The 144,179-nt window shown below is 28.9% G+C and overlaps 4 protein-coding genes and 1 long non-coding RNA gene across 8 annotated transcripts in view; 3 read left to right on the top strand and 2 right to left on the bottom strand.

The window, feature by feature from the left end:
- Positions 1 to 1,897, top strand: part of Blos2 (biogenesis of lysosome-related organelles complex 1 subunit 2) — a 9,113-nt gene extending 7,216 nt beyond the window's left edge. For both annotated transcript variants that reach the window (XM_087157766.1, XM_087157765.1), the window contains one exon: positions 1,682 to 1,897. In XM_087157766.1, the coding sequence (XP_087013892.1) occupies positions 1,682 to 1,713 (32 nt within the window). In that variant the 3' untranslated portion in view covers positions 1,714 to 1,897. The remainder of the gene's footprint in view (positions 1 to 1,681) is intronic.
- Positions 1,898 to 12,778: 10,881 nt separating this feature from the next.
- On the top strand, positions 12,779 to 100,439 carry LOC107444360 (pro-neuregulin-2, membrane-bound isoform). 2 transcript variants are annotated; one of them, XR_011636202.2, is made up of 9 exons: positions 12,779 to 14,387; positions 79,912 to 80,074; positions 83,299 to 83,498; positions 85,125 to 85,224; positions 92,666 to 92,736; positions 93,306 to 93,353; positions 94,420 to 94,522; positions 97,590 to 97,701; positions 98,957 to 100,439. XR_011636202.2 is itself a non-coding variant. In XM_043047982.3 (8 exons), the coding sequence occupies exons 1-8, from the start codon at positions 13,835 to 13,837 to the stop codon at positions 99,029 to 99,031; spliced, it is 1,377 nt and encodes a 458-aa protein (XP_042903916.2). In that variant the 5' UTR covers positions 12,779 to 13,834; the 3' UTR covers positions 99,032 to 100,439. The 2 variants fall into 2 exon arrangements, 1 of the variants encoding a protein (XP_042903916.2); XM_043047982.3 differs by lacking the exon at positions 93,306 to 93,353.
- A 6,487-nt stretch (positions 100,440 to 106,926) lies between these two features.
- Positions 106,927 to 108,563, bottom strand: LOC147815920 (uncharacterized). Its single transcript, XR_015431453.1, has 2 exons — positions 108,451 to 108,563; positions 106,927 to 107,164 (listed from the first exon to the last, which is right to left on the bottom strand). It is a non-coding gene; the product is annotated as an uncharacterized LOC147815920 (long non-coding RNA).
- Positions 108,564 to 125,010: 16,447 nt separating this feature from the next.
- On the bottom strand, positions 125,011 to 132,035 carry Rab19 (RAS oncogene family member Rab19). Its single transcript, XM_016058478.4, has 3 exons — positions 131,749 to 132,035; positions 130,697 to 130,880; positions 125,011 to 128,240 (listed from the first exon to the last, which is right to left on the bottom strand). The coding sequence occupies exons 1-3, from the start codon at positions 131,923 to 131,925 to the stop codon at positions 127,978 to 127,980; spliced, it is 624 nt and encodes a 207-aa protein (XP_015913964.1). The 5' UTR covers positions 131,926 to 132,035; the 3' UTR covers positions 125,011 to 127,977.
- A 72-nt stretch (positions 132,036 to 132,107) lies between these two features.
- LOC107444361 (oxysterol-binding protein-related protein 1) overlaps positions 132,108 to 144,179 on the top strand; it is a 65,283-nt gene continuing 53,211 nt past the window's right edge. Inside the window, exons 1-9 of one of the 2 annotated variants that reach the window (XM_016058475.5) lie at positions 132,108 to 132,346; positions 133,573 to 133,729; positions 135,938 to 136,011; positions 137,697 to 137,771; positions 140,077 to 140,188; positions 140,265 to 140,350; positions 141,531 to 141,675; positions 141,767 to 141,879; positions 143,881 to 143,954. In XM_016058475.5, coding sequence (XP_015913961.2) covers positions 133,576 to 133,729; positions 135,938 to 136,011; positions 137,697 to 137,771; positions 140,077 to 140,188; positions 140,265 to 140,350; positions 141,531 to 141,675; positions 141,767 to 141,879; positions 143,881 to 143,954 — 833 coding nt within the window. In that variant the 5' untranslated portion in view covers positions 132,108 to 132,346; positions 133,573 to 133,575. The remainder of the gene's footprint in view (positions 132,347 to 133,572; positions 133,730 to 135,937; positions 136,012 to 137,696; positions 137,772 to 140,076; positions 140,189 to 140,264; positions 140,351 to 141,530; positions 141,676 to 141,766; positions 141,880 to 143,880; positions 143,955 to 144,179) is intronic. The other variant, XM_043047983.3, reaches the window with a different exon arrangement.

The following is a 144,179-nucleotide window of genomic DNA, read 5'->3' on the forward strand; positions in this document are numbered from 1 at the left end:
TCATTATTTCAAAAATAGGAATAGGGATTTGTTCAGAGGGTACTTTCATATGCTGTAATTAATAAAGGCTTTGCAACCTTTGGTGTAAAATAAAAATTGCGAGTAATAAATTATACTGAATTAATAGTTTCAAGTTTAGTTTCAACTTTTCTGTAATTGTAGTCTTGAATTTAAATTATCTTAGTTATTGTTTTCAAAGCTTTTTCATTTTTAATAACATATTATTCTCACTCAATACTTTTAAATATTATGTTTTTAATAGATAATCATTATTCCAAATTCTCATAATATATTCACTGAATTTTAGATTAAAATAATAATTCAAAAGTTGCAATGACTAAATGATACTCAAAAGATGTTCTGCTTTTACCAATATTATTTTAAGAGAAAAAATTAATAATTCTTTTTAAAATGTTCTTCAGTTAATATTAATTTGAGAGGACTTTAACAAACGCTAAATTCAGTGATATTTTTTCTGCCTATTTATTCCAACTATTTCAATCTACATAAGTTAATTCATTTTTTATTAACTTGAGCATATTTACTTATTTAGAGCCCATTCCATTTTTATCTCCAATACATAATAAATATTCTTTAAAGAAAAATGTCTTACCTGATGTTTTGACCAGAAAATCAACTTTTGTCAGATAATAAAAAATTGGTATTTAGGTCAATTTTATACCTTTAACTCTTTGTAGTCATATAATTACTCTTAGCAAACAATTCTTACTAGGTATTAACAAAATACGACTAGTTGTATTAATGAAAATAACTGGTTGTTCGATTAATATATTGAACTTTTAATTGACTGAAATAATTTACTGCTACTAAATACTTTACTGTTATGAAAATTATTACTCTACAATAGACATACTCAACCATTTTTGGAGATCAGGCCACAAAAACTTTAAAAACAAAGAATTTGTTGGAGGCTGATACAGAATCGTAAAATCCGAGGTTGCAATTTGAAAGTTAGGTGAAAATTACATTATTTAGTTATGTTATTTTATAGTTGCGTGAAAGACTTACATAATTGATTCAGTTGTAGATATTAAAAAATAATCAAATATTTAATGTTTATAAATCGAAAAAATATAGTTATACAATTTTTTAATAAATAATCACGAAAATTTTCTAGGTACAGGGAAAGGAAAATAGAAAGTTAAGGAATCATTTATTTTAATTGCTATTTTATCATATCAGATTATTATAGTGCTCTTAAGATTGGTGTTATGGATTTAAAATTCTTTCATTTAACAATCCTTTTTTTATATTTGAACTGTTTTTTTTTCTTCATTTACATCATTTACATTTCTATAAATACTGTCATTGTCATAGCAACTCACTGCCAAAGTACAATGGTTACAATCCAATGCTCTGAACTAGATAATTTACTGTTACAAAACACAGATAAATTTTCCAATTTTCTTAAGACTGTTCAGCGGCTGTGTAAAAAACTTTGTGGGCTGTTTTTACCTCACTGGCCATAAATTATGCATCACAGGTGTTCAAACAGTTCCAATTATGTCACTGTATATTTAAGCAAAAGTCATGAATGCTATCTATTATTTTAATTAATTTATTTATTTTTTTATATATTCATTTATATTTTTTTTCTAATTAAAATAATGTTAATCTTATGACTATTTTAAAATGTATTCATTATTATTATTTTTTCCAGAGGCAAAGTTCAAAAGCTTGGAGAAACGTTAAAATTCTTTGATTGGTGCATCTGGCGCTGCACAAAGACATTCCTCCATTTTTCAATGTTATTTTAAAGGTTTATTTAAATTATTTTGTGTGTTGTTTCTTGAAAAAATAATTTATAATTTATGTTACTCCTGTATGTTGATTTGCTCATCTTGCTGTGAAACTAAAATAAAAATCCTACACTTTATCTTATTCTTTTTTTCTTTTCTTTTTTTAATTATCTTACTGACAACACTCATCTTTCCATCATTATGTGAAGCAACTTTGAAAATATAAAACAACATAAAATTAAACATATGTATTTAAGTTTAAAGTGGTATTTCTTTTTTTTTTCTAATTAAAGAGATATAAATGCAAATTTTTACAAATTGTTCTTTTTTTAAAAATAAAAAAAATTTAGAGTTTTTTTATTTATGTATACATATTGTATATTATATTTATTTTAAAAAGAACATTACAACAAAAAATAACAAAACTCAAAAATTTGTTGTTTTAAACTTTTTGCAGTCTTATAGTAAAATGAAAATTTTATTGGGTTAGGAACTAAATTCCCACCATGTTTAAAATTATTTGTAAGAGTATGTTTTGTTCAAATAAAATCTATGCTGTTGTTGTTTTCATTTTGTTCTTTTAGAAAGATAGTTTATGTTAATATTCAAATAAACCATTAAAAGACTATGTTAAGTTGAGACAAAAGAGCCTTTGGATACTTCTTTCTCTTTGCTTTTAATCAAGGTTCTAAACCCGCAAAAGCTATTTGTGAGACTTTAGCTCTTTATGGAGACAGTGCTATAGCTGATAAAACTCACTCACGATTGGTATCTCAAGCTCAAAATTGAACAGTTTGATGCGATTAAGTAGACTTTTGCCCAAACATTTCACTTCAAATTACAAGAACCTAATCGAAAATTGACTGCTTCTTCTACTTACTTCCCACTTATTTTTTTTAAAGGAATTTAATTGCTAATCGAAAACAAAATCAACTGTCTTATTTTCCATTACTTAAAATGTTCTAATTCTTATTCAATTTGCTATTTATTTATTCATATATCCAAATCAAATCTATATATTGTTCTAAGATGTAGTGAGGTTTCAATTTTTTGCTGCAACTTCAATTTTTTGCTATATCTACCTCTTTTATACTATCTCAACGCTTATTGCATCACGCACAGTGTGTTTTAGCTTCTATAGATTGAAATTTTACAAACTTTTTTCCCACAAAGGTGCCTTTTACTATAACCTGCCAGCCAAAGACACCCCGTGTAGTAAATGGTGACTGATGTACGTTGAATTTGTCGAGTCGCAAGTCCTCCATGTTCCCATAACAAATCAAACCTCTGGAGGTACTGATGCAGGAGTTTCCTTGTCTTCTGGGTTGGTTCAAAAATTACAAGGCTACGGAGTTGAACATTAGTAGTTGTAAACCCAAAAAATTGGGTCAGCTGTTCAATGACGGATATAATACTACAATCAAAGTAACTCTCTTTAACGTACTCAATGGTTGAATTCCCTGACTTGGATTTTTAGAGTTTGCTCCAAGATGTTTTGACACTACCCTTCGAAAAGAAACAAAAAAGTCTCATTTCTTTTAATCTCAAGAGAAGAGTAGAGATATTCCTTCAATAATTTTATGTTATAAACAAACGATTTTGTGTCGGATTAAATTGTTTTGAAAACAATCTTTTTTATTTTAGTAATATATTTTCCAACGCTAACCCACTATATTTTTTAGTGAAAACTTTTTCATCGAAATACAATTTCATATGAAATATATATTTAGAAATTGAGAATACGATTGGTGCATTTTACGCAGAACGAGCACAACAGATTCCTTAAAAATGTTCCTAAGTTTCAATTATACGATTCATTGTAAACATATTATAATAGTAAAATCCTTATTATTTACGCTCTAACCGAGTGTTATTAAGCAATGCTTGCTCGTTGTTGTAAATATAAATCTGGTTGATATAAATAAATGTCAGCATGATAGACAGGAAAAAATACTAAATAACTGTAAATAAGACGGGGGGGGGGGGAACTACTAACTATTTCTGCTAACCAAATCAAAATGTATTAATACATACCGTACACCTCGGTGTATGAGTCAAATTTTACGAATATTAGGGGGCCGACTTATACACCAGTAAAAGTCGGACAATTGCTGATCGTAAATTATCGATGCATTACGAACAATGAAATGAAAATGAGAATAATATTCTAAATCAACTTACTACTTTCAAAAACTATTTTTAAGCATGTTAGATAAAATTAATTTTACATTTTCACCAACCATTTTTTTAGAAAAAAAAATACTTTAAATTACGTTTAGAAAAACTTAAGAATGAGAAAAATTTATTTATTCAAGAATCATAATAAAAGAAAAAAAAAATTTTCAAAAATCATAACGCTATGGGCCGTTCAAAAAGTACGTACACAAAAATGGAGAAATTTTAAACCCCTCCCCCCCTTCGTACATTACCGTACATAAGGTCTTACTCCCCCCCCCCCTTAGAGTACGTACATTTTATTAGTCTACCCCCCTTTTTCATAAAAATTAAAATAATTATGTTTTAAATAAAATTAAATATTTACTTAAGGAGGGTGTAGGATAAAGTCAAATTTAAATTTGGTGTATGTTTATAAAGTACGTACTTTGTATAATACCTCCCCCCCCTCCCCATCGTACAAAACCGTACATAATAACAAATCCCCTCCCCCCCCCTTCGGGATGTACGTACTTTTTGAACGGCCCCTATGAAAATTTTTAAGGCATACCGAAGAGTTAAAAATTTAAGAACGTTGTATCGGATTCAATCGTTAACTGTGTTGTCATACGGTTACTACTCTGGTATGAATTCTGTACTTCATCCTCGACTGCTGAGCTCTACAAAAAATCCTCTTCACTTCCAATCAAAGAATTAGAAATTACACATTTTTAAAAAGATATGGCAATAACATTTAAATCCAAATTTCGTCACAAGTCTAACATCATGTGACACATGACGTCTATAGGAATAATGATCTGCAGCCGTCGATTTATACAATCAACATCCCATTACGATCCCGTAATCAGAGAACCGCGGTTGCTGTGGGGATACAGCGTTTGCTTCCCAATGAGGTGAACCAGGTTCGAATCCAAGCTGTGGCTGGTTAATATGAGTTGTGCTCCCGGCTCGCACCGACCTCAATGCTAACGCAAAATTTTCTCAGGTAGTAAACGAATCATGGGTTAGAGTCCCCTTTCCGTCGGGCTAAAGGAGGGAAGTTTTCGTGGTTTTCTTCTCTATGTTACGCAAATGCGAGTAAACTCCATCAAAAAGTCCTCCATGAAGCCCCATGTTTGCCCCAATGCTTGATTCAAAAGTTCCCTTGTCTTTTGGGTTAGGTTCAAAATTACACGGCTATGGAAATGAACATTGATAGAACGTATCTCGTAATCAAAAATAGGGGATCGACATATTCACCTGTATAATGCGATTCTTACTAAATTCGTTGACAATAACTTTTTCAGTTACAGAGCCCCTTAAAAATTGGAAAGCAACGCGAAGCATCACATTTGGACTGATTTTAGCAAATATACTGCTTTTACAGTGTGTGCTGATTTAGTAATTTAAACGACAAAAAAAAAAATGTTAAAGATGCAATGTTATTTAAGCTTGCAGGATTGAGTTACACACACTACGTCACTTTCAGGTATCCTGTTACAAGCCCGTATTTTTCTTAATTATTCAGTAACGAATTAATAATTTGGAATAATTTTTGTTCCATATTATTCATTGAAATATATTCGATTGAGCTTGATTAAATTTTAAGGTTGTTTTAAAAAGTTTTCGAAGTTAAAGTTTTACAAAAATCAATTTTTAAAAAGTATCAAACTACACCTTCAAAACAAATTCATTACATCTTCAAAATTTAAAATCGGTAACACGTGCGATAAAATACATTTCTATTAATTGAAAGAAACAAAATTTATTCGAAAACAATCCCTAGTTTCTGAATAAATAAGGAATATCCAGACATATGTTAACATGGTATAAGGCTAACATGAAAGAAAAATGAAATCTTTTTTTCAGAAAAGAACCTTTAAGTGTTGACTCTCTTATTTTTACAGTTAATATTTCACTTCAATGATAAAAATTATAATTTTTTCACACAATGAGAGTGCCAAAAATCTCAATATTCACATGTATATTTCCTTTTTTTTTTCGTAAAAAAATTTTTCAAAACATTTTTACACTTTATCATTGACTAGACAGGTGCAATAATTTTTACGCCATCTGTCTATTAAATCTGATAAGCGCAGGTGTTTAGTCGATGATTTGTTTTAAAATGGAACAAAATAAATATCACGTGGTGTTGCAATTATGTGTTAAAGAAGATTAAATTTGAGTATTTAATTCACAGCGAGTGAAAATTAGCTGAGCGTATGATATTTGGCCTAAGTTGTAGATAAATTTCTCCTCAATACATGTTTAAGTGGGATGCTGGTATGAAAAACACTAATATTAGGCGTCGAAAACGCTCAATCAAAACTGAGCATTCATTTACTAATTGTTCTTAAACATATTAATAAATAATCTAATTTAATAAATAATATTTCGATGAATTTTATGAATAATAAAAAATTATAATTAACTATTTAGTAAATAATTTTTTTTAATAAATAATATTTCTATCAAAAGGATTCAAGACATTCATTATAAATTCAAGCATTCAAAGTTTCATATTGTGATTAGACAAAACTGAATTTTAAAAGAAAAAAAGAAAAATGTTTCTTAAAAACTCATTTTTATCAATATACTTACTGAAAGATTAATTCTTGTTGTATTTTATATTAAAATTTTGAGGAATTAGCAATGCAATCATAAAAGAGTAACTATTTCCCATATAAGTTCTTATTTTTAATTTTTGAATCGGCATTGAAAAACCGACCGAATGCTGAGTTTAAGATTATCTATGTTCAATTTCCTAGCCATAAAATTTTTTTAACCAAAATAGAAGAGAAGAGAACTCCTGGATCGGTACAAACTAAACTTTTTAAAGGCCGGGATAGCCTGGTCGGTAGGGCGCTGGACCCATGTCCAAGAGTTCTTCGGTTCGATCGAAGCCGGCCGAAGACTCCCCGTGTAGTAAATGGTGACTGATGCGCGCTAAATCTGTCAAGTAGCAAAGTCCTCCATGTTCCCATAACAAATCAATACTTCTAGGGGTACTGATCCTGGAGTTTCCTTGTCTTCTGGACAGGTTCAAAATTACTAGGCTACGGAGTCAGTGGTCGTAAACCTAAAAAGTGGGTCGGCTGTTCAACGACGGATATATATTTTTAAAAAAAACTTCTTGTAGGACGTTTTGATGGAAGTAACCCGCATTTGCGTTATATGGAGAAGAAAACCTCTCATGGTTAGCCCGACGGCAAAGGTTTCTAATTCATGACTGAAGATATGAGTCTATGACTGAGGATATACCTTACGTCGGCACTGTGGTTCGTGTGAGCTGGGAGTAGAATTCGTATCAACCAGTCACCGCAAGAGTTCGAACTTGGGTCACCTCAATGGGAGGTGAACATTCTGTCCCCTAACCACCACGGCTTCCTTCACAATCTTTATTTTATTTTATATCATAATAACAGTTGTACAGCTGACCCAATTCTCAGTTTACGACCATCAATGTTCAACTTCGTAGCATTGCAATGTTCAACCTAACCCAGAAGACAAGGAAACTCCTGGGTCAAGCATCAGGACAAACTATGCTACGGAGAGAATTTTTTGATGGAACCCAGAGACAAGGGAACTCCTGATCAAGGTTTGGGAGAAATTTGCCTTTATGGTGGACTTTTTGATGGAACTTACCGCATTTGCGTTACATGGGGAAGAAAAACATGAAAACCTTCCACGATTAGCCCGACAGCAATCGGATTCTGACCCATGATCCATCTACCACTGGAGATATTTTATGTCAGCACTGTGGTCGGTGCGACCCGGGTGCGGAATTCCTTTTGACCAGCAATAGCTGGGATTCGAACTTCGGTCAGCTCATTGGGAGCTGAGCACTCTATCGCCTGAGCCACAACGGCTCCCCTTCAGATACTTGTAATGTATTGGGAAGAACATTTAAGTTCAACTGACCTGAAACCGTGAAACTAACCTGTGTGTGAAAACACCTTCTTTGGTTAGCCTGCCGGAAACGAGTCCTTCCCTTCAACCCGCAACACTTTATTTCGACCATAAAAAAGGGCATTCTCTATCCGTATTGGGCCTTTAAACACGGGCCATTAAAATTGATGGATTATGCTAATTCGTGACTCTGTTGTTGTTGTTTCGAATGCCAATATCAGCAAGCTTACTTGGTGAAAGCAAGCGAATTTAAGGCAAAGGTTACGTTTCTTGTTTTCCAGTGGTGCCATCTATGTCCAAGAATATCTTCAGCCACACACACTCGTCACAGCCCGGTTATAGGACGGACTCATTCATACATCCATTCATTCAGCCACAGATCGTAATTTTTACCTGAACCAGAGAATGATCATCTCCAATTAAGTACAGCCAGAGGTGTATTTCTTTTTTTTATTACATGAGAACACGGAGGACTTTGTGACCCGACAGATTTAACATGCACCAGGCAGCATTTACTTCCGCGGCGAGGGTCGAATTCACGACCTCGACAAAGGCTTGAAGCCCTACCAAACAGACTCTCCCGGCCTAAATTCGGGAATCTAGATCATCGAAGTCTTATTGATCTACGTATGAACAATTTTGAAATTTCCATGCATTTTTTTATTCTACTGAATATTAACTTTAATTTACTTCAATTTCAATTAATAATTAACCTTCTTTTTAAAAAAAATTTCATTAAAATAACACTGTAATTCAAAAAGTAGCATGTCTGAATGTAGACTAAATAAAATTTATTAAATCCCTCATTTTACAACAGTAATTTTTTGCAAGAACTTTTTCTACTTATACTCCCTTTTGCCCACATACTGATTTTAAAAATATATTCAGCTTTTAAATGTGACATATATTAAATTTTTAGTTAATACAGGCGACTTTAATTAGTTTTTTTACTACCATTTTGAAGAAACAAGCAATACTTTTTTTCCATGTTTATTGCAATAAAAAAAAATTTAGTAATACATTTTTTATGATACCAGCAGTGCTGACGCAAAATATCCCCAGTGGTAGACGGATCATAGTCCCCTTGCCGCCAGGCTAACTGATGGTTTTCGTGGTTTCGCTTTCCATGTAATGCAAATGCGGGTTACGTTCCATCAAAAAGTCCACCACGGAGGCAAATTTCTTCCAATACTTGGTCTAGGAGTTCCTTTGTCTTCTGGATTGTGTTCAAAATTACAAGGCTATGGAGTTTAACATTAGTAGTCGTAAACCCCAAAAAATTGGGTCGGCTGTTCGGCGATGGTTATAAAATAAAAATAAAAAATACATTTTTATGAAAGTTTTTTTCCTTTTTATTCTTTCTTGAATATGTATTCATAGAGAATATTTTTTCCCTTTGTGCAATTATGTACAGTATTTCATGAGTATTCGTTTTATTTATTTTTAAATATTCTTATTCTGATAACTATATTTGTTTTTGCATTTTTCCGTTGGTCAGTTTGAACATTATTGTGCATGATTTTTGGACACCGGTGACCTCAGCGGAATCCTTCTTTTTTTTTTTTTGTTAATAAATAGGTTTTAAACACATACCCATGTATTTTTTGGCAATGTATTAAAATAATGCTGTTATAGCAACATTATTCCATGTTTTTTTCTTCTTTTTTTTGGTGAAAACATCTTCTTAAGTGCATCTTACATTGTTTGTTTTATTTTATTTTGCACCCGTCGTTGAACAGCCGACAAAATTTTGGGTTTACAACTACTTATGTTCAACTCCATAGCCTTGTAATTTCGAACCAATCCAGAAGACAAGAAAACTCCTGGATCAGTACCCCCAAAGGTATTGATTTGTTATGGGAACATGGAGGATTTTGAGACTCGGCAGATTTAGCGTGCATTAGCCACCATTCGGTCGGCGAGAATCAAAAACACAAACTCTTGGACATGGGCCCAGTGCCCTACCAACCAGGCTATCCCGGCCGTTATATTGTTTGTTGAATTCCCCCTCCCCCCCCTAAAAAAACATAAAAACAGTAACATTGGTCATATTATTTGTTTCATTAATATCTTAGCTGCTTAACTGCTTTCATCCCGCTATACTTTTTAATTTCATAAATAAAGAGTTTAAAGAAAGTGTGTGTTATATTACAGTAAAAAACAGCACTAAAAAACGACCAAAATTAGATTCTAAAATTTGGGGTCTGTTTATCTGTGTGTCAATATTTAAATGAGTTGGAAATAATGATATAATTATGTAATAAACGTTTACTAGTTAATTGTTAAACAAATGACAAGTTAAACAAATGACCTAGACTCCAACTCTTCAAATTCAAATTTTTTTTAAAAAAAGTAGAGAAACAAAGATTTGAGAGAATGATTGATTCGAAGCTTTTTTTAAAAAAACATATCTTTTTAAATACATTTTATATTGCTTGCTAAATTAAAAAAATAAAAGTTGTACATTTAATTTGAATTTTTATTTATTTACAGTTTAATTAATTACACTACAGTTTTTTTAATTGTATTGTTAGGAATTTCTGGAAAAGAAAAGTACAGGAGAGAGTAACACAAAGATATAACCAAAACAAGATTCTGAGTTTCAAAGTATGTTATCAAACAAATTTTCTATTTGGCAATATTAAAATGCGATGAAAATAATGATGTATATATACAATAAGTGCTAATTCAATGAAGTAATTTAAGGCATTTAAAGCAAATAACACTGAATGCAGATTAAAATTCAAATTAAATAAAATTTTGAAAACAATGATGAGGCATTGAGAGAATGCTTAATCCAATTTCTTTTAGCAAGAATATATTTTTAAATGTGTGCTCCGCATGAAAATTAATGTAAAATTGAGCTATTAGCTTTATTCATCTTTGCAATTTTACTGTTTCGATTAAATTATACTTTTTAATCTTTTAATTTAGATTATAAGAAAATGCTAATTAAAAATTGGCACTAAGATATGATCAAAACATATTTTAAAGTATGTTTTTAAACAAATTTCTCGTGTTTCGATATTTAAATCAGACGTCAAAAATAATGTATTCAATTAGCTTTTATATATTGAGGTAATTGTGGGCATTTAATGCAAATGACATAAAATTTGAATTTCAATTCCTCAAATTTAAATTGAAGAAAAAAAAGAAGGCTAAATTCGAAGATTTTTAGTGTTCAAAAATTCGTTGTTTCTTAAATTCTCAAAAATCAATGTAAAGTTATACATTCCATTAACTTAATTTTAATATATTTGCAATTTTTATGTCTTAATTGCATTAAAGTTTTTAATTGTATAGTGAGGAATTTCAAGAAAGATTAAGCGCTTTAAAAAGTAGCATTTAGATGTGACCAAAACAAAATTCTGAGTTTTAAGTTATGTTTTCAAATAAATTGTCCATTCGTCGATATTTAACTGCGATGAAAATAATGATATATTTACCCAATAAACGCTTAACTATTACGGTAATTTACGGCATTTAATTCAAATGACATTGAGTACAAATTTCGATTCCCCGAATTTAAATTAAAAAATAAAACTTCTGGAAGCAAAGATTAAGCTTTTCAGAGAATGCTTAAATCGATGCCTTTTTTATCAAAAATATCTTTTCTTTTATTTTGTTTTATGTTGTTCATGCAGGAATTCACAAAAGTAAGTGTTTGAACATTTCAAATAAAATTGAACCTTGAACAGCAAAGGAAATTGAAAATTTCGTTTGCTTCATTTATATTTAATTTTATAACCATCGTTGAGCAGAAGACCCGATTTTGAGTTTACGAATACTAATGTTCAACAACGTTAACCTTGTTATTTTGAACCCGATCCAGAAGACAAGGTAACTCCCGTATCAAGTGTAGGGAGAGAAATTTACCTTATTGGAGAACTTTTTGATGGAACTAACCCGCATTTGCATTACATGGAAAGCAAAAGAACTTAAACCTCCCACGGTTAGCCGAACGGAAAGGGACTCTAACCCATGATCCGTCTACCACTGAGGTTATTTTACTTCAGCGCTATGATCGAAGCGAGCCGGGTGTAGAATTCGTATCGACCTACCATCGTTGGGATTCGAACCCGGTTCACCTCAGTGGAAGGTGAGCGTTCTACCCCCTGATCCACCACGGCTTTCTTCATTCATCTTTGCAATTTTAGTGTTTTTAGTATATTCTCTAATTTTCTAATTTTATAGTTTGGGATATTAGAAAAGACTAGTCAAAGCAAAAATTAACGCTAAGATATGAACGAAAAACTATCATAAAGTACGTTTTGAAACAACTTTCTTGTGTTTGAATACTTCATCAAATAGGACGAAAAACTAATAATATTACGGAAGCAAAGAATAGCCATTTGAGAGAAAGCTTAATTTGATGTTTTTTTTTTTTTATCAAAAATATTTTTTTTTAAATCTGTTTTATGCTTGTTAAATTCACGAAAATAAATGCAAAATTGAACATTTTATTTACCTTTCTCCTCATTGTAAATTATGCTGTTTTTATTACATTAAGCTTCTTAATATTATATTCTAAAATATTAGAAAAGACTAATTAATTTAAAAATTAGCTCTAAACCATGATCAAAGCAACATTATAAATTTTTTAATGTGTTTTCAAACAAATTTTTCGTATATCAATATTTGAATCTAACTGGAATTATGATATATTTATCCAATAAGCGTTTATTATTAAAGTACTTAAACGGGCACTTAATGCACATGACATTGAATATAGATTCCGATTCTCAGAATTTAAATTGAAAAAAATAAAAAATTCCGGAAACAAAGATTAAGCGTTTGAGAGAAGGTGCAGTGCAAACATCCTGTTTCAATTTCTTATTTTTATTTTCAACAATAAAAAAAATGACGTAACCATTTCCTTAATCGGCCGGCCAGTTCCAGATATTTTATATCTTATCTTCTTTTTCTACAGAGCCTATTATCTCACTAAAAAGAACGAATATCGTTCGGAAAAGGGCGGAGTTAGGAGACAGCAAAAATCTTTCTGTTGCCGGCATCGAAAGCAACAAGTTCGCAACTTACAGTATCTGGATCAAATTTAGCAATCCGTGTGATCTATTTGCAGATTCATTTTCGGATATAATTTTCAACACCCTCCGAAGAAGAAGTGAAATGATCGGCTGAAGGTGTCGTTCGTCTCAAATAGATTCGATAATGGCCTCGAGAAACGAGGAGATTTAGAAAACTTAACTTTTTTAAAGTGACATCAGTGGAAGTCTAATGCGCATGCGTTGTGGATGCGAGTGTGTCTTCCGCGAGTAAGATCTCTTCTTCTTCCCCATCCCTGGATCCAAGAGGCAAAACACTCTGACTTGAGGTAGAACTTTGGAACATTTCGTTCTTTACCATCTCAGGTGTCATGCCAGTCGGAAGGTCCCTCCAATATTACCTCCTACGGCTGTGGTTTTCGGGGCCTTGCCGATACCACGAGGACCCCTCGTAAGGCCGTGTTATATCTTTAATAATCAAAAATTTAGAGCTTTATTTATACATATTTATATGTTCATCAATTTTTTTTGTGGTGTAAACGTTCTTTCTACAAAGTGTCATATTTCATTGTTTCTATTTTGTGCAGTGTTTAATTTAATTTTTGTTTAAAATTTATATTTATTTTTTAAAAAGAAATAATTTTGAGGTATAGGAAAGTTTTTTTAAAAAATATATTTATTTTCGAACAGTTCATCTTTACTCATTATCAGAATTTAAAGCCCTTATTGCAGCTGTGTTGAGACCTTTATCATAAATGGATAGTGACCTTTGTGAACAAGTACCCTCTGTACATTTTACTCTGTGTTCCTATGTGATTAACAAACCTTCTCGAAGAACATATTCTACGATTTGGACAACGTTTATTGGATAGTTTGTTTACTTTTGCGTAGTTTCTAGTCGTGTGGACTTTTCAACTAACCCAAACAAACGATTTTCTTAGGATCTTAGGACATAATCCTAGTTTTTTTTTCAACTGCCTCACCTTAGAGCAATCTTGATAGGTCATGCGCCTCCCCTACATCTACCAAATCCTCCGGCATCTTCTGCTGGTCTTCCTTTGCTTGAGTTCCTTGTGGTTGGTCACTCCTTGCCTGGACATAAGCACAAACAACACCTCAGAGTTGTGTCTGGACGGTAAAAAACAATCGAAACAGCGTCGTCACAATGACAACTTTTCGATGAAAGCTTTGATGGATGCAGCCCAAACAAGAGCTTATTTGTCGCCGGCTGTGTTTCTGGGCACACTGAGGAGTGTCCTTGTGCAGCGAGATGGAACAATCCGAGCATGGTTTGCGATGGACAATGCCCTCAAAACGAACACCTCCAAAGGTGGCACTTCCAGTAAGGAGGACACCGAGGTTGTGTATTACAGAAGTGGAAACGAACTGTGTTTGCTGGAGGTAAATCAGAACAACTTGAAACTGGGCAGCCAGTATCTTGTGTTTGGTGTGCCGTCAGCAAAATATGCTTGGCCTTCGGTCACTGCCACTGCTTTACCCATTCCGAACGATAAACGAATCTTGCGAGCGGTTAAGAAGGTCATTTGCAAAGATTGTGGTAAGTGCATATTTTAATTTTACTTTTTTTAAATTTGATATTATGTTTATATGTTTAGTCAAGTTTACATTTAATATTTTTTTTTTGTGAAGTGTGGTTGGAATGTAATTTTCTAAAATCGTGATGTGGTTTTAATTTAACCCTTTTACGCAGATGGGACACTGTCTTTTTTATATAAATATATTTTTTTCTGACTCTAGTTACAAGCAAAAATATATTTTGGTATTTTTTAATTATAAAAATCAGTCTAATAGTTACTAAAAAGTCTGGTTCTTGAATGAAAAGATTCTCGGAATTATATTTGTTCTAAAACATAAAATCTAAAAAAGTAGTTAGAAAATATTTTTTACTTTTCAAAATTCATAAGCATTGATTTTTTTTAAATTTGAAGCAACCTTTGAGCCTTTATTACTTTCTTTCAACTATTTCTTTTGATTTTATTATTGTGGTAAAAAAATTTCTTCAAAATCATTTCAAATACAGATTCTTACTTTATACCCCGGACTTTGTTTTAAAGTACAGATCCTAATTACATTTTTTATTCTAACCCAAATAATCGGTAAATATCCCTCTATCCATAATGAATATAAAGTAAATTTAGGTTTTGAATGCTTTATTATTTATTGAAATTATTTTAAAATAATATACTCATATAAATAATTCTCAAATATATAATTGCAAAATTATGTAAGTCTATACAAAAGACTCATAGAAAGTTTGATTTTAATCGTTGTAATTTTCGTAAAAGAAAAATAAATAAATAAAATCCTGAATTTACAATAAAAAACATTTATAAAAATCACCGTATAATGTTAAAAAAATAAGTATAATTAAAAATAAGCTTGATTTTTATGATTTCTAAAACCATTTTGAATGTATTTTATGCTACTTTTAAATTTTGCGTCAAAATTGAATTAATAATAGCCAATGGTGCATATAACAAAGAAATATTTGATTGCTCAAATTAATATTTCTTTGCGATCTCCAGGAAAAATATATAAAGTGCAACAGAATTTAAAAAATACTGAAATTGATTTACTCTTAAGCCAGTTAAAATTTGCTTTGAAACTTTAAACCGATTAGCAATAACTGTTATTCTAGCCAATACAAATTATTAGGTTCATCTCGTAATCAAATTAATAGGTTAATCTTTTAATCAAGTAAGAGAAATAACTGATTACTATAATCAGATAGAATTTGATCTATATTTCTCACACAGAAATATTAGCTTGACACTTCTAATATAGAAAAAATATAAAACATAATCTATTTATCTTATAAATTAACTTCATGAAAAATTTCTAAAAAGCATATCTGAGATATCTAAAAAACATATTTGTTTTATATGTATTTAATACATTTTATAAAAAGCGTTTGTTCAAAATCTCCTTAATACATTTTTACAAATTGTACAGTTATTTAGGCATTTGAATTTGACTATTTTTTTTTTATTTGAATTAATCAGATAAAGTTGATTTGGATGTATGATATTTATTGAAAAAATATCTAATGTAAGCTAATGTTTTAAATAAATATGAGCAAAAAAATGTGTAAAAATAATTTTAAGAAAACTTATTTCAGTTGATTATTATATTTATATGATTTATAGATTATAATACTTTATATTTTTTTGTATTTTGCATTCTTTTTAAAAATAATACAAAAAATTGCAAAGATAAATTTGGTAGAAACAAAATTTAAATAAATACAAAATAAAAGTAATAATTAAAAAATTCTGTGATAAAAATAAAATTACTTAAGCTAAAAATAAAATTACTTAAAATAAACTTTTTTTCCTTATCTTCGTTTTCTTTTAAGCGCGTTCTAAAAATTTTCAGTATTAAAAAAGAAAGCCGTTTGATATATTTATAGAATTGGCTTGAAGTAAAAATGAATAATTAAAAACGTAAATGAGGCAATCATATTCAAGAATGCAAATTAAAAAGAAAACGCGGTTGGTATTAATATCAATATTTTGACTTTAACTCATTAAAGTACAAACTTTCTGTTTTTTTTTCTTCTTTTTTTATCAATCGTTCTGACATCTCTCTTACCATATCTTGCTTATAAAAAAAAATTCCACTTTCCAACTTATCAAATTGTTCATTTTTTTCCACTCCGATTTCAAAGAATCGTACCCGATATTCTAGAACTAATTAACTGACCTTATCTCGATAACGGCAGGCGACGACTAAAGGTCAGTCTCATCACTTCAGTTTACAAAAAGTAATAAAAAATGGCGAAGTTGATATTCCCTAATTCAAAGAAATTGTTCTTTTTATTAGAAGATAATTTGACGTCTTCTCATGTCAATTAATTGCCATTAACTAGTGGTCAAATGTGAAGGGAATTGAATGAAGCAGACACGCGCCAGTCGGAATCCTTTTTTTTCTTTTTTTATTTATTTTTTTAATATTGTCCTTGTGAATCTGGCATCATTGGTAATGATGACAGAAGCACTTGAAGGAACGAACCGAAAAAGATGTGTGACTTAATCGGAATAAAGAAAAGAATAACTGTGATGTAATTTCGTCTTGGGACAAATGATCTTTTGTGGAGTCATTAATATATCGGGATTCGAATGATTTACTTATTATCTTTATTTTATTGAATTGTTTATTTAGAGACCAGCTCTTTATCTCTCAGCTTTTTATTATCCAACAATATTACTACATTTAACATGATATTACATGAAAATATATAAATTTAAGAATATGCAATTTTTATTACATTCAAATTTAATACTTGTAATTCCAAAAAAATATAAATTTTTCTCAAATATACAAATTTATATGGTAATTGAAATTTGCAAGCATACAAATATTGGAATTTGCAACTATATTTAGTTTATATCCAACTTATATGTCATTTGAAATATTTATTTTTCTTAGAATCTTTATTTTCGAAGAAATCAAATTCTATACCCCCCAACCCATTGAATCGGGTAACCGATACCCTTATCAAGTTAATCTAGGTTTATATAATATGTTTTATTTGTTTATATATTTACTTACTTAATTATTTACTAAATTTACTGCTATCTGCAAAATATAATTTAAACCAATCATATGGGAATTTTTCCATTCATATGGTAACTGTTTACCGGAAATTCTGGTTTTCAAAATCATAATTATTTTTAATACATATTTAGCAAAATATACAAAATTTGAAAAAAAAATTTTAATAAAATAAATTTTTTATGCGTACGCTCTAAGCTATCAATGATAAAATTACTAAGTTTTAGCACCTTTGCTGAATTTCAACACACAATATAAATCAATATTTTACTGTAAATTTTACCAAAATCATTACCAAAGAGCTTCGATAAAAATTACCGAACGTTTCAGTGTTCCCATATAGCCAGAAATACGATAGATTTTGCTATATTCCGATAGTTTTGACCATGCATTTTTCCTCAATGTTGGAATTATGCTAAACCATAATTCGTCTCTTACTTAACTTTAAAAGAAATATTAGTGTTTACGAGAATCTATTTTTCAGAGCATCAACGGCCATAACTCTCATCTGACAGGGGATGTTCAAGCCGGAGTACGAGGAGCAATTGTTTAGTACTTTATTCTTAGACAATTTGGCATTCTCGTTAACATTCTTCTAATTAACATTCTTCGTACACTCGCTTAAATCTTACACTGAAACAAAATCAGATCATTTAAGGTTCATTTGTTCATTATCATCAATAAATACCCCACATTTAAATAAGCGTAATTTCTTTTACATCTGATTTGCTTATAAAAAAAACTCTTAAATGTGAACACCATTAAGCAGACGAGGCTTGGTTTTTTCCGGCCTTTCAAATTATTTTCAATTACTTTTTCGGCATTAAGATATATGTAAGAGCTCTCAAAACTGAATTTTTTTAATATCTGGATGATTCGTAGCACTTTTTGAAAAATATGTTGTTACATATTTAGAGACGTATTTCTAAAATTACCTGCTGAGATTTGATTTAAAATTTAAAACACGTTTAAAAAATAAAGTTTTTTAAATTGGGTGTGAATGTTTTTTTATTGCGCCCTAGAACAAATTTTTTGTACCTTGAAAAAATTGAAAGAAATGAATGTAAGTTTTTAACATTTTTCTACGCTTTCACTTTATGTGCAAACTTACTTACATATTTTTGTAAGAAGTAAGAAATATTATTAGAAGCATAATGTTGTCATTTTTTTTGACAGCAGATTATTATTTATTCAACCAAATGAAATTTTTGACATTCCCAAAATTAAAGTTTTTTATCTCGGTTACAGCCGTCTAAGTTAGTTTGGAGAACTAAAGATTAATTTAAAGGCAACTGCAATTGATAGCGATTAACTACTTCTATATTTATTTGTTGTCTCTTTTGCCAAGACTTTAACCACCATACATGTGATTTCGCAATTCTTCCTTCACGGTCCATGGTAATATATATGAAACCATCCTTTCTTACTCTAACGGACCAAAATATCACATTGATGTGATCTTAATACGATACTCTTGTATTACAAAAACTTCCCACGGTTAGACCAACAGCAAGGGGATTCTAACCCATGATCCATCTACCATTGAGAATGTTTTACGTCAACATTGTGGTTGGTCAGAGCCGAGAGCAGAATTCGTATCAACCAGGCCTCATTGGGAGGCGAACGTTCTATTTCTTGAGCCACAGCGACTCATGGAACACAATTAGTAGCTTTTGTAATGGGTTTGGAACGACAAACTAGATTTTTAGAACGGATGCAGATGATAGCAATAACCCGCCCTCCGCATCACGCTTCCCAACCACTAAGCCTTTAATGTTGGAAACCAAATCCTGGCACAAGGTGGGTTAAAGTCTTTCACACTATCACATAAACGATTTGGTGGATAACATCCGAAATGTTTGTTTACTGTCATTATTTCTCGCACTACATGCACAAACAATGAATGTTAAAAAATTATTTTTCACTAACATCAGCAAATGTTGACATTCACCATGCATGTAGCACTAAGAGTAACATTCATGTGCTCTAGTGAATGTTGAGAAAATGCTCTTTCTTTAACTCTTTGACGCAAATGGAATAACGGTGTCTCTTTTATAGATACATTTTTGGTACCCTAATTAACAGTAAAATATATTTTAACATATTTTAAATAGTTGCATTAACATTTCTAATAGTTGCTAAAAAGTCTATTAAATTATAGGAATTATATTTGTACTAAAATAAAAAATCCGAAAAATGTCGTATTTTAATTTTTTAATTTATATTCGAAAATGCAATAAAATATAAATTATATAATTAAAAAAATTTCAATAATGAATTATTGTTTCTATTCGATTTAAATAACTGCAAATAAGTGGAAATTTTTTTAAAAAAAATTCTTGTTTACAAGTGAGATGTTAGCCCATATTTGACGAGGGATGTCCCTATCTTCGCTTATTTATCCCTATTTCATAACCATAATTTATTTAAAATCTTAATTTAATATTTTTACTCATTTTGACCTAGCTTGATTCAAGGCAATTGAAAAAGTATGAATAATATGTTTAATTAACATTCTGCATCGAAGAGATAAGCAAATGTTGACATTCAGCCTGCATAATGCACTTACTGTAACCTTCATATGCACTAGTGAATGTTGAAAAAATTCTCTTTCTTTAATATCACTTATTTACCTCACATGAGGAAATATCGGCATTCAGCATGCACTGATTGATAAAGTTGAATTAAAAACATTTTGTCAAATATCATTTTTTTTTTTCATTTATAAAAGTAAATTATAATATTGTTAGTAAAGTTAGTAAAAGATGGGATTATTTTAATGGATTTTGCACCATTTACTACAGAAACTTGGAATAATGATATTTAAAAAATATTATGGTGTATACAAAATTGATGATTATCAACTCTTATCGGATATTAGACTTTAACGGTTAAAATCAGTTCAAACAATAACCCCAACAATAATGTGAATAAAAACTCATGACTTAAAATTGACAATAAATCGTAACAAATATGAAATCTTGTAGAACGGTATTCTGAAAAACTTACAAAACTAGAATAAAAAGAAAACAGTTCTGTGCGATACTTTTTATTTTCTTTTACCATTCCGTTTTAGGTCCTACTTGCCGCACTGATACCGTTTCGCGAGTTCTTATTTCCGTTCCGAGACAACAAAAACAAAACTTTTTAACTGTGGCGTGGCATCAATCAAATATAATTTAGGGAGATAGACAGTTCCTAAAATTGTCGTTTAGGAGAATAAAAAAAAGTTAGGAGACCTAAAGAACTTATTTCTTTAATTGTTTTCTTGTTCCTAAAAAAATACACCTACAAATCAATCTCACTACACACAAATTACAGTATACTCTCGATAACTCGAACTTAGATATATCGAAAACCTTGTTATGTCAAAAAAAAAATTTCCCTTGGCATTATATATAAACATAATGCTAATTTGAATTCCTAAGTCGAAGAGTTTCTCCTCAAAATCTTGTTATGTCAATTTTTTTTTATTGAAAAAGAATTTTATTTTTTTCGGAAAAATTCCAATGTAAAATTATTTTTAACCAATTCTTTTCTATTTAATGCATAATTATTTTTGTCTTCCTTTTTAAAATAAATATATCATTGTTGTATTTAGACTTACAGTCAACTATCATGGCATACATATTAAATAGTAGTTATTCTTATGTTTTATGACTCTACTTTTTAGAATAATATTTCAGAATTTATTTTTTCTACATTTTAGAACATATTTAGTTCTGAACATGTTGTCTCGAAAACTCACTATCTCGAATTTTTTTAGCGTTCCTTCAACTTTGCGATATCGAGAGTATACTGTATATAGGGAAGAAAGTAACTCACTACACACAAAGTATATTGGAAAAATGTTTTGAAAGATACTCAAGACGAATAATAATTGTATTTAAAATACAAAGAGATCTTATTAGATCTATGCCACTAAATACAGATTTATGCTTAATTACTTAATAGTTACCTTTTTTCAATAATTCTACATTTCATGTTGCAGAAAAGTGACACAAATGCATTTTAACGTGATTTACTATGTATCGCACGTAAAAAAAATAAAATAGAACAAGTTTAACCATATTTTACGTGATACAACTAAGCTGGAACCAAGGGAAGACATGTCAAGAGACTGTTTAACTATTCGCTTACTGCGGTACCTTAGGTAAAAGGAATCAATTAGGATACACGATTTTACAGATGAACGCAAAACAAATTCTTATAAAATTGCCGTACTGTATGGTAATAAAATTTCTTGTGAAAAAAACGATAAATCCTGTAATAAAAACCAAAATATGCGGTATTTAAACCATTCAAGTGGTAATTTTATCTTTCATATGGTAACGGCTCATCGCAAATTTACCACACATTTAGTAAAGAATATAAAACTGGAAACTAAATTTAATCAAGTAAATGGTTTTTATGCCATGCTCTAAGATATCATGATAAAATAACCAAATTTTACTACAATAACCATATTTCAACGAATATCACAAGGCCATACTTACCAAAATCACTGCCAAAGCGCTTCGGCAAAAATTACCGAGCTTTTTGGTGTTCCCATAGAGCCAGAAACATGGTAAATTTGACAATATTCTGGTGCTTTTGACCATACTTTTTTTTCTCAGTTTATTATAGAATTTTTTTTTCTCTTTTTTGAATCTCATTTATCTTATAAAACAAGTTGAGATTTTTTTCTAATTTATCACTATCATCTAATTTTTATATTTTAAGTACGCGCCATTAATCCGTTTTCGAAGGAAAACAGCAGAATTTTTCGGTTTAAGGGCGTAATATAGTTTCTAATATAGTCTAAGGCGTAATATAGTCTAAGAAAGTTTTAATAAATTTTATTTTCTAACACTTTAATTTTGATTTATACCATTTCTTTTGGTGAAAGGACCTTAATAATGACGGGTGTTTTATTTCCTATATTTCATTCATTTGATAAAGTAAAAAAACAAGGTTTCAAATTTCTTAGTAATAAAATAGATTTTTTTTTATAAAATTTTTATTATTAATAAAAATGTGCTCGAATTTCACCTGCGCGAACTCCTGAGCAGAAACATCCTTTGCCCTACCCTTCTGACAGCTCAATATTTTATTTGGAATACTTTTGGTTTTGTGATGAATGTATAATTTGATTTTTAAATAAGCGGAACTATATGATGGGGCAGGATTACTTAAATCCAATACGGTAGTTGTTTTTATTTAACTTGAATGGCAGTATAGCAATGTTATTGCATATTAAGTTATACAGTTGTGTGAAGATCACCAAGGGCGAAGACCTAAAGTTTTAATCTAAAAATTCATTTTAATTTCTTAAAGTTCTTGAAAAAAATTTAAATTTAAATTTTTTTTGTATCTCTGAATTTCAACTCATACACCGAGAAAAAAATTATGGTCAAAACAAATAGAATATGGTTAAATTTATCATGTCGCTGGCTCTATGGCATGGTAATTTTAATTTAACAAAAAGCATGGTAATTTTTACCAAAGCACTTTGTAAATAACTTTAGTAAAATCAATAATAAAATCAATTTCTTCATTATTAATCAATTTATTAAAAATCAATTTATAATATGTTTTAAAATTTCGTAAATGATGTCAAATTTGGTAAATTTATCATGATCCTTTTGAGCATGGCATTAAAATCATTTCAGCGACATTTTCAGTTATATATTTTTTACTAAATGTGTAATAATACAACTATAATTTTGAAAAACAGAGTTTCCGGTGAACCATTACCAAATGAACCGTGCATTTAAATTTTATTAACCATAATTGAGATTTTTTTTACCAGATGGCTTGATCATACAGTACTGTAATTTTACCAGAATTTTTTTTCTATGAAAGTTAACTAGAAGAATATGACAAAATTTTCATAAAAACTAGACAAAAAACGTCATAAAAGCATGGCAAAAAGAAACTAAAATGATTCTTGCAAGTTTTCAATAAATGTAATATTACAATAAATACGAAAGAATTTGGTATAACCTCGAATGAAAACGACGAATTTCATTAAATCAAAAGGCCTTCCCGAGACGCTTGCTTTAATTCTCGGAAATTTTTAATCAGATTAATATTCAGATAGAGCAATATGAACAAAATAAATTAAAAAAACTATAATCGTGATAATTATTGAACTTAAAACTTCAAAATACGGGACATTAGAACAACAAATCTTCATAGAGTACGAATTTGCCTTGCTCTTTTTTTTTCCTTCGTGTTTTAATTATTTTAAAACATAAGCAAAAGTTTTTCACAAAGCAAAGCAACACTTAGATTCCTAAGCTGTTACTGTACCAGTGTTGAGTGATCCCAAAATATAAATATAACTGTTTAGTCTGCGAATGGCTTTAAAAGTCTTTTTGTAAGTTTATGTGTCTAAATGTAACTCTCATGAAACACAACCATGAATGAGTGGATAGTCTTAGTGAAATCCAAAAAAGAATGGGCTAGTTTAAATATAGTTAAAGAATGTTCTCATCGTATTCTAAAAATAATAGCTTGGATTTATTCGTTTTCTTTCCCAAGTGCAAGAAAATGATTCTGTGCAATAAGCAAAGACTTTTACACAAATTTCTTATACTGTGCTAAATATATTGTATATTGACTTATGTCTGCGATTATGAATAACACGTAACTGTCTTATATAAAGAGGTTGCTGAAAAACTATAAAATATTGGCAGAAATATTTCTGGTTCTTTATTTTATTGAATAAGGACGTTTTATTTGATGATGAAAATGTGGTTTCGTAGCTATTTTACTTCCTTCTCAAAAGCTGGACTTAATGTTGAATGAATTAATGATCGTGCATTGTTAGATAAGATAAACAGATAATATTGGGTAATTCTAATATTTTTCACTTTCGATTACTTCGCAGAATTTCTGGCAAACCGTAACCATTTGAACTGAAAAATTGCCAAATGAATGGTTTTAATACCACATATTTTGGTTTTATTAACCAGAATCGTGGTTTTAGCAGATATATCTTTACCATACTAAACTAAACTCAGTGGCGCAACAGTTCATACAGGTCCAAGGCCTACTGTGTCCATCTCAGTTTTCTTGACCTTGGGCTCTGGGGGTGCAGGAGCAGATGTTCCGATTAGGTGTTCAACCGAACGCGAAACCTCCAGTGTTTAGTTCCCAAGCATGCTTGGTACTCATTTATTGACCCACTGAAGGGATAAAAGGCTGAGTCAGCCTTGCCCGTCATATCTTTACTATACAACACAGTAATTTTACCAGACTTTTTTCTCAACTTTGCACTGAAAGCAAAAGTAATGCAGCTAATGTTAAAAAAATTGTAAAAATGAAAATGGAAAAATAACCAATTAAAGAAAACACTTCAAAACGACCATTTGAGGTTATGTTTCATGTTTATTGTTCAATATAGAGTTTCGAGTCCTGCTATTAAAGTTATGAAAGTTATTAAACAAATTTGTGATAAAATTATCTAAAATGTAAGTAAAAAGTTTTAAACTTGCCTTAACTTATTCTAAATATTCACTAAAATAAGGAAGTTATTAAATTAGCGATCAAACTCAAAACTGTTCCTAAAATTAGCGTCCGAAATTTATTCTACCGAAGTGGTTAATCCGAAGTGGAAAAAGTTACCCCTAGTAACCTCGGATGATAGATAATTCTAGCATATAACTAAAAACTTTTACAGTAACTATTGCTAAATACTTTGCTACATGACAGGGCTTTAAAACTTCATATGGTCTGTCGGGCAAGTTAGTCTTCAAAATAAATGCACGAATGAAATTTTTAGATACCCAAAAATCTTTAAAATATGTTTTGAATCTATACAAAAAATGAAATCATCTATGAACATAACGATGAATGCAACTATTTATTTCAAGAAACTCATTGCCGCTTAGTCTTTCTCACTTAACAGTAAAAAACTATAAATATTAAATAGACGACGAAAAAAACTTTATAAATAAAATAAAAAACTGATGTCTGTGGTGCCTTTGCTTTTATATTTATTAAGCCTGAAATACTTTTATATTTATTAAGTTTTCTGTGTACAGCAATCTGGGAAAACTTTTCTTTACTAAAAAATAAACCTGATAAAAGGATTAAAAAAGAATAAAATAACTTTGGCTTATACATTTTTATTTATCATCAACATTTGAAGAAAAGCTTAATCGGTATATAAGGGTATTTCTAATCCTCGGGCTCAATTTTCCAACTAGCGGCCTCGACCCTTTCTCCTGTTTGACCTTTTCTTAATTAGAAAAAAATCTTGATTCTTGATATTTTTTTCTTTGGTTTAGAAACAAATTTTTAAAGAAATAAAAGCTTGCATTGCAGTTACGATCAATTACAACCAACAAAAAAAAACAGAAAAAAAAAAAGAAAAAAGGAAATAAAAAGAGAATGAATCGTTAAATGCCGCTGGATTGTAAATTAGCTCCCCGGGCACACAGGGGAATTTATCTTTCAATTCCTGACGCATACTAATTTTATATGAAAAGTAAAATAAAATTTTGTTTTTATCGCAAGAAAACACAAGAAGCTTTAAATATCTTAATGCTATTGTTAAATCAAAAATAAAACACAGAATTTTCATAATATTTTGGCAGAACAATGTAAAAAATTCCGGTTCAAATTCCTATAAAAAGTATCGGTAACTGGGGTGCATCTTCCGTTACCATTTTACCGCGAAATCCATTTTTACCGCAAAATAATTTTTTTCCAATGCCCACTCGATTCACACACCTCATTCAGGTATCAGTAGAACAAATTTGTTGGAAAGTCCTTAAGGGGCACCATATTAGAAGGACCAACGTTGCTCCCGCAGTAAGGACAGATAGTACAGAGAATAAAAGAACATCCATGCCTTGTCTAGGATTCGATCCCAGGACCTTTCTAGCATGAGATCAGCTCCCTGACCATTACACAGTCCGGTTGGCTTTCCGCAAAATATTCCACAGTAAAATTTTACTACTAATTTTTGCAGTAAAATTTATTTAATCTGAGGTATTCAGTAATTTCATGTTAATTATTACTGTAAAAATTACGGTATTCCGTAACATGTTCCGTAAAAATGGATTTTATTAGTACCGTAATTTGATCCGGAATTTCGTACAGTGTAGCAAGCGACTAGCTTACTAATGTGTTCAGCGGGTGATTATCCGTTATTGAAAAAAAAAACTTTTTTGTGTTTAAGAAGAAGAAAAAATAATGTCTTTTATTGAAATATCTTTCAGCTTTGTTTATAAGATCAGCCTGAAGACAAATTGGCGACTGAATATCGGTAACAATATAAATAAACTCATCTCGATATCAATAGCCTTCCATTCATGAAAGTGATAGCGATATTGAGTTACAATGTTTATATTTGGGGTTATTTCTTTTTACTTTATTTGGAGTCTAATGAGTTTGATTCATAGATTAGCTTGGCTATCTTCTATACTTTGATCTGACCTTTATTGACCTATTGGACAGGCTCAGTCAGTGTTCAATTGGGCGAGGATGGATGAATTGCATCTAAAATAAATTCCACACAAAGCGTTCGTATTGTCTATGAAATATTAGTTTCTTTAGTCAGCAAGTTTTATAACAAATTTATACCTAATAAAACTTATTGGAACAAAAGTGTATTGTGGCATTTTTTTTAACGTTTTTATTAATTCACTTTCGTATGTATAAAAATGGAATCTTGCGTTCGAAATTTCTGCCAATCTCCGATTAACTAAAAACTCAAATCTTTATTAGAGCTTCGTATATGAAGATAAGAAGATATTAGTCATTACCTGACAGCTACAAGCAGAATATATTTTACTGTATAACTGGAGTTGAACAGCCAACCCGATTTTGAGTTTACGACTATTAATGTTCAACTCCGTAGCCTTGAAATTTTGAATCCAACCCAAAAAAGGAGAACACATGGATAAAGCATTGGGACAAACTAGCCTTTGTGGAGATTTTTTCTATGAAACTAACCAGCATTTGTGCTACAAGGAGGGAAAAAACTCCATTAGTTAACTTGACAGCAAGGGCATTCGAATCCACGATCCATCTACCTCTGAGGATATTTTATGTCAGCTCTATGGTCGGTGCGAGCTGGGAACAGAATTCGTATCGATCAGCCGACGCTGGAATTTGAATTTGGGTCACCTAGTTGGGTGACGAGCTTTTGAGCCATAGCCGCTCAAACAGAACATAATGTCACTCTTTAACCAGATAGAATTTACCGTTAGTCAAACCTTTTATCACTTTCCAACTAGTCAGAACACTCAAATCCTTACTGAAAATCCATGCTTTAATCATTTCTTGACGTGCTTTAATCATTTCTTATAAGAAGAATTAACTGTTACTTTATGGTCAAATAGTGATACTGCTGATAGAAGTTTCGGACGATTTCCGACTGGTTTATGCACTCAGATCTCTGCTGGAACTCTGCGTTCCATGATAATGCAAATTTCAATCGCATCCTGACCGCTACGAGTTATATTTATTGGCACTTTATGGCCATATTGCAAATATAATATTAAACATATATACATATTGCATATTGCTTATAAGATATAAAAAATGCATGTATCACTAAGGATAGAACCTCACAATTTGAGCCCAATAAATGAAATCAGTCATTGTAGAATCGCGAGCAATATAGAATGAAATGTTGACACGTAATTTCCTACAACATTTATTGCAACAAGAGTGGTGGATATTAATATCCCGTTCTTCAGAAATTAGGCCACTTATTTGATAATGCAAATATTTATTTGGTTGGGAGACAACTACCTTTGGGAAAAAGAAGGAAAAAAATCTTATTTTACTAAAATATTCTAATCGAAATGGAAGAAGGTTATTGGTTCCAAATGCATTACTCAAGTTTTAAAAAAAAAATGGTAATAATGGTTAAAAAAAATGGTAATTACTCATGATATTATGATAACTCAAATATACTTATAAAATGTAACATTTCTTCTGTTTAAAAAGATTACAACTGATTAGAATGCATTCCTTTTCTGCAAAAGATTTTGAAATTATTAAAAAATTATACATTTGTTGAACTTAGAACATTTCAATCCTTACTATTGCAACTACATGATTTAAATAAAATCTAAATTTCAAATAAATTCAATTTCTTCTTAAAACTAAAACATTTCAAAAAATTTCCCTTCTATAGCCAAACAAAAATCTGTTCAATAATTTTATAATTTCATATTCAACAAATTTAAAATAACATAGAAAAAAATAAAAAATGATTTCTTTTTCTTTCGTATAAACACAAGGTTTTGAATGCTAATTTTGATGCCATCCTGATGGCCTCGATTGGTTTAAGTCACAATAAGAAATAAAAATGATGCCAATCTTTCTGTTTGGTTCTAAGAAATTGTCAGTGTCCCAAGGTGCAAAAGTTACAAAGATACAACATTCTCTCCTTTAGAAAGTTTATTGTTAAGAATATGCCATTTTTTTAAAGTAAGCCGCCACTCTCAATCCTGAGTTATTTTATCACCATAAAACCTTTTTTTTTCACTCACTGATAAGTTAAATCCAAGCGGAGACAAACTGATACCAAGTATCATCCTTTTGACATCATTCGCCTTGTAAATAAATGAAACATTTAAGGTTATCTGAATAATGGTTGTGGCATAGAGATAAAAGGTATGACAGACGCATGATGTTATAATAAAAATGAAATTTATAAGTTTAAAACTCAAAGCCTTTCACATCTAATCTACAGATTGAGCGTTTATTTGTCGCGTCTTGTAAGTGCGAGGAATTTGCCCTTTATTCTTTCTTTAAACGTTGATATTTTGCAAACATCTTTTTTATTTACTGTCACTATTTTCGGTTTTTTAAAAAGGGAATAATATGATTTTTATTTTCTGCAATAACAGTTCTATTAGATCAATATACCTTTCGGTGTTGAATGATGATAGAGTTTGAGAGAGAGAAAAATCTGAAAACGATTGTCAAGGTCATATCAAAGTCATAGAAGCCATTTTGTTGAATAAAATCGGAAGACAATCTCTTGTTAATTATTTTTCACTGAAATAAATACGAAAAAACAGAAAAAATTTCACTTCTTATTTTTTCTTCGTGTAATTCACTCTTTTTAAAAAAAATTGAGTAAATTTTACTTGACAAAAATCTGTTTTGATTTAGAGAACTTCATTTTCATTTTAAATTTGAGATTTCTCTATGAGCTAGATTCCATATTGAATACCATTAAGACAATTAGATCATCTTTAACCATTTAAGGTGATTATTCTTTAATTTCAACAAGAATCTTACAGACAAAAACTTCGTTTCGAAAGTTAAAACGATTTCGGTATTTTATGGTTCATGTTTTTTTGACAATGGTAATTTGTAAGGAAGTTTTAGCATTTTTCAACGTTGTTAAAATACCTGGATGGCTCACAAAGAAGAATCATTCGACAGTTAGGCTGGATCTTTTTAAATAGTTTCTTTTTTTTAGGTTTGAAAAAAATTTATAAAATTTCTTTTGCATTCTTCGAAGTAAACATCAAGTTATAAATTATCAAGAACTGTAATTTTTACAGTCGCTAAGGTGTCACAAACGGAAAGCACTCATGGTAGCAAATAGCCTCAGTTCAGAATTTTTTTTAATACTTGCGTTTTGTAATTCTAAAATTAAAATATTAAATTTAAAGATTAAACTTAAAAATTGGAATAAAAACCCTAATTTAGGAATAATAAAATCAAATGGTATAGCATAATTCGGCATTGTAGATCTCTTTTCTTTTTTTTCTTTTGATTTACGAGTGTTACTTTGGGTAATGGGTACCCTCCTAGTTACACAACAGAAAAAGAAAGTTCGGACTGTATTCGGACTCTGTTTCGAGTACCGACAATGGATTGATTCGATCACTGTACTAGCTCAAAATATCAATTCTAGTTGGCGGATCAGAGATTTTAGCTCAATTGTAAACAATTAGCATGTTAATTTCAGGCGGGTTTTTTTTTTACAGTTTGTATGTCATTTTTTTCACTCTGTTTAAGAGACTGTACAAGACAATTTTGGTACACATTTCTTTAAAAATATATCTCCTGAATGCATCTTATATTATTTTAGAATAGTTAGGAAATGTTAAGAAATGAAGTAAGTTTTAATTTAATCAAGTTTTAAGATAATTTAAGTTAATTTGTAAGTTTTATTTCATCAGAAAGTACCTTTAATTTTTCAAAAGTGCCTTTTTTTTTTTTTTTTGGTTGCTGAACTCTAGAAAATATAATATTGTTATTGACTCGCTGAATGCCTTAAAGACATTAATCAAATTGTATGATATTAAGATAATACAGTTTTAACGAATTTGTTTTTGCTAGATTCCAATTTTTTTAAAATTATAACTTAAGATTAGTGAGTTACGTATTATTCCACATATTTTCCATGCCAAATTCTCTTTTAACTTTTTTTAGGAATAACATTTAATTCTAAACTAGTAATAAACCAAATGAAATAAATGTTTCTCTTTTTTCCCCTGAAAACGCAGTAGAGAGTGCATAGATTTTTTTATTTATGACAAATCTAATTTGGTTAAAATTATTCAATCTTTTTTTTTCCCGCTCAGATTTAAATACAACCAAAAATAAAGAATAAATCCAGGTAAAATTCTGCTAAGATCAATCCTACAAATCTCCTGAAATCTCTTCTTCAGTAAATCGGAACAAATATCACTATTTTTCCCTTTTTCCGGTATTTAAATTTGTAAGGCTAGTTAGCGACTTGTTCCCTATTTTCTGATGGTGTGAAAGTTTGTAAATATTTGCACTCCTAGAGTTGTTTTTTTTCTTGGGAACCTTCCGACATCATTTCTCGTTGTATTCATCGATCATCCTCTTCTGGTTGCGGTTACAGCTAATCAAGTAAGAATTCCCGAGTAAACATCTTCATGTCAACTCACTGATGTTCTGCACATTATCCAATCTTATTCTTTCCCTTTTTAACTAGCTGTGGAATGTTCAGAAGTAACAATGCTTTTTGCATCACTTGAATTAGTAGTTTTTCTTAATCATAATCTTGAATAACATTTATTTCTTTAAAAAAAAATTTAATAAATTTTATACTTAAGAAATTTTTTTTAAGGTAACGGACTAACAGTAAAATGTATCTTCAGAAACTTATTAACACCCTTTTTTTATATGTTAAGAGTTATAAATGATCCACAACGAATTCTAGAAAATTCTAGAAATCAATTATAGAAGAACTGTAACAACAATCAAAGTTTAAAAAATTCTTTAAAAAAAAAAAATTTGTTATTCTTCTTACTTAAGCAGGCAAATATTTCAGGGCAATTATTATCCTACACTGAGAAAAAAAGTGCTCAAAACGGAAAGAATATGGTAAAATTTAACGTATTTCAGGTTCTATGGGAACACCAAAAAGTTCGGTAATTTTCACCGAAGCGATTTTGATAAAATTTACAATTAAATACGTTTTTATAATATGTGACAAAATGTGGTAAAAGTTTGTAATTTTATCAAACTTAGAACATGACATGAGAAACCATGGTTTGGTTAAATTTACTTTTCAGTTTTGTATTTTTTACTGTGTGGTAATAAGAACTATAATTTTTAAAACCAGAATTTTCGATAAACTGTTATTAGAAGAACGGAAAAATTACCAAATAAATGGTTCAAATAGCTCATATTGATGTTTTTAATGCCCAGGATTTGGATTATGATTCTTTCTTACCAGAAATGTCTGTTAAAAAGAAACCATAATTCTTCATGAACGAGAATTCTGGATGCAAATGAAAGCTTTTCAATGGTGGACAAGTTTTAAGTGTCCAAATAGCAACCTCGTTTATAATTTTTATCATAAAATAAATCTAATTTAGAAATAAATACAGTCACACCTTTTGTATAAAAGTGTAGTAAGAAATATCTAAGGCAGAAAACATCAATAAAAGTATTTTATTCAATAAGAACTAAAGAAGTTTTGGTTGAGGATACACCCGTGTAAAGCATTTTATATCCCATACATAGAAAAAAATTCTGACAAAACTACGGTACAAAACTGTATGGTGATGATATTTCTAGTAATAAAAACCATAATTCTGGTAGTAAACCTCAAAATATACGGCATTTAAGCCTTTTATTTGATATTTTTTTCGTTCATATGGTAACGTTATTTACTTGAAATTCTGGTTTGCAAAATTATAGTTCTTATTACCACACATTCACACATTTAGTAGAAAGGGTATAACTGAAAAGTAAATTTGACCGACTAAGGTATCATGATAAAATTACCAAATTTTATCAAATATTATAAAACCATTTTTTAGCGTTAATTTTACCAAAATCATCTCCAAAATCCTTCTGTGAAAATTACCGGGTAGTTTTTACCATACTTTTTGTTTTCTCAGTGCAACAGTTCAAAAGTGAAATGTAAGCGAAAATCGCTTTTTCAATTGTTAACTAACAGTAATAGTTGGATTTCTGAGGAAAATAAATAACCTACAGTTATCTAAAATTCGATCATTATCAAAAATGTAATTTTTTTTGGAAAATTTTTTAGAGTTTTTGAACTAAAAATTTTACAAGTGAGTTTTCTAGCAGAGTTTTGGGAAGCTACAGCGCCTTGCTTTTCTTTCATTCTTATCCTTCCTTTAAATATATCTTAATTAATGACTGTGTCTTCATCCCACTAAATATCGCTTAAGCCTTTGTTATTTTTTATCAAAGCTTTTAAGAAAAATCTTGGCAATCGTTCAGAGTTTAATGCCTTTCACATTATCTTTGACACGTTATAGGCTACTTAGAGAAATAAAATACACAGAATATTATTTTTAATAATTTGACCAAAAATTATTTTAACAGATAATAGGAGATAGTAAAATCATTTTTCTTAATTTCTAGGATTGGTTGGCTCTTCGAAACTTGGATTTAAATGTTGTTCAGTAAATGTTGTGTCTAAAAATGCCTTCTTAATTATTGCCATTCATCGTTAAACCCTTCATCAGAATAACAAATTATACGTATATCAATCGGAATTAATCGGATATTAATCGGAAAATAATTAATATGCTATAAATAATCAAATAATGCAAAGGTTCATTTTATCTATATAATCACTCATTTTTTACAGAGCACGATTAACTAATTATATTTTTATACTTTTTTATTAACAATTTCGTTCATTGTCATATTTTCGACAACTTCATAATTAATGAATTCAAAAACTGAAGTTAAAACTTTGAAGTGCATTAAAGTTATATTAATAAAACTTATGTTTTATAACACTGATTTATGCAGTTTATGATTTTAAAAATCATGAAATTTTATGCTTATTATTCCGTAGAATTAAACCCTACCAGCTTGTACTTTGCCGAATCATTTAGACAAGCTAAACAGCTTTAAAAAAATTTCCACTAATATTGTAAGACTATCGAGTTACGTATTTATGCATATCGATAATAAACATGCGATATGTTTTTCAGAATACTTTGAAAATTAGAGAAGGATTGCAGAATTAGCATGTTAATTCGTAAGGATATTTTTTCTTTTTAAATCTACATGTAGCTATGAGATTTAAGTTAAATTAATTTTTTTAAAAACTCTACACTCAACTGATGAGTACGAAGTCTCTGAGAAAATTTTTTTTCAATATTTATTTTAAATACATGTGGAAGAAATAACATGTCTTTACTTAGAAAAACGTTTAAATTTTTAGTTTTTAAGAAGTTTTAAATAGTTTGGTAAACACCGCTGACAAAACTTTATGGCGCATTTATTGCTTAAAACGTGAGGAAACAAAACATGGAAGAAAATATTTATTTATTTACTCCAATTTTGAACTTAAAGAAAAAAAAACTTTATTTTTTGAAGAGAAAAAAAATGAATCTCCCCACGCTTCCAGGAAGAGTCCTTCTGCCCTCATTTGCAACTTAACTGTAACCGCATCACTTTTCATTCTCCTAGAGGGGATGGGAGGACGACCTCAATTTTTGCTTTTCTCTCTTTATTTCTGGTTGTCGCTTCTGTTCGACTCAACAAAGAGTTTTGTCTTATCTGTCGAGAAAAAAATATATCACTGCTTTTACCTTTTCATTTTTAAAAGATTATGTATGGGCCTTTGAAAATAAGTACAAACATATAAATCTAAAAAGAAACAAAAACAATGTCAATTACGTTTCTATTCGAAGTTTTAAATTAAATAAAATTAAATGAATAATAGAATAAATATTGTTTAAATTTTGTGTAATAACTTAGATTTTATTTCCATGCAAAATTATTAACTGATATTGAATTAAATGAGAATTAGAATAGATAGGCCATTTTAAAAAAAAGATTGTACATTTACATGCATGATGTGCTCTATTTTAAATCAGACGCAAAAGTTTTAATTAACAGCAAATCAAACAAATATTAGAATAAATGCTGTTGAAAAAAAATTCGATTTCTATTTCTATACGTAATGAATATGAATTCCATTCCTACGGAAAATATTTAAATTGCATCAAATCATACAATTATTAGGAAAAACATAATTTCAAAAAAATATGGTGATGTATGCATTTTTAAACGAAGGTTTTTTTAAAATTATTATTCATTTAGATGTCCCTTAATTTCTGTATCGTAAGTGATAATTTAAAGTAATCGTAAGTGATACATTATTAAGAGAAAATTACTAATTTATTAAGAGATATTATGTTGTTACTAAATTTGTATTAAAACAAACCATACATACTTATCTAGAAATGCCCAGTTGCAATGTTTAGAATATTTTTACGTAATTTATTTGCTTTATTGTTTATTCTGTTTATAAATTAGATTTGCGATTTGATAATTTTATAAATTTGAACTGGTTAATTTCAAAATTTTCATGCTAAATTGAATGAAATTAATATTTACATTTGTGGCTATTTTGAAATATTAACTCCGCTGATTTAAAAGCCCATTCAATATAAAACGCACGAGGATGGTAATTTAAGTCCTTAAAAGCTTTATTTTTTATGTCATTTAAAGCATGAAAATATTATAAAATTGATTTTAGATTAAATATTTAGTGTGGCTTCAAACTAAGATTTTATTTTTCTGATAGAAACTAACATATATTTGAAAAGATGGGAATAGATATAATGAGAATCATGTGGAGAAGAACTTAATGTACTTCAGTAGTCTCATACATTTTAAAATTAAGTTCATGCTAATCAATGGCTAATAAAAAAAATCGTCTGCTACTGAATAAAAACTAAATATCTATAAAGCCTATAAAATCGTTTGCAACTCACGAAATTAAAGATCTAAAATGTATAATTTATTCAGCTGCTAATTAAAATGGATGCCTTCATATATAAAACTTTTAAAAAAAATATCGTTTGATTTCATAATAATGAAGTATTTTTGAAAGTTTGGCAACACCTATATTTAAAAGACGAAAGAACAATTTCCATAATGAAGTAATGAACTTTTTCTCTGTAATAAATTCTATTTACAATCTTAATACTTCTTCGTAAGTTTAAAAAAGTTTCACTATAGTTTCTATAGTTTTATTCAGCCTAAATCATGCATCGTAGTTCTTTTTGTCTGCTCAATAATTGTTTTTTCATTTGTAAAAATAATGATGTTCAAATTCCAATCAAGAGAATTAACTTAAAATTCCTTCATTAACGTGTAACTTCTCATCAAATGTAAGATCAGTTGCTAAACCAAATTACAAGACTTCATCAAGTAAGTAATATTCTTCAAGTTTCAACATAATGGAAATTTTAAATGGTTGCATATATAACCTAAAATGTATGTTGATCTGAATGAAAATATTCGAATGACGAAATTGTTTTAGATTAAGATTAATCCAATCAAAATGAGATAGATAAAATTAGATTCAAATCATGTACTATACTAAGTATGCATGATTAAAACATTTAAATCAAATATGATAGAAGGAAATTCATGTATAAATACATTTAATTTAAGTTTTAATTATATAAAAAAAAGTTATTTTTTCTTATAGATGATATTTTATTCTGTCGTTGTGTTAAGTCTTCGTGTAAATACATAGTGAAAGAATTTAAATCTTTGTGAAAGAATATAGAATGTGTCACTTAAGAAAATTGGTGCTTTACTGGCTGGGCTTACTCGAAATAGAATGAAAAGAACAGTTGCTAAGGTATTTTTTAAATTTAATAAGCCACAATAAGGAAGGAGCGTTACAATGCTACACGCTACATTGAAGACGTCTCCAGAGTAACTGAATGATTGTTCATATAGAAATCGCAGGTATTCGTCTCATACAATAACGCCCCCTATAGTTCGTTGCGATTGCGAATTGGGTACTTGCACTCTAAACACCGATACCCACCCATGTGACCTATGACGTCAGAGCCAGTTAATCTTTCTCAACAAAATGGTGTATTAAAGTTGAGCTAAGTTTGTCTGCATAACTTAGAATATTAATCAACGTAAAGTTAATGGAATACAGAGCTGTATCGCCCATCGAATTTGTTGAAATATAATTCTTTCCCTTTTACTTATTTTACTTAACTTAGTTTCATTATTTGTTTGTGTATTTTATTGTAACCGTGATATAATTTTCGTTTTGTGTACTTGACAACTTTGATGTATAATAAGTTTGTTTATGCTCTACATAGCTTCGCGCCTGTCTTTGTGTTAAGTCTTTGTGTAAATATATAGTGAAAGAATTTAAAACTTTGTGAAAGAATATAGAATAAGTCACTTAAGAAAATTGGTGCTTGACTGGCTAGGCTTACTCGAAATAGAATGGAAAGAACAGTTGCAAACGTAAAAAAATGCAACGTTCCAACAACCAATCAAGATCGAGAAATCCACACTACGTCACTTGCAGGCATCCCATTAACTTGATAACTTTGAAAAATGCTAAAATACAATTTAAAATAATTTAGTTTGCATTTTTTTACCTTTATATAATGATTTTAAAATAAAGCTGTGAAGTCAAATAATAATACCTAAGAAATATTTTGAAAATAATTAAATAATTTATACCGGAAGCATCTTGTTGTATGTTCAAAAGGCATATTAAATAAGCTGTTTTCACTGTATAATCATTAATAATAAGAAATCATTAATAATAAAAAATCATCAATAATAACTCATCCTATAGAAAATTATAGAAATAAATTTTCAACAATATTTTTACATTTTCAAATGAAAAATTAAGGCCATAAAATGCCATGAGCACCCAAAAAATGTCTGCATAACATTTTATATTTTCAAATTGAAAAAAAAAAACAAAGTTTTTTATAATGAATCGTTTTTTAACGACATTTTTGAACAGTTGCCTCTATTCAATGCTTATGCTTTTTGGTTGATGAAAAAGTTCATCGCAATTCGCATTATGTGAAGGCCTAAATATAACTCCTACGTACCGGGTTCTTTTGTTTTTATGAGATGTGGGTTTTTACAAATGAAGCTAGTATCTTTCTAAAGAAAGATTGTTCTCCCCTTCTGATCTGTAGATACATTTCAGGGGTCACAGTACGATAGAATTGACATTGAAAACTATTCCACGTAAATAAAGATATTCACGATCGAAAAAAAACATTCCACATATATACATAGTATAGATAGAAAATAAAATTTTCCACATGCAAAGATAGGCATTATAAAAATATGAAACATTCCAAATTTAAAGGTATTCACAAAAGAAAATCAAGCATCAAACATGTAAAGATAGTCACGATTGAAAATAAAATATTTTGCGTATGAGGACAGGCAACTGACCACGTATAAGATCACGACAGTATATGAGTTTTGCTGTTTTAAGTAAACAATGAATTTGACATAATTTTTCTCCACACAGCACTATTTCTGAATGCATATATCATGATTATTATGAATTTATCGCACCATTTTTATGTAAATAAAATATGGCTTTACCTTAAACAAAAAAGAAGATTTTAAAAATTTATTTAAATAAAGTGGTGAAAACTTATATTTTAAACACCAGTATAAACAATACAATATGAAAGAACTGTGGTGACTCATCGGATGAAGCGTTCGCTTCTAAAAAAAAAGAAAAGAAGAAAAGACACAGGTACGAATCCCCGTGGTGGCTGGTTGATACGAATACTGCTCTCGTCTCGCACTAACCACAGTGCTGACGTAAAACATCCTCAGCGATAGATGGATCATGGGTTAGAATTCCCTTGCCTTCGGGCTAACCATTTGGAGGGTTTTCGTGATTTTCTTTTTCACGTAACGCAAAAGTGGGTTAGTTACCTCAAAAAGTTTCCTACGAAAGCCAGATTGTCTCAATACACGATACGGGAGTTCTCTTATCTTCTGGGTTGGGATCAAAATTAGAAAGTTACGGTGTCGAGCATTGGCAGTCGTAAACTCAGTATTAGGTCGGCTGTTCATCGTCGGTTATGAAATAAAATATAAAACACACTATGAGAATCGTGTTATTTAGTTTTAAAGTAATAATAATTTGTCTATTAGTTAGTCTACTATACAGACCTTGTAGTATGAATAATACTAATATGTAATGATTTTAAAACACTTTTTAATTTCTGACATACATTTTTTAACAAACCATACAAAAAATTAATATTTTTTGTTCATATTTCATTTTAAATAAACCGTGAAATAGCACCGTTTAAAAGCAAATTATAAGACTGAGTTCTGTTTTAGAAAAATAACTTAAATTTCAATGAAAAATATGTCGACATTTTATTTTAGTAGCACTCATTGTGTATGCAAAATGTAACAGAGTATCTACTGTTGCTTAATCCTTCGAGAGAGTGCAAAATAGATGTTACCCTTCTTTCAGCATAATGTGAAGTAATGTTTCGAAATGCTTTTACAAAACATGGATTTTAAAACTAATATAGGAAAAGGTCACCACTATAATCAAATGATTTTTTCCTCGTTTTTAAAATATGTTGAAACACGCGAGTATTACTCATATTCATATTTTCAGTTACAAGAATAAACTTTTGAAAATAGAAATGTTTAGTCAAAACATCAAAGACATCTTTGCCAAGAGTGAACAAGGAGGCTTTTCACAATATATCGAATAGTAAGATTTTACTTTTTTACCATAAGTCATAAAAACATATTGAAGGTAAATAAATCCTTTCACTGAATCACCATTAGTTCAGCGTTCTAAACTTTGTAAAAGCGACATGTGGTAGAAAAATGAATGTAAACATTGATTTCCAAAACGTAGGAAAAAGAAGCAATGCCAATTCTAATTCAATGTTTAATAATTTTTTTTAAGAAAAACGATCGGATTGTTCTTACTGTTTACAGGCACGCTTGGAATTCAGTAACATTTTGAATCTAAAGGTCTCAAATTGAGAGCTCAAAATACAACTAAAGTAAACAAATTAAATAAAGAAAAAGTTAAAATATTTCCACCCATATGTTTACAAAAATACTTGTCTACAGAATTCACGCAGCTAAAAGTTTGACAAAAAAATCTTTGTTTCGGCTGCAATGCTTTTCTTGTTTTGGAAAAATTCTTGTATGATTCATCAAGTAATAATTTAAAGTTTTCCGTTGTTAAGGGATATCCCTTGGTTTATACAGGAGCAAATAAGCAGTCTGTAATTTAATAATAATGACAATTTTTTTTTTTTTTTTGCATTTACACGAATACTTTATCTTGTCTAATTCAATTGTGGGGATTTCAAATCTAAAAGTAGTCTTGCTCCTAAAGCTACAGATTTTTTTAAATGACATTTTTAGTCTATTTTTTGATGAAATGTATAAATCTAAAAACGTTATATATAACTGGGTGTCGCTGCGACAAACTTCAACGGGAATTAGGGCACATCATCAGGATTAAACATGAATAGGAACTCATGCCCGGAATAATCGTCGTACGCGACTAGGGACGCGTCCCTATTATGATCTGTTCTGAAGCACACGAAGAACAAGTTTATAATATGAAAAAGGCCTTAGCGTATGGCGTCATTTCTGTACATGGGTTCCTATGTAATATGAATCCTAATGGTGTGCCCTAACTGCCCTAAGAAGCTAGTCGTAACATTTATACGACTCTCTGTCATATATAATAACGTATTTAAACTAACGTATTATAATATCTGTTAAATATATTAACGCATTAGGAGCCGTTCAAAAAGTACGTACATCCCGTAGGGGGGGATTTTCTATTTTGTACGGTTTTGTATGATGGGGAGGGGGGAGGTATTATACAAAGTTGCTGGGGAAAAGAAACCAATCAGCAGATTTGAAATCAGCGATACGAAAGTTTCTAAGATTCGTTAAAATATCTCATGCGAGATAAAGAAAATACTTTTTTCCCCTGTGTAATTAAAGGATCATTATAGTAGCACGAGTATTATGTAGCAGCATATAATAAGTTAAAATGTTACATTTTTGTGACTAGAAAAAATTTTCAAATTCAAAATTCACCAAAAGTAGACCGTTTAAAAGTAATTAGACTCAATTATTATTGCTAATTTCTAAACTGTCTTATAGCGAATATTTAAGAAAATGGGAGAACACTTGGTAAAGTTACTTCAGGGAAAATAACGTTTATTTTCGTTGCAGCAGAATCACTGTACTGACGCCTTCCGTTCATCTTTATACGGTAAAACATTCTTTTTTATATTTTTATACAAATGTATATTTTTTCAAACCAATATGACACTTGTGTGAAATTCAAAAGCTTAAAAGTAAGAAGTTTATTAACTAATATCTTTATGAACATAATCCTTTTAATTCAAAGAAAGCTATTTTTAATTAAATAAAACAATTTTTATCTATATATTTTTTATTAAAGTGGCCTTTTTAAAATCCAGATATTTCCGGAAACTTTTTCCTCTTTCTAACTTTTCAGATAAATAATTAAGTGCTTAGGTTTTAATATTAGTTGGACAAATCGTTACATTCAATAAATATACTATGTGAAAGCATGTATTACATTTAAAAATAAGTTTTCATTTAAATAATTTTTATTACTCAGATTAGTACCAAAAAAACTAAGTATTGAAATTACCAACTAAAACGTAAAAAGACTTTAGAACAAATTGTGTAAAATTTTTAAGAGGGACATACAAACAAGCAATATCTTCCTTTTAATGTTATACATTATAACTTAACTAAATACATTTAACTCGCTAATACTGATCTAACATATAATTAAAATATTAAATGTTTTAGTGTTGGAGGGGAAAGCATTTTATTTTAAGGAGTAGCAGACAAAATGGATGAGATAAATACTAAAAAATATTAATGATGGTAAATGTCAAAAGTTATTTTTAAAGTATGTCATTAATTAATTAAAACTTACCTTTATGTTTCAAAAAAATATTTTTAAACGATTTGCCTTATTTCTAGTATTACCTAGCAAAATTGTCACGTGATAATGCATGGTGATAACACATAATGCATTCTCGGTTGCTATAGATAATGACCGAAATTATAATGTAATTGAAATTCATACCTAAATTCTAATGGATGCCTACAATTGAAATATACTTAATTTTTTTAAAAATTTATTAAACATTGAAATTTTATTATTAACAATTGAGAGTGTTTTATTCTTTAAATGATTATGTGCATATTGAGTTTATTCAAAATTCATGCTTCCAAAAAAATTTTCAAATAGAATGATATTTAAACAAATGAAACAAAACTACATCATTAATGATCACTTTAAACCGGGTGAAATAATTATTGGCAGGAAACCAAAATGAAAACGACAAGTCTAGCAGCAGTTGTGACAGCAACAGTTCTGGTGTCGACACGTCGTCTGGAGTTCTCTACCGTTCTCCTTACGCGCATCTTTTAGTACCGCTCAAAATCCGAATTGATACACTCTACCTACGTGTCACGGGAATTTTTTAAAAACACAATTCTTACCTATATCCATAATTGGGGGAGAAACGTTTAAAAAAACTAAGAAATATTTACATCGGTTATAAATTTCCCCTAACAACTGAAGTAGAAAAAAAAGAAGAGAAGCATTTGTGGTTGAAACAATGTTTTTTTTCTTCTTCTGGCTTTATTATCTATTGCTCCCGAAAACAATCTCGTTATTGTAAAAAATAATAAAGACCTAATTCAGTTACATCTATTTCATAAATCTTGGTGAATGAAAAATCCTATTTGACTTTTTGTTCCAAAACTAAATTTATGCCTTCCTGGTGAAAAAAATACACTGGGAGATTTTTCTAACAGCTTAATTACACTATATACTTGTATCCATATATATTGTATAATCTGAGATATTTTTCATAACAAATGAATTGTAATGCGAGAGAAATTAATTACTATGTACATGGATGCAATTTCTCACAGAAAAAAAGTATAGTCAAAATTGCCAGAATATGGTAAAATTTACTGTGTTTCTGGCTCTATGAGAACATCATGAAGCTCAGTAAATTTTACCGAAACACTGTGAGATTGATTTTGATAAAATTTACAATAAAATATAATTTTACAATGTTTTAGAAAATTTGGAAAATGTGGTATTATTTGGTTATCATATCTTAGAGCATTACATATGAGTCATTTATTTCGTTAAATTACTTTTCAGTTTTTAAATATGTGGTGATAAGAATTGTAATTTTGGAACACAGAATTTTCGGTTACCATAAAACGATAATATGTGAGCGAAAAATTCATGAAATGAATGGTTTCAAATATCGTATATTTTAGTTCTATTAACCAGAATTTTGTTGTTGTTTTTTCTTCACCAAACTACCATTATAATACAGTACAGTAATTTTATAAATTTTTTCTCCCTGTTGTAGTATTGTTGAGAAATTTTTTTCCCAATTTCAAAAAATACATTTTAAATTGCTTTACCTACCTTGACAAATTAGTGACTCAAACATATGTCTAACAACAGCTATACTAGTTAGGCAATTATATTTTCAGAATTAGCATTATTATTTAAGTTTTAGAAGGCACTGAACACCGCACACTGATTTTCTAAACTACCACTCTATAAAATCTTTCCCAATAAACTTACAAGTTTAGAGTTATAAATTTTATCAATTAGTGTATGTAAATTAAAAGTCTGAATGGAATTTTAATTAAACAAAATTTTTAATGAGTCTAACAACTGAAATAAACTACAAAATTTTCATATTACTTTGCTTATATGTAGTATTCAAATCTATGAAAATGAAAAATCTGATTTGGATTTTGGTTTTAAACCTAAATTTAAACTAAAAAATGTATCCTTACAACCGAATTAAATGCAAGATTTCCTCTTACAACTGATGTCAAAAAGGAAAGAAATATTCATGGCAGATCTCAGTGTTTTTCATTTATTTGTTCTATCTGCGCGAAACATTTTTGGTTTTTTACAACTTACAGTACACAAATTAAAATAACAACTTTTTTTACTTTTATTTAATTTTTAACTAAGACTATTATAAGTGTACTTTTCAGATATCAGACATGGCTAAATAGTAACCACAATATTTTCAAAGGCACTTCTACAAAGGCTTCATAAGATTATCAATATTATTTTTTTCGATATAAATTTAATCTTTTACGTCGAGTTTTTATAATGCTTCGTAAACTTTGTTTTGCTTTTTAAAGTTACATTCAAATTATAAATAAATTCTACACTATTCATAAAAATACAAAAAAATTAAAATTACTAAAATAGAATTTTTTTATATTTTATAATTGCTTTAATTGGAATTCCTATTTAATGTAATATATTTTAACTTAAAGATAATAATAATTTTCATAAAATTATACAAAATAATTAGATTTGAAGTTTGCTGCGTCCCTTATATCTAAATATAGGAATAATCTACGTTACAAAGTATCACTGTCGAATAATTTTTTAAAAATTTTTATTAATGTTTCTTATACAATTCAAGTACAGATATTTAAATACTGGAAAATAGAAAATGCTTCAAAATTATTGTTCGGTCTGTTAGCTCGAAAAAATAGCATGATTTTTCTGACTTAATATAGCATATTTTTCATGCACAAACAATGCATATTTTTTGCATGAAAATTATTCTGCAATCAAAATTTTCAACCTGAGCAAGTCCTGAGAGTTTAATTTGCTTACTTAATATTTTTTAAATGATATACTAATGCATCAATTGAATTACTTATTACCTCTTTGTATTAATTCATAAATAAGTAATCTATGGATTACGGTTTAAAAAATAAATTTGCTTTTTTTAATTTTCAGCATTTTAAGTTAAATGTCTAACAAAAACAAAGAATCCTTTTTGTAAAATATTTTCAATCACTAGTTTTTTTTGACACCCTGAAAAGTAAACTTACGCAGCATTTTATGGAATGCTAAATGTTAATTCATAACATTAATTTCAAAATGCATCTTTTGGGTCACAAAGGATATTTGTATGTTAAATCTGTATGTCTGCTAAAAACAATTATTTCAATTACCTACGATAGTTATTCACCAATTAGTTTTTTTAATTTTCAATGCAAACTAATAACAGATCCATAAAAACTCAGTTGACATCTAATATTAAAAGATTTAATGTAGTTGATAAAAAAAAGAGTTATGACAATACACAAGGCTACGTTAGAATTCGAAGGTTAGAAAAATTATTTTTTCTGCTGTAAACAACAGCTAGAGCGAGAATTTAGACGCCTGAGTTGAACTGCGAGAAATATAGAGACTGCTAATCTAAAAATACAACTTTTCAGCAGCCCTGGAAGAAGTAGAAGTCTGATTCCAGACCCTTGAAAAAATTTATCGTATTGTTCGATGTTATCTTGCACAAATTTCCCCATTTAAATAGCACACTCTGTAACGAATGTGGTTTTTCATTTAACATTCGAAAACAAAATAAGACGTTTTTATCCGAATCTGAATTCGTGTAGAAAAAAATTATAATAATTTAGGTTTCAAAAACTTTCTGTTCTCTTTAAAATTAGGTGGAAACATACAAAAAAATGAATTATTTTATTCTGCAATTAATTGTTATGTCGAATATATAAATTTCCGCAGTTCAACACTGAAATATGAATACTTTTATAAAAACGTTCTTTCTGAATTAGAAATTTTAAAAGATTATCTTGAACATATCACTGGACTTTGTTATATCGTTGCAACATTCAGTGGAGCATTTACCATATTACCTTGTCATTTACAGTCTATGTTATATTGACCAAACTATATGTATTTTAAAATTTAGGCAGAAATAACTATAATTATCTTAATTGATTTTTACCCATTATTGGAACCTGAGACCAAAATTTAAAACCTTGCATATTCATGTATTTATATTAATGCTAATGATTTAGTTAGTGAACAATATCCGCATTGCCTTTAAGTACGAAAATATAATTAATATGAAGAACCTGAAAGAGAGTATGAAATTTTAAAGCTAAATATGAAATTTTAAGCTTAAAAAATTAATAAGCTAAATTTTAGCTCATTTGATAAGAAGCATCATAATTTTTGTGTAATTGATAAGATGTTTCTGCTTGTAGTGATGTTATCAAGGGGTAATTCCGAAAGTAAGTGAAATATCTATCCGGACACAATACTAGAGAACTGCTTGATGCAAAAACTCCCCCTTTGAAAAAATGTAGACCAACATTACATGTGCTGTTCGATGTATGCATTGATTTATTTCATAAAACAAAGAGTAGAAACGCTAGGATTAATTTCTTAAAGTTCCTTTCGTAATATAAATTTTCTAAGAAATTTTTATCATTTTGTGGTGTCACTCTTTATTATTTTGGAAATTCATTCTAAATATACAAAGCTATGGCAAATTCATTAATTTAACTCCTTAAAATATTCCAAGGTTTTAATCGATTTTTGCACTGAACTGCTCATATTTGCATATAAGTTCTGGTTAATAAAACCAAAATCGACGGAACTTTATCAATTCGTTTGATAATTTTTCTGTTCATATGGTAACGGTTTAATTTAAAAACCGAAAAAATTACAGTTCTTATTACCACACATTTGCTAAAAAATACAAAATTAAAAAGTTAATTATTTAACCGAATAAATGGTTTTTACTTCTTGAACTGAGGTATCATGATAAAATTATCATATTTCATCACATTTACCAAATTTTATCGCATATTGTACAACCATATTTTATTGCTAATTTTACCAAAATCATTATCAAAGTGCTTTTATGAAAAATTACCGTGCTTTTTGATTTCCCCATTGAGCCAAGAGCATGGTTAATTTTATTATACTGATTATATTTTTTTTCTCAATGTATTCTATTTCTCGTAGAGCGCATTACCTTCGTGTTGTTTCGTTTGAAAATCACACTTGAAAGATTTGATATAAAACTTAAGAAAACAGCTTATTTTTTAAACACTTTGCACGATTTTTCTTTAAATACTCAAAAACAACCGAGTCGATATTTTATGATAATTATATAAACATATTAAAATATTTTAATTTTGGAGCGAATAATAAAAAAATAAAAAAAATTTCGAAAATAAATGTCAGAAAGAAACACTGGATATTTCAAATTAGTGGATAACGGGGAATTTCTTATCGCAGATCACATAAGGATCTCCATGGTAACATTAAGATAACCAAACTCCACATTTGAAGTAGCGTAGATAACAATGAGCCATATTTATTTTAGTACCGCTATAAAGCATTTGATATAAATATTGATAGTATAAGCTAAGCAAACAATAAAATCAACTACAAAACATTCTGTGAAGTTTTAACTAGGACATTTTTAAATAAGCATAAACATATTCAACTTATTTTCACCTTTGGGGTTTTATGTTTAATCTCAGCCACCAGTTTCTATTGAAACATGTTAAATACGTGTTGCTTAAAACTGATTGAAATTTTCTCGCTGATTCTAACAAAACTGCTAAGACTTTTTGAAATTCAAACATGATTTCGCATATGGTAATTTCAGTAAAAAACTTGCTTTTTTAAAACTAGTGCATTATTAATTAGTAGTATATTTTTATTAATATTATATTATTTTTGTATTACTATTTATTATTTTATTTTATTATTATAGTAATATTTTGTTAATAGCAAGCCATGTGTATAATTAACTTCAAAATTAAGTAGAATTTTCTCACATTACAATTATACCATTATTTTATTATTGTTTTATTACATCAATATTTCATTATTATTAAGCCATATAAGCTTATTGCAATAATATTGAAGTGCAGTTTTTTTTTGTCTTAATCGATATTGAATTTTAAAATGATATATTTACAATCTTCAATGAATAGTAACTATTTTAGAAACGTGTTGATATAATAACCTCAAAACCATGCTTGAATATATAGATTTAATCGTTAAATTCCAAAATCATAAGCGTCTTGAAATATCAAAAATTTGCTAACAAATATTGTGAGTAGTCAATCACGACTACGACACACTAAAAATAATCTAGTTAATACGAAACACGTTGAAAAATCAAAAACTTTTTCTGTTCTGAAAATATGCTACAATGTATGAAATATGTAATTTGTGTAAAGTTAATAACTTATTCTATTTACGCCTTTACATAATTTATGTCTTAGAGTAAGATGAGAGCACTTAGATCGAAATGGAAAAAGGAAATTTTGTTTGGTGAAGCAGTCAAAACATTAAATTCCTGGCATATCCTGCGAAAAAATTAACTGCACTAACTATCGAAATAATGATTTAATAGCCTAGTAGCCAACTCTACTGGATTTTTAAGTAAACTACTGGAGTTTGCCAATTTCTTCTGATCTACAGGTTTAATAAAAAATTCTCCTGATTTTTGTACATTTTAGAAAATTTCCTAAAATTTAGTAAGTTTTCTAAAAAAAATCCCTATTGAAATAAATTTTTCCACAGATTATTTTTTGCTTGAATATTTAAATAAGTATTACTGAAATACATAATGAAGTATGGACTTAAGACTTTTTTTCGGCTGCGGAATGTATTACATATATATAGCCTTTTTTCCAAGAAAATTTGCCTCTTATTTTTCATTGACATTTCATTTTAAATAATTTTGTTAAGGCAACTGAAATATTAAATATGTGGATATTTGATTATATTTAAATATAAATTCAGGTTTAAAAAGTGGTGAAAAGAAATATTTAACAAAAGTCCCGATTCCCGGAATCCTAGTGTTCCGTAAAACACCATTTCGAGAGCTTCTTTAGAACCACATATTGTAAAAATTAGCAGTAACCGTAATAAATATTAAATTAAATCTAGTTTTGATTCAATTTGAACCATAGTTTTGTATTATCAAATTAAAGAATGATTAATTTTCCGGATATTGTTCAACTGAGCTTCATATTAAGGTTGCAAAAAATTTAAACGATATTAAGATGCAACATATTCTAAATCTCCAACAGTTTATTGAAAGATAATTATTCTCGAATTTGGAATTCTTTAACGTATCGAGTCTTGTAAGGGCGCTAGCCAGTTTAGTACTTATCCACTTGCGCATGCAAAAAATAATCGCATACCTCCCAAAATATCGTTTCACTTTTCTCTTCTCAATGGGATCTAACGCTCAAAATATCACACCAAATTCCCTTTCATTCACCCGCTTTCCTGCTGAAGTGATACTACAGTCATATCCACGAAACAAGTACACCCCACTTTTCATTGAAGATAGTGGGTCCATCCTCGTTTCGAGAGCCTATCTTCCTAGCAATGGAAAAGGTCTTCAGAGCCTGATTGATATCGACGAACTTTTCCATTAACGGGTGCCATTCAGATTCGACTTTTATAGTGTTCAAAATGGAAGAGTTTACTCAAAGACTGCCGCCATGTCGTCTGTGTTGCAGATCAGCTGTTTTCTGTATTTTATGTCGTAAGCCATTGGAGAATTTATTACGAAAATGGCTTCTTAGAGGATTTAAAACGATGGTAGGATTATTTAAGTGGAATATATATTTTTACACTTTTTCCAAAAATATTTATATTGCTCATTTCTAAAATTGGTTACGTAGATTTCGAGTGTCTTATCTAAGAAAAAACATTAGTTTCTTAAAGTACAGTTTCAAGTTCATATATTCGTTCGTATACCATACGTAAATCATTAATCCATCTGGTTTTTTTAAAGAAGTTTTTTGCTATAAATATTTCTTTAATTAAGTACTTGCACTTCAGAAAGAAGAAGATCACGAATACCCACACACGTGATCTTTGACGTAAACTCCTGCTGATTGCTTATGAGCAAAATGGAGCGTTAAAGTTGAGCTAAGTTTCTCCACATAAGTTAGAATGTTAATTAGTGTGAAGTTAATACAGCTCCATATCTCACATCAAATTTGTTAAAGTATAATTCTTTCTCGTCTGCTTCTTTTACTTAACTTAGATTTATTTATATATTTAATTGTAACCGCGATATATCTTTTGTGTACCTGGCAACTTCGATGCATAATTAGTTTGTTTATATTCTACATGGTTTCTTGCTGGTGTTAGTGATAAGTAAGAAATATACAGTGAAAGAATTGAAATCTTTATGAAATAAAATAGAATGTGTCACTTTAGAGGACTGATACTTGACGGGCTTGGATTACTTGAAATAGAATGGAAAGAACAGTTGCTAACTTATACAAATGTTACGTTTCAATAACCAATCATGATCGAGAAATCCACACTACGTCACTTGCATCCCATTATCAAATTTATAAATTGTTTAAAAGGCTGGAATTCGCTCGTTAAATGACTGGAACTTATAGCTAAAATGTGTGGTGATGAATCCGTTTGTAACTTAAGACTCCTACAAATCAACTGCATTCAAGAAACGTTAAAAAATTCTCATCCTAAAATAAATGTATAAATACTTTAAAAAAAATTTTTTTATTCAAGTTTTAATGGTGGTTGGGAACATCTGTTTAAATTTCAACTTTTTTGTTAATTGTTGCTCATTATATTTACTTTATATTAGGTTAAAATAAACTTTTCAAAATTATTTGGACATCAAAGACATGATCCGTCTATAAGTTTAGAATTAGATATTTCTTATTCGTTACGTTATGTTGTTATAGAGCGTCTGTAGAGTAATTTAGCTTGTTCTACATAAATAATTCAAAATTTTCCATTAAGCTTATTAAAGTTCAAACGGGCTTGTAATAGTTATTAAGTTTTAAAAATTATAAAATTCTTATTCTTACTGTACCGCAAAACACAAAATATCTTCGTATTTTTCCTAAGAAAATCAGTACTCTTGTTTTAATTTCTAAAATATCCCCATAACGTGTTTAAATGTTTCTTTTAAAAGAGAAATGGTTTATAAATTGTTGCTATTAGCAGTTGGTAACCGAGATGCTTATCACTTCCATTTCTTTTTATTCTTTTCAACGCAGAAAAGAGTTTCCTTGCGCGAAATGCTTTTTCCCAATGTAGTTTTTGGCGTCCAACTTAACTTTTAACAAAAAAGAAGAGGAAAAAAAAATGAGGGGATAATTTATCAACCGATTCTCTCAACATCGGCTGGGAATTTCGAGGTTTTAAATTTCTTTTCTGCTACCTAAAGAAAAGCGGTGGCATGTTGTAAGGAATTAGAGGGTATTTACTAACTAAGACGAGAAAAAAGCTGCCCATCTTATCTCTTTCGCTTGCTCTTAGTACGCAACACTTTCGGTGTTCGCTCACAATGAGGTAGCTTGATGTGTCACAACTAAATGTATAAATTGGACAATTGTCGACATCAGTAGTTATCTTGTTAAACAAGAAGAGAAGAGATTTATATGGTATCTGAAACGTTATGTAGTAGAGAGTTTTTTGATTTAAGGTGACTCAGTAAAGCAACGCAACTCTTCTTTTTTTCTCGTATAATTTTTTTTTTATTCAAGATGAAATTTCCAAATTACCGAACATGGGTTAGAACTGTTATCTCATTGCTGACATGATTATTAAAGACCGTTGAATAATAATTTATATTTTATTAAGCATCGTATTTTCCTGACATAAAATGTTTTAGACATTACTATTTTTAGGGGGGGGGCAATTCTTTAAATTTTAAAATTCTTTTTTTCTTTACATTTATGACTTTTTTTGCATTAAAAAAATTTTTTTTTACATTTAATTGTTTTTTTATGTGAATTTAAAATGTTTCATGCAAAATTTTTCCGCAAACTTTTGTCTTCCATATAGTAACTTTAAATATCTTCAGTAACCTTATTTTCCTTTCCTATTTATTTCAAGTTTAAATTTTAGTTCAAATTAATATTTATTTAAAATTTAAATGAGAATTATGTCTGAATTTCTATTTCCATACTTATTGAAATATTTTATTATATGGTACGAGTAAATTTATAAGAAAAAAAAAATTCAAAATAAAAAATATTTTTAAAAACCACGTTTTTGTAGTGGAGAATAATAATTAAAAAAAAAATTGTAAAACGAAAAACGTGGGGCGCATGAAGTACATAACAGTAATGTTATATTAATGTTTGTATGTGTGCTCTTGAGAATATGTGTATGTATATCTGTAATTGCAATTGTATCTGAATGTGGAGGCGGAGTATGTTTGTGTATATGCATATGTATGTGGATGTATATGTGACTGTGCATGTGTATGAGTAAGAAAATGTGTATATGTACTGTTATGTATTTTATGCGCCCCACGTTTTTCGTTTTTCAATTTTTTTTAATTATTATTCTCCACTACAAAAACGTGGTTTTTAAAAATATTTTTTATTTTGAATTTTTTTATTTTAAATTATAATTTTTTTACTTTTTATTTTATATTTTTTTTAAATTATTACTTTTCAATTATTATTCTTCACAACAAAAAACGTGGTTTTTAAAAATCTATATATTTTTATTTAGATTATTTTTCTTAGACAAGAGTAGTCAAGACTACTACAAGACCACTACTAAAATAATAGAACTTTCATTTTAAATTAGGGATACAAAAATCTTTATAGAAAAACAATACCTTTACGACTTTCATTAGTTTTATGCTGATGACAACCAAAACAATCTCGAAATGAATGAGGAAAAACTGGATCCTGCCACGTGATTTTTCAGCCAATAAAAATACTCCGACGATAAAAATCTTTTCACCTGACACGTAATACTAATTTGAAATAATGGAATAGACAACAAAAGACAGTCTCGAAAATAATTATTTTTTTTAAATTTTAATTTTATTTTACTTTGTATGTCTTTTTTTTCTTCATTTTCATGCATTGTCATCCAATTCTGAACTATGTGCCAAATTTGAAGTTTGTAGCTAGTCGGGAAGTTAGTTTAAAATCGATTACAAAATTCCACCCGGACAGACATACACGAAGGCAAGTTTATATAAACGTGGTAACAAATTTGAAGTTTGTAGCTAGTCGGGAAGTTAGTTTAAAATCGATTACAAAATTCCACCCGGACAGACATACACGAAGGCAAGTTTATATAAACGTGGTAAAATAAGTTCAAGGATTCAAAAAAAAAAAAAAAAATAATAATTTAAAGCATTTTTGATGTTTTACGGGCATTGTTTACTACGTTTTTGAGGTTATGCTCAACTGACTAAATTTTAAGAAAACTACCATTACTAATTTAACTAAGTCTGGAACCGTTCAAATTTAGTTTAAATTATCTAATTTACATTGTTTGAACGCTACACCAGCTTCGATAAAATTTGATTCCTAACAATTTTCTCAGTTTGTAGATTTTTAACTCAATTAATGTAACTCTCAAAAACTACTAAACCATTAAACGCGAAAAAAAGCATTTCCCCTTCTTTTTTATATCACTTTTTTATATCACTGATTTTAGTTTGTTGAGAATTTCTGCATTTTCTTTTGATTAACAAATTTATCATATCATGCAAATAATACAGCGTCAAATTTATGTAACGCAAGACTGTAATTAGATTGTCCTACATCATTAACATTAAAAACATTGCAATTACACATGATTAGTTAACTTTATTGAGTTCCACCCAATCATAATGATATGAAGTGAACCAGGTTCGAATCGCAGTGATGGCTGGCTGATTCGTTTACTCTTCCCTAATCACACCTTCCGCAAGCCTAAAGAAAAATATATTCAATGATCGATGGATAATAGGTTAGAATCCCCTTGTCATTGAATTGACCGGGAAAAGCTTTTGGTACCTTTTCAATGTAACTCATAATGCGGGTTAATTTTATCAAAAACTCTTACCCGAAAGCGAGCTCGATCCGTTGTTTGATTCAGGACGTCTCTTTTCTTTTAGGTAAGGGTAAGAAATTGTAAATCAATTTTGTCGAATTTTAATAACCGCTACTGCTGTAATAAAATAAAATCATTTTGATTTATAAATTGAAAATAGAACTTGTTGCACTCACTTCCAACTATTTTCAATTGCAATCAACTTTATAAATCAACCAACTTTATAAATGAAAGAAAAATCTTCAAGAAAATTATGCCTTTAGGACATGAAATTTATGAAAAAGTTTTTATTTTAGAACAAGAAAAAGTGTAACGCTTTAATTTTTCTGAATGTATTTAAGTCATGCGCACAATGTAGTTTAGGTTTTAAGAAATTGTGAAATAAGAAATCGTATTTTTTATGAACTGGATCAATTAGCTTAACCTGCTTGTTATCAACAATTGTCAAACCATTGGTATTTCTAAACAGTTTTAGTTTAGATAACATTATTTACAAGTTTAAAATATGATTGTTTTTGTTAAATATTAACTAATGATTCACTAGATATAAAAAAGTTTAAATAATAATATTTTCTGTCGAATCACGAAATGATTAGAAATTATTATTTTTTTATAGGTAAAAATGTGATAAGCTGGTACTTTTGTTAATGTGTTTCAATGTACAAAATCTTATTTTTGCTGACTGCAAGGTCTATTCAGGGGTCTTTTAGAAGAAATTTGGGTCCGTTAACGGTCCCTTCACAAAATATCTTTTCATAAAAACGGACCCTTTAAAAAATATTTTAACTCAGAAACGGACCCTTCACAAAATAATTTATCTTTTAATCGGACACTTCACAAATTTGTTTATCTTCATAATTGTTTTGTTAATCAAATAAACCCTTCCCAGGGGAGTGGGGGGAAAGAAAGACATGTAAACGTACTAAGTTATGTCTTCAGCAGACGCTTCTTCCTTTGTTCGTCCGAAATGAATATTCTGCGTTCAGCAGTATAGGCAAATACCAAATATTTGTATGTTGCATCTCTAATTTAGTAGCAGTAATTGCTGTTTATTTTTTAAAATTAAATTTTTTATTATTATTTTACAGTGTTGAGCATAATATTGTATCTCTTTACAATTTAATAACTCCTCAAAAAAGTTTTTTGCAATAACAGGACTCTATTTGCACAAATTCACAAAAGCAGGACCCTGGTTGAAAGAATTTGACTTAAAGTTTCTTTTACATTCACAAATTACGAGTAATTTTTTCACAATTTTACAAAACCGGACCTTTCACAAAATGTCTGGACAGACCCCTGCTATCAAACATATTCATATCACGGTTTTTTTGCATACAAATCGCTGTAAATCAATATTCATGGACATACTTATAGTTAATTCGACAATAAAACGAATCTTTTTTAGGTAAAGTATTCAAAAACTACATTTGTTAAAATTTGCACTGTTCATTAGAAACACTATACAATAATTGAAAAATATTCTAATTTTAAAACTTTCATTTGAGTAGAAACATCGCAAAGTAATACAGCATTTTTTTTTACCGAAAAGCAAAACACTAAGTGGGAAACTTTATCAAATTAAAAAATTATGGACATAGTCTTTGAAAATATTTGTTTATTATTCAGCAACTGACTCTAGTGCTGAAATAGTATCAGAAGCTTGAATAATAACGTTTGTTCTTATTAAGTTTATTTTCTGTTCGACTAAACTGATTCATGTACTAGGTCATTAACGTGTTGTTGAAAGGTTAAAGTCGACGATGCCAATCTTGGCTATCTATCATTAATGGATCCAAACTTAGACACTGGAGCATTTTCAAACTGAAAGGACGCATTAACGTCTGACAATGAGCTCACAGGAGGCTCCTTTTGTTATTAATGAAGCGACACTGACAGGTGAAATTTTGCAACCCATGAAGAGGCTTTATATCAAATATTTTCTGTATACGAACTTCAATCGGTATATTATTACCCACATCAACTCGAATAAAAACTTTTAAAAAATCTGTTATCTTCTTTCTACCTATCAGAATTTTTTTCCAGTATCCTGGAGATACTATTCTTTGAATATAAACACAGCAAACTATATTTGTTTTGCAAGACCTTATGCTGTAACCGTTTCTAATAATGATTTGTTTCAATAATGTTTTTCTTCTTGAAATTGGTTTCACTAAAAGGTTTCTTAACCTTTTGTATCCCCGAAAAAATACCATGCATCAATTTTAATACACACTATATATTAGTATTAAAACTTTCATTTGAATAGGTATAGTTGACGACAAAAATCAAAAAGTAAGACACCATTTTTTTTACCAAAATGCAAAACACTAAATGCGATATTTTATCAAATTAAAAAATTATGGATGCAGTCGTTGAAAATTGCTTATTATTCAGAAACTGACTCTAATGCTGAAATGGTATAATAGGCTTGAATGATACTTTTTATTCTTATAAAGTTTGTTTTTTGTTCTACTAAACTGATTCATGTACTAGGTCATTAACGTGCTGTTGAAAGGTTAAATTCGAAGATCCCAATCTTGGCTATCTGTCACTAATGGATCCAAACTTAGATACTCAAACTGAAAGGACGCATTAACGTCTGACAATGAGCCCTCGGGAGGCTTCTTTTGTTATTAATGAAGCGACACTGACAGGTAAAATTTTGCAACTCATGAAGAGGCTTTATATCAAACCTTCTCTGGAACTAATTTAAATGGGTATACTATTATTCATATTAAATAGAATAAAAACTAAAAACAAATCAGTTATCGTCTTCCAACCGATCAGAAGTTTTCTTTTTGTCCTTAGTGTGAACATAACAAGCTATAATTGTTTTGCAAGACCTTATGTTGCAACAGTTTCTAACAATGATTTCTTTTAGTGTTTTTCTTCGTGAAAATTGGTTTAACTAAAAGATTTCTTAACCTCTTTTGACCCCCAAAATATCTACGCATAATTTTAATATACACTATAGATTAGCTTTAAAATTTTCATTTAAGCATAGATGATGAAAAAATGGCGGAGTCTTTTTTTCCTTCTGCAGATGTCTTTTTACTGAAATGTAAGAAATGAAACTCTCTGGAGCTAATGAATGCGAACTTCAATGGATTCATACACACCTTTCAACCAATCGGGAGTCCCGTTCATGTTCTGAAACATGCCACAATATCCTTCAAAAGTAATCCCAACAAACAAAAGTAATAATATCTCAAAATGAATGTAATCAAGTAAATGGTTTTTATTCATGCTTAAGAGTATCATGACAAATAATTTGACTTATATTTGGTAATCATAACCATTTAATGTTTTTACCTCGTACCAAATAGACGGGTCCCGCAGTGGACTGATCGTTAAGACACGGTTCCCAGCAGATCACCGAAGTCAAGCATCACTTGCTGCGGTCAGTGTGCGGATGGGTGACCACTTGGATGAGTCTGCGTAGGAACCGAGGGTGTGCGGTATTGGTTCTCGTTAAACTGTCCTACCGTAAAGTGCTCGACATCGCGTGCAGGTCGTCGGGCTACCGAAGCGGGGGTGCCATCCCCTCTGCAGAGGATCAAAATTGTGATGGCATGTCTTCGGATCATCCTCAGGGATGTTTCCCAGACCTTCGCCAATAGCCCATTGTGCAGCTCTAGTGCGACGTAAATTAACAACAACAACCAAACAGACAGGTAATAATTTGTTTATAGTTCTACGATTTATTTAGAAGGACAATTTATTCAAATGGTTTTTGGGAATCAGATGGCTGTAAATTATTTCTTATTCTAATATAGTTTCTTAATTGTACCAAGGGTTAAAGGAACAAGAATAATGGTTTTAAATGTTCAATTAAAGTGTTTAAAAAAACTTAAATCAGATATGTATCATACAAATATGACTGTTTCATCCATCTCTTCTGAGGTAGTGTAATTCACTTATTGCTTTATTGAAATTACATACATTATCAGGCTTGTGTGCTCAATTTAGGTTAATAAACCTTTGTCAAGTAGGACAGTTGTTGTTGTAGTTCATTTACGTCGCACTAGAGCTGTACAATGGGCTATAGGCGACTGTCTGGGAAGCATCCCTGAGGATGATCCGAAGACATGCCATCACAATTTTGATCCTCTGCAGAGGGGATGGCAACCCCCCCCCTTCGGTAGCCCAACGACCTGCACGCGAAGTCGAGCACTTTACGGTAGCACAGTTTAACGAGGACCAATACCGCACATCCTCGGTCCCTACGCAGACTAATCCAAGTGGGTCACCCACGTCAAGTAGGACAAATAGAACAATTCAAGGACTCAGCACGAAGAATACTCCTAGGGTTACGGCTCGATTCGAACCAGTCACCTTCACGTTTACCACATCGTTTGGCGTTTGATACCGATCGTCTAGGGAGGCCCCTTCATTTATTTATTTACGAAAATATGTGTGTTTCTTTGTCAATATAAAGAACGGTTTGAAAACTGTTTTGAGTTTGAAAAACAGACAACTTAATTTTAAGGAAGACAGCTCAAATATATATCAAGTGTTATAGCGGAATTTGAGCCCACTACAGATACGCTTTGGAGCAGTTAGCGTAATAGCAATACTGTACGGCGAGGTTTAAGTAAAGCAACCATATATTATTAGAGCTTCTACTGTCGTATAGTGGTAGAGGTAGTGGGTTCAATATCACTCTACTGTTTTTTCCCTTTTTATACAATCTTATCTGCAATTTGGCAAGAGACAAACAGTTATTTGCATAAAGCACACGACCCTGTGTATGTATCTAGATCAAATTTATTTATTTAATTTACTTTTACAAATCCATGGTTACACGATTTGATTGAACTCGCTACCTCCATTTTAAATAGCGTTTGGCGGAAAGACTGTTGCAAAGAATAATTTTAAAAAATCAATACCATTCCAAATACAGAGCTGTCAGCGAAAGCAAAGAGCTCGTCGCACTCATCCACAAACAATACCATTCCAATTGGTCTTATTTATAGTTACACATACACATGCAGGCTTGTATGCTTATTACAAAACAACCTTTATAAGCCTACTTAAGTTTAAGAAAGGAATGCCCAAATTAGAGAAAAACAATACATACATGTATCTATTGCAACGTGAAAGTAGCTAGTTTGAATCCCACCGTGTCCCAGCTCGTATGAACCCGGTACTTTTATGCTTCCATATTCAGATGTTGGGACAGCCCTGATGTAGTAATTTTATTTACTCTAATGTAGCATTTATTTAGTGTCAGTTAAACTACTCAGTAACGGTTAAGCTTCACGGTATCAGCTAAGTTGCAGATAATTGTACATTTACAAATACGTACTACAGTGGACTGATAGTAAAGACACGTTTCAAAGTAGAACACTGAAATCAAGCATCACTGACTGCTGTCAGTAAGCGGGTGGGTGATCACTTTGATCATCCTGTGTAGGAACCGAGGGTGCGCGGTATCGGTCCTCGTTACCTCCTCCGAAGAGGATAAAAATTGTGATGGCATGTCGTCGCCAATAGCCCAATGTGTAGCTCAAGAGTGACGTAAATAAACTACCTATCTACCTACATTTACAAATGCATATTTTTTATAATTTCATTTGTTGGAAGATGTTAACTTAAGGCTTACATAGGAAAAAAAATAGCCGACGAGAAGCAAAATTAATAAGTGTTTGCTAACTAAAATAGAGATTATCAAAATAAACATTTTTGCGTCGTCTCAAATCATACTAGCATTTAAAATTGCCAACCTTTGCTTTAATTTACATCATTTTACCGTATTTACTACCAAACAGCAATGGTAAAAAAATATTTTATTGTTAATTTTACCAAAAAGTCATTACCAAAGCGCTTCGGTAAAAATTACTCAGTTTTTTTTTTTTTTTTTTTTTTTTTTGTATTCACATAGAGCCAGAAACACGGTGGAATTTACCTTATTCAGGCAGTTCTGACCATTCTTTTCTTCTCAGTGCAGAATAAATTGAAACTTTTCTAAGATGTAAAATTTTCAAATTCAATAGACGGTTTAGAATATTTTCTAGCAATATGTTTACAAGCAGGAAATAATTTATTTAATAGCTTGTGTCTGTTAAAGTAATTGAAATTGATAATGTTAGTTATAGAAAGAAAGTTACTTTTCAGATCTCAAAAAAACATTAAGTATGCTAACAGATGCCCCATTACCATACCTAATTCGATTATGAAGAACTACTTTGTCAAGAAAATGTTATTTTTTGTCCAAAAAGTCTTTCATGAAAACCATTAACTAATAAAGGGAATAATAATGTCGCCAGTCTGATGAAAAATTGTTTTGCCGAACAAGAGAGAAAATTTAATAAACTCCATCATTATGCGTCTATTTATTTATAACTGTCGACATAACGATGAAAACAACAATAAAATAAGGAGATCCTGGTTACGAGATTTTATTTTTACCGAGTTTCGCTTTTTTCTTTGTTGGGTGGCAAGGAGGCAGCAATGCCCTGTTGCAGATGAGATGAGACAGATAGTATAAAAGGCGAGTTTTTACTGTCTCGCTGATGTCCTCTTTGGCTTCTTTCCATCAAACTATGAGGTTTGTTGGGGAAGCAGAGACAAACGTGGTTGGGAGAAATGTTATGACATTGGATTGGGGAGTTTCCACAAGGTCTACTCATTTTCCCGACATTTTATGAGGACTTCCTACATCTTCAGTCGGAATGCAGTGCTTAAAAAAGTAAACATTTTTCAAGAATTAAATTTCGCTTTGCAAACTGACGATTCGTTTTATATATCATATACGTTTTATACAATATCTGAGGACTTCCTACATCCTCAGCCGCAGTACAGTACTTACAAAAGCAAACATTTTTTTAGAATTAAATTTCGTTTTACAAACTGACAGTTCGTTTCATACCCTACATACGTTTTTTACCCTATATCCCCGTTGTTTGGGAAACAAATTTTTGTTGCACTTATACAAATACTTGTTCTTGCCGAATAAATGGGGATTTCAAATCTTAAATTATTTTACTCCTAAAGCTGCTGATTTCTAAATGGTATTTTTGGGCTATTTATTATCGAAATGTACAAGCTTGAAAATGTTACGTATAACAGGGTCACGTAAATGTTAAATCAAACTTCAAAGGAAGTTAGGGCCCATCATCAGAATTAACACTGAATAGGAAAAAATATCCAGAAATGTCGCCGTATGCAGCTAGACGGGTTTACCTATTATGACCTGCTCAAAAGCACACGAAGAAATAGTTCATAATAGGTAAGCACCCCTAGTAACGAACAACGACATTTCCGGGGAAGGGTTCCTATGGAATTTTAGTACTAATGATGCGCACTAACTCCCCTAGAAATTTGCCGCAACATTTACGTTACCACTGTTATATATAACGTCTTCAAACTTGAACATTTCTACAAAATACAGACTAAAAATGTTGTTTTATGAAAAATCTATATCTCGGAGAGAAATCTCGATTGCTGATTTGAAATATGTGACTTGAAAATATCCTGGATTCATTAAACGAATCTTATAAAAAAAAAATTAAATTTTACAAAAACTTTTTTCCCTGTTGTATAAATAGTTTTTTTTTTACAAAATCACCATTAAAATTGCCGTTAATTTATGAGAATATTTGAATTAAACAGTTTTACATGTCTCGTATTCCCTTCCTTTATCTTTAGAGTAATTTCTTTGACAGGTCAATACCTTCTTTTGCTATTATACACTTACATCTCATAATTGCATGCTTAAAGAATCATATTGCAAGCTATATTTTGGTTTATAATACATATATCATATAAAACTAAATAAATTAGTAAATTGTTATCTACGTATGCATCAAACTTATTTACAATATGGAAATAAAAAACTCTTACTTACAATGTACAAACGGAAATCATGCATAGCAACACCAATAATGGGATTAACATTTTATTATATAACAGTAAGGGCAAAACTTTTTCTCTTAGGTCGCTAGGGACAAACCTTGTAAAATTTTACAGCCCGGGATTACAAAAATAAGTTGCTATCATTTTTGTACAAGAAAATGTTTTAAAATTGTATTTATTATTTATTTTTTCCAGTTATAGGTGTTAAGATGTTTTGATATTTAAGATGATTTTTTCTAGTTAAAGATGCATTCGCAAGAATTCGTAAAGATGTAATACATTAATTTCCAGTTAAAGATGCATAATTATTGAAAATATGATGGAGATTGATTGATTTCAATACTGAACAATTATTTTATACTAAAATGAAAACCAACCTGAATAAAACACAAATAAAGTTAAAAAAAATGGACATAGTGTAGCTTTTTTTCTAAACAAGAACCTTTCTCATTGTCTAATCACCAAAAAAAATTATCTGAATTTGGTGTCCATTTCTGTACTTTGCTTTATTTGCGTTGTTTTTCACTTTAGTGTACGTAGCCATAAGGTATACTCTATCCTTTTTGAAAAAATACTATAAAATAAGCAATTTATATTTCTATTTCGGTTGGCGTACATTGGAAAATATTTTTGTTCGCTTTTTCGATGCTTGAAGAAAATAAGTCGCAATTACAATCTTTTATAATGGTAACATTTTAATACTTATCGAAATATTCCTTTCTCTTAATCGTCAATTGGATGCTACCCTTGGCTAGATGCCTGGGGTTGTTGTACCCTTGCCTCCTTCTTTACCCGCCACTGTCTGCCATTTATGACAGTTATTGCTAACCGAACTTTACGAAATGTGATGATGCGTTTGTTTATAACGTCAACTTAAATTTAAAAAGTGTTTGCTGACTTCTTTTCATGCTTCTAGACACATTAAAGCTTCCGTCATAAGGATCATTCTAATCCTGTTTAAAATTATTTTTATTAAAAAAACATTATGTCACAGCATTTCTAAACTAAGGTATTAAATTTTAGAATTTATTTACAACACCCACGGTTGGTTGATGAAAAACTTTTTTTTTTTTAAAAAAAAGAAGGAAATTAAGTGTTTATTTTGTCTGTCAACAAAATAATCGTTTAGCCTTGTTTCTGAAATTTTTTCCTCAAGAAAATTAGTTTATTTCCGACTTACCATTCTGGAGTATCGCGGACACCTACTCGATTCAGATTCCAAAGACATAAAACAGATATGCGTCTGAATTTCTTAGAATTTTCGTTTGGTAAACATTCGGTGGGCTTTGTCAGTTTCAGCTATATTGTTAAATTTTAAGAGTTGTTTTGATTGCGATAAAGACGTAAAACAAATTACAACTAACATCACTGACATTTCGCTTGAATAATTTCATGTAAAAAATGAAGTGTAAAATAAATATTGGATTGTTGATCTAATAAAAATATAAATACGGGTCTCAAAACTGATTACTGGTTTAAAAAAATCGAACTCTAGGAACTCTTTTCGCTCTCTTAAGGAACCTTAGAGTTTAGCCATTTGTGAAAAAGCTGATCTAGAACAGCGGTTCCCAAAAGCAGCTCTATGGACCGCTAGGATTCCATAAAAAGGGTCACGTGGATTCCAAGAGTTGGGACCTGTTTTTAACCAGTTATGGTTTTTTTAAACCTGTTTTTAAATCTAATCAATGAATAATCTTTTATTTATTTAATATTTTAGCTATTTTAAAGAAATTATTTAAGTAAAATGTCTGTGGGAAAAATAGCATAATTTAAAAATGTAGTTATTATAATAACAATACACTGAATATATTATATAAAAAAACATTTATTTATAAAATTAGATTATTTCTTATTGAACTTCTCAATTCAAAATAAAGCAACTTAAATCATCAATAAAGACAGATGTTTTACTGATAACCATTCCAAACGTTTATAACAGTTTTTTTTCTTCATTTCCACAAAAAAACACAATTCATCTTGTTTTATTTATTTTCAGTTCATTCAATTTATTCTTATTCATTGTATTCAGTTTCAGCTTGTTTTATTCATGTGCGAAAAAATTAATTCAGAAATAGACTAGGCACCGTTCCATCCTTGTGAAATCAATTATTTGACATAAAAATCTAACTTTAAAACTGTTATTGATAAAACGACGAAAACTTTCTTTCTTCCCATTAAATAGTTTCAAAATAATTAGTTTATTCAAAATAGTAGTATATTTGGTTAATATATATTCACAATATTCATTGAACTCTAACGCATAAGGTACTGTTAATAGAAAATGGTGGTTATTTAACTACTGACCTAGGAAGGAAATGAATTTCTCTTTTTATACGATTCCTTTTACAACTGCAATAGCTATATATAATTTTATTTTCAACAAAAAGAACACTGGGACTTGGAGATTTTATGAAAAAGATATTTTTTAAAGCATTCTTGATGATTTTGTCTTTATTCTGCTTATCTCAAACTGTAAAAAAAATTCAAAAACCATGAAAATACTTTTTTATGACTATGTTTTTATTAATTAGATTTGGTGATCTTGCGATTGAAGTTTTGAATCTTTTTGACTAGCTAGAAAGCTTAAGTTTTAACAATAGTTCGGCTCCCAATGGCAATGCAAACTTTAATCGTTTTCTGACAGAAACTAGTAATAGTTACCGAAAAGCGAAATTCCAGTAACTTTAAGACTAGCTAGAACACTCAAAATTTTAATAAAAATCTGTACTGGATGATAATTTAAGTTTTAATCATTTTTAGAACTCTATAAGTAGAATTTACTGCGATACTAACGCCAAATTTTCTCGTCTTATTTTAAAATAGAAATCGTGTACAAAAATTTTGATTACTTTTCGAATAGATAAAGTAATCAAATTGCAATTGAAATTCTGCTTCAGATTGCAATGCAGGTTTAAAAAATGGTTTCCTAATTACTACAAAAGGTTTTTATAGCCATATTACCACTAAATAGAATTTATCATAAATTAAAATTCCGACCAGATAAAGGATTCAAGTTGTAGTTGCATCTCTGTGCTGAACTACAATGCAAGTTTCAATCGTTTTCTTACCGCTGTAAGCAAACATTTTGGCCACAGCTCTAAATAGTCAATTATTATTATCAATAGAATTATTGTCAACAGAAATTTCGACCACTTTCCGTAAACAAATTACAGATAACTAAAAAGCAAAAAAAAATTTAACAAATAAAAATTTTAAAAACTGCATTTTAAATATAGTCCAAAACAGAGAAAATAATTACGATAACACGAATAAAAATAACTACAAAATACAAAAATCAGACCATATCACTTTCGTAATTAACTTCTATCACACCTGTGTTTCAAAAGTAATCCGTCCTACTTTTTTCGCTTTTTAGTTCACTTTAAAATGTAGTTTTTTAAAAATTTTATTCTATAAAACTAAATGTAAATCTTGCTATTTTTATTACTTGATATTAAAGTAACAAGACAAAAGTAAAATTTCTAAATTAAGATATTTCAGAAGAATTGAACCATAAATTTAGCAATGGAAATAATCCGAGTCACCAAGTGCACTTTCATATTAAATATTAAATTTTTTTTTCTTTATTGATGAAATGAGCAAATTTCACCCGTTCCTTCTTTCTTTTTGTAAAAATAAAAATAAAAAATAAAACGATTATATTTTTAAGATTATAACTCCACTTCGAAGAAATTTAAGTTACGACATTCCAAAAATCAAAAAATATTTCATTGACTACCACGATGCTATGTTTCCATGATTACATCACAAAAGACATTTTTAAAAGTATTCCCTAATTAAGTTTTCGGAAGCTAAAAAAGACTACAGAAACTTTCATGCATCGTTGGATAATTTTTTTAAAAAAAACATTAAAATCTTAACGTAGATATTGTTTAAGTCTACACCTTTTAATAATTTAAACGCTTCCGTTACTTTCGTCTTTACCTAAATTGTCTAGTAGTAAAGTTGATGAATTTATTGTAAACTCCAAACATATCGTGCGTTGTAACTCTTATCTTTCAAGGTTACAAAAACTTTAAAAAATAATTGAGACCAGTTGTGGCAAATAAATTTGAAAGAAAACAGACCGAGCAAATATATATATGCGAAGATTGAAATTATGGCCATGGAGACTTTCTGGCTGCTTCGGAGGAAACTATTTCAAAAATAGCTGATTAAATTGAATTTGTGAAAAAAGCTATTATAATATAATATAATATAATATAATATAATATAATATAATATAATATAATATAATATAATATAATATAATATAATATAATATGATATATTGTAATGTAATGTAATGTAATATAATATAATATAATATAATATAATATAATATAATATAATATAATATAATATAATATAATATAATATAATATAATATAATATAATATAATATAATATAATATAATATAATATAATATAATATAATATAATATAATATAATATAAAAGCTATTTTTTAAGTTTAATTATTTTATTTAATTGTATGAACTTCATAAACATAAATGAAATAAATTATGTAACAATTTCAGTGATTATTAAAGTTTTTGTTCCTAAAATTGCCACTTATTTGTCTTGCCAAAATTTTGTTTTTATCCATTTATGCGATTTTAATATAATGAATACGCTTAAAATTTTTATTGTTTTGATTGTTATTTCTTTTCATGCAGATGGTTTAAGTTTTATTTTCGACACAATTTTTATCTTTCTTTAACAAAAGCATAAAGAGTAAATGAAGTCCTAATTTTATGGTTATAAAGTGCGTAAACTTTAACAAACCTTTGTATTGTAACACTGTAACAATATGTTTATAGTTCTATAAACTTTATTCTGTAGTTCTATGCATCCAATGCCATCTTAAATTTAAAATTTTCACATTGTATAATTTTTAAACTCTCGAAACATAGAATTAAAATTTTATTTATTTATTTTTAGCAGTAAATGCATTTTTCATTATTTGATGTGACTTTTTGTAATGCAAAAAATGTGGTATATATAAATTTTTATGGACATTATAATAACCACACGAAGTTTTTTTTCAAAGGAAAAATGATATTTTATAAATCATGTTTAATATCTTCAAAACTATTGCCCTTCTAAAATATTTCAGAATTTTAAATAATTGAAGAGGTAAAAATTTATGCGCAACATTAAACTCTCCAGTGTTTAAGGAATTTAGTAGGCTTACATGGTAGGTGTATTTAGACAATTATATTCAACAAATCATCTTAAAAAGTTTAAATAGTCTAAGTGCGAAAAATCTTTTTCTTTTTAAAAGAAACGTATAAATTAATGAATGAAGGCTGAAGCACTTAACAACTAGTATGTTTGCTTCCCATACAACTAACGAATTTCACTTAGTATAGATGGGAATGATAAAAGGTTTCACCGCAAATGTGTCGTGTATAGCAGAGAAGTTTCCATAAAAATGCGCTCGTCCGCTCTGTATTTAATGCGTTTAGTAATGGAGGTTTTTTTCATGAAGGTTCTTTATCATAATTTTTTATATACAGGATGCATAAAAATAAAAATGGAACATATAAACAAATTTCAATCAATATATCGCTTTTTCACATGATGGTTAAGGGTTTGGAGAGAAATTGCAAATTAATTTGTACATACAATATTTTAACTTACAAAATTAGTCATAAAAACGAACATTCTCTAAATAAACATATCTTTTTCGACAGATTGAGAAGTCTAAAGAATTCTAATTGAGTCTTGACTCTTTAAATATGGTCCAGTTTGGAAAAAAGAAGGTCGAAAGTTGAGCCTGTTGATATTAATTCAACTTTTTGCGCATTTCTCCATGCCTATGATTCCATTTAAGGGAATTAAAGGTTTTGCACACAATAATAAAACTCGTTTATCTAAAAATAATTCCTGGCAAAAAATGATATTATTTAAATATTTATTACTTTTATTATTTAATTTAGAAATCATCGAAATTTTTGAATTACTTTAAATAAGGTAATTTTAAATGACAAAATCTAAAATTTGAACGAACGCATCGAAATCGATCTAAAAAAGTAACTTTGAAATTTATATTTAAGAACTTTTTCGGTCTATTTTGAATTTTGTCGTTTTGCATTATAGATATAAAATGAAGTAAGAAAATGTTTATACCTGACAATAAGAAAAATTTCGACCATTATTAAATTAAATCATATATGAAATAATAAATTATTTTAAGAAATAATGTCTGGTAACTTAAAATGTAGTCTGTACTAATCGATTAGCATACTCCTCGATTCAGCTCGAACCATGAGAATGTTTTTTTTTAATGTCAAGAGTTCCGTTTTTTTTATGTTGCACACTGTACAAGGAATAAACTTTATTTGTTTATTTTTTCTCAAGAAAGTTACTCAAAGATGAATTTTGACCTCATGTCGAACCTTAATGTAATCACTTTTTACGTACTTCACTATATTCTCGTGTACTAATTGCACCAATTAAAATTAGCTCAATTATTCAAAGGTAATTTAATACATTTTTAATAACTATTTATTATTTTTTAATGATAATAATATTTTTGAATATTTGTTTTCCGGTAATTCTACCAGATTACCTACGCTATTTTTTTTATTTAAAATGCTCGCCCAAAGTTTCAATGTTTTTTGGATAAAGAAAAAAAAACACTTATGCCTTGCAAACCAAAACGTTTTAATTTTTTTAAAATAAATGTTTCTTAATTAATGTAATAATTAATATGTGTTTGTTAATTAGTAGTTTTTAGTAGCACTAATACTGCTAATGTAGTTAGTTAATTAATATTTGTTAAATAATCTTTGTTAATTAATAGTTTCTATTCATGCAGAGACTTTTAAGTAAACATCTAATTAATTAACAATAATGAAGGCAATTTATAATGAATTTGAAGATTGAAATTCTAAAAATTGAATTGAAAAATTATTTAAGGAACAAATTGTTGCGAAAATGAAAATAATAATTAGTTATCATATTTCAGAAAAGCTATTTTTGCAGAATTCGAAGTGGGCAACAGATAAATGGTTCTGGTTCAGAAAAAAATCCGCAGCTTACTATTTTCATTTACCTGTTTTCTTAAGTTTCATTTTTTTTTTTAAATTTTTCTATTTTTTTATATTTATGTACTATTTCTAAGGCTATGTCATAAAAAGTTTTTAAGATATAGTCACATATTTCTCATATATATATATATATATTTATGAAGTGCAATTTTTTAAAATATTAATTAATTAAGAATATCTGAAATATACATTATTTATTAGCTCTCATTCAGTAAAAGATATATTTTAAATAGGTTTTGCCATTTTATTAAATTTGAATGGGTTGTGACGCGTTAGAGCGAAAGCAGAGTCAAAAATAATATATAATAAACAGTTTAACCAATAGTGAATGCCAAAACTGGTTAAATAAATGGAAGAAAATTAGTAAACTTCTAACTTTTTTCTTATATTTTTATTTTTTTACTTTTAAGAAAATATCTATATTAGTTCTTTCACACCTGCTCTATGCTATGGTTCTCGTCCTTCAATAAGAATTTTGTAAGGCGCTTACTAGATGGCGCCAAACGTTTGGCGCCAGACTGGCTCTGTTTAGAAAAGAGGGCTATTGGAGTTAAATAAAGTCTGCTTCCAACTTTTGCTTCGCATTTGATAGAATAGATGGGATTTTTTTTTTTTTTTACTCCTCTTGCTTTTCCCCTCTTTCATCTCGAGGTTTCCTTAATCTGGGAAGTTAAAAAGTGTGTTTGGTATATTTAACTACCCGACATCAGGTGAGAACTGTTCCTGCTTGTTTTTAGCAGCAATGAAATGAAAGATATTTTCTCTCGAAAATGTATTTTTCAGTTAAGTTTTTTTGGAAATATTTTTGAGAATGCAGGGATATTCGTAAGAAACAATTATAGATATTTAGAAAATAAAAGGCAATAATTTATTTCAATATGAAAATTTTTGTAAAAAAAATAAATTATCTAACTATTTTATCACGCTGAGATAGCAGGTACTTGAGGCAATAAAGAGATAAGATGCATAATTTTTAGTATAAAATATGAATTCTTTTAGTGCATATAAAGGTGCGCAAAATAGGAAAAGGATGCCAACATTTAGCCTTAGCTTCTTCCATTCTAACTACTAATCTATACATAATAATAAAAGCGGCTGTGTGTGTGTCTGTAATCACAATATATCACCCCAGAAGCCTCGCCCAGGCACGAAACTCGGCACATAATTGTGTTTTGACATAATGAAGAAGTATTTTTTTTCTTTTTCAAAAATTTGGATTAGTTATTTAGTTATCAGTCATTTTGTAAGTCTATGCTTTTCGTCTGCTTTTTCGTCTTCAAAGAGCCATATTCAAAAAACTATTAAAAAATGCATATACTTTTCCCCACTCTTATAAATGTATGCTAATGCGAACCTTACAATTGAAATATTAATTTTCGACAACTTAAACCAATAATATACGAAGGAATTAATAATTTAATTGGGTATAATATAGCCTACGTCACAGGTTGTGTTGTTCCTACTAAATTTAACCCATGAACGGCATTTTCTGCGAGCCTAACTTCAAGCCACAAATAAACAAACGAAGTGTTCGATCGTTTAAATAGCTGCTCGCCAGATTTTATTGCATTATAAAGAAAAGTTATTGAAACTAAATACAACTAAATAAACAACAACAACTAAGACAAATAACAACAACTACTAATAACAATAACTAAATAAACAACAACTAAATTCCATTCGTTTAGCATTGCGTCATATGTTGTTCCTACTAAATCGAAGTAGTTGTGTTTTTTTCATATTATACCCAATTGTAAAGTTCGCATTAGTTTACATTTATTAAAGTGGAGAAAAGTTTAACTTTTGTATTAAAAATGTGGCAACATATTCGATACGTAAATAGAACGCTTCGCTTTGATATATTTGTCGCTGTTCATAATTGTTATAATAAGTTTTTCTTCTTCTTTCCATGCTCTATTTCTTTTCTTAAGCGAAGACGATAATTTTTGTAGCGATATTGTAGTACTTTGTACAACTAAAAATTCTTTTCACAACACTTTAAAAATATTTACTTTATTTTCTTTATATATACAGAGAACAGTCGGCAAAGAATTCGATTAGGTTGAAAAACATTTCGCTAAAAAGGAACGAATTCCAAAAGAAAAAATAAACAACTTAAAGAATAAAAATGCTGATGCCAGCCAATTTTTTGAAAGTTAACTTAGAAATAACAAACCAAACTATGTTAAATAACAAACCAAACGATGTTAACAAAATGACGTAGAAAGCGCAACTAGATCAAAATTATACAAGCACAACTAGATCAAATTATAATACCTGAGTGCTTGACGTAACAGATATAGAAATAGAATTTGATACCATAAAAAATTATATAGAAATAAAAATTGATACCATAAAAAATTTATTCGTTTTCGTGTTCTTTTCATGTATTTGGCATTTTAGTTTTTTTTCTTTCTTAAGCGTTGTAGCTATATAATTTCAAACATCCTCAAGAGCTATAACACATCTGCAGCAGAACTGGATATGAAGACAAAATTGCAGGACAGGAACACTTTAATTGTCCACTAATCTTCAGATTTCCTGCTATGTTTTAAAAAACTTTATTTGTGAAAACCTTCAGCGTGGCGGACAGCTGGCCGCCTTAGGCGGCTAGTAATAAATAAAAGTAACGAGAACCGATTGACTCATAAGTTTCAGTTTAATATATAAGAGTAAAAAATGATATTCGCTTAATTTTTTTGTTACTTTAAAATAAATATTTTTTATTGAAATTAAACCAAATAATTGAACTCTTTCAATCGTTATTTTATACCACTAACTTAAAGAATAAATAAATCAAACACACGCAGATAAATAAGCTATTTAAGCACAAAAAAATCTCGAAAAAATTCTTTGTTCATTTATTGAGTAAATTAGTTCCTCAATAATGTTACGCATACATTTTAATCTATGACAAAAATAGTAAAGCAAAACTAGATCTTTAATTAGTATTAAAGATCTGTATTTGATTTACTTTTTTGATGCATGATGTAATTATCAACTAAATAAAACAAATCACGAAAATTACTTTATTTATGCATTAATATATTCATTTATCTAAAACCAACAATGCTTTTATCCAAACAAACGAATTTCGTAACAAGAAAATCTTCCTCAAAATTTCAAGCAAATTAGAGAAAAAAAGAAATTCAATAACGCAAAAATCGTAAGTTTGCGTTAAGAAACCTTAGATTTAAAGTCTCTTAAATTATCGGTTTCTAAGTTTGGTTATTTGGCAGTGAAGATAACTTTCGGGAGCTTTACTGCAGCTCCAAGGTATTTTAAGTTGCAACATTTTATTTATTTTATTTTGCAAGGTTAAACGCACGTGATCTTTTCAAGTACATTTTCATAGTTCCCATAAAACCTCTGGATATTTAGGAATTTGAATTGTTTCTTAAGGTTTAATTTTAAAACTTTATGTAGTAATCTCACATTCCCTATAGCATCTTCATAACAAAACAAACAAACAAAATACACTGACGGCTACTATCATTTTTTATTGTTTCAACAATAGCACATAATCATAGAAACTTTATCGATCATTATAAACACACAATTATTTGTTTTTCTCCTAAATGCATGCTATGGGTCTTAAAAAGTCAGATTCTCTATTTTCAAAACCTTAAAATCGGGGAGCTCTCCGAATGTTCTCTTTAAGTTCCGGCAAAACAAACATCATTCACGTGTTTGTTTACAAAGCGTGTTTGTTTATTATATACACCGGAAATTATAAAATTGTAACTCTTTTTAAATGATAAGTCTCTTACAGTGCTTAAGGTGCTGCAATCTAGAATCGTTAAAAAAATAATTAAGATTAAAAGAATGCTTATTGAGGTTCATATATCTGCAAAAAAATTTAGCAGATAACTTGTTATAACTTTTGTAATCAATGAAATTCGTCACAAGAAAAACTGGTATTTTCACTAACTGTTAGTTGTGGATTTATTGAGAATATATCAAGAGTATACTAGCAAAGGTGAAAAAGTCAATAATTGCCCTAGAAACAATTTCACCGTGGCTCAATATGGGTCTTATAAGAACGTGCACAGAGGGACCGATATTGGGATGTCTAGATTTTCTAATATTGGTCTTAGAATGGCCTATATAGGGCCTACATTGGCCAAATAAGGGATATAAAATATAGGGTGAATCCGACGATTCTATATTGAATCGATCTTGGTTGCAAAGTGGCTGTTAAATATCGGGTGAATTGGAAATTCTATATAGAGCCAATATCGGAAAAATAACGGCCCTTTGAACAATTATTGAGCCAAGATTCATGAATATTAGCCCAATGAGGGCCCAAGCTATTTTGCTGCAAGGGTGGTGATAGTGTGATAATGTACTTAAGTCATTTAAATGTGAGTTAATGTACTTAAGTCATTTAATTGCAAAATCGATGTAATAAATGAGAGTTAATGTTCGTAAGTCATTTAATTGCTTGTTTCTTTTGGGGGAAAAAAATTAAGTCAACATGCATATATTTTGACATTACTCCCATGTTATTATGTATATTGACGAGGTAAACATTAATTTGACGAAGGTAACCGTTAATTAAGCAACTTAGGTACATTATCCCCCTTTTGTTAATTATGGACTTATTAACTTTTGCAGGATATTCTTGATTTACATTTATGTGAAACTTCACAATACCTGAATGAGGTTTTAACCTGATAGTGAAAATAAAATAGTTCTATGGAATCAACAAAAAAAATTATTGGTTTAACTAATTGTGTTGACGAAATGAGCTGTCAGTAAACTTATCATGTCAGTGAAATGATCGGTGAGCAATATAAATGTTGGTAACGTGGGTTATTCTTTTCCTCGAAAAGAAGTTTTCTAGTAAATACTGATTCTTCTGTAAGTAAATATGAGTTTTGCGTTCCCTGTATATCCTAATAATATTTTGTTTAATTTCCTGCATAGGTTCCTTGCTTTGTATATAATTCTGTTTTATTTAATTAATTTCAGTAAATAATAAGGTTTAAGTTTGGTACAATATTGCAGGTTCATGCTTTCGTACCACTAAACCCAACACACAACCGAAACATACGAATCCTTTTAATTCTTTTAATACAATGTACCAAAAGAAACTTTAGCCAAAAACATATTTAAAACTTTCAAACCGTGCCAAATGAGAGCAGTTGATACATTTGTTAAAGTTTTATTTTAATTTTGATTGATAAAGAAAAATAACATCATTTAATGTAATTACTTAAAAGTATTTGGCAGTAATTTGGCATTTTTTTGAGATGGAAGTTCATCAACGTTCGCTGAGTCAAAAAGAATGAGTAGTAAAATAAATTATGACTCAGTACAGCTAAAAACAAAATTCAACCTTTAGACGTGCAGTAAATGTAAACCGTAACGAATAACGATGAATGTTTAAAAAGATAAAATTCTGTTACTTATCAAAAAAGGGTGCCAAGATTCTGAAAATTAAGTGGCTTGTTAATATGCCAAACGGTGTCAACGCTTCGAAGCTTTTTATTAAAATGTGTATCTAGTTCTATTCGGAAAACATTAGAGTAGAAATTATTTTATGAGGCGTTACTTTAAACATTAAATTTTTAAAAAAATAGCTAGTTTCAACTATTTAATAATAATACCTGCTTTTAAGCCAAAATTTAGTTTATTCTGATTTCTTTTTTTCAAAGCAGACTGTTTCGGATATCAATTATTATAGAGGCATGAGCTGTGAGCACCCGGTTGACCTTTGGAAAACCCAGCTTAAAATTTATTTAAAATTTACGACTATCATTGATGAAGTCCGTAGCAATGTAGTTTTAAACTCAACCTAGAGGACAAGGGAACTTCTGGATCAAGTATTAAATCAAACCAGCTTTTGCATAGGACTTTTGATAGAGCTAACCTGCCTTTGCGTTGCACGAACTGGAAAACCACGATAACTCACACAATCAGCCCGATATCGAGGAGATTCTAACCCATAATCCATCGAGCACTGACGATATTTTACGTCAGCACTGTAGTGGGTGGATTCGAATCTGGGTCACCTCATTGGCTGACGAGAACTTTATATCTTGAACCAGTGGGATCAATTTTTACAGATAACGCCATCAGGTCCAAAAACTCCAGGAAGAAAAATTTCTAATATTTTCTAATCGAGGGTTTTTTTTAAATTCATCGCACTCAGCCCATATGTATTCCGGTTAATTACAAAAAGTGCGAAAAATTATGCTATCAACCTGATTTTCCTTAGGCATACATAACAATTAACCTTGCTGGCTTATTGCAAATGACTTAAAATAAATCAGGCGTAATTAATAAACAGATAATATATTCTCGAATTATCCTAAAGGCATTTTTAATGAGCCTAAAAATCTCACAAAAAAAACTTTGTAATATAAATTTCGTCAGAAAACACTGGAAATTGTTCCAATTCGACTGGCGCATTGCAAACTGATGTCGGCTGTTAAATCTAATATGTTTTCCAATTAGACTACGACATGACGACATGTACGCATATGGGATGTAAACACGGTGTTGCGGGTTCGCATAGGTAATATTGGAAAGCGGGAAATAGTTTAGTTGTAATGGAATGGCAACAAAATATAAAATATTATAGAACAAACAATCGATAAGTTAACAACAAAAACGATGTCTAAAATAGTTATTCTTTCTGTGTTTCTTCCTATGTAAAATGTCCTCGTCATGTAAATAAATGTGCTCTTGTCTAAAACAACCTGTATCTTCTTCTTGTGAGTCGTAGTTCAATATTAGTATAAAATTCAAAGTTCGACTTCGCAACATTAAGTGGCGTCCGTGTGATATTCAAGAGCCAAGCATAAAAAAGAAAGGACAAAAGAAACAAAAGTAAGTGAAACTATCAGAATTTAATTAATATTTCACTTAATAAATGGAAGAATTAAAAAATAAAAGAAAGCCATTGCGCCAAGGATTTACTTTAACTGCCAATAATTTAGAAGCAGAGTTATCGAATACGGAGGTTAAAGTGGATAGCGTAAAGATTTTATTATCACAATTGACGAATAAATTCGAAAGATTAAACGATGTGCAAAATCAGATTTCTGAAAATTTATTAAAACTAGAAAATAATGATGATTATGAAAAAGATTTTGAAGCCAATGAAGAATATATTGACAGATATGTGTACTTAAAAGAAACTGTTAATCTTCGTTTGGCGAACAATGAACCAAGTTCACAAAATAGTGCGGAAATGAAGAGAAAATACAAGCTTCCAATGTTAGAACTACAGAAATTTAATGGAGAAATAAAAAATTGGCTCGGATTTTGGGGACAGTTCCGTAAAATACATGAGGACAACACCATCGATGATGATGATAAATTTCAATATTTGGTTCAAGCAATGGTTCCCGGGTCACCAGCAAAAGAACTGGTAGATAGTTTTCCATCGTCAGGCCAAAATTATCAAAAAGCAATTACTCAACTAAAATCGAGATTTGCAAGAGATGATCTGATGGTCGAAATTTCTCAGAATTGAAGTTGAAAGTGAGGAACGCCTGCAAATAGCTCGTAGTGGATTCGGTAGCCAAGGAAGTTTTGATGTAGTTCCACCAACTGCCGCTTGTATATATTCAGGTGATTCAAGGAATAACACAAGTGATTTCAAAAAGTTTAAATGTATATGGTGTGACAAGGATTCACATAGCTCAGTGGAATGTTTCAAGTTACACAATTTAAATTATAACGATAAAAAGACAGTTTTAAAAGAAAAAAGAGCATGTTTTCGTTGTTTGAAAATCGGCCATCCAGCACAACAATGCAAAAGTTCTGTTAAATGTTTAATTTGTAATAGAAGACATTTGACAGTAATGTGTTGGAACATAAAAAATGGTGAAAACCAAGGTCAAACAAAGTCAAGTACTAAAGGAAAAAATGATGAAAATAGCAGTAGTTCTAAAACTCTTGTTAATCAACAAAAGGGTGAAACGTTGATGCAAACACTGATAGTAAAAGTTGAGGGCATAGATAAAACAGATAGACTCGCAAGAGTTTTGATTGATTCCGGTTCCCAAAGGTCCTATATAAAAACAGAGGGGGTAAAAAAGCTAAATTTGCCAATAATTGGAGAAGAAATTTTAAACCATGCATTGTTTGGCGGAATAGAAACTGGTCAGGAAAAACACAGTGTCTATGATGTCAATATAAAATCCCTAGATGGTCAATACAAAATTACATGTCCAATGTTAGCCCAGACAAAGATATGCAATTTCGTACCGAGATTAAGGAATCAAAACATTTATCCCATTCTACAGCAAAAATCAATTAACTTATCAGACGTTGGGGACGATCCTTTAGAAGTTAAAGTGTTATTAGGTGCGGATGTGTTGCCTCAAATTCTCACGGGTAAAATTGAAAAATTGGATGAAAATATTATGGCTATTGAAACTCGGCTTGGGTGGACAATAATGGGTCAACAAAATAGAGAAGAAAAAACAAACACTACTTTGAGCTTATTCTGCCAACCCAGCATTGAAGACCTTTGGAGCTTGGAAACTATTGGAATACGAGATCCAGCCGAAGCTAAAGCAACAAAAATGAAGGTGAAGAAGAAGAGAAAGAAGGCTCAACTTGAACAGCGTGGTAAAGAATCAAATAACAATTTAAAAGAAGGAGACGTGGTGCTTATTGGCGATGATAATGTCAAAAGAATAAATTGGCCTTTAGCAGTTGTCTTAGAGTTATATCCCGGCAAAGATGGCATATCAAGAGCTGCGAAATTGAAAACAATCCATGGAGAGAAAATAAGACCCTTACCAAAGCTGTTTCCCTTGGAAATTTCGCCTGAAGAAACAGATTTTTACAAACCGAAATCAGCAGTCCCTATTTCCGAAGGAATACGGGAGAATATTACTCGTTATGGAAGAAAGATAAAAATACCAAATAAACTGGACTTGTGAACTATAAAAAATTTTTACATTAGGACATTAAGAGTTAAAAATATTTTTATAATCAGAAATTTTTGTCTTAAAACAAAACAAACAAACAAAAATTAATTAAAAGTTTAAAATTTATTTGTTGGTGGGGAGGATGTTGCGGGTTCGCATAGGTAATATTGGAAAGCGGGAAATAGTTTAGTTGTAATGGAATGGCAACAAAATATAAAATATTATAGAACAAACAATCGATAAGTTAACAACAAAAACGATGTCTAAAATAGTTATTCTTTCTGTGTTTCTTCCTATGTAAAATGTCCTCGTCATGTAAATAAATGTGCTCTTGTCTAAAACAACCTGTATCTTCTTCTTGTGAGTCGTAGTTCAATATTAGTATAAAATTCAAAGTTCGACTTCGCAACACACGGGTTATAATATGCATATTTGATATGCAAGAGCCGTGATGACTCAGGGGATAGAGCGCTCGCCTTATTCCAATGAGGTGAACCGGGTTCGAATTCAAGCCTACTTAAACTTTCTTCATATCAATCAGTATTGTTTTCAGTGACCAGCTCCTGTAATTTCATGTAATAATAGTCCTGTAAATCTATATTATCCAGCGAGACACTTTCGTTTTGTCTTTATTATTCTAAACGAGATATGCGCTGATAAATACCGCCCATGTAAAGATTCTTGTACTGAACAAAAGCTTTCCCTATGTCCTGTGGGAAATCACCGGACAGGTTGAAATTTCTGACCAAGTGCGTTAATCCTCTCGTTTACCACTTACGTAGTATGAGGTGTTTTCCTTTTTTTCTTTTTTTATTTCTTATTCTGAGGTTGCTCAGCTGCAAAAATTTTTAACTGGGGAGAATACACTTCTACTATGACGGTTTTGCTCTTTTCTAGAAAATCAAATTAAACAACAGCAACCCATAAAACACCCAGTGGCATAAATGTTTCGGTTACTACATAGTTTTGTTTTTCTTCTTTTTTAAATTTAAAGTGTATCCTACCATTAACACCTTAAAAAAATCTAATAATTGAAACTTTATTTTATTTATCTTTGGTGTGTTTTACCATATAAAGGTCAATTTCGCAGCTATTTGATTTTTTTTCCTTCCTTTTTTTTTAAATTTCGGGGAATATTCGGCAAAAAATGTCTTTTTCATATCATCACAATGTGCGCGAAAATTTTTTTAAATTAAAAAAAACTATTACACTATGTATAAAAAAATAACTATTATACTAGTAATTATTGTGTTTAAAAATGAAATAAAAATTTTTAAGTAATATAACAACTAATTTTAGCTGCTTCATTAGCATTAAATCAATCAATTAAACAAAAATTGCTTAAACGAAAAAGTTACATACATATGAAAAAGAATTTACTGTATCTTTAAAAGACTATCATAAGAAAGGAGCATAAAAAATTCGAGGTTTAGCGATGAAAATTTTTTAAATTACGAGTTTATGATCTAAGTCGCAACCTAAAAAGTACAAAAAATCAAAACGTCAAAAATACGTTTAAGTAAAGACTTATACACGTCTCACATAAGTAATGTTCTATTTTACTACAACTCGGGATATAATTATTGCAGCTACAAAATTTCGCAACCAATCGTAAGATAAGATTTAAAAGTTTTATGCAATCATATAATCTTCTTTTTTCAAACATTTTATTGAAATACGTCTTTTCATGGTACTGGAGCACCGTAGTTTAAGATTCTTTATGATCGTATGTTTATATACTTTTAACATTCTACTTTTTTTGATCGTCTTAGTCGTCTGCTCAAAGCTACCACAACAAAGAATCATATTTAGCTTATGGTAACTGGTGTATCACTGTTGACTTGACTTCAGTTGATTGGCTTTGAATTTACGTCAAATTCAAATTAATATTTTTCAAGTCGTGTTAATTGTAATAGTTTTTTTTTTTCTCCATCTTTACAGCATTACCTTATAACATACTATGCTCATTCAATAAAAATTAATACAACTATATATGAACTTCATACAACCTCAAAGAGGACATAATTCCCATAAATGTATCTGCCATCCATACCTGGTGTAACTTACGATTCAGACTTCCAAAAATTGAAAGGGTTTGTCGGAAGAAAATTTTTCTTTTAAAGAAATGCGTTAGCTTACTTATGAGTTTAAATTTTTTTTTCATTTGTTGTAATGCCTCATGCTTAAAAACTTTTGGAATCGCTGCAGGTTATGGGGGGGGGGGAATCAGTTATGGAATTGCTATGGACCATGGCCAAAGTCTGCATTTTAGTCTGGGGATTCTTTTTGGCTGTAAAACTGGTGCATCAGCTCCAATATTGCGCAACTTTTTGTTTCTCTCTCCTTCGCCTCATCTATCATATGACTACCAAAAATGTTTGGGGAAAAAAATAGTGTCATTTAACTCTGGCTTTTATTAGTCACGAGGAAGAATGTAATTCTGGAAGTCTCAAGAGTGTGAATTACATAAGTGGCGAAATACGTAAGCCAACTGAATTTGCTGCTGGTTATTTTAAGTGTTTCACATACCTTACCGGCAATGTATATAATCTGAAAAAAGATTAAGCCACTATAAAAATATTGAAAAGTTCATTTATTTTTGGCATTAAAGACGGAAAAAATTTTCTTATACAGTTTTAAATAAACATAAATTTAAAATTGGGAAGATGTATTGATGTTTCTTTGATTGTTATTCTTCTTATTCTAGCTAAAGCTCCCAGTATATCTGGTCTCCAAAATGTACGAGAACAAGAAGGGACTAAAATCCAATTGCATTGTCATCTCGAAGGCAATCCTATACCGTGGGTTGAATGGTATAAGAATGGAGTCAAAATTGAAAGAAGAGGTCGAATACGGGTCAAAACAAAAAGGTGAGTGGCTTATTTTAGTAAAATACTTAGTGGCTGTTAAAAATAAAAAGTATGTAAACAACATCTTCATTATTTTGAAACAAATGTTTTACTGTTCATCAATACTGTATAAAAATACATATAAATTTTTTTTATTTCCCTCACATTAGATTAAAACGAAAATTTTCATCTAGAACGATTTTTCATTTTTTTTCTTAAATAATTCGAAAAAAAGCGAAGTTGAAAATTTTAAATAATAAATTTAAAAAAATCCTCCAAATGGAAATTTCTTAAAAAGAAAAAAGCGTGTTTACAAGTAAACAAAAAAAACTAATTTTGAAAAATCTAGTTAACTATAGTTATATATTTTCTAACCTAGCACCGTTGTTAGGTTAGAAAAGGAAATAACCTTTTACAGAAAAAAACGTATTTTAGAACGATGGTTCCCCTTTTTTTCGGGCATGGAACTCTAAATGATCGAACTTCTTTTGGCGATTACAAAAAAGTATTTATTAGCAGCTGCAAATATGCTAACAAAAATGGATAAAAAAAAGAGACTGCGAGTTATTTCGTGAATATTTTATGTAAAAAATTAAATATTTTAAATTATGTCTTTGCTCTTGACGATGCTGAAAATAAATAAAATAAATTGAATTATAATTTTCAAAAGAGAACTGTTATAAACGTTGAGAATCAGAGAAACGTAATTCTTTATTAGTGATTTTGGTAATTTTATTTTGAATTGAAAAGTAGGATGGGAAATATTTATGGAATTTTTTTATATGCATATTCTTTTAATAATTTATATTTATGGAAAAATAATTTTTAAAATTTTGCTACTTCCATTTTTGTTGGCAGAAACTAATTATTTCTTACAAACAACCGAAGTCTTAAATATATAGGTATAATTATTACTGATTTCCTAACTCTTGGAACCCTTGTGATCCTTCTATGGAACTCTAGGGTTCCGTGGAGCGTCTTTTGGGAACCGCTGTCTTTGAGAGTCCATTAAAGTTGTTCTTCTTAGGAAGCAGCAAATAATATATTTGAAAGGCTTAAGGCTTTTTTCGAAGGCTCTATCGTCATCTGAAGCAATGCTTTTTCTAATCACCTGACTCACGATTCAATGTATGCAAAATCAAATGATTTTTATTATTGGTTTTGAGCAATTCAGCTTGCGATAATAATCTTTGTAGATATTTCATTTCAGCGCTAAGATATGTAGATCTTTAAATGGGAGAAAAGATTTGTATTTCGTAAAAAAAAAAAAAAAAAAAAAAAAAAAAAAAAAAAAAAAACTGTAATTACGTATTTGAAAATAAACGTTTATAACTCTTGAAACATTGAACAAAAATAGTGAACTTTACATCCTTCAAAGCAATCCTGCAATTTACACAAATTTATCTTCTCTTTAATTGCCTAGAAATCCACAAAACTCTCACAGAAAAAAAATATTTATTCTATCTACTATTACTTTAAATATTAATAGAATCCGAAAGTATTTCCAAAATCATTTTTTTTTAACTTGATTCTAAATTCAAAATGTTTTCCGAAAAAAACTAACAAGAGTGTTTATTATTGAAGCATTCCAGATTAAATAACAAGATTAAATTAAACGTCACCGGAGCGACTACTTGGATTTGTGCCTAGCAATAAATTGCTGTCAATGAAAAAAAAAAAATTTTGTATTTTCATATTTTTGCTAAATGAGATACGCTCTACTTCTTACTATGAAAATAAATATATGTCACATCGGAAAAAATAAATGAATGAAAAAAAATTTTTTCCTTGGTTTTCACGGAAATGTTTATTTTTCTTGTCAGAATTTGAAACTGGAAATATTTATTTGTATACGATGTTAAATTTTCACTAATCCTTGGCACAAGCAAAATTCTGCTTTTGTTTCAACGTTTGTTTGCGTATTTACTTTTTTAAATATACATTTTATATAATGACTAATATCTAATACCGTTTTCTTTTTACACACGATTTTGAATTATTTTACTTTTGGAAATCGAACAAAGCATCGGATAAACTAAACGAGCACTCAATTTTATTGTCTCAATAAACATCAAAACTACGCCGAGAACTTCGTTCATTCCTGGCGAAACACTACTGGCCGTACCATGAGAGTTTGCTTACCATCAAAAACAAAAATTCTTATTTTAATGATCTAACTGTTGTACTAATTTTTTCAAATATTTAGATATCATAACGAATAACAATAACAATTTGAAAATATTAAAATTTTAATATTGTTACTCTTTAACTTCATATCATATTTATCGCAATTGGTGTAATGTGATGTCTGTCGAATTATATCATCTCCATTTTTCTATCTACGTCATAAAGACGTACCAATATGACATCAAAACGCGTGTAGGCTTTTGATAAATTTCGCTATTTGATATTTTAAATGTCGTTTTTTTCGTCAATTTCAATTTTATTACAATAAAGATTAGTCTCTTTATGCAGTAAAGATTAGCTGGCATGAAATTAGAAAAAAATTGCGGCAAACGCTTAGTGGATTTAAAGGTGTATAAAGTTTTATTGCAATTATAAATTCAAATTTGGAAGAAAAATAAACATGTTTACTTTTTTGTCTTTAAAATTGACAGATTATGTGAATTTCAGGTACGTATAGTTAGTATATTGTAGCAAAGGATTTAAAGATTCAGGAGTTTCAGTAAATTTGACTTTCTGCCAAATAATTTTTTTGTTTCAAATGAAGTTTAATAAAAACTTTTCAGCATTATGGCCTAAATTAGTTGGGTAACAGTTTATTTATTATAGATCCATTCTTTATTAACATGACACTTGCTTTTACATAATAACATTTTTTGTCTGTACTACTTATAATATTAATCACCTTTACCATTTAGTTAACTTTTTCACCTCTTACGGAAATTATCATTGTTTCGAATACCGATATATTTCGTTCTTTTTTTAACCAGAAGTTTTTTTTAAAGAAATGTCTTTACCATACAAAACAGTAGTTTTACTATATTTTTATCAGTGTAGGTAGTTTAATTAATTTGCTTTTAAAAGTTACTTGAACTTGTCAACATCAGAGAAAAATTGCAGAATTATTTATCTCCATCCAGAATAGTCTTAATTCAAATGTATATTTTGAGAATCAAATTAATTAGTTGTATTTAAATATCGATTATTGAAATCAAATTTACTTCTTGAATTACTTTTACTCACACTAACTTTGTTGATTTTTGTCTTCTATTTGATTACAGAAGGACCTCAAGACTTACAATTAGAAAAGCTCGTACTTCCGATAGGGGGACGTACGAGTGTAGAGCTGGAAATGTAGTTAGTGATGATTCCATATCTGCCTCAACCACGGTTGTTGTAACAAGAAAGAAAACAACTAAAACAACCACCAAAAAGCCCACAACCACCACCTCAACAACCACCATACAATCAACAACAACACGTAAGCTGTTGAAATCACTTAACACTAACTTTATTTACATTGTGTAGAACTGCTACTTTGTTTTAACAGACTTTTACATCTGAATTTAAAGAACGGCAGTTTTCTATAAATGATAACTATACTTAATAAAATCGTTTTATATTTTGAATTCCTAATTAACTTCACTAATTAAGGTAATTTTCTGATTGACAAAAATTTGATTACGAAAATAATATGGTACAAATCTTATTTTACATACATTTATTTCGCTAATGATACTAGAACTAGGATTTCATGAAAAATATTCGTGAAAAAAGAATTACCGTTTGTATTGTTCTAAATGCTTGGTCATTTTATTTAAATCAGTGCAATGCATACCACGCAGTTACGAAAATTTCACTCTTAAATATTTAGTTCATTTAATTTTCACGATTATTTTAGGCAAATTGCTTGGCCAAAATGCTATGACCAGTTCATTGCTTGAGACACAGTTGGGAAAATTTTACTGTTAATTATAAAGAGATTTAGCCTAACTATTTTGATCCATTTTCAAGGCCACACTAATTTAAATAGTACACTATTTACGACTCAGGTATTAAAATTTATGTATTGATTTAAAAAAAAACTTTTTGCGAGATTATTTTTTTCCTAACCGCTTAGTGGCACTTATTTTATCAGAACATTAATTATAATAAAAAAAAACAAAGAATTCAGTCTTTGCAAAACAGGAACAAAAGTTTTAGTGTTGTTATCAAGATATTCTATCCTTTATTCTAATTTATTGATGCTGCTGACTTGATCAATACACTACTTGCACAAAAGAGTTATCGAAAAACTTTAATAAAAATGAAAATATAATTAATTTTGAGTAAAAAAATTTTTGATAATAACTTTGATTATACCCATTTATTTCTTAGCACACAATAAGAAATTTATTTTATAGATATTTATTGTATAGATATTTATTATATACGTATTTATTATATAGATATTTTACAAGGTTACCGGTTTCTCAATCTCGCCACTCCATGCATTACACTATACATCCAATACAGTAATGAAATTTCTAATTTTAACCCCCCGATTACGTGAGTATTACACAGAAATTTATGTATTTGAAAGAAAATATTTTTTATACGAAAGTTTTTAAGACGCCGACCGGACTCTGTAGTTGTCAGGAAACTGATCTTACATCAAAATAGGTCCTGGGTTCGAATCTCGGACAAGGCATGGATGTTCTTTTATTCTCAGTACTATCTATTCTTACTGTGGGAAAAATGTTGGCCCACCTAACATGGTGCTACTGAAAGAGTGTCCGACAAATTTGCCCTACTAATAATCTGAATGCCGAGTGTCAATCACGTGGGCATTAAAAAAAGTTTTTAAGTACTTCAGTCATTATCATCATAAAAATAATGTTAAAAGAAATCAAATTTATGATATCTTTTGGCGCGATTAGAAGTTTTTTTCTGAAATAAAAATTAGACTTAAGTTCTGAGCGTGTATTAATTACGTAAAATTATTAATTGCATTTAATATTAATAATTAATTTACGTAAAATTATTAATCTCTTCATAAAGTTTTTCAGAAAAATCTTTTGATTGTTTGTCATTTTAATTCTAAAACACTGTTCATTTACTATTATAGAATCTAGTCCATGGACGACAGAGCCCTGTCCAACTTCAGATTTCTGCCTCAATGGTGGCACATGTGTATTTTATAGAGTAGTCAGAGAATACGTTTGCCAGTAAGTATACTTTACTTCCATTACAAACATTCATTCTCAAAGCATCTATGTATTAAAACTTCGGTGCTTATCGGTTACAATGACCATTAAATTACCATCGGTTATAAGATTGGAGACTCCGACCTTTTTCTTACTTTTATATTCATTTAAAAATGTCTGCATTTTGATAAAGTGCTATTTTTGTTATCAATTTAGTGTTGGAGTTTAAAATGCTTTCTCATGTAGCAGAATAATTCAGGGCTTAGTACAAAAATATCAAATGATATTTTTTAGCTGAGCTGCAGGGTGCAGTAAGTTTGTAAAGGGCTGTCATTCTTAATCGTGACTATCACCAAAGATTCGTCTTGCATCTAAAGCAGATTCACGAATCTATTACGATAGATGGGTACACCTTTAGTGCAGAGAGAGCTACCATGTTATCTCTGTCGTTGACTTCGTCAGAACATTCTTACTAACACCTCATTGCATGGCCTCAGTATTTTTTAGCTTAATTTTCTGAGTGAAATCTTCAATTTAAAAAAAGAATACCACGCGAACAGTATTTTCCCCATTTAATTCGTATTACACAAAGTCACATATCGGATGTACATAAAGGCACATATCCGATATGCATACATATCTCATAAAATGCGATATGCTGATTAACACTGAAATAATTCATGTTCTTCCTATTCAATTCATACAAGACGAAGGCATATTTTCGTATGAGTGTCATTGGCACTGAGAGATAGCATGTTCTGCCCATTTAATTCTTTCAAGACAAAGGCATGTTTCGAAATGCATCGCAATAACACGGAAAGAATTCATGTTCTACCATTTATTCAATATTCATTCAAAACAAAAGTATATTTTTGATAAGCTTGGCAATAACAGGGAAAAAAATTGTTCTTCCCATTTAGTTCTTTTAAGACAAAGACATATTTTCGATAAGCACGTCAATAACACTGAAAGAATTCATGTTCTGCCATTTGTTCTACATTCAAGACAAAAGCATATATTTCCGATAAGCATGGCAATAACACGGAAAAAAATATCCATGTTCTTCCCATTCAGTTCTTTTACGACGAGGACATATTTCGCATTTGCATGTTATAACACGGAAAGAATACGTTCGTCCAATTTAGTTCTTACAAGACAAAAGCATATTTCCGTTATGCATGGCAATAATACAGAAAGAATCCATATACCTCCCATTTAACTCTTACAAAAGGCGAATTTCCGTTATGCATGGCAATAACACGGAAAGAATCCATATACTTCCCATTTAACTCTTACAAAAGGCGAATTTCCGTTATGCATGGCAATAACACGGAAAGAATCCATTTTCAGCAGTGAATAACCGAAGTGGAGGGAAAACTCAGGTGTACGTCATGCAAGTGTTAAAGAGTTTATGAGTAATGTGAGGATCACGGAGATAAAATTAGAAGCATACGTTACGCGGAAGTGTCAGTCGGGTTTTAAATTTCACTTTTTCTTTAATATCCTTCATCCACATTCAGACACTTTTCTTTCAAATGGTAGCGAAGGTTTAGGAAGTCAAAGACATTATTCTATTTTTCACATTTTTTAAAGTGTGATTCCCGCTCAAAGTCCTTGGCTTCCTTTACTTATTCTGTGAGCTCATAATATCATATTTATGGCTTTTTTTCTTTCTAATTATGTTAAATGCATAGCGGACTATTTTTTATTAAACAAATTCAAATCTATTGGAATGATTTTAAGAAGATAGGAAGCCACTTAGAATGGTCATCGTATCATATTTATGATTTTTTTTCTTAATTCTGTTGAATGGTCTATTTTCTATTATAGGAATTTAAATCCGTAGGAATTATTTTAAGCGAATAGAATGCCATTCTGAGAGCTCATTGTATCATATTGAAGATTTTTTTTTCGACTTCTGTTGAATATATAACAGACTATTTTTTGTTAAATGAATTTAAATCTGTAGAAATTATTTTAAGAAGATAGGAAGCCACTTCGGAAGCTCATAGTATTATATTGATGATTTTTCTTCTAATTCCGTTAAATATATAACGGACTATTTTTTATTAAATAAATTCAAATCTATTGGAATGATTTTAAGAAGACAGGAAGTCACTTAGGATGCTCATCGTATCATATTTATGACTTTTTTTTCTTCTTAATTCTGTTGGATGGTTTATTTTCTATTATAGAAATTTAAATCCGTAGGAATTATTTTAATAGACTGCCCTTCTGGGAGCTCATCGTATCATATTGATGATTTTTTTTAAAAATTCTGTTAAATATATAACCATCTATTTTTTATTAAGCAAATTCAAATCTGTAGGAATGAATTAAAGAAGATAGAATGCCCTCTTAAAATATATGATTTTTCGGGTATGTTATGTTAAGTAAAGTGGAGTATTAATAATGTGATAATTATATTTTATATGATCATTATCAAAAAACTTCTATTGATGTATGAGATGTTCTGAACTTAACTGGATCTAAGCCCTAAATTATATTTTTCAAGTAGCCAAGGTTAAAGCTTATTAACACTAGTTAACCCTTAAAGTGTTTATTATAGTTCACTTGATTTCAAGACCTTGGTTTATTCTATGGCTTTGAAAAGGTACATTGTTAACAAAGCATTAATCGGTAAACAATATTTATGCTTTTGACTTGACCCAATTTCGCTTTGGTCGCTTCACATTTTCATATTAGTTATTTTAAAACATTTTTTACAGAAAATATGAATGTAAGATTATATGCAAAATGATAACAGTCAATTTCTCCACAACAAAAATTTCATAAAACTAGGAAGCTTCGCTCCCTGCTTGCTGGCGCTCGCCATCCCCCGAAACTGCTTTCGCAGTTCATTTCGGATTACTTCGCAATCCAATGCTCGCTTTGCTCGCTCATTGGATACGTTCTTAACGTCTAGCTTCTGTATACTTTTTTGAATACTGAAGTTCCGAAAACTTTTCACTGTAGAAAATTCTAAACCTGTACATTTCAATATTAATTTGAAATTGTTCACATATTTTGCTTAATCACAATCACACTATTCTAAATTTCAGTTGTTGAGAAAAGTAACTGTTGTAAGTCTTGTTTTAAAGTCTTTCCCACCAGAGGGCTAAAGCCATGTGTTATAAAACAATATGAACTAGTAATCTGCCACTGAACGCCGGATGTAAAGCATCGGCTTCGATGAAGATAATTTTTTGTATTTTTAATTCTCTGAAGGAAGCCACCCTAAATATATAAGTTATATAAGTAAAAGTTAAGGTAGTATTGTTAAGTTGAAACACAATATTTTTAGTTTTGATGTCAGCAATACAATTCAGTTTTTCACAAAAACGATTGTTTCCATTATTAAATTCAGTGTCAACAATTCAAATTCTTCTGAGGCAACTCTTAACCTCTAAATATTATTTTTTTATGTACACATTTCTAAATTTCAGTATTCAACCACAAAGCAACTTAAAGTCCTCAAATTTAGCATGAAGTTGTAAAATGTAATGAAAGAGGGTCATAGCAATAATGTAAGTTGAAGAAAGTTAGTACTGTAAAATTAAAACAATATTTTTAATCAATGAGCCAAGTTCTTCAAGAAGCAGTTGTAGAAGTAGTTGGATCGAAGTTCTTTTTATTTAAAACTTTTTATAGAATTTCTTTTAAGACACAATTGTTAATCTGGGCATTTGGCGATACAACACTTATAGAATTGAAGGATTTGTTTCGTCAAGCGCTCAGGTATCATAATTTTGATCTAGTTGCGCTTCTATGTCATTTTGATTTATGTTGCTAAGTTAACTTTCAAAAAATTTTATGGCTGGCAGCAGCATTTATATATTTTAAGTTGTTTATTTTTATTTCTTTTAGAATTCGTTCTTTTTTTAGCGAAATGTTTTTTAACCTAACAGAATTCATTGCCGACTGTTCTCTGTATATATGAAGAAAATAAAGTAAATATTTAAGTGTTGTGAAAAGAATCTTATTTAATTGTACAAAGTACTTCTTTAAAAACGAAAACTGTTGCCACCAGCGGAAAAGAAATACGGCCAAATTTGGGAGCCACGTAAGAGAGTTATATATATTAGATTATATATTATTTTATCGACCGTTATAATAACTCACACATAAATGTTTATGTACTAAGTTTAATTAAAATGGTAAAAATTAATGGTAATTACTTTTGTGATGTATAAGGTTATTCCATTAATATAATGTATACACTATTTTTTGTGCATGACAATTCATTAAACATTCATAATAATACTTAAAAACAAATATTTTTAAAATCAATCTTTTAAATGGAAATAACTTATGTAAAGGCTTTCACCCCATTGAACTGAACTTAAGACTAACTTTTAGAGAACAGCCAATTTTTGAGTTAGTTTTAGTTCACTTGATCCCTTCAAAACAAACCATTTTAAAAACAAAGTATTTGTTTATGTTATTTCAACAAAATCAGACAAAGGATAACCTCCTATCTGATTGGCAAGTCAAATGTATGAGTTTCTTATTGTATCTGTGGTTTTAATTTAATTGGCAGTGAACTCAAAGACTTCCAGAACGTCGCAGATATTTAAAATAGCACAAACGAACACAATTTGCTTAAAGGTCAACTATATTTTTATTCGGAAAAATATTATTTCTTATTATGAAATCATAATTGAACTACTTATGCATTTGTTAACGCATGTACTTAATGCCAATGCGGTTTAAGTTATAAATACTTATAAAGTTTCTTTTAATGAGACGAATTTCTAACACGTTTTTTGATAAATCGTCTAAGAAATTTGTCGAAATTGACACGAAATCGCCGCAAATGATAATACAGTCAAACCCCGCAATAGTGAACCTTCAAGGGTCCAAAATTTTGGTTCACTATAAAAAAAAATCAATAATTTTTTTTCTAATTATCCATTTTTTATCATCTTAATCTGATGTGAAATAGTTATAAAGTTTCTTTTGGTGAGACGAATTTTTAAGACGTTTTTTGATAAATCGTCTTTGAAATTTGTCGAAATTGACGCGAAATCGCCGCAAATGATAATACAGTCAAACCCCGCGATAGTGAACCTTCAAGGGTCCAAAATTTTGGTTCACTATAAAAAAAAATCAATAATTTTTTTTCTAATTATCCATTTTTTATCATCTTAATCTGATGTGAAATAGTTATAAAGTTTCTTTTGGTGAGACGAATTTTTAAGACGTTTTTTGATAAATCGTCTTTGAAATTTGTCGAAATTGACGCGAAATCGCCGCAAATGATAATACAGTCAAACCCCGCGATAGTGAACCTTCAAGGGTCCAAAATTTTGGTTCACTATAAAAAAAAATCAATAATTTTTTTTCTAATTATCCATTTTTTATCATCTTAATCTGATGTGAAATAGTTATAAAGTTTCTTTTGGTGAGACGAATTTTTAAGACGTTTTTTGATAAATCGTCTTTGAAATTTGTCGAAATTGACGCGAAATCGCCGCAAATGATAATACAGTCAAACCCCGCGATAGTGAACCTTCAAGGGTCCAAAATTTTGGTTCACTATAAAAAAAAATCAATAATTTTTTTTTTCTAATTATCCATTTTTATCATCTTAATCTGATGGGTCTCGAGATTCGCCATTTTCAACTGTTTGAAACCTATTTAATTTCTCTTGATTACAGCACCCTCTGTTAAACATAATACGTAAACTTACAACTCAAATAGAATTACTCTTTCCTGGAGAATCCAAATCTGCAATAAAGAATAGGGGTCCCTATTTAAGATTTCAAAATTACCCTCCACCCTGACACTAGGAGGTGGGAGTAAAAGATCGAGTTGATATTATTGGGTATCTTTCACAAAACATTGGATGTAACTATTTTTATTCTTTTTATTCAATGTATATATTTCTCGATATATTTTATAGTTACCAAACTTTTTTACGCACCGTATAACATAAAAAGCAAAATAAATGCAAGCTATGTACTAAGGGCAATTTGTAACAAGACTAAAAACATAATTAGTAGTACTGGGACATTAGTTAGCCAAAAACTATTCCACAAAAGTAAATAAAGCCACAGGTAAATAATTTTTAAAAATTAAAATTATGTTCGCAATAAATTTTGACTCTAGCAATATAGTAAAACAAATATAAAAAATAAAGCTATTATGCTCCAATTGTACTAATTCAGTGAAGGAATATAAAACATATTTGAAAAAAGGTAGTGGTATATTACTTCATTCGCCAAAAATTATTTTAAAATATTTATATTACAAACATTTTTTTACCGGTAATATAATTAATAATGTGCTTTTTTTCCCTTAAAAAATCCGGGAAAAGCTGCTAGTAGTATATAAATATGGATAAGAATTATTTGTTAAGGAGCGATATCCTTACTGCTATAAAAATATATCTTCTAATTCACTTACACGTTCTGTAAATTCCTTAATAATTATTTTCATTTGCTTCTTTGAGTTTTTCTCAACTGAGAAAAAAGCCACAGTGAGTATTTGTTTAAATCAAAAATTGAATACTTGATCAAGTTGATTAAAATTTTATTCTTGATTAGTCACAGAACTTTAGCGAAAAATATATTTGTTTAAAAAAAATAAAATTATGACAAAACGGAACATTTCTTGTTGTGGCAAATAAAACTTCAGAACTAAATTTTGAGTACATTGTAAGAAATTTCAGATCAAATTACGATAAAAGGTACTAACACTCTGAGAACAGCAACGTTAAAATTTATTTCACCGTAAAATTTATTTTTACTGTAGAATTTATTACCGTTATCTTTATAGTAATATTTATTTAACAACAGTGATTCATTGATTTTACTGCATTACTGCAAAAGTCACGGTATATAAGATTTTCTGTTCCGTAAAATTTTACGGTAAAAAGTGTTGACACTCAGAGTGTTAGCGTTTTTTTTTACCGTAGTTTCTTACAATGCCATATTTTTTACAGTATCAAAGCAAAAAAAAACATTGTTACTTTTTTCGTCAGTTTTTATAGCATAAAAAATATCTTAATATAATATGGTACAAAGCAAATTTATAAAATTTTGAAAAATTTCATTATATATTGCACTAATTTGACTGGTTTTTTGTGTGTGTGTGTGTGTGAAAGGATGCTAAGAAAGAAATATGAAAACACTTTTCACTAAAATTTGAACAATTTTAGGAAATTAATGTCATTTTCTGTATTGCATCGCTTTTTTTTTGTTTTTTTTAAAATCAAATCATCTAAACACAAAATGAATTAAAAATAAAGGAAATATTCGATTTTAGATTTTCAATAAAGCTACGATCAACTAAAACCAGTGAAATGAATTGCTCTTTTTTGAAGTTTTATGTTTTTGTTGCCTTTTAGAAAAAAACTTATTTATAATTATATATAATTATGATAACTTATAAAAACTTATGATATAATTGTAACTTAATAAATTATTGTACAGTATATATTTTTTTCCTGTTTTTGCAGTTGTGCGGATGGATTCGTTGGCCTAAGATGTGATTACAAAGATGTAAGCATTTCTGTGGGGGAAGTTAGAAGTAAGTTTATTTTGAAACTTTTTTTAAACTCTTATCGATTGATGTGAACTTAAAATTCAAGTCAATAATAAATATTTTAAAGAACAACAAATATTTTTCATAGTATTCGTAATTCATAAATGCTTTTATTGAGCCTATGTTTGTTTTCTGATAAAAATGGTTCGAAATAGAATTAGATATTTTTAAATTACAAAAAAAAAAAAAATTAGATTTTACTTTTTTTATTTAATTAGTTATTGGTGAATCGATACTATATTTAAGAAAAATGAACAATTCACAACACAAATTATAAACTTCAACAACGAAAAAAATCATAACTTATGATGATATTATGTATTGAAAGATAACTGTAAAAAAATAAAATAAAATCTTTAAAGTTTTATTTTTTTTAATGTTTAATTTTTTTAAAATTATTAATGAAATTAAGCTCTAATTTTACTTTCTAGAATTTTTCACGAAAAAGCTACATCCGAATTAATTTTACTCTGCCTTACAAAGATAACAGTATTAATAAGTATTTATAAATGAAAGTTGAAATTAAATTCACTAATAATTATTGATATTCACAGATTACAGTTCACGAGGTGATATTCCATGACCGATCACGAAGAAAAGTGGTATGTCGTTGAATTAAAGTATGCATGTGGGCATGCTTAACAATTATACGCTTTTTATGCATGGCGTTCAATCACAGTTTTTTTATGATGCTAATTAATGCAAGCTTCCTCTGCATGAAAGAAACATTTAAAATTGTCTAATCAATTTTAATTCTTGCAAAAAAACTACACAAAATGCAATTTCATCTCAATTTTTTTTCCTTGATTAACTTTTCTCTCTTTCCTTTTTTTAACTACTAATGATTATTTTACAGAATTCTTGCACAAATTTCTCAGCAGTGAAGATATTTTAAAGAGATTTTCGATTTTCTCTAGTATTAATCACCAGATGTGCTTACGTGCATTGTGTAGTTTGATTTGATCTTAAAAAGTAGTTAAGCATTAGCAAGTTTTCAAATACATTTTATTTAGTTTGAAACTATAGTGGTATCACGTTGCAACACGTAAAAAAGGCAACACGCTTATCTGCTTTAATGGACCAAAAAGCACACGTTAAATTTGTTATCGTCACAGTTGTCTAAGAATTGAGGCGTATAAACTACCTTTCTTTTCGTAGCTGCAATTTGTAAAACATGACTCCAATCAGAAAAGTAGTAAAAATGTTAATGTTCCCAAATATTATTTTCGCATTTTTCATCATACTTTAAAAACTATTTATGTTCCCATTTATGACAGTCCAATGATTCCATTTGAGATCTGGTGATTAGAGCAACAGTTATTCATGGTTATACCTTTTTTTCCCCCATTGTAAAGTTTCAATTTCCGCAGCCCATTTAGACAATCGTGAGAAAATTGGTTTGATTTTTTAAAACTATCATAAAATTTTAATAAAAACCTTAAATTGGTTTATGCATATATATTCAGATTAATGCTTCTTGCTTACAATAAATAATTTAAATAATATTGACGCGCAAGTCATTCTTGTGACTAATTCTTTATTGCATGTTGAAATATTCACTAACTTTCATGTTCATTATGCTTCGTAAGAAATAATGCTAAACATTTTAAATTTATTTGCAATTTTTAATTATTGCGCTATAATTCACAATTTCATAATTGTTAACAGATATGGATCAAAGCTACGATCGTCTCTTCATTGCCATTTTGGTTCTCTTTCTGATTTTCTTTTGTTCAAATTGGGCTTGTGTTGGTATTTGCTGGTTATGTTGGTAAGTAAACATAATTGTTCTCATAATTGCGCATAATACATACATATTTTATATGTTATGCTTTAATTACCGTAAACCGGGGCGAGTCGACATATCCAGGGGCGAGTCTACCCATTTTAGTTTTATTTAATTTTCACTATTTTAAATTGCAAATAAAAAAAATTTTACCGACGGAGGACTTAGTTCAGACTCTAAGGAAGATGGAGCTGTAGTAGTTTGATCCGTTTTTATTTATTTGGTGTCTTTTTAACCGACCTGTTCAAACGTCTTTTGAGAGATTTGTATTGAAAATCAGCAAACTTTTAGTTGGTGCTCCGTAAGTATATTATTATTATTAATATTTTCACTTTGGTTAAGTGATAAACTTATCTAAGACTAAGATTACATTAATTTTATATGAAAAGAAACAAAAAGAATGTAAGTTTTGCTGTTGTAAACAAAAAGCCAGAATTCGCGGGGCGAGTCTACCCATTCGTATTTAGTTTTAATAAAGCATAATAATATAATTCAGAACTTTGTTTATATTAAAATTAAGTCATTTTAAATGATTTTGAGTATATTATCTTAATTAATTAGATATTGAGTATATTATTTTATCATTAATAAGAAAATTTATAGGTTAAATATAAATGTAAATATAAAATATGCTTATTTTACCTATTTTTTCAATTCTTATATTACAAAATTAACTTTTTTTATTTAATACAAGTTAAATAAATTATTATTTATAAATTATTATTACCTCCCAAAAGAATGGGAAAAGGATTTTTCATGATTCCCAATGTTTGAATTTCGATTTTGTTAATAATCTTTAATTATTATTATTTATTAATTATTTAATTGTAAATTTATATTAATTTTAATTTATTTTTATCAACAATAATTAGAAATTTTTTTTATTTTATAATGTTAATGATTATAAAAACAAAACTGTGATCAAAATGTGATAATCGATCAAATACTTAATTTGTGTTATTTTATGAATTAAAAAATGGAATATATAATAAAGTTATGAATTTTACTTCATAAATATCCTATATAGTAACTAAAATAACAATTTAATAGTAAAATTTGATTATTTACAATGTTAACATTCATTTTAGTAGAATGGGTAGACTCGCCCCATACGAGAGATTTGTCAGCAGTTCTATAAAAATATACAGTAACAGCGTAACTGTTAATATTTTCTAAAATCGATTTCACAGCTTTAAAGAGGGATAAATAGCGATTCCGAAACACCTATTAAAAGCCTTTTTTCTTTAATATTTACAAAAGTTTGACCACTTGAAAGTTGACAAACTGAAAAAATGGGTCGACTCGCCCCGGTTTACGGTACTTGTACTTTATGCTTTAATTAGGCGGTATAGTTGCGGTTTTTCAAAATATGAAAATGCAAACAAATTATGGCTGTATTTCTTAGAATTACATAATGAGAAAGTAACCATAGTTTATGTGCATTTTGATTTCGAAAAATATGAGAAAAAAGATTGATTACTTCCACTTTAAAAAAATTACTGAAGTACAGAATTACCCAAAATATTTCATCAGACAGTTTCAAACAGAATGTCACAGTGTGCTGGTGTGCCAGTATAAAACCATTTATTTCACAGAAAAAATACTGTTACAGAAAAAATACTGTTATTTAAAAACTGACACCTGTTTTTTAACAGTTTACTTACAACAAACTTCGTAATCTTAAAAAAAAAAATATATAACATAACTATGTCAGCATTGTGGTACAGGGTGCGAACCGAGAGCAGCATTCTTACTACCAGTCGATGCTAAGATTCGAACCTGGGTCACACTCATTGGAAGGAAAACGCTCGTTCCTTTGAGCTACAGCAGTTATAGTGTCGCAATAAGAACTATCTTGAACTTTTTTTTATCTTAAAAGTATTACTTATTTAAGTATAAAAACGTTTATAACTATAGCCTACTGGTATAAAAATGTCTAGCAACTTTACTTACCAAAAAAATCTATCAATAGAATTTTAATAATAATGTAGAGTAACAATTTGCCAATAAAATCTATTCGCAGCTTTATTTATACGAAGTTCAAAATTATAAAATGATTGCTGAAAAATAACAATGATGATTTGAAAAAAGATAGGTGTTATATCCAACGGTTGGCAATACTGCAAGGCAAAAACTAGAATTTGAACTGAAGGTTTTATTCCGTTTATGGTTAGGATAAAAAGCAGAAGAAATTTGCTTTCTCAGGAAAACAGCTAAAATGTCAAATATACAGAGAAATTCTGTAAACAGAATGGGAAATTTTAATATTGAAGGATCGCAGATCTGCATTTTATTCCATAATATGTATGGATAAATCTGTATTTTACTTAAAACAGTTTTTTTATGTGAAAAAAAGTGTTTTTCTTCTGTAAAATTTGCAATTTCATTTTTAGTTTATGTACAAGTATACGACGTACAAGCGTTTGTGATACATGAAAAGAAACATACACTCACTATCTGGTACATGCTACAAATGCTCAATGTCTGCATTCTCGATCACCAAACACACATCTCAATGAACCAGTTCTATCTTATCTATAAATATCATAATAATGATAGCTATAGCTTTCAATATCATAATAACATGCAAAAATACAATCATGAAAGCATGTATAAGTATCATAATCATAATAGCAAAAATGTTCAAAATAAAGCATGCATAAATATCATAATAGCAATAGCGTTCGATATCATAATAGCATATATTTAATATAGAGTATGATTACCGTTGTGAAGTGTGTCTGGTGGCCAAGAGTGTCCTGTACACATCGATCATTTTTGGCTATTTAGTCGACATGTACCGGAAGTTAAGTGAGTGTATGTTTCTATCATCCGTCCTAGTACGACGTCGTATGCTTGAAAATAAACGATCCTTTAAAATCCTGTGTATAATTTAACTAATCTTGTAATTTTATTTGACAAACATGACTGTATTAACCCTCTTTTTTGGTCGGAAAATTAATTTCATTTTTTAAGTGCAACTTTATTTTTAATTATTCGTGTTTTTTTTTCGGATTTTAATTTTCACTTATTGTGCCTCTTTTTTTTCCAGTTTAAGGTGTCAACGTAAGGATAATAACTGGGGAAAATTCCGAGATTTGACTTTACTGCAGAAGTTTGTTAAAAGCAAGAACTGGTCTGACGACGATAAAGTATCAGATAATGTAAATAATTTTCCATTAATAAATAGTTTAAGACATATTCGTTTGAGTGTCAGGTCAAATGGATAGAATTGTGCTATAAAAATATAATGATGATTATATATTCTTAAAAATATAGTGATCATAACAGAATAAAAAAAATTTTTGTTGAGTATTGAACTATTTTTTTAAACTATAAAAATTATAATTTTTGCTTCATTTAAAAAAATCATTTATCAGTTAAAATCAATTCAATATCTAATATTGAGAAGAAAAAAAAATTTTTTTTTACACTTTAATGCTTTTTATTTTCGTATAAAAACTTTGCATATATTTCATAAGCGCATTTGTTATTTTTTATTTATTTATTACACTTGCAGAAAAGATTATTCCGTCGTAAAACGTAGCTTTGAATTAAGGATTTACTAAACGATTGACCTTTTGTTAAGCTAGAATGACTCTTTTACATTATCTTTTTTTTTTTTTTTTTTTTTGCAAATGCAAAATAACGATTTGAAAGTGTCATTAGGGAAAAAAATTATCCTCCTTTGATAAAAGACTATAACATTTTTCAGGGTCCTCTAGAATTTAAAAAGTATCGATAATTTTAATCTAAAATCCTCGCCACTCTCTGAGGGGAGAGGAGTGATAAGTTTGTTGCCCGTTGATTGAATTTTAGACTTTTTTTAACTTAACTTAATTATATGTCCCACTCCCCTTTGCTTTAGGTCTCCCTGGCTCTAAAAGAGTTGACCGTTAAGAGTTTATTAATTAAAGAGTTTATTAATCGAATATAAATTTAATTGCAGGTTTCGAAAATCATAATTGGTTATAAATATTTATAACTCTCGGAACTCCTGAGACCCTTTCACAGAACACTAGGGTTCCGTAGAATGGAAGCCATTGTTCTAAACTATTCGTTCTACTGTGCTGCTATCCAAGACCCCCATCAACAAATTTCAATGGATCCCATCTTGTCCTTTTAAATGTCTGGGTTAGGTCAAATTTTCGCCTAATTTGACTGTAATATTAATAATATTAATATTTGACTGTAATGTTAAATTATTATTAATTTAAACATTCGATACTCTTTTTCTTCGGTTAAAATTTGCCAACCTTATATTAGGAAGAAAGTTAACTTATTAAACATTATTTTTAGTGTACCACTTCATTCTCAAATCCAAAAAAGAAAAAATAAATAAGAAAAAATTATGATATGAAAAAGAAAAAGTTTCATTTTGTGATTTTGCAGGAATTTTTTTTTCTTATATTTAATTAGGTTGATGTAGAACTCAGTGAGAGCAAAAACGGAAGAAGTGACGACAAATTTAGAACCAAAACGACGGACCAATGAGCATCACTGAAGATATTTGGATAAAATGAACTTCTTGGTATAGTCCAAGACACTCTTTCGATATCTGATAGATGGTCAAATTGAGAAAAGTACCTCAGGAATAAAGAGTATCAATTTATGTATTTTTCAGCATCCATTTCAATGTGCAATTCTTTTCAATGTCATTCAACTCTACGCCTTCTGTGCAACAACTTAGAATCAAAATTTTTATAATACTATTTGTTTTTTACTAATATGTATTTGTCATTAATGTATTTAAATACTTTAATACTTTTTCCTCCAGCATGTGTATCAGAGATAAAGAATCAAATACAATTTTGCATTTATATATTTTTTCCTCCTTTATTCTTAATAACTAATTTATTTTCATTCGCTTAACTGTAGCAATGAAACACTATCTTGTATTTTTTAACTATTAATAATCAAAACTGCTGCAATGTTGCAAATTTTGTAATTCCTCGTTTGTAGTATTTAGCAAATTAAGAATTGTTAAATACTACATAAGAAGACGAATTTCTCAAAAATACAAACGAGATTTCGGAAAATTTCTATTTTAAAATTCTTTATTTCAATAATTTATTTATTTATGAAATTTTTACATATACTAGTCGTCTTTGAGAGTATTTAATACAAATATACTATTTATTTAAATTTTTATTAGTTCTTTTACTGAAATTAATAAGTTTAAGACTAATTGTGTTTTTATAGGAACATTCCTGGAACTATTATAAAGTAGAGCTCCTGTACTTAACGTAGTTGGAGAGTTACGACTAGCGGCTTCAAATTTACGATAGAGATATTTCTATCAGTTACAACAGTTTGCAAAATTTTTCTCAAACTTAACCTTTTTACACCACGTTGAAATGGCGTTTACTTTATCAAGCTATATTTTTTTTAACCAATCAAAGAACATTCTAAACTAGGGCATTTTTGTTTCTTTCGGTAAGTTTCGACTGCACACATGGAGTTTTGGCTAATTACACATTGTTGTACGTGTATCGTAATTTTCTAACTACGTTAGATGCAGGGACTCTATCACGAATTAAACATCCAATATTTAAATATTGTAATACATTTTTCAAACTTATATCTTTTTCTAGTCCATTTCGGATCAAAAGTGAAAAGCATTTCAGGGTTTTCTCCCAGTGAAACACATAACCATTGCTGAAAAAAAGTGGAGCTGTTTATATTTTTGTCATACTTTTGTAAAAAAAATAATTGTGTAAAGAGAACTCATGAATGTAAGCTTTTCACCATTTCCGTAATTTTTTTTTATATATACTTGTATAAATTGAATTGTACATAATTATGTTAGTGAGATTATTTTCAAAAACAAGTGTTATTTATAATTGTATAAAGAAAAATCTAAATTTAAACAAAAATAATAAAGTAAATTTAATTTCTTCAAGTTGTTGTATTTCTTTCGCTACAAATTCACACGCCAATTTAGGAATTTCAGTAGACATTAACTGTATTTAAATTTTGCACTTATTGTAAGAATGGCTAATTTCAATAGTCGTAAATTAAAACAAAAGTAAAAATAAATGTAAGTCGCAACTAAGCGGGAGATTCTTATTCAGATCTGTGTTTTTCCGTTATTTATTAAAATTTTCCTCTTTTTTTAATTTTTTAAACATTATATGCCATTTTAATCGCTATATTGCGAAGGATATTGACGAATAAACATACTATTGAAAATTTTCTACAATGAATTCCCCATAGCATTTAAAATGTAGTCAATAAACTTTAATACATAAACTGATAAAAACTAAGTTTAAGTGTCGGTTTGTCATTTATGCCACTTGCCAATACCAGCAAGCCTGCTTGAAATCAAGCTATTTTTTAAGGCAGAGAGTGCGTTTCCTGTTTTTTTCCTGGCACCATCTATGGCCAAGAATACGGCTTCAGACACACATACATCACAACCCGTTTTACAGGGAGGGCCCAATTATAATCCATTTATTCATCCACAAATCGCAATTTTGACTTGAACCAACCAGAAAACGAACGCTCTCTATTCCAGAGGTGTTGATTTGTTATGGAAACTTGGAGGATTTTGTTACCCCGACAGATTTAACGTACACCAGTCACCATTAAATACACGAAGATTCTCCGGTCTGCGAGATTCGAACTCACGTTCTCGTGAACGCGAGCCATACATCTTACCAACCAGGCTATACCGGCACTTGTTGGCGCTATTTCGATTTTTCTAAGATCATTTCTAAGTAAATTTTAATTTTAAATTATACTTCTCTGCTTTTACATACGCTTTGAATTGACAAATTTTATTAAAAATTAAATTTTATATTATTGCCCAATGGTTTAAAAAATAAAATTTAGCTAATATATTTATATAAAAATACTGGGATAGGGAAAATCATTATAAGAAAGTGTATGTGACTATCTCACATGCACACTTATTAGCATCTTATTATATGAAGATTCTTTAGTGAATATCAATAAACTATTACTTATATATTTTACGCATATTCAAAAAAATTCCACTATAATAAGTTATTGTAATAATTTATAATTTTCAGAATATGCATTCAGAAATATGAAGTTTACATATGCTTAAATATTTTCTAAGATCAAAAACTTATTTTAGCCTATACGACCTAACTTTATATTAAATGTTATGGTATAATAACAATTTATAGTTTATAGTTAAATAACATAATTATTTGTAGTTTAATAACAAAAAAATTCCAGTATAATAAGTTATTGTAATAATCATGACACTTGGAGAGAGAGACAAGCAAAGCAGACCATTAGCTTTTACGAATGAAGTCAGAAGGTGCGCCTTTTGTTTGACAAGATAGTACGGCAAGGATGAAAATACGTCTTAGTTCACACAAATAGTGATTTTTGCTTTTATTTTATCAAAACCTATATGTGCCTTGGTGTGACCTTAGTACACGTTCATCAGTAGGATAAAAAGTAAGGATTTTAAAACATATGATGTAATTCCATAGAAATTAAGTCATACTAAAAAAGAGATAAATACACACTTAAGAGTAACAATATTAAATCGGCAGTTAGGGATGAAAAAATTAATGATGTCCGAATATTTAAAGTACATGGTAGAATTAACTATACAGTTTCAGTTTTTGAAGATTTTTGTTTTTTGTTCAAAATCAACAAGATCGCTACTAATCTTGCTACTATGCATTATTTTTCAAATATTTTTTAATCATACGTTTTTTATTTCTTACTGTCAATTTAATATTGGTACTTCTAACAAGGGAAACTAGGGAAGTGTGACTCGCCAATTTTGAAATAAACTAGTGGGATGTATGCCTTATGAGGAATAATTTTAGGGGGCAACATTCGTTTCGGCCCATAGAAGGTCCTATGAGAGATAAATAATTCAATTTATAGAAAAATCGGTATTTTATTACTTCAATACAGACTATTAGTTATTGTAATTATCTCATACTCCAATTAATTTTGTGTTACTTTCACGTACTATATAATGCATATTTATTGTCAAAATTGATTTCGAAAATTTTATCAATCTCTTTATCAGAAAAACCTGTTAGGTTAATTTAAAAAAAAAAAATTGAAAAATTGACATCAAATTTTTTTTTTTTCAAAAAATTTTCCAAATGAATTGGAGTATGTAATTGCAAATCAATTAATAATTTTATTAATTAGGTAATTTGCTAATTAATTTATTACTTAGAAAATTAATTAATTAACCAATTAATTACAAATTAATTGGAGTATGAGACAATTACAATAACTAATAGTCTGCATTGAAGTAATAAAATACCGATTTTTCTATATGTTGAATTATTTTTTATCTTTCACAGGACCTTCTATGGGCCGAAACGAATGCTTCCCCCTAAAATTATTCCTCATAAGGCATACATCCCACTAGTTTATTTCAAAATTGGCGAGTCACACTTCCCTAGTTTCCCTTGTAAGTGTATATTTATCTATTTAGTGCGACGTAACTTCGGCCGAATTGCGTCATTTCTGTATTATTATCCTTTTATCCTACATATACAGAAATTTAATGAAATTTAATTTTATCACAAAATTAATTTTATCACTAGTTTACACCATTTTTACATTTGTGTGATAAAAAAAGGAGAGAAAAAAATTGGAAACAAGTAGCAATAGCAAGTAATAAAGTTCAAAATTACAAATCCTGTCTCTTTCAATCGGTACAATAAACTTCGATTCATTGTTATCTAGAGTGAGACTTATTATGAAGCATATAAATATTAATACTCCTCTTATTATCTTCCTATTTGGAATAATTTTTCACTTTTTATTACAACTGGGTTAACAGTTTGAAAAAAAACGCCTAAAGTTTTGCAGTAAAAAAAAGTTTACACTCATTGGGAAGTACAAATTAACCCTTTCACGCAGTACTTAAAATGTCAAATATAATATTTTTTGATTATTTTGTTCAAAATTAGTTAAAATGATGAAAAAAGTGCGACAAATATGTTTAAGAAAAATTTTGCATCGAAGAATTAAGAGCAATGAAAAAAAAAAGAAGAAAAAAAAACACTAGTGAAATTTGAGGAATAACAATCGCGAAAAACGGAGTAAAAATATCAAAGCTAGTTTGCTTGCCATCTTCTTAAAATCTTTCTAATAATCATTATGTATTTGCTCTTAATTTCTTAATCAAACATGTTTTGAAAAATTCAAATCTGACCTACCTCGTCGATATTTTGTTATGTTTCGATAATACTTTTCTTCTTTGCTCTTTTAAATATCTGTTTATTAAATATATTAATTTGCGTCGTCTAATGTGCATATTTTGTTGACTTTATTTTTGAGTTGTAGAAAGATATATTAAGAGCGGATTTTGGGGAACACGCTGAGCAAAAAATTAGTCTTTAGCCCGTTGAAAAACCAAAGCCGCATTGCTTGTTGTTTGCTAACATAATTTTTTAATAGTCATTAAATCAACAACTTCGATTTAATCATGTTATTTTTTAAACATCTCTTTTCAAATGTAGCTGAGAATTATTGGTAAATATTGTACACGGTCACCGCTAATTTAATAAGTTTTTTCATGAAAATTTTTTTTGTTTTAAAGGGTTGAGAAGGAAAATTATGAAATGTCAATTTATCGATGTTTTTAATTGAATTTAAAGAATACGTAAATATTTCATGTTGGTTTTTTTAAAGCAGCGATAATTCCTATCACTTTCAAATTAAATAATTCTTAAAATAAAATTTATCCCTGTCTGTGTTTTTTTCAAAAACTTTTAATGCATAGCGAACATAGAGTTTAAATGTAATGGAATTCGCACAGAACGATAATTTTTGTCCTCATAATGAAACCACGTGACTGTTGGGTAAATCGAGAGATAGTATTTTCAATCTACGTTCATTCCATGCTGAAATTGTAAAGCCGAAATTCACTAAATATGGAGATTTATTCCTCCACATTTGGTTGCAGAAAAAAAGTTCTTAAAGGAGGTCCTTATACATTTCATAGGTAAGTTAATTCATCGCTTTTTGAAATTACAATTGTTTTACTTATTATGTAAATGAACTTTTAGAATGTTCTTCTATTCCTTAAAACATCATATTAATCCCGATTATTCCATTTTATTTGCTCCAAAATCCAAATTTATGCTTTTAAACACAAGTCCCCTATCTTACAAGTAAATATAAACGAATTAGAAAATAACTTAACCATAAAGTAATAATTATATAGAATTATTCATCATTGATACATAATTATTTCTTAATATAAGTACTAAAATGCAATAGGCGAAGTTTTGGCGACGTTGTTTCTTCCCTTCTTTGTAATTTACGTTGTTTATTTTTACTCTCGCTAGTGATTTCAAAAGAGAAATATCTTCTATATATTTTATAATTTCAATAGCTTGCTTTGAGTTAATTTTGTTCATAACATACATTTGAAGAGAAGAGTGGTTATGGAGGATTAATTTAAAACGTATCGATAAATTGGTCAAAATATTTTTACACTTTATTATTTCTTTAATAAAATCATCTCATCTTTTTCTAATGTAATCGTCAGATCTTCTTAAATACAATAATACGTGAAAAAATAGCGAATAACTATCAGAGATATTAAGCTATTTAAGCTCATTATAGAACATGAAAAGTTAAAATAAAATTGGAAGATTAAAAATAGGAAAACATTTATTATTATTATAAATGTGATGCAGCATTTTTTTCTAAATTTGAATTTCATTTGCCGCCTTTTTAATCTTCATTAAATCTTTTCTTGTAAATGCTTTAAAAAATTACTAATACCTGTAAAAATATTCATGGTTTTAAAAGATGCCGTAATATTGTTTGCTATGTAGAATTTAAATTAAAACATGCCTTTTTTAAACTAAAAAACCTCTTAAGATAAATTCTAAAATATGATACATACTTTATAATTATGTACCTCAAGAATAATTAACAAATATTAAGTAACTTTTAAAAAAAATAAAACAATATTTGAATTAATTGTAATTTCTTTTTTAAAATATCCAAAACATTATTAAAAGAAATTATCATTCAAATAAGTTTTAACAAAGGTAACGCATTATCAATTAAGTGGGAAGTAGTTTTATGACAATTTTAGAAGTTTGAAGTATAAAAACGCTCGGTGGCAGTATAAAACCGCATTAAAATCTTACAAATTTAAAAAAAAAGAAATTTCAAGTAAGCTTTAAAACTAGTAATACATTTAAAAATTCCAAGTTCTTATGAACTTAAGCTCTAATATTAGTCTCTAAGATGGATTAACGGATATTTGATTTAGATATGGGAATAAAAAAGTGACAAATCTTGCTCAACGCAAAATTTAGAAAAAATTTTCTCTCCAGATTAAGTGACTTTAACTGTGTGTCCTGTCTCACAATCCTGTTGGAAGATTAAGTTATTGTTTAAAAGAAAACAGAATATACCATTTATCGAAAAGACTAATTAACGCAAACCTTAAAATGAATTTTAACACTAAATAAAAGAAAAAAAAATTCTTTGTTTGCCTCATAAAAATATCCATTAAATTTGACGCTTATATATAACTCTTTGAAGATTTATTACACTATGGAATATAAAAGTGGTAATACCTTTTTATGTTAATTTGAAGCTGAATTATGAAAAACTAAAAATTGAGGAAAAAAACAAAATTGTTTTATGTTTTTTTAGCAAATAACCGAACACTGAAATAAGTGCTGTATTTTAGCTATAGGGTAGAACAAAGCAATTTGGGAACAATAACTTAAGCTTTCTTTGTTATTCTATATATTTTGAACCTGACATTTTAGAGAAATTATAAATTAGTACATTATTTTTAAGCTTAATTCATGAAATGTCAATTCATTGTATTCTTACTTATTCAATATGCAAATAAAAAGACACTTATTATTTTTTTGTTTTTTTTTTATTTTCTGTGATATTCAATTTACATATTTTAAACTATTGTATTATAACAATGTTCTAAATTGAATTGCACATTTCGAAAAATTGTAAGACATTCACAGCAATTATAGCTTTTATGACGTCATTTTTTCTGCCATGTTCAAATTACTGTTCTTAATGTTCTGCAACAATACATTAAATTAAATTACAGATTTTTGCAGATATAAAACTTTCACAACGATGTCATCTTCTTTGAAGTCTAGTTATTTTTCTGTGATATAAAACTTTCACTTTAACTTCTGTGATGTTCTTTTATGTTTCTGTGATGGTCAAATTACAGTTCTTAAATTTTCAGCTGAACATATTATTAAATTAAGTTGCATAAATTAGCAGATATAATGCTTTTACAACAATCTTATCTTTTATGAAGCCCTTTTTTTTTTTTTTAAATTTTCTTTTTTTTTTTTTTTTTTTAATTTTTTTTTTTTTTTTTTTTTTTTAAATTTTCCTTTCACAAACAACAATGCACCATAAAAGTTTGCAATTTTCGATGGAAATATGGTGCAAACTTTTTCTTAGATGTTCGAGGATGGTATGTTCAAAATTTAATTTTTTTTGAACAGCCTGCTAAACACTCTTGTCAGGAAAGCGAAACAGCCTTTCTCTTTTATTTTGCTTCCAGCTTTTTCATCGCTTTCGCTGTCTTCTATGGCCATGTAATCCTCTTCATCACTTCCAGCTCTTAAGTAAGACTCACAAGAGTCATATCTCCAATATCTAAAATTTAAAAAGAATATTCTCGCATTACTATGAAGAAGACTGTATTTCTTGTTAAATAAAATTATCGTTTATATGCAAAATTTTATAGAGAATAAATTGTGTTGAATTTTGGGTACAATTTCGATCTCACTGGTTTTCTAACAATGCAATCTATTTTTTACTTGTGCTTGCTATTAGGATACTATTTTTAATAGAAAGTAAATTATGTTTAAATTCAGCTCTCCCAGATGTCGCAACAAGATAATGCCTTTGTTAATTGTGAAAGTACAAAAAATGATAGAAAGTAAATTGTCTTAAATTTCAGATGTTTCAAAAATAAAACAGTGTTTTTGTTTCGCAATCTTGTTTTAAAAATACTAAATTTTGTAGTTACTAATTTGAGTTTAATTTTAGTTGAATTTTACAACGTACTAGTTTTACATCTTGTTTTTAAAGCTTATATTTGATAAAAAAAAAGTTTGATTATTAGAAATTATATGGATTAAAAATTTTAATCTGAATTATGATTTCTTTTAAAATATGATTATGAGTCGACATTTTGTTCTTCGTTAAAATCGTACTGCCGTCCCGAATTGGAATTTTTCAAAATTTAGTGATCGTGCTTTTAAACAGGGCTTTAAATTTTTATAATGTTTTCGAAGTCTTGTTTCATGCCATTTTTATGAAGCGCGATTAATGCCTTGTTTTAAGAATGTATACGATAATTCTCATAATTAGAGTTTAAAAGGAAATTTACGAAAAAAAACATTTTTTTTTTTTTAAAATATCAGTGCACAGTATATCAGTGCATCAGTTTTCAAATACTGTTCTTACTTTTAAGGATTCATTTGAATGCAAATGTATATTTTTTAGTTGGAAGGCGAGAAAATTTACGATGCTATCAAGAAATAAATATTACGAAAAAAACTATAGCATATCGCCTTTCCAGAAAAAATTATTTTTATTACTTAGCTGTGAAGTGTTTTTGTAATAAAAAATACAATGCACAATTTTTTTGTTTTGTATTTCTTACTTCTCCCGACAAATTAATAAAATTATCTTGATTATCAAATTTATTGCCCATGCATAAAATAATCTAATGTCTCAAGAACATATACTTTTTCGTACCTTTAATAGTTAAATTTTAAGTCTTATCAAGATATGAAAACAGATATTATGCGAATATGAAGTATTACTATATGTAAAAGGAAATGGAAATTTTACATAGAAAAAAAATTGAAGCAATACGTATGATTTATAACTGAATCTCTAATTTTAAAAAAATCTAGAAGCAGTTTAAATACCTCCTAGCCGGAATGCCATACTCGATAGAATCCTTGTCATGGATTCTATCCATGCTGTACAGTTTTGCAATCATTTCCTCAGTAAAATAACTGGAGTACACTTTTTCATCACTATCACTAAAAAGAAAATGAATAATGAAATTTAACATATTTTTTTGCTACATAAATTTGCTATTGAAAATGATGTGCTTTGTAACTGTTTTTAGATTTTGAAACACAACCAATTGTTTCATGATTTCATTCATGCTTAGTGGCAAATTAGATCTTTCTGATTTAATATGTTTTGGTTCTATCCCATATAAGGGCATCATTCCTAAGTTTTGTAGTTTCGTTATTATATTTTTATTTTTTGAGATAACACAGAGATGGTTTCATAATTTCAAAATTAAGAATGATTTACACCTGTCACTTGAAAATGTTGAACATTTAAGGGGATCAAGGGAAAGCAGAGCTTTCTTTCGAGAAATAAACTTGGGTCGCAAGGAATTCAAGCCAAGAACAAACTCTTTCAGAAGCAGGGAAGGAACGATCTTAAGCGATAGAGAAGAGATGCTGAACAGATGGAATGAACACTTTGACCATCTGTTGAATGGTGATGAGGAAGAAGACGAGATAGCAATAGACAATTTACAGATGCATAACCAAGAAATGGTTACACCTCCAACGTTGGAAGAGGTCATCATGGGAATTGACAAATTAAAAAACAATAAAGCTCCTGGCCCTGACACCATACCATCTGAATTAATAAAAGGTGGGGGAATGGAGGTTGCGAAGAAAATATATGATCTATTACTAATTATATGGGAACGGGAAGTAATCCCAGAGGATTGGAAAATTAGTTTGACTTGTGTAATTCATAAAAAGGGAGATGTTCTTGAATGCTCAAACTATCGAGGAATTAACTTACTTTGCACGAGCTATAAGGTATTCTCAAATATTTTATTCAATAGACTTACTATGTTTTCAGTGGGAATAATAGGAGAGTATCAAAGTGGTTTTAGAAGGGGAAGATCAACTACTGAGCAAATTTTTACCATTCGGCAGATATTGGAGAAAACGAGAGAATTTGGAATTGATTTGCACAACCTGTTCATTGACTTTAAAACCGCCTATGATAGTATTAACAGAAAAGCTCTGATCATGGCAATGAGAGAATTTAAAATACCAGAAAAATTGGTGAGATTGATTAACCTAACACTAAGTGAAACTAAAATCATGGTAAAAATACAGAATTGTTTATCAGAGCCATTAGAAATAAAAAATGGTGTGCGACAGGGAGATTCTTTAGCCTGTCTCCTCTTTAATCTAGCATTAGAAAAGGTAATAAGAGATTCAAAAATCAATAACTGAGGAACTATATTTAATAAGCCAATACAATTGTTGGCTTTTGCTGACGATATAGGAATTATTGCTCGAACACCAAGAGCACTTGAAGAGGCCTTTATTTCTTTAGAGAAAGAGGCCCTGAAGATGGGTCTAAAAATAAATGAAAATAAAACTAAATATATGCCTTGTACTAAAACAGCCCACAGGAGTACCCATCTAAAAATTGGGGGACATTCATTCGAGGTAGTGGACAGCTTCACGTATTTAGGCTCTGAAATAAATAATAGGAACGATGTAACTGCAGAAATACGAAAGAGAATCACAGCAGCAAATAGGTGCCTTTATGGATTAAGAAAGTTTTTAAGATCAATTGTAATCAAGAGAAAAACAAAGCTGTTATTATTTAAAGGCCTCATTAGGTCAGTTTTAACATATGCTTGTGAAACATGGACATTGACTCGTGCAGATGAAGAAATGCTGAGCATATTTGAGAGAAAGATATTACGGTGCATTTTTGGAGGAATTAATAAAAACGGTCAGTGGTTAAGAAGATCAAATTTAGAACTCTATCGATCATATAATGAACCAGACATCATAAGATTCATTGAGGTCCAAAAGATAAAATGGGCAGGCCACTTAGTAAGAATGGAAGAAGACCGTATTGTGAAAAAGATTTTTGATGCCCGGCCGACAGGAACACGTAGAAGGGGCAGGCCAAATCTCAGATGGCTAGATACCCTGGAGAAAGATTTATCTATATTAAAAATAAAGAATTGGAAGTCCATTGCCAAAAGAAGGACAGCTTGGAAAAAACTACTGGAGAAGGCCAAGGCCCATCCTGGGCTGTCGAGCCAGTGAGGAAGGAAGGACTTGCATGTTCCATAATAATGCGCATCGAATAATTAATATACGTCATTTTAGGTAAATTTATCATGAATTTTTCTCAAATTTATAAAAATATTTATACGAACTAAAAATATAACGGAAAAGTCAATTTCTTCCAATTTTAATCATTAAAAAAAAATTTTTTAATAATGCGAATAATATTCAAGATAAGTTACAATTAAGTTAGCAATGCAAATAGTTTTGCCAAAAGCATTACCACGTAATTAAATGATATACAAATTAATTTACCTTTTCATTTCAACCACCTCATCTTCATCATTCATATTATCTCCATCAAATTTATTATCCATCTCATTCTTAAACTCCAATATCATTCTCTCTCTAAAAAAAAAAAAAATTCTCATAGAGTTTTTTTAAGCACTTAGATATAAATTAAGTTATGGAATTTGACGCAAAAGCGTGATTTCTCTTAATAAAATAAACATTCGTTTCATTCAATATATCTGGATTTTTGACTTCCAAAAAAGTAAGAACAAGTAACTGAAAATAAATTTTTGCATGGTTTAGTCAGGAGAGCTGTCCGAAATTTCACCACTTTTGTTGCGTTTTACTATTTGTTAATTTCACTTCTTAAAACAATTTGGAAAGATTATTAAAAATAATAACTTTTTAATATACCTTTCCTCAAACTCATCTTCGTCTTCCTCAGACATAACCTCTGCCTCTATCTCAATCATATCCTCATCACTTTCAATGCTGAAGATATAAACGAAAACAATTCTTTTAATTCGAAAGTTAAAAATAGAAATTTTTAAGAAAACAAATTTTTTAAATCTTATATTTATGTTGTATATAAGTTTAGTTCAACATTTTCAAACATGGACTTTGTAACAACAGCTTATAACTTCATTCTAAGCAACAAAACACTTGCTTGCTAAGAATTATGATGTTTTCAAATTATGTTTAAAACAATGATTTAACTTTTAACGAAATTATCACAGGCATCGGTAATTTCCATATTCTTTGGGTAGCAGAGCTTTCAGTAAAACTTAGAGCAATATTCATGCTGTGCATGATGTGCATTATATATGCAAAATATATCTAAAAGTAATATTTATGCATATTTTTAACAATAAAATAGTTGTCCTAAAATATCTATCAAAAAATACTATCCTTCATTTATTTTTTTTTTTTATTTTTCTAAAATTAAAATTTTTCCTTTATTTGAAAAATGGACCAAAAATTCATCTGGGTCTATTAAAAAGTCGCGTTATATTTTGATATTTTTGACTCAAATTTTTAAACAGGCCATGTTGCTAAAATGAAATAAAAAATTTCTTTTGTGTGTACGAAGGGAATAAAATAAATTAGTGGTGATATTTTTCATTGAATTATATTTCCAACTTTTAGTGGCTAAATCACGTGATATCGCGATATTCTTCTCTACAGGTTGTGTCAATAAAACAGGGAGCAAGATCATGCAATTACTTTTATAGAAAATATGGTGTTTTCTCATAACAATGGCGCATTGTTTGTTAAAATGAAAAATTTTAAAATTTAAAAACTGAATTGGTTGCCAAAATAAGTTAATTAAAATTTGATTTTATCTTTATAGATTATCCCTCCTCAATTCCAAAGTACAACCACCAGCATTCGGCTGGAAAGGAACGTGACAAAACGGAAAATTCTTAAATTTTTTTTCATATTGTTAAGAGGCCCATCTTCCTCTCGCCTTGGTCCCTAACCCCAAATGCATGATTTGCAATCATCTTAGTTTTTCGTTCAAACGGTGAATTTTTCTTTAAATATTACGCTAATGTAAAAGACTCTTTGTTATTGCGCAGAAACAAACTATTATTTTACAAAAAAGCTCATTTCATTTCTTTTACATATTTCCCTCAGAATAAGGTTTCTTAATTCGATTAAGCTTACCAATGAGCAATGTAAATTCAAGCTCAAAATTGCTTTTTTTCTTTTCTTTTTTTTTCTATTTTAGTTTTTAATTTTGTCTACATTTAGATATTTTGCAATTTAGATTAGCTACGAATGCATCCTTTTCCGAAATAACGAAAAAAAAACTATAATAAAAGTTGAAATCTGATATTTTAGAGAATCGCTACTTACTCGACATCGACATCGCTCTCATCCATTTCACTTTCCTCATCATAAGCTAAAATATAAGTTGAAATTAAAATTGAATAAATCTTATTCAGAAATAAATTAAATCTCTCATTTAAGAAAATATATTTTTCATTATATGATATATTAAAGTCATTGTAAAATAAAGTTTTAATATATTGCAACACTAACTTTCGACTTCGGCTATTTTTATTTAAACTAGTTTAAGTAAATGCAGAATTTTCAAGGCATATTAATGCAGCTCTATCACCAACAAGTGAAATTGTTTAGCCCTCATTGTATCAAATGCAATTGTATCAAATGCATAATTTTTTTAAGTTACACACAAGATGTTTAAAAAAGGTTTCTATATAAACGAATCTTACAACACTTATTTGCGTGTTGGTGCATATCTTTGCAAAAGACCTTATTCTGTTGCAGTATCTTTTATTTTTTCTCCCAAAAACAATAAAATAGTATTTGCATCTTTGCAAAAATGTCTACAGAAGGTAGTATTAAAAAGACATAATGGTAGACAAGACATAACCAACATATTTTGGGAAAAGTGACACTTCTAAATTATACAAGATAGTAAAAAAAAAAGTTTAAAAATGAAAAGAAGTACGCTATTTATAGACTGATTATTGGAGTTCCACGGATCCTTTTTTTTACGAATGACTCAGTAGATGGCATTTAAAAAAACAGTACTACGTAATAAACAAAGTTTGAAACTTATTTTTTGTTAGTAAGAACAATTTGAGAGGTTTACTTAAGTAATTAGTTAAGTTCAGATAAGTAATTAAAAATCAAAACATAGCTTGAAGCATTTAATTCTAAATAATTTATTGAATAGTCAGTACTTGGTGTGGTTTTTAAATTTGTGGTTCAACAACTATGCTGGGATTGGTTCTACAAGATGTTTATAAATTTTGCATTTAAGTGAATAACTTAATGTTAAACAATATTGTGATTTTATTATGACCATAATAGAAACTCTTCTTTCTGTCGCTATTAAGTTCACGGCAAAATAATGAACAAGATTTTTAAAGATGCAAAATTTCCTAAAGATGGCATTTTTTTTCTTCTAAAAGTTAATTTTTAAATGAGTCTTCCCACGTCACTGTTTAAAACTCACTTCGATTGTCTGTGGCACCCTTCCGAAGATAGGTCATTCTCTGGTTGCGTAAGAAATATTCTTAGAAATATTAAGAAATATTCTTCTCTTTAAAAGTTACACTTGGTTGCAAATAAAATTTATTTAAAATAAATTAATAACAATTTATTTGAATAACATAAAATTTTCAATTTCTCATTAAATCGTAAAATTCCTCTGGTAAAAATGCAAAGTGCCAGTTTATGACACGGCTGCCGCACTTTGGCTATCACATAACAGACTATGAAAGAGTTTTAGTATATTCTGCCAGATTCGTTTCAATTGGTTACGAATTAAATTTATTTCAAACCTTGTTTAAACTGATTACAAAATAATTAGTTAAGAAATCTTGTTCTGTTTTACAAATATAAAAAACAACTTTGCTTATCTCAGCTAAAGTAATGGTAATCGAAACTGCGTCATTTCTGAAAAACTAATTTTTACATAGGGGTAACATGATACAAAAGAGAATAATACCTTAGATTTAATTAAAAAATTATATTACTTTGCTAATTGCACTTATTGTAAGAAAAGCAACATTTTTCTAAAGAATAAAATGTTTCGTGTACTGTTAGGAAATGTTTTTAACTGTCGTAATAAATCAATGGTTTGGCGAATTCAATTCTATCTTTCATACTACTGCAAGATTTTAAGTTTTGGGATTAATACTGTCTTGTTTTATCTAATAGTTTCTTTCTGTGGAATTTTCCATTCCTTTCCTGTTTATGAATTGACTAACATTACCGATTTGGCAAAGATGTACTATAGCAGTAGTGCCAATAAACTTACCAAAATAATACCTGCCAATAAATTGTCAAAATTTTAGCATCCTTTATATAGTTCTTTACAGACATTTTTTTTATTTGTTAAACTTATAATTTATTTAAATAAGGTGAAAAAATGCAGTATGATATAACATACTATTTTAAATTACAAACCTACGTAAAATTAAAAAGTATAAGCTTTTTTGAAATGTTTATAATCAATTTTATGAAAATAGGAAATCTATATTTTGTTTGTGTTTTTGCATGTCTCTAAAAACATTTTATTAATTGATTAAATACTGTAGTGGACCAGAGAATTTTCATTGGACTATCCTTTAAGTTCAAAGCTGTATCAAAATGAATATTGAAGGGTCTCTTAAAATCTATAAGAAAATAATAATTTACAAAATCAAGACTTTTTTTCTTATATTTATTAAAAATTCCATAGAAACATTTATGCTGTACACACGTTTTAGAGAGTCCTTAACTGTTCTAGTCAGGTATCCATATATATTTAAAATTACAAAAATATGAAAAATATGATTCTTATACATACGATTAGGTCTGGGATATTTCTCCCGTTCCTCCTCCCAATTATTCAACAGAGCAAATATATAATATTCACTCATAATTTCAATAAGCGCCTTTTTGAATTTTTACTCAAAAAGTAAGTAGTTCACTTGAGAAATCTCAAACAAGAATGAGAAATTAACTTTTTTCATACCTTTGTTGATGGATTTTAAAGACTTTTTGTCAACAATGTTTTAAAATCATACTCATTGTTCAAACAATGGCATAGTTTTTCATATATTTTTGTAACAGTTTATTAAACTTAAGTATTGTTGTAAATATTTTTAGATTATATTAAATTGTATAGTACAGAGAACAATAATAATGGTTAAAATATTTCAAAATATAATTAAACTATTTTATTTTTCACACAATATCTTTCATTTTAGATACGGCAGTGACGGCTTTGAAAGCAAAGATCGTAAAATATATCATAGTAACCAAAAATGAGATTTCATCAAAACTGAACGAAAATTATCACCAAACCAAGGGGGGCCCCTATTCTACACCACTAGAGCCGATAATATGAATCTTCTTATGATTAAGGGCAAAATTCTTAAAATGTTGCTTCAAAAAACAGCAAATGTTTTTTAAAAACACTGAGTTATAGTTTTGTCAGTAGTGCCATATGGGAACGATCTTGAAAACAAATTTTGAAACTGGGCTAGTATAAAAGTTTTCCTTTTCTTCGTAAAACTTTACAAATGTTTTTTAATCGCTTTTTTAAATCATTGGTATCTAAAGGATACACTGGAAATGTAAATGAGTTTGGGAATAATATAAATAAATAAAAAGTATAAAATTTAGTTATTATCAACTGCTTCTTTTTTAAATGAAATAACATAAAATATATTAATTTTATACTTAGACGGAGGTTTGATTAGTTCCTCTCAAAAAATATTTTACTGACTTTAGTTCCTGTTCTTAGTATCAACAAGATGTATATATAAATGCAACATTATATTACAAATCTAAAAATGTGTATTGTTTAGGAACTTCAATGTGAAATGAAATTATATTTTTTATGTGGTATAAAACGATGTTTATCTTAATCATCTTCACGAAGCATTTTATTGATATTCACAAATCCATAACAAACATTTCCTTAATATTTTTATTTTGATTAAAATCTTAAATCGTTAATTAACTCTCTGTTAGTATTGAATGAAACTGCATTCAAACAGGCCGAGAAACAGTTATTTTTTCATAATTTACTGATTTTTCAACCAAACTAGGAGTCACCGAACAATAAAACAACTAAATCTGACACTTTTTGGATGCAGGTTTCAACAAAAATTATTAGATTAATTATGTGCTACTTCAAATGAGCCGGAACAGCCAACTCCATGGCAGGATTGTTCAATTCTCAAACCTCATGATTACCTTTTCTCTGAGATTGTGTTAAAAGTATAGGTGAATGCGGACTCGCGTTTACAGTTTTATATAAGTTTTCTCTCTTACATGGAACGAACATTTTTAAAACTTTCAAATTAGTGAAGTTCAAAAGTTGAATGTTTAGAGTCTATGGTATTTTTTCATTTCCTTTTATAACCGGTGTTAACAAAGAATCCGGTTTTGGGTTTACGGCTATCGTGTTCAGATCCATAGTCTTGTGATTTTGAGCTCAATCTTGAAGACACGGGAAATTTTGGATCATGTATTGGGAGAACTTTGCCTGGGGAAAATTTAGAGGGAACTAACCCTTATTCACATTGCATGAAGAGGAAAACTTCAAAAATGATCCACTGTTAGCCCAATGGCAAAGGGATTCTAACAATCCATAATTCGTCTACAACTGAGAGCAATTTTTCGTCATCTCTGTGGCCGATTAGAGCCCGAAGCAGAATTTGTATCGACGAGCCATCGCTGGGAATCAAAAGTTAGTCACTTCATTGGGAGGCAGGGGGTTCTATTAATGGGGCTTCCCTGGCCGAGTGGTATCGTCGGCTAAACACTGTGCCAATCGTGGAGGTAGCGGGTTCGAATCCCACTGTTACCCTGGACGTATCTTCGTGCTGTCCTTCTCTGTATTGTGCTATCTGTACTTCGGTTTGACAAAGTTTTATAAGCCTAAATTGCGCACACAAGCCTGCAAATGTATGTAATTCCAATAAACAGCTCTATTAATACCTTCTAGAAAAAGGAAGGCCTTAGCCTAGATTACCATAAACAAGAAATTTAATCCTTTACTAGTCCTAACACAATTGCATCTTTCGTATAACCCCCACTGCACAGCTTAGTAGCTCGAACGTAGTGTCATCTTTCTTATTTTTCTTCCACTGAGCAGTTTATGTTCGTTAAGTTGGACTTCTAAATTGATCTTTGCTGGGACCTTTTTTCTTCTAGGAGGTGTTGCTCCAAAGCTTTAACTTTCCATCGTAACCTGTAATGGTATAAAATACTTATTTACCAGAGAAGAGAGCTCACCTGTACTGTCACGTGGCGCCCTTCTTTATCTGCCAAAATCGCCAAATTAGAGAACTGTTGAGACTGATCAAAGAATATTTGGTAAATATTTGGGGAAATACAATAGTTGACTTTCTCTACTGTATTTCAGCTCTATGATACCAATACACAAATCAAAAACACCTTATAAGAGTATACATAATTTGTTATATTTGAATTAATATTTGAATGTTTACTATTATTCGATAATTCTGGACATTATATAGTTATAAAATGACATTTAAAGCAAATTATTGCAAAATGTGCAATTGACAATTTAATTTCAAATAAAAGTAATTAAAATTTAAAATTAAAGTACAGTTAAAGATAAGTTGTAATTATATTTACAGATAAAAAATAATTCCTATGTGTTTACGATGCAATTTTAGATTCGCCCTTGAAAAAGAACAGTAGACACAAATGGATTACTAAAACAATACAACACTTACAAGCAATTGTTTATTAAAAAAATATTGATGAGATATTTCAGCTGGCCACCAAAATACCATTGACAGCACACTAAGCCCGTCAATAATATTTCGAATAATTAATATGAAATGTTAACTATTCAAAATTAGTTTCATTTTACGTAGACTTCATAAAATATCGAAAACTTGGAAAAAAATATGAACAACTGTTTGAACGAATTTCAAGAAAACTTTTATTGTACCTTTTATAAGAGGTGAGTAATGCGAATTATAATTACACAATTTACTTTTCATTCAAATCATAAAACAAACACCGATTGAAAATGCTTAATGGAACAATGTGACAATTCCATTAAACGCAATTATCATCCCAACAAAAATCGTTATCATTTTTTGTTCTTCAATTTGAAGAGAAAAGAAATCAATAAAAGCAATCTCATATATGTCACAATGAATACAATGTCAATTACGCCCACGTTTTGTCTTATTGAATAAAAGCATGTTCTTATTTCAAAACTCTTTTTGTTTTCAAGTAAGTAAATAAAGCAATATTGGTGGTTTATGAAATTTTAATGATCACAGACACTGTTGGATATTTTTCTCCTTTTTAAAGACATCTTTCGAAAAACGAAGTATTTAATCAAACCCATTCCATAAAGGTAAATGGAATAAATCTAAGACTTCTTAAGATCTTAATTTTTTGATCAAGATACCTTTTCTTTGAAAAAAAAAATATTTAATAATGGCCAGTATTTCATATTATAAAAAAAGTCCTCACACCCCACAAGTAAAACCCAGGAATATAAATAACCAGGGTTTAAATAACCCAGGAAAGAAGTGCGACTTAAGCAAAGTGGGCAATCTTCCTTTTTGCAAAATACTGCAGCCTATATTTTATTCCCTAATGATGATTGGCATAAAGACAATACCTACAACAACCAAGAACTCCGAAATGTTCCAACTACGATGGTGGAATGTTTTGATGTTGACATACTTCCACGCAATGACTCTGAAAACAATAATTACGCCGATTTTAAGCAAAGGTGGATTCGAATCGTGGATGGAATTAAATATTTGTATAAACTCAGTTGTAGCCACAGCTTCGATAGATATTTATATTTTCAAAAGAGCCAAGTTGAATACTCTTCTACTGAAGATAAACGATGCATACTTGTGTTTTTTAGAACGAGATAAAATTAGAATTAAAAACGTCATTTTTTACGGAACAATTATCATGTGGTTTCTTACATTAATTGGACTAGTATTGACAATCGTTAATTTCTTTAATATGGGATCGGAAAAATTTCTAAGGATTCATTTCTTCCACGACTACTTCAATCTTCTACCTTCAGATGAAATGTACTCTATTGGGATAATTTTGATAACTATTCAGCTGTACATTACGTGGATTTCTTTAATTTTCCTGATGTTCTTGTACATCATGCTTTGTAAAAGTCTCAAATACAGTTTCACGTCTTTCATTTATATTATTAAGAAAACATTTCCAGAAAACATCCAGCAAGACTCTGATTTTCTATGGCAATTACCAAAACATTTCTTGTATATCACTGATCTAGTTTCGCGTGTCGATGACATTTTCTCCCCATCAACATTTCTGTGGTGCGGAGGATATATTTTAAGCATTTGCACAGATCTGACCTTCGATATATCTTGGAACGAAGATATGGATACATTTTCTACAGCATCAACGGTTAATAAATTTCTAGTGTGGTCTGCAGTTTACGCCATTGTCATTTTTTCGGCCTCCCAAGCTATCGAGGAAGGAAAAAAATGTTCGAATACCTTTTATAAAGCTACAACCTCCTTCAATGGAACTTTGAAAATGCATTCTTTATTACTGGTTCAACTGATTTCCACACATCTAAGTACCTCACATTATTCACTAACTGGTGGAAAATTCTTCAAATTGGATCGTAATAACATCTTGACAGTTTTAGGCGTTATTGTGTCATATATTATACTGGTTTTTCAATTTAATCCTCACGCAGTGTCAGAAATTATAGGGGATAATTGACCCTTCCACAAATGAATTATTTGGAGTTACTATATAACTAGATGCAATTGAATCAAATTAGTAATTCTTGAAAACAACCACAATCGATGCCAAGGCAAAAATTTAAAAGCTAATGAGGAATTTATTTGTAAGATCTGACAGCGAAGAGAACTGCATTGAGTAATGTTCTAAAGAAGACAAAGACCCACCTCGGACTGTTGTGCTAATAGTGATGGAAAAAAATTAGAGATTTTTTGCAAATAAACAACATAATTTTGCGCAATTATAGCGATTTATAAATATCCAGAAACTGATTTATTATTAGTTCTTAAGCGTTAGTGACTCTTGTCCTTGGACTGTTTTTCATAATTGAAAAGTACCAAAATGTATTTTTGCTTGCAATTAGAGCGCCAGAAAAAAAAATATAGAATGAATATTGCTGTCCCATCTGTGACAAAGGGATACAGAAATCAACTGTTAAAACGGTTTTAGACTAAAGATTTCTTTTTTTGCGAAACATTTTCACTTACCTATAAGAAAAAAATAACAAAAGAAAATTTGAACTACTTCAAATTCCAGTATATAGAGATACAACTCATATTATGTCATATTGATAATAAATCGTAATTTTTTTCTAATTATTTTTTTTTTTGTATTTCCAATTTTGAAGTCTCACTCAATTTCTTACTGCAGTTTGTTATTCCTTAAAACTCCCAATCCTCTTATTTTATTCGTTAATAAAAATGTGCATTTAAAATTTGAACGTTCGTAAAATTGCTTAAAATTAAAATCTGTTTCAACTTTAAAAAAAAAATAGTTTCGGAAACTATTTTATGCTTCTTCAGAGAATATTAAGGCCCGCAAATGTTAATTTCAAATTTTTATTTTTATTTTATTTTATAGCCGTCGTTGAACAGCCGACCCAATTCTGTGGGTTTACGACTACTAATGTTCAGCTCCATAGCCTATTAATTTTGAACCCAATCAAGAAGACAAAAGAACTCCTGGATCGAGTATTGGGAGAAATTTGCCTCCGTGGCGGACTTTTTGATGGAACTAACCCCTATTTACGTTGCATGGAGAGGAAGACCACGAGAACCTCCCACGGTTAGCCAGACGACAAGGGGATTTCTAACCCATGATCCGTCTACCACGGGGGATATTTCACTTCAGCACTGTGGTCGATGCAATCTACCGGTCAATTCGTATCGACTGGGATTCGAACCCGGTTCGCCTCATTGGAAGGCGAAAGCTCTATCCCCTGAGCCATCGCTGCTCATTTCAAACTATTTCTTGCTTTTTAACAAAAGCAGAAAATTATTTCCTTTTTCGCTCTAAAATAGAAAAAAAAAAAGAAGAAAGAAACAGTTAGCCTGACAGAAGCCCTTTCTGCATGCTGCGATTCAATTATTTTCTTAACCAGTGGCGAACTAGTTCAATAATTTTGAAGAATATCAAAGGGCCTTTTTTACTCTCTTATGTATTTATGTATGTTGCGTTTTATGTATTTACTCTCTTTACTAATTACGTTTGACAATTAATAAACAAGCATAAAATTCCACTTGGATGAAAACTTGATTATCTTTTACACTGTATAAAAGTTGCAGCGAATGTTAGTTCATGATATGCAGATATATTAGAGTTCAGCTTTAATCGATTTTTCTCCTAGTGTACTATTTTCAAATGCAGTTCACAACCTATTTTACAGATTTCACTTAAAAGAATATCAATGCAAAAACGACCTTTTTAAATCATACGTAGCTTACATAAAAGAAATATTCTGTACACCCATACCGTTTTTTTTAAAAATTTATTTGCAATTTCACTATTGTAATAATTTTATTATTTACTTTATTAAACGAGAAAGGAAATCTATTAAAAAAAGCGAGTTGCATAACTCTAAAATATGTACGTAAAAGGTAAAGCACTTCCACAACACGCAGTTCTTGGTCAAAAGACAATTATCGCTAATCACAGAGGTTCAGACCAACGGCACTGCTGTCGCTTAACACTTACCTTCATTCGTCAGTTATTTTTTCCCTCTTATATATTTGTTATTGTATAGATTATCCATTTATTAATCTTACATACTTATTATTTTCGTTGATATATTTCAAAATAAATAAATAAACAAAGAACAATTCTTTAAAAAGAACATATGATTATGCATTATAGTTTCATGTAAGAATATTTTTGTTAAAAATGTTAATCATAACCTAACGAAAGATTACCTAGATTTATAAAATAATAAACAGCACTTGAACAAAAGCTTGACATTACGAATGAAGATTTCATGACTCATAGTTGCATTTTATTTGTATCGTTTTATTGTATTAGAAGTGCCCAATGGGCTATTGAGGATGCTTCTCAGACAGTTGCAACGGTCTGAGAAGCATCCTTGTGGATAATCCCAAAACATGCCATCACAATTTTGATATTATGCAGGGGGGATGCCTCCCTCGTTTTGGTTGCCCGGCAACCTGTGAGTGAAGTCTAGCACTTTACCGTAGGACAGTTTATCGAGAATCGATACCATGTACCCTCGGTCCCTTCGCAAGTTAATCAAATGGGTCCCTCATCCGATCACTGACCACTATCAGTGATACTAGATTTTGGTGATCTACTGGCAATTGTGTCTTGCAATCAGTCCACAGAGAACCTCAGGAGGAAGAAATGAATGAAAAGTGAACTTATTTATTGATGATATATACAACAAAATAATAGAAACACTTCTGTACTAATACATTTTTTCATATTTCTCCAGAAATACTAAACGAATTATTATATATTTTCAGAAGTGTTTTAATAATGCGATTGCTCTTACATATCAGTGAAGTTTAAGGCTTTTAGATGCTCGAGGGACCGACAATAAATTACAAACGGAAAATAATATTTTTGAACTCTCTATGCCAAAAACTGTATCAAGAGATTTATTTTTTGTGGCAGTTAATTTGGTCATTATATACAATAATTACACATAAATTTCGTAAGCCTAGCTTAAAGTTTTATGGAGATATGACCATTTTTATAAAATACTATTTTTGTCTTACTTTTTCCTGCTAGAACTTTAAAATTCTCAATAAAATTAAACAAAGCTCTTAAAGCAATTTAAAATCCCCTCTAAAATTTGAGAAAAAATCGTTTAAAACTGGACAAGATATGAGTAATTAAAGTAGTTCTTTTACACTGCGCATGGGCAGAAAAAAAAACTTTCTTAATTTTGCAGTAAATTGTATTACGGCAACTAATAAAAAAATCCAATTTAAATAACTTAAAAGTTTAAAAAGTTTCAAGTAATTTTCGTACTTTTTTAAAAGAAAACTCAAAATGATAAGGGGTTTTCCACACATTTCATTTTGTACTATTAAACAAGAATTATTAAAAATGTCACTGGCATTCTTCGGAATCAGCCCCTATAAAAGTATCTTTTTTTTCACCTGTTTTCTTTCCTTGATAAATCACATTTTGGTGTATGTACGTTTACTGTAAGGTATTATCATTTGTTATTAAATTCTGTCTTAAGTTACAAAACAATATTTGTTGAAAATCTATTATCATTTTAAGCTTTCTTTTATAAAGTACTTAACTACTTTGAAACTTGGTTGAAACTTTTTAAGATATTCAAATCAGACTTTTTTAATTAATTGTCAAATATGATTCATTACAAAATTAGTATTTTTAATTTTGCCTGAGCAGTATTAAAGAACTACTTTAATTACTCATTTCTTGCGCAGTTTGGAACTAATTTTTCTCAAATTTTAATTTCTCAAGAGTTTCATAATTAATTTTAAATTGTTCTAAAAATGGTGCTTATTTCTATTGATTTTCTTTCTTAAAGTTATAGCGAAAAACGTTAGACAAAAAAATTATTATTCTTTTAAAAAATGACCATATTTCCATAAATATTTAAGCTAGACTTGCGAAATTTTGAGTATTTTTGCATATAGTAACCAAAAAAACTGTCACAAGTCATTGCATATTTTGGCATAGGGAGTTAAAAAAAAAAACATTTTACATTTGTAATTTATTATCAGTCCCTCAAATCTCGATAAGCTTTAAACTTTATTGATATGTATGAGAAACCGCCTAATCTAAACACTTCTTCAAGTTCAATTATAATAATTCGCTAAGCATTTATAATTAGTTAAGCATTTCTGGAAAAATAGGAAGAAATGTATTAGTATAGAAGTGTTTCCATTATTTTGTCCACCCCCTGTATGTAATTATAACTGTTTAAATTGGCAATGATTTTAATATATATTGAATTAAATTTTGCATAATTTTAAAAAAAATCAATATAAATGTTATGATTTACATTGAATTCCATATCTCTCTATATATTTTTTTTATCACAAGCGTCAGCTTATAAGACTATTTAAAGTAAAAAAAGCACTTAAAATTGCAAACATTTTTGAAGGAATTAAGAAAAAAAAAAAAAGCTTGTGTGAAATTGATAAATAGAAATGGCTTTTCTGCACAACCAATTTCAACTCTGCTATTGCATTTCTGTGGGCAGCAGAGTGGCTCACATATTTTTTGCTAAAAGTTTAATAGTCACAAGTTTAACATTTTTTTTATGGTTATTAACTATTTAACATAGCTAGACAACTAACACTACAAGTTTAACAGTTATTAATTTCTATTTAATAAACGCAAGTTAATTTTTTTTCACTCTATCATACTCCCTGAGCAATTTTCAACAAACCTTCATAATTTCAAGTTTCTAAATGATAAAACAAAATGTCTGAATGTAAAAACTCAAAATATTTAAAGATATTAAAAAAACTTTTTTTCACAAACTTTCAATTTCAAAAACAGTAAAATAGCATTTGCTTTAAGTAAAAAGAAAAACAAGATCACTTTGTTTAAATTCTGTTAAATGAATATGAGAATACATAGCCATAAAAATTCATTACTTTATTCGCATATTAAATACAATATCAAATAATTACAGAAATTGTTATTCAAAATAAATGAAATGAAATCTGCCTAAAATATAATTTTAATGATTTCTTGCTTACTAAAACATAAATAACAATAAAAAAGACACAATAACAAAGAGACTAATTTATCACTAGAAACTAAAACAGTCCATATTACTAATGAATATCACAGTAATTATTGCAAACTCATCACAAGTCTTTACTTCATGCAAAATTCAGCACAGTTCAAGAGAAAAAAAAAAATTCACAAAATTAAACACAAAGCTAGGGTGTATATGATTAAAATTAATGAGTAATTGTAAGTTTTTAAAAAGCAAACATGTTTTTTTTTTAAACAGAAGTAATTTTTTTTAAAAAAAAATAAATAAAATGGAAATAATTTTGGAAAAGTTTGCATAAAAATAGATGGAAACGAACAAAGTTTGTTAGAGAATTGCCGCTGCATAACTTAATTAACAGAATTACATTGTGAAAAATTTAATTATTAAAACAAATGTGAATTTAGTAGATGTATATTTACAGAATTTCATGGTAATTAAGTATTATTAATTTAATTGAAACTTTAAAATAAAGTGAAGTGAGGCTTAGTAAAATCCGTTCTAAAAATCAAAGCCAATTCGATGGATTTAAATAATTGATTTAAAATAATAATTATACTCAAAAGTACTGTGTTGATATGTGATTATAAGTTTTAAAAAAATTAAAAATTTTTGTTAATTCCAAACTAATGTGGACACAACTTTAAAGCTTAAACATTTACATTAATTTTGAATAAAACAAATTATTTTATTTATTTTTACAACTATAAAGAGAAACTTGATAAAAAAACTACTTTTAATATAATTTTTGGTGGTAGAGATAAGTTAGAATTACTCAATTATTCGAGAAAATCAATTACCAACTTAATAATCTATTTCTTTTAAAATTTATTCATGTCTTTGGCCAGGTAAAGTTTCAATGCCCTTAATAGAAAAGAAAAAAAAAACACTTAAGTTTTAGTTAAAACTAACAGAATTTTTTTAAAATTAAACTTCTCTTGCAGTTTTTTACACCACACGAAAAAAATAGGCATTTAAAAATTTTATTATAGGCAAATAATATAAATTTCTGCATAAATAAATATATAAATTTGTTCATACAATTATAAAGCAGCTTATGTATAATGTCACTTTAGTTCACACAAAACAAAAATAAATAGCAAGCTCAAATTTTCTAATAAAAAAGTATTTGCTACACACTCTACATTAAGTTACATAATAATAACATATGAACCAAGATAAATATAATTCTAACAAGTTAACATTCATAGATATATACATAAGGTAATATGAGAAAAATCAAAAGTAATTTGAAGTTATATATACTTAATTTGCATATAGAGCTGTCAAACATTTCATATTAAAACTGATCAAATTTATTTCTTTTTTAATAACTTTGAATTAGTTGATATTTTGTTATAAGGAAATGTTGATCTTTATAATATTTCCTTTTATTGTCAAGATCAATATTACTTTAAGGTATATCAAGCTTATTATAACATACATAATACTAATTCTCTTAACCATGACCTCATCTAAACAATAGTAAAGGTTTCATTGAATATAAATTATTTTTAAGGATAAAAACATATTTTTTATATAATAATAAGTTAATAAATGGGAAATCATTACATTTTTAGGACGCAGTGACCTCTACTTAACATTTTACTTAATACTACATTTTTAATATTCCATCAAATACTTACTGCAAAACACAATTTTCTTATGGCCCAAATAACTGAGGTTTATTAAAATATCATTTTTACTAAAAGTAAAGAACAGTTATTCTGGCAGGGGAAAAAATCACAACTCTGTACAAATTTACTTTGAGACATGCATTTAAAAATTGAAGACGAAGTAACTTGGACATACTTATATACTATAAAAGAAAGTGAAACTTGATTACAGCATATAAAGTTTTAAATAAAGCTTGTTAATTAATAAAAAAATAAATAAAAAATAATGGATCTTTTTAAAAAAATTTAATTTTGAGAAGAAGCAATTGTTTGTATTTGTAATTCATCCTAACTATTTCGATATATGCATAAAATAAGTTTTATTACAGCACAAAAGATTTTTAAAAATAATTAAATAGTCAAACACAGAGTTCAACAATGATTTCAAAAGATAAAAAGCTTTTAATTTTTTCTCAAATACATTTAAACCAATTTCAATTCTAAAGCAGCAGAAATCTTGATGTAAATATTACTATTTATAGAAAATAGGTTTTTTAAAAGCATAAATAATGCAGTTGCATCAAATCAGCTGCTGTTTGTCCTATCCAGTTAGCCTAAGATATATACTATAACACACAATGTTAAGATATATTTTTAGAAAAACTTTATACAATTCACAGTAGTTGGCAGGTATAAGCTTTTAATATTTTCATCATATCTAAATAAGCTAGAACAAGATAACTTAATGAAATGCTGTTTCCTAAATAAATGAATTTCATAATACCTAGTTTTTTTAATTTCTGATCTCTCACAGATTTAACTCTCAAATAAAATAATTTACTAAAAAATCTAGTGAAATTTAAGAAAAATGAAATTAAATAAAAACACCAAATAAAATATTCTTAAATACATTCTTTTTAAAAATAAATATAACTTATCCGACCAAGTCTTTAACAAATGTGATATGCCACCTCACCTGTTCATTGACTATTCATGAACCAATGGTTTTTATTTCGGTTAACATATCAGGTTCAGTTGCAATAAAGAGAAACTCATTAATTGCAACTAAACCTGATGTGCAATAGACAATTGGTCGGTTAACAACAGTAAACGAAAAAATTTGTTCTTTGAAAAAAAATAAACAGTTCTGTATCTTAACATATACTAAAAGAAAACATCTAATTAGAATCATACAATTGAAGGTTGTCATGAACAACATGAACTACGTGGGCCAGTGATATTGCTGCTATTGATAGAAGATAAATTATCATTATGCTGAGATTGTAAGGGGAAACCATTATTGCAACGTTTCATAAGTTCAAGAGCTAAAGTGACAAAAGCTTTTTCTACATTTGTATCTTCTCGAGCACTTGTTTCAAGCACTGCTACCAGCTCTGGAATCTGCTCTTTTAACGCTAAAGCTTCTTCAAAAGGCACTTCTCTTTCAGATTCAAGATCACACTTATTACCTGCACAAAATAAACAATTTATTATTTATAATAAAATAAACATCTCCACATCAACATATAGGTAAAGAATAGTGCTTGGTACTTCATAATTTTGGAGACTAATTAATGGTGTAACCAAGCAGCACAGGCCATTTCCTTATTCTCTTATTAAAGAGTCCCCTCTAAAGCATGGATCCCCAATATTTGCCAAAAAAGGGACATTTGTTATGGCCTTTTGATAACTTTCCAGCACAGCTGTTTGAATTTTGTTTTTTATACTTGTAACATTGTAATAAATAGAAATTTATAATAGTTTTTTTTCAATACTTTTAAAGATAGATTATTTTTCTGTAGATGGCATCACTATGGTAAAGTTTAAATTCAATCATGATAATGATATTTTTTGTGTGGAAATTTTGAATTAGTCGTTTAAAATGGGATTTTTGGGGTGAAATCTGGGTAACTAAATTTATTAATATTTATTGAGGATGGTATTATAACTTCTATAGGGTATTAGTGGGTTTATGACTGTTTTTTCTCAGGGATCTTTTTTTTTTTTTGGTTCTGACGTCCGCCGGATGACCCTGGATTTGGTAAACAGGTCAATGTAGATTCTTTCGCCTTGCTGAAGAGAGAATAAAAGAGAAGTGAAGAGTGTGGCTGAGGGAGTAACCCGGAGGATACGGAGCTTGTCCGCAGGAAGGGTGGTCCGTGACAGAACCTCGAAGATGGTGGATCGTGAACTTTAGGAAAGCTAAACTGAAGTCTCTAGCGGGAAGAGAGACCGTGATTAGCCGAAGGCCGATATCTTCGAGACGGTGGGCCAAGTCCGAACGTATCTATGCTGGAAGTCCGGTGTTCCCCTTCTACATCCCTAAGCCTAATGAAGTTAGAATAGCTGGAGAAATTTTGAGATCCTAGCCGAGGAGTTTGCCCACGAGCTCATCTACCATTCCGGTGGGCGTTTCCAGAGGGCGAACAGTAAATTCTTTTGGGTACTTATAAAACTTTAAATTTTATTTCGTTAACATTTTAGAGGAATCATTTACCGTAAATTCTGAACTGTTTATGTTGTGTTTTTTGGGTAGGAGAACAATGAGTATTTAAGTGTTATTTATAGACATCACAAACCAAGTCTTAAGTGTTTTTAGTAATGTTAAATGCAGTTTTTATTTCTTAAATGTTTTTTTTAACTGTATGAATTGAAGTTTATGCTTGAGTGTTTTAAGGTTGCATGTTGTTTTAATTAATGTATAAAGGGAAGTGTTTATTCCCATGCTAGCATTTGGAAATGTGTGGAATTATGTTTTTTGAAGATTTAGAGTTGCAATAAAAATGAGTTTTAAATGTTAAGAGTTTCCTGTAATTCATTCGATACTTGCCTACTGTATAACCTGGGTAACCGTTACTAAAGTTAAATTTAGAGATCACAGCTAGAGGGGTAACGGTACAACATTAGACAAAAATAAATTATATAAATATGGAAAATTATAATTTAATTATAGTTTATGCAATAGAAAATTATAGTTCATATGAATAAATAAAAAAATTATTTATATTAAAAAATATGGAGTAGCAAAAAATTTCAGAATTTGTAATTTTTTTTAATCACAGCATTGGGCAAACGTAAAAAAAAACTGCTTGCCACATTAGACACTGTTATTGTACAAAAAATAAGATGGTTTTTCTGTCTTAAACATTTTTCATCAATTTTAGAATTCGAAAGACATAGGTTGCGTGTTTTTTTTAAGTGTTTAAAGCATACTTTTTTATTTAATGTTTTAAACATGCTTAAAACAAGCGCTTATGACAAAGTACTTTAAATGTAACAACCCGGACATAATTTAGAAATGTAGGGGCTTTAGGCACACAATTGCCAAGGGCCCCCTGGTTGTATTTGTACTTGTTTTTATTTATAAAATGCTTCAAAATTATTTGTAACATAAGTAAATTATAATATGTAAGTAAATTTAAGCTATTATTTATGAAATTTTTCGTTATCTCATACCTTTAAAAGAGAATTAATGAGAAAAACACAAAAAGAAATCATTTGTAAAATTTAGGGGGCCCAGGTCAGATCCTCTCTGGCCTCACAGTAAATCAAGCACAGGTAACAGCCTGGTTTTAAAAATATTGTATTTTTTATTTGCAAGTAAATCTAGAATTTTATTAACACAATTGTAAGCAACCAACAGATGATCATTAAGCTCAAGCAGAACTGTGGGCTAACTATCAAATCATTGTATTTGTTTCACCTGAAACCAGTGTAACAACTGAACACAAAATTTTATTTACTTAACAGAGAACACACCTTTTTTGCAATCAAATATACAGAATACATTCAAATTAAAATTTTCAAGCTATACCATAATAGCTGTATTATAGCAGTAACCCTACAGGCTGCCACACAGATGATGGTGAAATACAACTAATTTTTTCAATTAATTATTTTCTAAGAAAACTAAATGTTAACTTACCAATTAAAACTAATGGTACATCTGATTCAGTATAATTTCTTAACTCATCTACCCATTGAGGAAGATGGAGAAAACTTGTATGTTTTGTGATATCATATGCCATGATGACTCCATGAGCGCTTCTATAGTAACTCTGTGTAATGGTACGGAAACGTTCCTGGCCAGCTGTATCCCATATTTGAAGCTGAAAAAAATGATATCAATTACAATTTTTTTCATTAAGCAATATTTAAAATACACAATACTAACAATGCAGAATATATTTCATGAAGAAAATTAAAGCAAAACATATCTTTCATGATATGAATAACAATTTAAATAAAACAATTAAAAGCAAATTTCTGTATTGTAATCTGCAGCAAAATATTAACAAAGTTTGGTAACTTCCAGGCAGTGGCCTGCCAGAAACTACAAAAAAAAAGGAGAAAAAAATCACCAAAATGGTTTAACTTGAAGGGTATATAACTCAGAGACGCTCTCCGGTAAACCTCTTTTTTTTTTAAAAAAAAATTGCAAGTTCAAAATTCATTTAGCACCTTGGTAATTGTAGTTGGCATGACAGATCGCAATATGGAAAAACCCATAAAATACCTTTTGGGTTTATTAAATGTTCTGAAGTTTCTCAAAATTATTAAGGGAGCACATGAACCCTCGACGCTACACTTATGTTTGAAGCATAGTTGTTTAGTGATTTTAAACTGTATGAATCTCAATCATTTAAAAGATTAGCTCTTTTTAACAAGAGAAATTTAAAAGCATCGTATATATTATTATAAAAACTCATAATAACTCTCATATACTCATAATAACTCTCGTGTACATTATTATAAAAAAGTAGAGCCATTATTTAAAAATAAAGAAAATATTCCAGCTAAATGAATGTTATGATTTATATTACATAACATTATAAAAATTACAGTTACATACAATACAGAAATCTACTTTTGATTTTTCAAAGGCGCCATTATAATTGTTTCAATTTATACATAACAATTTCAAATAAATTAGAAAAGAAAGTTTTAAAATTTTAGGTTATGCACATTGCAACTAACCTTAACGCGTTTCTTATTGACTGCAAGAGTTCTCATTGCGAAGTCAACACCTATAGTATTACCATGACGCTCTACGTAAGTACCAGATTTAAATCTTTGAACAACACATGTTTTTCCAACACCACAATCACCAATCATAACAATCTTAAACAAATAATCATACGCCTCGTCGTCCATCTTCTTCTAAACCATGAATAAATTATAACTTTAGCAGACAGAAAGACCTAAATTCAATATCAATAAAAAACAAAAACTACAGACAGTATTCAGTAGTGACAGTGGCAGTTAAGGGAGTAAACTTGTCAAATAAAATATATGTGATGCCAGATTCAAATAGTCTGCAAGTTATTTTAAATCTCGTGATTGGACAGGAAGCGGATTTCTGATTGTGAGGATGTGCGGGTCAGCTGTTTCCGCCCTATATAAACAAACACAATGTGATTTTCAATTTTTCTTGTTTAGAAAGGTGTTTTGCATAAATTCATGTCTACCTCAGCGACTCTAAGTAAATTCCATAAAGTTTATTTTTAAATATTTATTGAAAAATCATTCCTAATTTTATTTAGTTCAATTGACTTTAAGCCAAGTATTATATTTTGTAAGTGCCACTGTTAATTTTATTTATAGTTATTTTTAAATTAAAAAAAGCGAACAGTCTTTATTATTTTATTTCCTCTGAAGCCTTTATGTTCTAACTATCATTTCTTTATTCTTTGATAGATACGAATACATTATTGTGTCAAACACATCAATTTGCATTCAAATAAAGCATATTATAACAGAATCTTTATTTATTTTTGCCCTAATATTTTCCCCTCTGCAGAAGATCAAAATTGTGATGGCATGTTTTCGGATCATCCTCATTGATGTTTCCCAGACCGTCGCCAATAGCCCATTGTGCAGCTCCCGTGCGACGTAAATGAACTACAACAACAACATTGCCCTAATATTTTTTTGCCGATTTTTGTAACTTGTGTTTATTTTCACTAAATTTTAAATTATTGAATAAAAATTATAACTTATTAATATATTTAAAAATAAATCGTATTAAACAAGAATTCAATGTGTAAGAAATTAAGTAGAGTGTTTTATTAACATTCATTTTTTTAAAAAATTGATTCAAGAATGCACATTTAAATCATTTCAATGCACATTTAAGTAATTGTTAGTATTCCCAGGTTAAAATAATAGTTATCTTCTTTATAAACATTATATATTGTACACCTATTTATTGAACAATACCTACTGTGTACCTATTTAATGAACTTAACCTATTATTGTGCGATTTGCTTCTTATAGCTCAAGTTCAGTATTATCTGAATAAAATAAAAGTAAAAATTTTCCTTGTTGAAATACTAAACCAATTATACACCTATATATTGAATGCTACCTATTGCGCTATTTATTGAATGTTATCCTATGTACATCTATTTATTGAACATTACCAGTCATACATCTACTTATTGAACATTACCAGTCATACATCTACTTATTGGAGGTTACTTATTGTACATCTATTTATTGAACGTTATCCATCTTATGTCTATTTATTGAATGTTATCCATCTTGCATCTATTTATTAAACATTACCTATAATACATCCTTTTATTTAGCATTATCTATAGAACACCTATTTAATCTACATCTATTTATTGTGCGTCTATTTATTATAAAATATTACCTATTTGTTTTCATACGCTAACTTATCACTATTTATCAAACCTGTTTTAAAACATTTATATCATATTTTAATCTACCAATTATAGAATTATTTATTCATAAAAATATGTTATTATGTTAGCAAAAAATTACATGTGTATCTAGGATATGTCTGAGGATGACAAATCAGAATCTTTGCGGTCCTGCAAGTCACCTGAAGAAAAATTATTGTTTGCTTCAAGGACTGGAGACTTACCTCTAGCTGTCTTGCTTTTGGACCAGTTTCATAAAAATGAAATAGATTTAGATATCAATTGTAAAGGTATATGGATTTTAAAGTTCTTATTTTTTATAATAAAAAAGAATCCTAAACTAAAACAGTTTTAAAGCATTTTCTAAATTCATCAGTACTTCTGAAAAATGTAAACTTATACCATCAATTAAATAATAATCAAAGTAAATTTTTTTTTTTTTAGTACCTAGTTCTTCTCCATGTTTTCCGAGCAAATAAATTCAGCTATTTTATTTTTTTAAAAGAATAGCTGTCACCAAAATAAAAAAATTAAATAAAGAAACAGTTGATTGTAATTGCACCTAACGACTTCGCTTTTACTATTTTAACACCTATGCCAACAAAATAGAAAAGTACAAATAATTTTTTTCCATTAAATTATTAGACTCCTTGTTGCTTAAAAATCATATATCATATATCAAATATATTCAAATATATATATTTGTATATATATGTATACATATTTATATATAATATTACATACATACATTTATATTTTCTTAAAGTTTTAGTGTTCTAATTAGAATTTAGCTATTAAGAATTTTCAAAAGTCAATGCAGCATAAGTTGCTGAATGTTTGAATTATTGCTTAAGAAATATAGTGGGAAAAAATATCAAAATAAAACAGATGTCACTAAAATTAAATGTATTTAACATTACAGTGTTTTCATCATAGAAAAAAAATGGGTGAGAATTTCTCACCCTTTCTCAAAAACAGGGTGAGATTTCAGAAAGTTAAGTGAGATTTCTAAAAACTGAAAAAATACAAATAGACTTGAAAAAAAATTTTCTTTCATTATAATACATTTTTAACGTCTTCTATTTTTTAAAGCATTGAATATTCTTGCTGCATCATCATAGAAGATTTTGCCTTTACTAGGTATTTGTCCATCTTACATTAGTGCATAAAAAATTTGAACGTCTTACATGAAAAAACCTTACCTGCGGTAAACACGTGGTTCCAGAGAAATGTGTTCTGAAAGGGGTTCCGTGGTTCGGAGGGGTTGTGTTCTGTTGTTTGAAAAAGTTCTGAACAATACTGGTAAATAGGGAATCTAGATAACGGGGCAAATGTTGAAAATAATGAAAGATCCAGGAAGAAAAGTGAAATGGATTTTATTCTAATTGGCGTAATTCGAAGCTTTTTCCAAAATGCGAGAAATTCGCGAATTTTGAAATTGATTTATAGAATGCGCGAATTTCTCGCGGTAATCATTTTCTAATGCGAGAAAAGAAAAAAATATGCGAGATTCTCGCGTTCTCGCGCTGTAGTGAAAACACTGCATTATAGCATCTCAATTCAAGATTAATTGTCTGTCCTTTATGCTTATTTACAGACTCCTTGGAAATAAAAAAGTCTCCAAGGAGTACTTGGAACTACTTAGATTTCTAAATTAGTCCTTAGAAACTCCTTAGATTATTGTGTTGCATAGATGAACTTACTAAGTACGCTGATGAATTTGCTGTCCAAACAGGGAAAATAAGTGATATGACTTAGCTGTCAAAATCTAACAGTTTAAGAAAAACTTTAAAAGAAAAAAAAATGAATTGTAAAAGTTAGAAGAAAAAAATAGCAGCAAATAATTTTAATTTTACATGTTACACGCAAACTTAGTCAATAATTTACTCTTATTATTATTATTTTTTTTTTTGTATAAAATTCCTTGGATTTTTCTTATGTATTCAAATTTAAAAATATAAGATTGGTAGGTTTTTATGTTAATCTTTAACATTTGTACTGTTATTAAAATATTAGATTTATTAAAATATTTGAAACTGGAAAATTTATTTATGTGTAAAAGTGATAACTTTATTTTTCTTGGTGAAGTTTGACAAAGTCAAAATTTATTTCAAAAGGGCTAGAAAAAAATATGCAAACTATACATTTTTGTGAGTTCCGTATAATAACTGCTTTTTAATTTTTTAAAAAAAAAACTGTCTTATTATCTTTTACACAAAGGTTTTTAATTTTTGCTAAGTTTTTAAAATTTTGGATACTCCTTGGATTTCTTCTTCTGATTTCTGTATTTCTTTTTTGTATATTTATATTGAGAAGATTGTTATTAAGTTTTTTTTTTACAAGAAAGTCATTTAAAATTTAAACTAATATGTTGATATTTTAAATGTCTTGCATTAGATGTCTAAAAAAAAGTTATTATAGCTTTTTAATTTAGAATAAGTTAATCCTTTAAATAACTTAAATATGTATATTTTCAAAATAATATGTATTCAATTAAGGAAATCATGACTGGAGGCCACTGCATCTTGCCTGTTATTTTGGACATGACAAAATTGTAGAAAGTCTTATTAAAGTAAGTTTGTTATTTTCCATACTTAATTCCCAATGTAATTTTATTTATACTTTACTCCCCTTATCAAGTGGACTTATTTGGAAAAATACTGTATTTAAGCTGAAATTGAAATTTTAGTATTTAAAAAAAGGGGGGAGGTTCTACTGTGGAAATGGAGAATCTCCAGTACAGTGCAGAACCTCTTATCCGGAAATCGGAAAACCAGATAACTGGAATGAAATTCGGAACCGGAAATTAATTTTCTTCCATTAAAAAAATTTTTTTTTCTTGCAAGAATTTGAGCCCATTTTGTTATTTAGAGCGTACAGCGTATCGAGTTGACGAAAGAACTGATTTAGAGGACGGATCAAAAGCCGTTTGTAGACGAATCTCACATAAGCACAAATAGCTTATATATGTTATTCATGTTAATAATAACATTAATAACATATATAAGCCTGTATATAATTTTTATTTCATAATTTCTTTCCTTATTTAAACTTAAGTGTATTATTATTTATCATTTTTTATTATTTCTAAAACTATTTCAAAATTATTTTTTGTTTCGTTTTATAAACATTAAAAAAAACGGCATTTTGTAGCGATTCAAAAAACCGGAAAAATCAGTATTATTATTTATCATTTTTTATTATTTCTAAAACTATTTCAAAATTATTTTTTAGTTTCGTTTTATAAACATTAAAAAAAAAACGGCATTTTGTAGCGATTCAAAAAACCGGAAAAATCAGTATTATTATTTATCATTTTTTATTATTTCTAAAACTATTTCAAAATTATTTTTTAGTTTCGTTTTATAAACATTAAAAAAAACGGCATTTTGTAGCGATTCAAAAAACCGGAAAAATCATTATTATTATTTCTAAAACTATTTCAAAATTATTTTTTAGTTTCGTTTTATAAACATTAAAAAAAAAACGGCATTTTGTAGCGATTCAGAAAACCGGAAAAATCAGTTATCCGGAATCGCGATGGTCTTGATCGTTCCGGATAATCGGTTCTCTACTGTATTTGTATCAAGCAAAATTTCCAAGTGATTTAAATGACAATTGTATTCTAATTTATTGAATTAAAATGGTTGATATGATTTAAATAAACAAATTTTTCCTATTTACTGTGGCTTTGAATAATTCCACTCTCAGCTGATAGCTTTGAAAATTTTGAAGAGAATTCGGCCATGTCATTCAGTTTTTTTCTTGGTGACATTACTATTCATTAGTTTTATATGCACACTACGATTGGAAGTTTTTGGTTATCTCTAAATCTAAGTGTCATAACAAAATCTACTAATTAAATATCAACTATCAATCTGTCTCTATTATGTATCAAAGTCAAATATGCCTTAATACCTTCATTGGTGTAAACCAAATTCAATAAAAATATTAGATTGCACTCTGCTGTAGATAGTAGCAATTCAGTTATACCAATGTTATTGAGTTTTTTATTAACATTAAAACACACATTAAAAACAAAATTATGCAATTGCAAAATTATGCAAATAAAAAATTATTGAAACTGCAAAATTTATTAGTTATAAAGCATCTTATAATTGTTTTCATTTTGTATGTGACATTTCTTGTGTAATTATTACTCTTGTGTGCTTACTATCCATTCTGTGTAAATGTTTTTTTTCTCATTTTTTTGTGAAATCTTTTTTAATTTTTTTTTATTTTGTTAATTTTGCATAGCATGGAGCAGATGTCAATGTTTTAAATGATACTGGTGACACTCCTCTACATAAAGCTGCATATACAGGTCGAGAGGTAATAAATTGAATCTTATCTTTTGAATACAAAGCAGATGCTTATTTTTTGTTGCTATAGAGATCATAAAAAAGCACTTGTTGTCTGTAACTTAAACAATGGCGAACTGGTTAATTATACATATATCAGGGTGCTTAGTGTTTTCAAAAAATGCTTTTTTCATTGGGTGTTTTTGAAAAGTGCTTCATTTTCTTTTTTTCAAAATGAGATTTTTTCTTAACTATGTGGATTTTCGCTATGAATTAAGCAAAAAGACAGTTCACATTGTTCTATTCAACATTCTCAAAATGATTTGAACCCCAATCTATTTTGCCGTATTGTTAGTCTGTAGCGAATAAAATGCCATTCATTTTACATTATTTAAACTTTCATGATTTTTGACAATTGTCAAAAACAATGCCAAAAGTTTTTTTTTTTTTGTTGACATGACTGTTAAAACAAGATAAAAACCGTCAATAGTCAAAAACTTTCCAACCCTGCCTAGTTATGATACTTTTTTAAAATGCTTAAAAATATTTTTTAAGTGCTTGAAAGGTGCTTATTTTTTGTTGAATAACTTGGCTATGCACCCTGTATATATTTCAGTAATTGTTTCAGAAGGGTTTTGACACTCACACTTCACACACATAGCACAAGAATTAAAAATGAAACAGTATCAGGGTATGCACATTTTTAGGCGAATATTTATGCAATATTCAGACATGAAAATCTACTTTTTGCTATTTCACCTAAAAAATTAATTATTATTATGGAAAAACTATTGGGAAGCTATGATTTATGGTGTGTGATAAAGATAAATCGCCAGACTCTTTGATGTAGTCAAAAAAGGAAATGTGCCAATATTATCCAATATGTGTTCAAACTCACAGGTGTGCCATAATTCCAGTATTTATAATTGCATTACAGCAACATGTCATTTCCTGTACTTCATTTCTTCTCAGACATTTGTGATGTAAGATTGTGTTTAATTAGCATGTTTGAAATCACCTGCTCGAACCATTAAGAATGAGTCCTAGAACTTAAAGATCCGATAATTAGATCAAAAGTTATTCTGGGTAGGTCCGTTTTTTATTTTGTGCACTGTAAGCGATGTATTCTTGTAAGCGATGCTGAACACATTGCCACAATCACACTGTTGGTCACAAAATTGTGGTAACTCGACCTCCGTAACACCCGATTCCATAACAGGCTATTGCAGAATGCTTTTTTCCATATATATTCTTCACACATTAAGAACACACTTCTTAGTTCAATGAAGCATCTTTTTTATATCAATGATTTTTTCTTTGACTTGTTGTTCTCATGTTATTCACGTTTTTTATTATTATCAATTTCAATGAAATTTTATTCCTAATAATTTAGGACATATATTTTCATTTGGCAATTCAATTGAAAACAATCTGCATGTTCATCCTAATACAGGGTGCATAGCGCTTTTAAAAAGTGCTTAAAGGTGCTTATTTTTGACTTACGTTTTTTAAGAACCCTTAAGGTGCCTTTTTTTTTATTTGGGGTTTGTAAAAAGTTTTTAATTTTCTATCTTTTTAAAAAGAGATTTTTTCTTTGCCGTACGATTGTTGTTCTAAATTACAAAATATTCATTATTTTCACAATTTTCTCTGCAATGTTTATCAGAAACTAGTTATATTATCATGATAATGACAAGTTTTTTAAAATGTTTTTGAATTCTATTGATTTTATGTTTATAAATTAAGTACTTTAAACGATCGGAAAAATAATTTTTGTTACTGCGCAGATCCTAACTATGATTTTTTTGGAAGGTGATTAATTTGAGTTCTTGAAAAATACTTAGAAGGTGCTTATTTTTTGATTGGAAAACTGGCTATGCACCCTGTAATAAATTGAAAAAGTCACATGTTACAATATGTGGTCAAAGGGTAACGATAACGTCTAATAATTATAGTTTTTGAATATTAGAAATAAGTTCATAAAATGGCAATTAGTCAAAATTCATTACATAATTCTCAAAATTTTTATTTGTTTTGGTCTAATAAAATGTCACTGTTTATATTTTTACCACTATTTTCACTGAAATTTGATTTTTCAAGATTCAGTTTTATCTAACCACAAAACTGATTTTTTTTTTTTTTTTTGTCATTTTCTTGTCTGCATGTTTCTTGTTTAACCTTTGATCAAGGTTTTCATTACAATTCCTTCATCAATTTTAGAATTTGAACTAACTTTGTGTTCATGTAATAAAAAGATTTTTTAGAATATTTTAATTTATGTTGCATAGTTTTCTTCCATTGTTCTATCACTTAGTTTTTTTAAAACTATTTTTTAGGAATTAGTATTATTGTTGCTATCAAAAAATGCAGATGTATTTATTAGGAATAGTGAAGGTCAAACTCCTCGAAGCATTTGTGATAATGATGAAATAATTAAACTCCTTAAAGGTATATTTTAGTGTTTATATCTTTGTGCTTATGATTATGAATTGGTGCTCATGTTTAATTCTGATCTATTATCCAGGTGCTGAAAATGCTGATATTGAAAGGAAAAACTCAATGTTACTGCAAGCAGCTCGTGAGGGTGATAGAGATACCATTGAAAATCTAGTAAGAATGCTTATTCAAACCGTAGTACTAGATAAATTTTTTTTTGTTATAAATTCTTTATAATTTTTGTGTAATAATGTACCATTTGAAGATCTAGTAAGAATGCTTATTCAAACTGTAGTGCTAGATAAAAAAAAAATTTTATAATTTCTTTCTAGTTTTTGTTTAATAATGTATCATTTTCAGTATTGCCTAAAACATGAAAAATAGTGAGGAATGAAAATTTCACAGTCATTTCTGTTACGGATTTTTTTTCATGTGCATGTCCTATTTAAAAGATTTGATTAGTCACTTTATTTCACTTTTATTCTACCAATGATAACTAATTAAAAGAAAAATCTGTCTTTCAGAAATAAATGTATCAGCATAATATATACTCTCAACAAATCAAATAATAAATGGAAAAATAAAGGCATGCTTAGAAATTCTCAGAGAAATTTAGGAGATTTCTTAATTTGGTCATAAAATTTCTAGTTAAAAGGAAGAAAAACATTTATGAATAATTTTTGTGAATTAACGTAAAAGTGACTTTGATTGAAAAAGTTTGTTTTTATTTTAAACAGAATCAAAATCGTTAAACATTTTAGTTTTAAAAGAATAATAAGGAAAAAAGGCTCAATAAACTGTGAAGGTGGGAAATAGATCAACTAAGTTAATTTGTACAAATTATCTGGTTTAAATATTATGATATGCATTCAGTAGCATTCCTTTTGATTATTTAGCAGTGAACTGTATGAGCTTGATTTATTTTTTTCTCAATATGATAAAAAATATTGAATTGATTGAAGTGAAAATAAAACAAAATTATGAAGTTATCTTAAAAATATGCAGCGGTTTATTTTTAAATGTTATTTGTTCTGTATATAGAAAAAAATTAATTCTTTTGTTTTTATATAAACTTGATTGGATTTGAAGAAGTTATCTCGTATGAGTAACTTTCGAAAAATTTGATAATGGTTTTAAAGCAAAATATATTGCAAGAAATTCAGTATTTGTTACATTAGGGAATCTGCTTGTCAACTGTTATTTAAATTTCTATTTAATCTGTTCAATTTTTATTTAAATGGATAACTAATGATTTGCTCTTTAGATTAAAATGCATGAAGTCGGAAAGTTTTATTAGTTTTAGTTTAGGATAAAAAATAATTGTCATTTTAAAGAATTTTTTTTTGTATTTTAGCTCAAAAGTGATAATCCACCTGATATCAATTGTGTTGATTCTCTCGGGAATTCTGCATTACACTGTGCTGCATACAGAGGGAAAAAAGAAGTAGCTGTTCTGTTACTACAAAATGGAATTAACACATCTCTTAAAAATTTAAGAGGCTCGTATAAATATTGTGTTTTAAAATAATTGTATAGTTTTATATTTCTCTTTTGTTTTTGTTACTTATTTTATTTGTTTTCAACTTTTAGGCCAATTAGCTATTGACTTAGCTCTTAATATGCAAATGAAGCAAATTCTTGGAGTACAACCTGTTAAACACTTTCAAAAAACTGCTTCCAGATTTGAAGGACTACTGTTGAGAGTAAGTCTTATTTCATTTGTCTAACTATCTTGTTGAACTCTAGATTTTTCTGACATTTAAACTGGTAGCTTTCTTATTTTAAAAAAACTGCTTTTCCTTTTGTTAGCTTATATGAAAATGGCGTATTGCAAAAGATTTACTATACAATTTTTCTCGCGAAACTATTAGGTGGAGTGTTAATAGAGTTCAGTAAACATTGCGGGTGTTTAAATAAATTTTGATAGTATTCTGTATTTTAAAGTACATATATCTGTTGAAATATTTTTGTTGTTGTTGCCAGTCTTATAATTTATAAAAGTTTGATTTCCTAACCTTGAATAGGTAATGATGTTCAAGTTTGGTAGAGTATTACCAATTCTGTTTTTTCTTCTACGTTCAGTACAATACAAATAGATTTTTTTTATATAAAAAAGCTTTATGTGAGATATTAATATTACTATTTGGTATTATTTTTATGTTGATGAATTCTTTTTATAAAGCTTAATCAGGTATATTTTATTTTTGAAATATAAGATATTAGTTTTTGTCAACAAATTTTAACCTAAATTTTATTTCTAACTGAAGCTTTTAACTTTTATTTCTAACTCTATTAAATGAAGTGTGCGGTTTGTCACAATACAAAATATATTTAAGTATTACACAAACTATGCTAAAAGATTTTCATATATGCTAGTTAATCACACATTGCACAGTTTATCCTTACCTTCAATTGCATGAAATTTTTATTTGTTTTATGAATTACAGTTTGTTATTCTTTGTTGTTGCTCAGTTTTTTTTTTCTTCGGTAATGTGATTTCTCTCACTTTATTGTCTTATTTTTACTGTTTAATAGAAAATTTTAAATGAAAACATTCTATTCTTATGATGCATAGATACCATTAAAATTCCCCAAATAGTTGCCGAAAATTAAAAAGTATGAAATATTATTAAAATAGGCATGTAAAGTTTATGAATATATTAATATAACTTAATAAGTTATGGTGTGTTTTGTTTGCTGCAAATAGGAGTTAAAACTTACTTTTAACACCAGGGGTGCAAAATATGTTGGATCACAGAAACAATATTTAATTGAGAGAAATTTCAGTCTAATTAAAAGAAGCACAAGGAAGTGTATATTTAATTCTTTAATTCAATTGCATGAATCTACAACAAGGCAGACATGAAATGAGATAAAACCCTTATGTAGATGTAGTATGAAATATTTTGCTGCATCATAAAATCTAATTTTAATGCTTGTTTTTTTTTGTGAAAATTTTCTGAAACAAAGGGTTATTCAGCACTGAGGTTACAAACTTGAAGGGAGCTTAAGACAAATTATAGGAATGGAACATGTTAATTTTATATTTTCTAATAATTATTGTTTAAAACTACATTCAAATAGGCTCAGAAATGCTGTGTTATCCTTAATTACAATTTTGGCAAGCTCAGCAAGTTAGTTGCCAATCAAAAAACTATAATTAAACAATTAAATCTGTACTGATTTGAATGCAATTTTTGTTAACAATTATTAGAAAATATAGAATTAATCTGAAATTAAGACGATTTCGATAAATTAAAGCACCTCTTCAAATGTTCACAAACAGCCAGTCAATAGCAGGTAGTCATCTCTGGTGATGAACAATGACATTTCCTATCATGGGTTGACATGCAGTTCTCAATCCTTATTATTTGTCCTAACTACCAAGTTGTAACCATTGTGCTAAATCATCATGTAATGTGTTGCGTATTTGGATTCCTTTTCTATCAAGCCACTAGAATAATTTTTTGCATACTTTTCCCTTCTCAAAAAACTCCATCCATTAAGTTGCAGATAAAATAGCTGTTGTACTAAGAAGCTCTATGTATGGTAAAAATACTATAATTCAAATTTTTTTTTAAACACTGATTTGTTTGTTGTAAACAAAAAAAAATTTTTTTTTTTGTTAAATACTATGTCTCACATTTTGCTTGCGTTAATCATATTTTCGTGTATTTGAAATGCTCAATGTTACTTTATTTCAGAAAAGTCGATTTTTAGGATGGAAAGATGTGTATACAGTATTAGAGAAAGGTGTAATGTCATTTTTTAATTCTCGGTAAGAAACTGTGATTTATAACTATTTTTACAATGAAAGTTAAGCTTTGAAATGGTTTATTATTTGTATCTATCTAACTGTGAGTTATTTTTATGAATTTATTAAAACAAAAATTATATTTATTTACTATTTTATTATAAGTCATATTGTACTAAAACTTAATTTTTTTTTTTTTGATTATTACTGAAATATATTCTAATACCTTCAAATAAGTTAAATATAGTA

Source organism: Parasteatoda tepidariorum, chromosome 2, assembly GCF_982258835.1.
Source record: "Parasteatoda tepidariorum strain Cologne lab strain chromosome 2, Ptep-v5.0, whole genome shotgun sequence".
NCBI lineage: Eukaryota > Metazoa > Arthropoda > Arachnida > Araneae > Theridiidae > Parasteatoda > Parasteatoda tepidariorum.

What these genes read in the sequence shown, in the direction of transcription:
- LOC107444360 (XM_043047982.3), top strand. Translation starts at nt 13,835, where the DNA reads ATGCGCCTCCCCTACATCTACCAAATCCTCCGGCATCTTCTGCTGGTC. An exon ending in ATACGGGTCAAAACAAAAAG is followed by an intron (nt 80,075 to 83,298) that starts GTGAGTGGCTTA and finishes ATTTGATTACAG; the next exon opens with AAGGACCTCAAGACTTACAA. An exon ending in ACGATAAAGTATCAGATAAT is followed by an intron (nt 97,702 to 98,956) that starts GTAAATAATTTT and finishes ATATTTAATTAG; the next exon opens with GTTGATGTAGAACTCAGTGA.
- Rab19 (XM_016058478.4), bottom strand. Translation starts at nt 131,925, where the DNA reads ATGGACGACGAGGCGTATGATTATTTGTTTAAGATTGTTATGATTGGT. An exon ending in TCAATAAGAAACGCGTTAAG is followed by an intron (nt 130,881 to 131,748) that starts GTTAGTTGCAAT and finishes CATTTTTTTCAG; the next exon opens with CTTCAAATATGGGATACAGC. An exon ending in TGTACCATTAGTTTTAATTG is followed by an intron (nt 128,241 to 130,696) that starts GTAAGTTAACAT and finishes TATTTTGTGCAG; the next exon opens with GTAATAAGTGTGATCTTGAA.